General features: G+C 41.6%; 1 protein-coding gene across 1 annotated transcript; it reads right to left on the bottom strand.

Moving 5' to 3' along the window:
* Positions 1–20809: 20809 nt before the first annotated feature.
* Positions 20810–102357, bottom strand: LOC148509564 (vomeronasal type-2 receptor 26-like). The gene is made up of 3 exons (XM_088442964.1): positions 102019–102357; positions 31041–31164; positions 20810–21717 (listed from the first exon to the last, which is right to left on the bottom strand). The coding sequence occupies exons 1-3, from the start codon at positions 102355–102357 to the stop codon at positions 20810–20812; spliced, it is 1371 nt and encodes a 456-aa protein (XP_088299090.1).
* Positions 102358–116382: the final 14025 nt, after the last annotated feature.

Raw genomic sequence — 116382 nt, 5'->3', positions numbered from 1 at the left:
GAAGGAGATTTATCTTGTTCCAAAATTGGGCTATGGCAACTTTAGTGGAAATAAAAATATGGGTTATAAGATATCTAAGATATTTTGTGATACTATCTGTAAATATATGTAGGATAGCAATAGCAGGTGTTAATGACATTTGAAGACCAGTAACTTGTAATAATAAATTATATACTCCAATCCATAAGGGATGAATAATTGGACAATCCCAGAAAATATGTATCAAATTCTCCAACTTGACCACATCCTTTTTAAAATAAATTAGAATTAGAAGAACAAATTTTGTGCATTTTAACTGGAGTTAAATTTATATGATGAAATAATTTAATGAACATTTCAATATGCGAAATAAATGTAGACATTTTAAAAATAGTCAAAAATATCTGAGACCAAACATGTGATTCCAAACTTATTTGAAGGTCATATTTCCATTTTAAATGAAATTTTGTTTTATCTGGAAGATCCATTGGGAGAAGAAAGGAATACCAGTAAGATATACCTCCTTTTTGAGAGGGTGAGGAGATATGAGATAAAATATATGTAGGAATTTTAGGCCTATTTAATTGCAGTAAGGGGAAGGATTGTATCCAGTGTCTAATTTGAAGAAACTTATAGAATTCAGCATGAGACAAATAAAATTGGGATAGTATTTGAGAAAATGATTGAAGGGAATCTCCAAGAAAATGATCATTAAGATTCTGATTACCATGAGAAATCCATATAAATCAATTTAAAATAAATCTGGGATAAGGGAAGATAGACCTTAAACAGAAAAATTACCTGCAGGCAAATGTATTTTTAAAAAGATAATAAATCTATCCCATGTTTTAAAGCTCTCAAGTGAAACCAGATGGAATCCACAATAAATAATATAAAGACATTTTACCTATCAAGACATCTTCCTTATATTTTGGGGCTGGGGCCGAGTCGATAATCTGGTTAACCATACAGGAAAGTTGATATAATTCAAGTTTAGGAAATGCAAGACCACCCGCTGATTTCGGCATCTTTAAATATTTTTTAGATAATTTTGGTGTTTTATTATGCCATACATACATATTAAGAACAGCATAAAAGCAGTTCAGCCAAATTGAAGGGAGAATCCTAGGAATAGATCTAAATAAATATAAAATTTTAGGTAACAAAGACATTTTAATTACCGCTATCCTACCCATACAGGAAATCTCATGATTCATCCAGTCATTTATGAAAGTTGAAATTTGTATCAGTAGGAGGTCATAATTATACTCCAAAAGAAAATCTTCAGAAGGAGGCAAGAATATATCTAAATATTGAAGTGAATCAGTTTTCCAATTATATTTATATTTAGATTTGAGAGATTTTAGGAGTAAATAAGAGATATTTAATGGTAGAAATTCAGTTTTAGAAGTATTTAAATGATAATATAAGACTTTAGAATATTTTTGCAACACCTCATGACAGCTGGGAGAGAAGACTTTGGATTAGTTACAAAAAGTAAGACATCATCTGCAAAAAGACAAATTTTATGTTGTGTGTCACTAATTAGGGGACATTCAATAAATTGAGACATACGGATACTCTCAGCTAGGGGTTCCATTGGTAGAGAAAATATCAAGGGGGAAAGAGGGCAACCCTGTCTTGTAACATTGTTAATAGAAAATAGAGAGCATAATACACCATTACATAACACCCTAGTACATGGAGCAGAATATAATGCAAGAATAGCATCTAGAAACCATCCAACAAAACCAAACTTAATAAGAACAGCTTTCATATAGCCCCAATGGAGCCTATCAAAGGCCTTTTTAGCATCTAAGGAGAGTGTTAAAAGCAGAATTATTTTATTTGTAAAATGCTCTATGATTGTAAATGCTCTACGAGTATTATCTAAAGCTTGTCATCCAGGAACAAAAGCCTACCTGGTCTGGGTTTATCAAATCTGTTAACAAGGTATTAAGGACCTCATTCAGAGTCGGTTGTTAGGTCCGCTCTATCGTAAGGGAAAAGGTCAGATATGCAAATGAAGCGATTGCAAGATGTGTCACTAAGATGGGCTAGCTAGCTGAGCGAGGAAAAGAAGCAGCCATAAGACAAAAAACACGCAACACACATCATCTCCGGGGATATAAGGATTAATCGAGACCATCGGGACCCATTGGAGCTGCTCGCAGAGCTTAAGGCTGACCATACCCTCACTCAAGCACTATGATCTAGCCAGTGTAAAAACCACCCATGTCACGTGTGCCATGACACTACTTTTTTAATTATGCACTCCTATTAAACTCCATTTGCATAGTCAGGCACACCTGCGTTTGGATCTCCACTCCCCCATTCACAAGCACCTTCCCCTGTTACCTCCTTCAAATGGCTCATTCTGTCACTCAAACTAACAACCTGTCTGTGTTCAAGGAGAGAGATATTTCCGATCGCAACAGCTAGTTTGCACATGTGCATTGCAAATCTTACACATGCACAGTTTAGTGAACATCGCTGGGTACGAACGAGCGGCCGCTTACAACCTACTCTGAGTGAGGTCCTAAGTCTATTTGCTAACATTCTAGCATATATTTTGATATCTGTATTCAATAAAGCAATTGGTCTATAATTCTGGACAAAAGTAGGATCCTTATTAGAATTTGCTATTGTAACAATACAAGATTCAAGCATTTCTGGAGGAAAATAGAAGTACTCCTAACAACACTGGAATAAGATCATCTTGAAATGTGTTTTAAAAAGCATTTGAAAAGCCATTTGGTCCAGGGGATTTGCCAACTTTTTAAAATTTAATAGCAGTCCATGGAATTTTCAAAGACTCTAGTATTTGAAAATTAAAAATAGGCAGGGATAGTTTAGAGAGAAAAGCAGAAATAGTTTCTGAATGAATCATGTTTATATCATCTTTTAGATTATATAAATTAGGATAGTATTCTGCAAAGAAATTAGATACTGTACATCCAATGGGTTTATCTATTTGGCTCCAGATGTATTATATAGGGCCCTCACTGAAGACCTAACTATTTTACCCCTGAATTTTCTAGCTAAGAGACATGATGCGCTATTACCTTCAGTATAAAACTTTTGATTTAGTTTATTAATTTATTATTCTTGATAATTTTCAAGGAATAATTAGCAATCTCTTCTTTTACTTTAACTATTTTTTAAATAATAAGGAATTAGAGGGACTTTTCTTATGTTTTTCTTCTAAAACGTGAAGTCTAAATTCTTTAAATCTTTTTGAATTTGAGCTTCTTGTCATTTAGTTCTAGATGCTATTTAGATCAAAACACCTCTGAGAACTGCTTAAAAAGAGCACCAAAAATTTGTGCTGGATGTTTCTTCAGGTTTATTATGTTGTAATAAATCTTGTAGATAGGTTCAAATTGTTTGATTTGCTTCAGTTGAGGATAAGAGAGAATTGTAAAAATTTTATGGTCTAGCAAAGAAAGGGCAACTTTTTAAAGACCACATGAGAGTCAATGGGGCATGATCTCACCGTGTTATTGAAATAATTTCAGATTTTTTAATTTGCTGTAAGACCATTAGTCAATAAAGCCATATCAATTCTAGAATACGTGAACATTGAAGTAAAAAGTGTAATCCCTTACAGTATGGTGAATTACTCTCCATACATCACATAGATCATACTCCAAGACCAAATGACAAAATATATTAGAGGTCCCAGCAGAATCCGACTGGGAGCCTCCACTAGGCAAATTAGACCTATCTATTTAAGGGTCAGAGACTAATAGATATCTGACCTGAGTTTGGTACATATACAGATGCAAGAGTAATACATTTTCCATTTAATTTTCCTGACAATAAAATATATTACCCATATTATCAATGATCTGATTGTAAAGTCACAACTGCAATGAAAAAGAATCGTTACTCCTCCCTTTTTTTGCAGGTCCATTGGCAAAGTAACCTATTGTGTAGTAGGGATCAAAGAACTTATGATGAAGCAAAAATAGTCTCTTGAATAGCTACAATATCTATCTTATGAGAATGAAAAGAGCGTAAAGCAATTTTTCATTTTTGGGGAATTCAATCCCTTAGCATTTATAGACATGACTCTTACCATCGGAATAGACTGGGCATTTTGCAAGACAACAACAAGGTTTGTTTAAGATTTGTAACAAAATGAAAGCAATGTTGTAATATAAAATTAATAATATGTTGGAGAACCATGATGTTACAAGTTGCAGGCACAACTTGAATCCTTCTAAAAGGTTGCCCAGACAGGATGGGGTTACTTCAGTTGTTCATGTTGCTAGGCAATTGGCAAGCCTCAGGAAGTGATGTATTCCACAAATGCAAACCTGATTGGGACTTCAGCCTATTTATACTCACTGGACTATTGCAACTGTGCCAACTATATCATGTCTGTGAGTTTCATTGGCTTTGCTGCATGGTCAGCTTGTTTGTTTCTCCTCGTGGTACAGCTCATCAACTTCTATATGGCTCTCCAGCTGCACCAAGCATCCCCCTTGCTGCCATCGGCTCATCTGCTTCCATACGGCTTCTTAGCTGCACCAAGCAGCTCCCATGCTGCCATCAGCTCATCAACTTCCATACTGCTTTCCAACCGCACCAAGCAGCCCTCGTGCTGCTATTGGCTCATCTACTTTCATACGGCTTCCTAGCCACACCGAGAAGCCCCTGTGCTGCCATCGGCTCATCAACTTTTATATTGCTTTCCAGCTGCACCAAGCAGACCCCATGCTGTTGTCAGCTCATCAGCCTTCATATGGCTTCCAAGCCACTGTCAAAACCTATATTGTTTTCTAACAGCTATTGCTGCACTATCTGCACTATTGCTGCACCATCGGCACTATAGCCACATCATTGGCTCCCAATTCCATTGCCAAAGCCTAAATTGTTTACTAAATAGCTATTGCCACACCGTTGGGACAATTGACACACAATCGGCACTATTGCCACACCACTGGTACAACTGCAGCACCATTGGCACATTCGCTGCATCATCGGCTCCCAAAGCCATTGCCAAAACCTAGACTGTTTAATAACAGCTATTGCCACCCCATTGGCACAATTGCTGCACTATCAACATTATTGCCACACCATCGGTACAATTGCTGCACTATCGGCACATTTGCCACATCATTTGCTACCAAAACCATTTCCAAAGTCTAGATTGTTTAAAAATGGGTATTGCTGCACCATCTGCACAATTGCCACACCATCAGCACTAGTGCCGCATGATCAACACTATTAAGTAATACCATTGGCCAAATATCCACTTTTCTTTTCCTCAAAGCCTTCCCATCACCTGCATCTGTTCCAACTGTACATTTCTTCTATTGAGTTCCCTTGTACCTTCATGTGAGCCGCTACTACTTGGAGCATAAGTCCAGGTGGCTGCCTATGTACCGGAGAATGTATCCACGTTCTTAGTGCACAATGGTCAGTTGTTATTGGTGAAGATTTCACTAGCTGGGTTCTTGTGGTTTCACATGGAGTAGGCACTGGGATTTGTTTATTATAGTTGGCCATTAACACACGTACACTTGGATATAGATACAAAAAGAGTCATGTCGGACTTATAGTTTCTGCTACCATGGAACATGAACAGAATCTTGCCCAGGTGCTTGCAGCCAAGATCCAAACTCTCACTCAGAAAGTCCATATGAGTTGAAGAGAACCATTCTCCTGTTCATTCAGCTCATCATCTTTAACCAAAGATGAAATTACCAGATCAGCTTTCTGGGGATCACTGACAATTTTTAACTTTCGTGAAAGTTGCAAGCTCTATTTCCAACTTTGTCTGGTCTCTTCAGGGACACAGTTACAACAATTGGGACTGGTAATCTCTCCTTCAGGGGGACCCACAGTCTTGGGCCTTTGGACTGCCTTCAACCCATGCAGCACTACAGACCATTGAGGCTTTCTTTATGGCTTTGGGTCTATTGTATGATGAACCAAACTGTGCTGCTTTGGCTGAGTCCAAATTGCATGCCCTCAAATAGGGTCAGAAGGAAGCAGATGATTACTCATCAGAGTTCCGCAGATGGGCAACTGACTGAGGCCGTCAAGGACATCCTTGTTGAACATTCATCTTCTGAATCCTTGGATGATCTTATGCAACAAGCCATTAGGATTGACCAGAGGCTACGGGAATGTATATGTGAACAAAATTTTCCCATCAAAACACCTCATACTCTTGCTTGGGTTCCAACTTTGGTCACAGAGGAACCAATGCAGATTGGCGTCTCTGACCTATCATCAGAAGAGAGATGCAGAAGACAGTCTCTTAGCCTCTGTATTTATTGTGGTGACAAGGGGCATACTGTGAATAACTGTCCACGCAGACTGGTAAAAGACAAGGCCTAAGTGTTGGGGAGGATTTTCTCTTGGCGTCCATTTCCTCCAATAATTCTCTTTTAGTACTAGCAGCCATCGAACTCACCAATTCCACTTTGACTACTTCAGCCATCATTGATAGTGGAGCATCAGGAAACTTCATAGGTTTTCTTTTCTTTTGCACTCCGGGTGTACCAGCTGTCCTCTTGGAACAAGAAATCCCTATCTGTGGTCTAGATGGAGGTTTGATTTCATCATGTCATGTGAAGTTTAAGATACCTCCTCTCTGGTTATTGGTGGGTTGTTTACACTCAGAAATTTTGTATTTGTATCTCCTCCAATGTCCATTGGCTCCAGTCGTTCTTGGTTTTCCATGGCTTAGGGATCATAGGGCCTGATTCAGAGCCGCTCGTAAGCAGCCGCTCGTTTGCTCTGAGCGATGTTCGCACATCTGCGCATGTGTATGGGTCATAATGCACATGCGCCAACCACTCAGTGTGGTCAGAAATCATTTGTTCGCAAAATTGTGAGTGCCTGCTAATTTGAGTGACAGGATGAGGCGTTTGTGGATGGTAACAGGGGAAGGTGCTTGAAAACTGGGAGTGGAGATCCGAACGCAGGCTTGCCAAACAGTCAAAATGGGCATTTTAAGGGTGTGCATAATTAACAAAGCAGCATCATCGGCCACGTCACTTGGTTGTCTCTTAGCCTGAACTGTTCGCATGATTGCGGTAGGAAAATCCAACCACAAGCACTGCAAGCAGTTCAGATGCCTTTCGATGTACTCGATTAATCTAATAAATAGCGGAGATGACGTATGATGCGAGCAGCCAGGGGGCGTCTTTACAAAATAGCGAGCGCATGTTTTGTTCACTCGCTCAGACATAGAGGCATCAACAGACCGCAAAGAGCGAGCGCTCAATTTAAATAGCCGGCCCCTTTTTCTGAACGAGCGAGCGCAAACAGGGCAGCCAAGAGGGGTGGAGCGGGTACAGTTTACCTGGGCCTGGGCTTCTAGAGGGGCCCAGCGGGGGCACGGGTGTGGCGCCACCCCCCCCACTTCCTTCCTTCCTCCCTCCCTCTGCAGCAGCCCAGCACACAGCGTGTTCTGGGTTGCAGTGGGAGATTGCTTGCGGCTGCTAAGTAGCAGCCACAGCAATCTCCTATGCCTGTAGGGGGGAGCGATCACACTGATCGCACCCCCCACTGGCTTTGCACCAGGCTGAGGGGCTCACAGCACCCACTCCCCGACACGCAGCAGCAACACTATTTTTTTCCAAGGGGGTGTGGCCACGCCTTCTGAAATTAGTTCATGCCCCCTCTTTACCAGGGCCCGGCGTGGCTCTCTACGCCCCTGAGCGCAAATAGCGTCTGGCTCTGAATCAGGCCCATAATCCCATGAGTGATTGGCAATCTGATGAGATAATCAGATGGAGTCAGAACTGTCAGATTCGTTGCTTGACCATGCCTATTCAGTCTGTATTAACTACAGTTGCTGAGACACCTCCAACTATTCCGCTTCAGGAATGGATCATGGAAAAGTCAAGGCTATACTTAAGTGGGACCAACCAACTTTCCTTAAAGCCATCCAGCAATTCCTCGGCTTTTCTAATTACTATTGCCTATTCATTAAATCCTTTTCCAGCATTGTGGCACCTATTGTAAATCTGACCAAAAAAGGAGTGGATACTTTAATTTGGCCAATCGAGGCGATCCAGTCTTTTAAAACTCTCAAAGTCGCTTTCTCTCTAGCACCTGTCCTTCAACATCATGATCCTGACCTTCCTTTTATCCTAGAGGCAGATGCCTCTGAAGTAGGATCTGGAGCCATTTTGTAACAGAAAGACCAAGCAGACAGTAAGTTGCACCTATGTGCATTCTTTTCTTGTAAATTCTCCTCCGCTGAATGCAATCTTGATGTGGGAAATTGAGAATTACTAGCTATTAAATGGGATTTCATGGAAAGGAGACACTGGCTGGAAGGGGTCAAACACTGAATATTGGTTCTAACTTAACACAAGAACCTGTCCTACATTAAGTCAGCAAAAAGTTTGAATTCCCGACAAGCACATTGGGCATTATTTTTTTACCTGGTTCAACTTCCTCATCTCCTTCCATCATGGTTCCAATAACATCAAGGCTGACGCCCTATCCAGCAGTTTTGGACCAATTCAACAGACATCCAGGAAAGAGGAAGCTATTGTTCCTCACTCTTTATTCCATTATGCCCTCACCCGAAATCTGGCAGATCTTATTTGGGCGTGTCAATCAGAATCACCTCCGGAGAAGCCTTCTGGTCGATTTTTTGTTCCAGAGAAGTTTAGAAGAGCAGTTTTTTTGGATTTTCATGCTTGTCGAGTTTCTGGTCATCCAGGCATCAGTAAGACTTTAGAATTACTATCCCGTTCTGTTTGGTAAACCATCTTTGACCAAAGATGTGCGTGAATTTTTCTTGGCATCTGAGGTATGTGCCCATAATAAGACACCTCGGACATATTCTTCTGGCCTATTACTTCCACTTTCTATATATACAAGACACTGGACCCACATTGCCATGGATTTCATTGCTGACCTCCCAATAGATGCTCAATGTTCTGTTATCTGGACAGTGGTGGACTGGTTTAGTAAAATGGTACACTTCATACCATTACAAAAACTTCCTTATGCTAAGGAACTTTCCAGTCTGTTTCTTCAACACATTTTTAGGGTAAATGGCTTAACGATGGATATCATTCAAATCGAGGATCACAATTTGTGGCACAGTTCTGGAGAGTGTTCTGTTCTTCTCTAGGCATTGACCTTAGTCTTTTTTCAGGCTATTATCCTTAGTCCAATGGAAAAACAGAGCATGTTAATCAGTGTCTGGAACAATATCTATGCTGTTATGTTTCCATGTGTCATAATGACTGGGTATCTCATCTGATGCTTGCTGAGTTCGCCTTTAATAATTCATGTCATTCTGCATCTTCAGTATCCCCATTTTTTGGTGTCACATGGTAACATCTGAGGTCTAATGCCTTCAACTCCAGATCATCAGCCTCTTCCTCTGTCTCTCGGCTCCGACATATTTGGAGTAAGGTTCATCAAATCTTCCATAAGGTATCTTGCCACTCAAAAAAGTTCTGTTGACAAACATCGGTGATCGTGTCATTTTTAGAAGGGTGATTTGTTTTAGTTCTCCACAAAAAACATCAAGCTCCTTCAACCCACACAGAAGTTGGGTCTCAGGTTTATTGGCCCATTCTGAATTATTTCACAGGTGAACCCAGTAGCCTTCAAACTTCAATTACCCAACTCTCTCCATATCAATAATACATTCAAATGTTCCTTGCTCAAACCAGTCTTCTTTTCAGTCAGGTTCAAAACCCAGGTTTTCATCCAGGCCTGCTTCAGTTATGGTCTGCAGTCAGTGCGAGTTCCTAGTGGAGAGAATCTTGGATTCTAGGATTTCCAGGGGTCATCTGCAATTCTTAGTCTACTGGAAGGGCTATGGTCCGGAGGAACGTTCCTGGGTTCATGAATTTGCATTACATGCTCACAGGTTGAGAAGATGTTTCTTTTGGGATTTTCCAGACAAACCAGGTTCTAGGGGTTCTTCAACCCTGCGTCAAGGGGGTACTGTTACAAGTCGTGGTCACAACTTGAATCCTTCTAAAAGGTTGTCTAGACAGGACGAGGTTACTTCAGTTGTTCCTGTTGCTAGGCATTTGGCACACCTATTTATACTCACTGGACTATTGCAGCTGTGCTGACTATAGCGTGTCTTTGAGTTTCATCGACTTTGCTGACTGGTCAGTTTGTTTGTTTCTCCTCGTGATACAGCTCATCAACTTCCATATGGTTTTCCAGTTGCACCAAGCAGCCCTCATGCTGCCATCAGCTCTCCAGCTTCCATACAGCTTCTTAGCCACACCAAGCAGACCCCGTGCTGGCATCAGCTCATCAACTTCAATACCACTTTCCAGCCACACCAAGCAGCCCCCATGCTCATATTGGCTCATCAGCTTCCATACAGCTTCCTAGCTGCACGAAGCATTCCCCATGCTGCCATTAGCTTATCAGCCTTCATATGGCTCCCAAGCCACAGTCAAAACCTACATTGTTTTCTAATGGTTATTGCTGCACCACTGGCACTATTGCAGCACCATCGGCACCTAATACACTTCATCAGCTCCAAAAGCGATAGCCAAAACCTAGACTGTTTACAAAATGGCTATTGCCACACCATCGGCACAATTGCTGCACCATTGGCACAATTACTGCACCATCGGTATAACTGCCACACCATTGGCACATTCAATGCATAATCGGCTCCTAAAGCAATTGCCAAAACCTAGACTTTTCAACAACGGCTATTGCAGCCCCACTGGCACAATTGCTGCACCATCTGCACTATTGCTGCACCATCGGTACAACTGCCACACCATCGGCAGATTTGCTGCATCATCAGCACCCAAAGCCATTGCCAAAACCTAGACTGTTAACTAATGGCTAGCTTCCAAAGGCATATCCTAAGACTAGACTGTTTAGTAATGGCTATTGCCGCACCATCGGCACAATTGCCACACCATCGGCACTATTAAATCATACCATTGGTCAAATATCCACTCAAAGCCTTATCATCATCTGCATCTGTTCCAACTGTAAATTCCATCTATTGAATCCCCTTGTACCTCCATGTGAGCTGCTACTACCCCGAGCATAAGTCCAGGTGGCCACCTAAGTACTGGTGAACATATCCAAGTTCTAAGGGAACAATGGGTGGTTGTTATTGGTGAAGATCTTGCTAGCCTGGTTCTTGTGGTCTCACATGGAGTAGGCATTGGTATTCATAACACATGAAAGAAAATATCAGATATTTTTGGTTTTGTATTTTTATAAAAATATAGTTGTAGTATAGAACTATTAAATAATTCCAGATGAAATGTCATTATTTCTGATGAAGAAATAAAAATAAATGAAGGTAAGGAAAAAGAGAAAGAAAAGAACAAAAACAAAACAATAATATTGATCAAAGTGATCATTTTGTGGATAAATGTGTGAATTATATATATATAATAGGAATAAAATCTACCGAGTGTAAAAACACCTTTTAGAAAATAGTTGTAGTATAGTACTATTGAATAATTCCAGATGAAATTTAATTATTTCAGATGAAGAAATAAAAATAAAGGGAGGTAAGGAAAAAGGGAAAGAAAAGAACAAAAACAAAACAATAATATTGATCAAAGTGATCATTTTGTGGATAAATGTGTGAATTATATTTATAATAGGAATACAATTTTCAGAGTGTAAAGACACCTTTTAGACTAAGTAAAAATCATAGAATAGAGGAACCAACAGAATAAAGTAATTATGTGAAGACCAAGTATATAATCCAGAAAATTATAGCATATTTCTTAAAAAATTATAACATTCAATATAATGTGTGAAAACTTTAAATAGCAGTTAAATAGAATTTTAATATTAATAAAATAAACATGCTTATTACATTTAAGTAATGGAAGTAATTAACTAAATGGAGGACCAAACTTTCTCCGATAAAAATAAGATTGGGAAAGATCAAGAACCACTTCCTCCTAGTGCTGTTGCTGCTGCTGGGAGTTGTTCTTCATCCCAGAGAGGAAGTAGGAACACCACTATTTTTACTAAACAATTGACCCTCCAACAGTCCCTAGTGAGGAGGATGAAGTACGACAGCAGTCATCCTGAAGCAAAACGTATAACTGAGGCCTTGACTGCTATGTTGGTGTTAGACGTGCGTCCGGTATCCGCCATTAGTGCAGTGGGATTTAGACAATTGATGGAGGTAGTGTGTCCCCGGTTCCAAATCCCATCTAGATTCCACCTGCATCCTCAAAGCAGCAGCGACAAGCATGCGTCTGTCTGTTAAAGGGTGGTGTAACCCTCAAATTACGCTCGACAAACAATAAAAAATTTCTTCTTTTTTTTCTGTCTTTGTGAATTCTGTGGGCTGTAGCCACACCTGCATCCTCAAAGCAGCAGCGACAAGCATGCGTCTGTCTGTTAAAGGGTGGTGTAACACTCAAAGTGCGCTCCACAAACAATAAAAAAAATTCTTCTTTTTTTTTCTGTCTTTGTGAATTGTGTGGGCTGTAGCCGCACCTGCATCCTCAAAGCAGCAGCGACAAGCGTGCGTCTGTCTGTTAAAGGGTGGTGTATCCCTCAAAGTCTCCAAAAAATAAAAAACTATTTTTTTATGTGTTTGTGACTTATGTGCGATGTAGCTGCACGTGCATCAACACAGTAGCAGTGCCAAGCATGCGCCTGTGTCATAAGTCAGGGGCCGGTTTGGACATCTGGTCCGGACTGAAGGACGTGCCAACAATTTCTGACAAGTCTACTGTCACTGCATATGATACTGTCCTCAAAGCAGCAGTGACAAGCATGCGTCTGTCTGTTAAAGGGTGGTGTAACCCTCAAAGTACGCTCCACAAACAATAAAAAAATTCTTTTTTTTTCTGTCATTGTGAAATGTGTGGGCTATAGCCGCACCTGCATCCTTAAAGCAGCAGCAACAAGTGTGCGTCTGTCTGTTAAAGGGTGGTGTAACCCTCAAAGTGCGCTCCACAAACAGAAAAATTCTTCTTCTTTTTTCTGTCTTTGTGAAATGTGTGGGCTGTAGCCACACCTGCATCCTCAAAACAGCAGCGACAAGCATGCATCTGTCTGTTAAAGGGTGGTGTAACCCGCAAAGTGCACTCCAACCAAAATAGAATAATCTTCTTTTTTTCTGTTTGTGTGTGAAATGTATGCGCAGTAGCCGCACCTGCATCCTCAAAGTAGCAGTGACAAGCGTGCATCTGTTAAAGGGAGGTGTAACCCTCAAAGTGCGCTCCACAAAAAATAAAAAAATATTTTTTTTCCTGTCTTTGTGAATTGTGTGGGCTGTAGCCACACCTGCATCCTTAAAGCAGCAGCGACAAGCGTGTGTCTGTCTGTTAAAGGATTACATCGATGACAGCATCCAAGTAGGCCTGTCAGACAGTCCGTACATGTACTGGCAGGAAAAAGAGGCAATTTGGAGGCCCCTGTACAAACTGTTTCTATTTTACCTATTTTACCTAGTTGCCCCCCCTCTAGTGTGCACTCCGAAAGAGTGTTTAGTGCAGCCGGGAACCTTGTCAGCAAAAGGCGTAGGTAGTTGCTTCCACAAAATGTGGAGAAGATGATGTTCATAAAAATGATTATCAACTCTTCCAGGGAGACCAGCCTCCAGAACATACAGAGGGACCTGTGGTGGTGGATTCCAGTGGGGACGAATGAATACTCTGTGAGGATGAAGAGGGTGAGGAATCAGTGAATGAGGAGGATGAGGACGACATCTTGCCTCCGTAGAGCCAGTTTGTGCAGGGCCAGATTAATTGCCAGCTTGTTTTGTGGGGGCCCAAACGAACCAATCATTTCAGCCACAGTCGTGTGGCATACCCTGGTGCTGAAATGATTGGTTTGTTAAAGTGTGCATGTCCTGTTTATACAACATAAGGGTGGGTGGAAGGGCCCAAGGACAATTCCATCTTGCACCTCTTTTTTTTCCTTTGCATTATGTACTGTTTGGGGCCTAGTTTTTCAAACTGCCATCCTATCTGCCACTGCAGTGTCACTCCTAGATGGGCCACGTGTTTGTGCCGCCGACTCGTGTCGCTTAGCATAGTCAACCATCTACCTCAGTGCAACCTTTTGGACATAAAAACACTATTGTGAGGTGTGAGGTGTTCAGAATAGACTGGAAATGATTGGAAATTAAGGTTTTTGAGGTCAATAATAGCATAGGAGCAGAAAAATCAACACATTCTGTGATTTTAGCTGTTTTTATGATGTTTTAAAAAAATACAGATCCAAAACACAAAATCCAGAACCCAAATAATGAAGGGTGGTTTTGGCAAAACCAATCCAGATCCAAAACACGAAGAAAGATCCAGATCCAAAACCAAAACACAAAACACGAAAAGTGGCCGGTGCACACCCCTAATATAGATTAATATATTTATTTACAGCAATTTCCTGAATAACTACAGACAGAGCCACAAATGTTAACACAAATATTATCTATCTTTCAAAAATAAAATCACTGAATTATTATACATCTGACATGAATATATTTCAAGCTTGAATCAATAGTAGCAATAACAAGGTACTATTAACTGGGAGATTTATTATTACCTTCCAGGGTAGAATATCTGTCATTATATTCCATTACTGAATATTTAAACTGGAGAATTCACGTGGATATTTATTTGGTCTACAACATATCAGGTAGAGGTACTGATACAAATTTATTAAAAGCTACTATAAATTTGGCAACATTTATGCATTAAAGTTGCAACAGAATTGAACAACACTGATTTACTTACAATATCTAGCAGTGTTAATAATAAGTGGCCACCTGGGATTAATTTAGATTCAGTGTTTAAATATAGGGGGCGATTCAGACTCGGAAGCCAGGCTGCGTTCTCTTGCAGCCTGCCAATTGTTGTGATCTGCGCATGCGTATAATCCGAGGTGCGCATGCGCAAACCAGTCACAGGAAGACGATCGCTTTCAACATACTTCCAGAGCAGTAGTTTGAGTGACAGAATGGGGTGTGTGTGGGTGGTGACTGGGACAGGTCTGTGTAAACGGGGAGTGCTTGCACTAGCACAGGTGTAGCTGGGCATCTTTACATCAACTTTAAGGTGTGCATTATTACAATGCAGCATCAGCATACATGTCAGTGAAATACATGCAGTGGTGCTTGAGGTAGCCTTAGGTCTACCTCAAGCACTGCATACTGGTTCAATGTCGCTCAATGATACCAATGTTTTCATACACTTCCTGGAGATGATGTCTGAAAGTGGGCATCTTTATTGCAGGCTGGTGCACATCTAAGTTTAGTCGGCGATGGCACATTAAGACATAAAGGGCATCATATGTCTTAGCATGCGCACTTGGCATTTGCATACTTTTCACCACTACGGCTGCAGGTGCACGCAGTCTAACGAGCAGGTGTGAATCAGGCCCATAGTATTCATGGTACAGTGATAGTTAGGTAGATATATTTGTAACAGAATAGATGAAATAGATCAGTAGTGTATGCAACTTTATTTTTAATTATTAATTTATTTATTATTTATTTACAGTTTGTTAGATAGTGCAGCATATTCTGTTGCGTTTTACAATTGTAAACATTAATAGAACAAAACTGGGTAATAACAGACAGATATATTGGTAGGAAGGCCCTGCTCGCAAGCTTAGAATCTATAGGGAAATAGGCATTGATACACAAGGATAGGTGCTTTATATTGCATTTTGGTCAAAGTTGTGTGTGGACTGTGAAAGGGGATGTAATTAGATATGGAAGCCATGAAGGTTGTGTGGGCGGTTATGGAATCTGATAAGCTTGCCTGAAAAGGGGAGTTTTCAGGGAACGCTTGAAGGATTGGAGACTAGAGGAAAGTCTTATTGTGCATGGTAAGGCATTCCATAAAGTGGGTGCAGCCCGAAGAAAGTCCTGTAATCGTCTATGGGAGCAAGTAAGGCGTGGGGATGAGAGATGCAGATCTCATGCTTAGCGGAGAGGTCGGGTAGGGAGATATTTTGAAATGAGTGAAGAGATGTATATTGGTGTGGTATGTTTAATAGCATTATGTGTAAGTAAAAGTATTGTGTATTGACTGACAGAGTAGGGCAGCAGACAATGAACATTTGGCAAGGAAGATTAGCCTTGCAGCTTTATTCATAATTGATTGTAATGGCAATAGCCTGTTTTTGGGAAGACCAGTAAGGAGGCTATTGCAATAGTCAATGCGGGAAATAATATGTGCATGGATTAGAGTTTTTGCAGTGTCTTGTGTGAGATATGGTCAAATTTTGGATATGTTTTTTAGATGTATGCAACATGATTTTGAGACAGATTGAACATGGGGAACAAAGGACAGTTCAGAGTAAAGGATGACACCAAGGCAGCGAGCTTGTTGGGCAGGGTGGATTGTCGAGTTATTAACAGTGATAGAGAGATCAGGTTGGTACTGTCAATGGCCAGTGGAAATATAATTAATTGTGTTTTAGAAATATTAAGTTTCAGGTGGCAAGATGACATCCAAGATGAAATTGCAGGAAGACATTCAGTGACACAGACCAGTACAGATGGTGATAAATCTGGGGAAGATAGACAGATTTGAGTATCATCCACATACAGATGGTAATGAAATCCAAAAGAGTGGATTAGTTTGCCAAGAGAGGAGGTATATATTGAGAATAACAGAGGACCTAATACAGAGCCTTGCGGTACTCCAACTGATAGAGGTAGCGAAGAGGAGGCAGAATCAGAAAAATGAACAGGAAAAGAGCGATCAGATAGGTAGGAAGAGAAACAAGAAAGAGCTGTGTCCTTAAGACCTAGGGATTGTAATATTTGTATGAGAAGAGAATGGTCAACAGTGTCAAAAGCAGCAGAGAGATCTAGAAGAATTAGGAGTGAGTAATGGCCTTTAGCCTTGGCGGTGACCAGATCATTTATTACCTTAGTCAGTGCTGTCTCTGTGGGGTGTTGGGAACAAAATCCAGACTGAAGTGGGTCCAATAAGTTGTGTGAGTTAAGAAAGTGTGTGAGGCGGGTGTAGACAAGTCTCTCAAGTAGCTTGGAGAGGCATGGGAGCTGAGAGAAAGGATGGTAATTTGAGAGAGTGTTGGGGTCAGGATTAGTTTTTTCAGAATAGGAGTAATCACTGCTTGCTTGAGCAGTGATGGAAAGTTATGTGAAATCCTACTTTAAATCTCTCTATGGCGGTTGACGCCACGTGGATGCACCTTGAGTTTGGCGATATGCAAATGTGAATGCACATTGTTCGCAATGTGTGAAGCATACACAATACCTTCCTATATTGTAACACCAACAGTATGCATAATAGTTGCTATCTACATATCAAATTACAATGTGAATTACAGTGTAATATATGTATCACAGTATAATAACTTTATGTAAATGCAAGTGAACACACAGACACACCCGTTTCTGTGGTCCAACGCACAAAAGTAAATATTGTATTGAAAGAATATATAACATAATTATACAGAGGTACAATATAAATCAGGAAACAAGTCAGAGTTACAAACCAGTATACATACGTTCGCATGTGCATCCCTGGATCCAGAGTACAGTCATCACCAGATGACTGGTAGATTACAACTACTGCTCTCTGGATCAGGGGAGCCTAATTTATACAGTTAAATTATGGGTGTGTATAATAATAAGCTGTGTCTTCTTTCCATTGGTCTAGGGGTGTGACATTTCCAGTTCACTGGAGGTCATTGGCTGGTTCAAATAGTGGGCAATGTTTAGGCTCATGATGTAGTTACAAGAGGTCACCTCTGGGTTCCCTCGGAAAAACTAGCTCAAAGTCAACCATTGTTATATGCGATTATATGCGATTGTTAATCATAAATCTGGCATTGCTAATATCTGCTTGCTGCAATGTGGGACAATCTATTTGCAGTCACCGGATTACTGCTAACACAATTCTATACATTATGACCCCAAACACGATGTTAATATGTGAGCACGTTCCTGGATTATGTATAGCTGGTTTTATTCTCTTCAATGTATATTTGTATTTTGGTTTAGACCACTGATTGTATACTATGTGTGAGCTACAAAAACCAGGATATATATATATATATATATATATATACATCTTGGACATGTCACTATAAACTCTGATATAAATGTAAGAGGTTTGAATACACTGTGTGTGTTAAATGTTTAGATAGTAGCATAGATGTATTTGTTTTACACTCAGCATTGTATAAGAAACAGTTTTTTAACTGCTTGGATCACTTAAAATACAGACAAATAGTGGTATGCCTACTTTTCTAATAAGGATCAAAGTGTTGTACCTTTGGTAATTATAAACTGACATGTCTATTATCCAGTATGGGTCAGAAGAGGGGCAATGATACCAGCAGACAATAAATCATATATTTTAGTGGACTCCAGGCAACGCTTATTTACACATCAAACACAACCAAGTAAATTAGGATTTATCCATGAATAGAAATACTACCTTTTATGACACCCTGTCTGCTGGGGGGAACTACAAGCTTTATTGTTTACAAAACCTTGGAACTTGTTATTTAATAAGGTGGTGTCAATAGAATGGAAGAAGGTTCTTTTGACGAGAGTGATGTATGTGCATAGATCAAAGGGTATATACACAGGCCATGGCTCCTTGAATTATGCCATGAGAATATGCCAGTCATTGTTAATGTCTGGGATATTATTGTATTTAATAGAGATTACAGATTTTAGTTAAAGGTTGGGATAAGCACAGGATACAGAGTTTTACTGATTTGTGAGGGTATAGGATCTAGAGGAAATGTAATAGAGTAGGAGGATGAGAAGATTGTAGATTCTTCATCTTCATTTGTGAGATCAAATGAAGAGAATGTTAGAGGATTCAGGTAGGAAATTGAGCAGGTCACTAGCTGAGGAAGAGCATACCATTTCATTTCGGATCTCATCTATCCTAAAATAGGAAGCAAGATCTTGAGCACAGATAGTAGCAGGTGGTTTTCATATCTTTTTCACACAACAATTCTATTGTTTTAATTAATATATTGTACTATTGTTCTAAACAATATATTTGTAGGAATACCAATAATGGTTTATTAATTTCTCATTCAAAGCAACATTTCCAAATAATAGATTAGATTAGGGATTCTCAATGTCAGGAGTGGCTTGGATCACCGGGAAACCGGTACAGTTCCCGCTTGGCCGCCACCTCTCAGTAGCTTACACACGGCTGGGCTATTTAATAATATAGCTGCTTTGATCAGAGCTCAGGCAGCTTTGGGAGTTTCTGTGCATGCACAGAAATTCATTCTACAGTCAGTGTAGGGGCAGGTGCTTACTATGTCAGTGGCTGGAGCACAGAGTGATAAAGGGTGAGAGAGAGAAATGCCGGTCTGGATGACTGGATGAGAAGAGGACAGGGTAAGCTGCATGGACAGAAGAAGATCGAACTGCAACTACAGTAGTGTTCAGAGGTAAGGAGCTCAGGGAACCGGCTGCAGTCAGTGTTACCAGGGCTCAGGGACAGCTCAGGAGGAGATCCCCGTCATCCATTCAGCCACTGGTAGAAAAGATTAAAGCTTGAGGGGGAGGGGGAGGGGAAGGGAGGGAAGGGGCAGCAGTGCTGCACAGGTGACAGCACACTGCCGCCCTCCTATGGTCCAGACCTGTATAGGGTGATAACACCCTCGGGCCGGCACTGCCAGGGCTGGAGTATTGAACTCACTGAGCAGTTCTGTATACAGCTCAGTGTGTGGCTAATAGCAGAGCTTCAGGGGAAGGGTAAAATTAGATCTCTGTTACTGTCCTGTCACTGTGCCTTGTTGATTGTATTGCTGCAAGAATTTGAAGGCTGTGGGACAGTGTTTGTGGTTATGGGGTGTGTGTATGTGGTTATGGGGGCCGTATGTGGGGCTGTTGGGGCTGTGTGAGTGTGGCTATAGGGGCTGTGTGTGTGTGGCTATGGAGGCCATGTGTGCATGTCTGTGTGACTATGGGGCTGTGTGTGTATGTGTGTGGCTATGGGGGGCATGTGTGTGTGTTTGTGTGCAGCTATGGGGCAGTGTGGGTATGGCTATGGGGGCCATCTGTGTGTGTGTGTATGTGCATCTATGGGGCAGTGTGTGTGTGGCTGTGGGGGCCATGTGTCCCTCCCTGCATAGCCCTGACCTGAATAGACAGAAGATAACTAGTTAGCTTCACAAGTGTGTGCCAGTCATGTTCCTCTCCCAGGACTCCTCTCCACTCCCAGAATGAAAATGACACCAATAACAGGGAACTTTATAGAATCCAAATCCCACAAGAATCTGACAGCAGGATGACGATGTTTTGCCTCATTTTCAGATCTGAGTTAGGTGGGAAAACCTGAGCTGGACTCTGATCCCAGTCCGCATCGTGAAGTTCAGGTGGGACCGGTTCTCGGAGAACCAGACCCGCTGATCTCTAAATGTTATATACTGTATGAAATGTTATAAAGTATAACAAATGTTATTTTATTGTCGTCTTATGAAACATTTCTATGTCTCTGAGTATTGGAGCTATTTTACCAGTGTAGTTTGTTAAACTTTGTGATAATTCATTTAATATCAGGGTAAGTCATCACAGTTTGTTTCCTGTGTAATACATCTTACTCAAACAAACATTATAATGAACTTATCTAAATCTTCTCTATTCTATCTGGTATTCAAAAATATTTGTATCATAGATCACTGTAAAATTTTTATATCTAAGGATCAGGTCTTTTAGCTCACAGAAAATTACAACAGACAAACTCCTCTTTAATGTTGCAGCTACACATAATTTCATTTACCTAATTTTATTTTAATAACATGGATATAGAAAAGCTGTATAAATATATTTTTCACTTTATACTGCAAATTGCCGCCGTTTTTAATTTTAACAAAGCTATAAAAGTGGAACATTTAAAAATGATTAAGTTTATGAAGAACTTTTCACTAACAAGTGTCTTTTACTGTTCATTTCTTGTCTCAGTAGAATATTGTAGCATTTAGGGAAAAATATACAGCTCAGTATTCCAATACCTGAAGCCAATATAGCAAAAATCTCCACAGTGACCATGTGTTTACCCTTACTGCTCAGATAGGCTGGGATGGCACCGACCCAAACACTGAAGAACACCAGCATGCTGAAGGTGATGTATTTGGCTTCATTAAAGATGTCAGGTAATTTCCTCATCATGAATGCTAGACCAAAACTCAGAGTTGCCAGAAACCCCATATAACCCAGCATGAAATAAAAGGCAAAGACAGAACCCTCATTACACTGAACTATGATAATCCCAGGATTTGTTTTCTTGTCATACTCTTTAAAGGGAGGAGAAACTGACAACCAAATAGCACTGGTGAGAACTTGAACAGATGAGCAGATCAACACAACTGAATTCACGAATTTAACACCGAGCCATTTTTTCCAGGAGCTTCCAGGTCTGGTGGCTTTGAAAGCAATGCAAACCATGATAGCCTTGGCCAGGATAGAAGACATGGCCACAGTGAATAGTATTCCAAAGTATATTTGGCATAGCATGCAGGTGATGTCCACAGGATGACCGATGAACAGAAATACACAGAGTTGGCTAAGTTTGAGGGAGATTAGTAGAATGAAGCTAAGGTTTCTATTATTGGCTTTTACTATGGGAGTGTCCCGGAATGAAACAAATATTCCAATTATAAAGATGGATAAGATAAAAAATAGGACAGATATTGAAGAAAAAACTATAGCTATCATGTCTGACTTGTATGATAGATATTCTAGTATCATTTTAATACACATATCTTTATCCTCATTAGGCCATTCATCTTCAGGACATTGATGGCAGTTTTCACTGTCTAAGAAAATAAGGAAATAAATGTTATGATAAAATGTAATATTACATATATGGCCAATATATATATATATCTCTTACTTAATAATGTCATTGAGAATTCTTGAGAAAATGTTCACTTTGTATCAACAGATTTCTGATTGTCCTAAAATTATTTGCAAATGTTCTTTTTTAAGAAACACTTATAAAAACTTAGAAACCTTATTTCCCATAATTCATAAGATCCTATAGTTGGATGTTCCAGCTTTAAGATAATTTGTCAATGGCTTAAGAATTGATATATGGACAGTAATAAACTAACCTATAGGCCCACCTAGTCTGCCTTACTGTGTGCTTGCTTTTTGCTATTTGTAACAGCCCAAATGATGCACTTTTATTATATTATAGTAAATGTCAGTTTGCTGCACAGTTTATCTGCCATAGTCTTGTAATAAAGAACAAGTTACAATCCAGAAAACTATCCCTAACTGTGACACACACAATATGTGAGATGCAGATTGCCACACACGCAATTCTTACAAAGGAAATGAGAGACCAAGGGCCTGATTCAGACCCACTCGCGAGCGGCTATCCGCTCGCAAGTGGGTCGATGTTCTACACTGAGCATGCGCACGATGGAGGGAGCTCCGTCGTGCGCATGTGCCAGATGCGACGAGCGAAGGATTTTCCTTCGCTCGTAGTGTCTCTTCAAAGGGGGCGTGCTGTCGATGTTGTCTGACAGCACGCCCCCTTTGGTGGGCGTGCCAGGGGTATGCCTCCCTGACGGGGGCATTCCCACGGGAACGCCTCCCGTCAGAAGCCGGCCCACTGACATCACTAGTGATGTCAGTGGGAGTGATTTTGGCTCTGATAGAGCCAAAATCACTCCGAGCCTTGTGGTTGAAAAACTCAACCACAGGCTTTTGTACGCAGTTTCGATGGCCGCAATGGTCACGACCATCGCGGCCATCAAACTGCACGCTCATATAGGCTGTGGGTGGTGACCCACAGCTATACGAGCGTCCAGGAGGACGCTCCATTTTTATGGAGGGCGGCCCTCATTCAGAGCATGCGCTCTGCTCAGAGCATACGGCTCTGAATGAGGGCCCAGGTTACAAAGGAATCAACATTATTATTCACTGAAACAGGATTTTATTGCTGCTGTGTCACTATTATATTTTGTATAGAACAAAGAGATTTATACACATCCCAAATTTTGTTTCACTGCAAATGAAATAACTTTAGCTCATAATTTTAAAATGTTTTCTATTTATTACAAAGAAATAAGAGATTTACAGACAGAAAACATTCCCATATGAGACTACTTAGTAGAGTATTAAAAACCATTCCTAGTAAAACAAGCTACGGGCTGGAAGTGTTAAAAGATAAGAAAAGTAATTTCATATTTGCAGAATAATATGTTACAGATGTGACCTTGTTACTGTTACTTCACTCACATCAAATAGCCCCTCTCAGCTCATCAGGTCCTGGCCAACTCAGTCACTGATCAATTTATCTTTTTTTACTCAAAATCTTCATCTTATTCACATAATTATAACCAGAAGTATCAAAACTACAATGCTAGCTAATGCTGATCAATTTCATGTGCATCATTTGTATATCTGTGTGTTACTGAATATGATTGTGTGTAAGAAGGGCCAGCGATGCCAGCGGTCACAGCTTTTCTTCATGCTGAGATCTCTGCTTCATCTGTGACTTTGTCATTGTCACAGCCTAGTATCTTTAGTACATTGTGAGCAGATTTTTGCTGCATCTGTAATGTAACTAAGAGGTAACATTTGAATAAATGTGCTCACTATTACTTGAACCAGACACCCCGCACTGTGTGACGTACACATGCTCAGTATGAGGAAAAATGTGTATAGAATCTTGTTACCACTCCTTCAAATGCATCTGACTACATATTTTGTATTTCTTATTATGTGTTTTCCTCACTGTAATTATTATCAGTAATTATAATATTGCGTGCAGATGTTTCTTTTTGTTGCTTTTTACATGGACAATTGTACATTTTCCAATTATTTTATTGTTCTTCTTACAAAATGTATACAGATTTACCATATTAAGCCTCTTGTGGACATAGGCATTACTTAATTTATCAGGGGTAAACATTAGTTTGCAGGAATCTATGGAGGGGTAACTGATATATTTATATGACTGAGCAGGGGACAATGAACAATGCTTACTAGCAACATTATGAGAGTGCTGTTGCTCATAATACCTGTCAGAAGCAGGGAAGGTGTGCCAGCCATGGGCAGAAGAAGGTGGTCTGCTCTAGACATTAGAGGTATTACAACTATGGGCAATACCTGGGAAAGAGATGTTTTTTCCTGAACAGGGAACTCTTGAAGTAACACCACTTATGTGCTTCTTTTCAGAAGTGCCTTTTCTCACCACTCTGTGAGAAATTGGGGGAGGGGAAGGAGACCCCACAACCCGACTGACTCCATCCTCATCAGAGGTATCCCACTGTCCTCTGACCTGGCAGGGTTAATTAACTTCCTTCTTTTAAACAGTATTTCCTCCTCAGAAGAGGATTCTGCTGCCTGAGAGGGCTGTCTCATGCTTTTGCTGTTGGATGGAGACAACACCAAAGTATCTGTGGCAGACACAGACACTGGACCTCATTCAGAGTCTCTAGCTAGATGCAGTCGCTCGCTGGAAAAAGGGGCTACATATGCAAATCATGTGCTCACTCTTTGTGGTGTGAGGCCATCTCTATGTCTTAGCGAGCTATGGCATTTTGCGCTAGCAAGTGTTTAAAGACGCCCCCTTGCCACTCGCAGCACATGTCATCTCCGGGCAAAGAAGGGTTAATCGGGAACATCGTGAGCCATCGGAGCTGCTTGCAGCGTTTGGGGTAGACTTACCCTCCCGCAAGCACTGCGAGCAGTAAGGTTAAAAAACAACACAAGTCACATGTGCTATGACGCTACTTTGCTAACTATGCACTCCCATTAAACTCCGTTCTGATGGTCAGGCACGCCTGCGTTCACACATCCACTCCCCTGTTCACAAGCACCTTCCCCTGTTACCTCCCACAAATGACACAATCTGTCACTCAAAGTAGTACTATGAGCGCTTGATTCTACATCGCAGCAGCTAGTTTGTGCATGCGCACTATGAATAATACGCACGCGCAGTTGTGCGACCATCACTTGGAGCGAGCGAACGACCGCTTGCGAGAGACTCTGAATGAGGTCCACTGTATCCTCCATCTTCCATGCTGAGGAAAAATCTGTACCAGGGGTGAGCTTAGTGCCTGTGTGCCCTGCTTGAGCACACGTGACTAGTGTGTGCGCAATTTGCCCAGGTAGTGCATATGATGTGCACATTATGCACGCATGTGTGGTGGTGACATGCATGTGCATTGCATGGTACCTGTGCTGCCCTCTCCCCTGGCCTGTGTGAAAAGGTAAGTGAAAGTTTCTTTCACTTTACCTTTTCAGTATAGCCGGTAGGCTTGCACTTATCCCACCAGCTGTTGCCAGTTGGCAAACCTCTCGTTGGGCAAAATGTTTTGTCTGCAATGCATTGAATATTATTCAACATATGGTGATGTTTAACTATTATATGCTCTTAAGAATATTGAATTTACTGAAAACTTTAGGGTGCCTAATACTGTGTATGCAGCAAAATACAGTATGTAAATGTTGCAGATGTTGAGGAATGTACTGAGACGCCCACCTGCAGCTTTACAAATCCAAGCATCTGCATACACAGACGCAGCATCAGTGGCAGATCCTTCAATAATCAGACTTCTGAGCAGCCTTATTGTCATGCAGAACGGCTGCAGGTACTGAGACACTGGAGCCACATTTACTGCACATTAGAGGCTGTGACACAACCTGAAAACAGATGCAATGTGCCTTGATTTTGTTTCCACCAATTTCAAGTTGCGACCGGGTATGAATCAGGCCCAAAATGTAAAGGTACATGGTGCAGGTCACTCATATTAGACCTGTATTGTTGCTTTTTCCTCAATTTAGCTTCTTACTTCACATATAGTGAACTAGTGTTTCAGTATTAGCATTTTTGTGTGTTTAAGAAGAAAAGTTCATGCTGCTCTAAATGGGTCTATTTGGGGCAGTTTGGGGATAGTTGTATGAGTACATATCTTTATACTGGCAAAAAATATCTAAATCAATTATCTTCAGTTTGACACTGACAGGCACTGAGTTACAGGTTTTTCTTGCTGTATAATTCTCAGGGAAATATAATATCACATGGGAACGCTACAAGTAAAAATGCTTATTCATGTGATCACTTGGTTGTTAATGTTGTCAATGACCTGTCTAGAGTCCATGGGACGTGTATTGGGATAGCAAAATGGCCACTGACAGCCATTTTCATTCATGGTTCTTATGTGTGTATCAGACATGAGGTGGTTTATCAGGCATGAGATGGTACAGGAATGTGGAAAGTAGACAAGCCATAAATCCTCTAGGCACTGTCTTTTGCAATGTATGCCTGCATTATGTTTTAGAAAGTTCTTATCAGTATTTAACCAATAGAGTAGTTTGAAGTAGGTTTACTTTATACCCATATTAGTAAGAATTAGCTGGGTATGACAAGTAGGATGCTATATAAACAAAGACAAATGAGACTCCAGCAGCCTGCCCTATGCCTGGATCAGTCTGCAGCTGGTGGCCAGGAAAGTGTTTGTCCAGCTATTCTGAATAGACTGAGGCTCCTGGATTGTGTATCCAGTTTATATTCCGAAGCTAAGTGACTATTATTATTTTATATCTTGTTATTTGTTGTAATAAATTGCATATTTTTTCAAGATACTGGTTTGTGTGGCTTAAGTAACCTTTTGTATCCAAGAACCTTATTTCGTTCCACCGGGAACAGTGTGGAATATGCAGCCAGATGTATGCTAGAGCTGCTTAGATCAGGAAAGAAATAGCAGCTTATAATTAGGGGTGTAAATATTTAACAATACTAATTATTTTTACAATATGTTTGAATATACTTGCTTACAAAGCCCTCACCCATTTCTCTCTCATTTACATTTCTGACCTCATCTCCCTCCACTCTCCTGTCCGCCCCCTTCGCTCAACTAAAGCACATCGCCTCTCATGCCAACTGATTACTTCCTTCCACTCCCGCCTCTAAGATTTTGCCCATGCTGCTCCCGACCTTTGGAAGTCTCTCCCCCTCCCTATCAGACTCTCCTCCTCTTTACATTCCATCGAACGGGCTCTCAAGACCTACTACTTCAACAAAGCCTTCCAGCTCTCATCCTACCTTGCTGCAACATGCTCCTTCCTCCCTGTTTACCCCTTCTGTGTCACACCTGTTTGTCTGCCCCTCCCCTTTAGAATGTAAGCTCTTATGAGCAGGGCCTTTAACCTCTTGTCCTTCTCCGCTAATGTATCAATGTATATTTTCCATGTCCTTGTCCTATTTTGTACTGTAAGTCAGTTGTCAAATTATTTGTTTATGTACTATGCAAGGCACTGCGGAACACTTGTGGCGCCATATAAATAAAGGATAATTGTGACCGGACGCCTTTCGCCTAGGCCGTCCCTGGTCACGGGTTAGCGCTTTTGGACTCCCATTCACCGTCAGTGACCGCCTGTCACTGACTCCGCCCACTACGCCGTGGGTGTGTAACGATGCTGCCACCACCAAACTCTACCATCGGTGTATGGAACCGCTTATTAGGTACCCTCTGGCTCCTGCCTCGGAACCTGGAACCGCTTCTGCTGTGTATGCATATGATTAACTGCGGATACACCTCCTGTTTGGCGTCGGCTGTTCCCACCTGATCACTCGCAATGGACCAGGTCTGCACAGTAGATTGGCAGAGGGCTTGAACTTGGAGACACGGAGCTCTTACCCAGAACAGCAGGAGAACGGAATAGCGTTTTGCGCAATTCTGTTGGTCGCAGGATACAGATGTAGTAGAATTTAAAGGCAAAGGTGTTTATTGCTCTCAGTCTTAAAAAAGACCCTCCCTTCCGTCTGAAGGGGAATATCACACAGAAATCAAACAGCAATTCTCCACAAAGGATTTTCAAAGATGTACCACATACAGGAATCTTATCAGCAGTTCTTCTCCTCAAAGAAGTTACAGGGTTGTACACATACAGGGCTCACAGTCCCTCTTTTTATGTCATTCTAACACACATTACCACAGGGAGTAAGTCTGCCCTGTGGTTTCCAACCAATCATCATAAGTGCATGACCCGTGCATGTGCTGGCCACATGCACATTTAACATTGTCCCCTATGGACAGTGGGGAGTGGTCACTCCCCTGAGCCTGAGACTACCTGGTGTTTTGGTCACCACCCAAACTTTAAACACAAACTGATTTATCATACATTATACTGTCTCCTAAAAATTTGATATAACACTTCACAGGAAATGGTAAATGGCATTCATCCTTATCAATTACTTTGGCATTTCCAACCTTAACACATTCAGCTTTTAGAAGTGGCATCCAAAAGGATCTTCATAAAAACAAATTGTCTTTTCAAAAGGAAGTTCTGTATGTGAAGTGTTTGGCTATATGACACCATTCACACCTTCACACAGTAACCTTCCAGCCAAAGTTTACTGACCACAATAGGTCTTCCTATTCATCAGACCTCCTGCTAGTTTCTGCAGACACAGAGGCTGGTCATGTCATATACAAAAAGTGCATTTAAAACCAATTTACATTTAAACCATATAGTGCATAGCCTATTAAATATATGTTGCTTCATGCACTAATGCATTGCAGAGCAGCTGCAGTGCATTACAGCAATACATATATACTTTAATACAGTTTACTATGAACCATGTGCAGTGTGCTTTTAAACTGTCCACTTTAACTGTTCCAGCATTGGTCACAGTGGGAGCTTGCTCTCCCTGTCCCGCAGTGGCCATGACACACTCTACCTACACTCCCCCAGTGCAGCAAGTCCAGGCCTAAAACAATAAAAACACACTTAACACTCAGCTCGTAGCACAGAGTATACATTTACAATGGGTTACTGGCGCCTTTTTGTCCTTTTAAAAATGGCGGCACAGCACCGCGGGGTTAACCCCTTCAGTGCTGTGGCAGCCATTAACCCAGTGTGCCTGGCCTATGGCCATAATAATAATAATAATAATAATAATAATAATAATATGTTTAAAATGTTCCCTACTCAAGAATGTTTTCTGAAAAGAGTTGTGAAACCTAATTTGCATTTACACTGAGCACCACAGAATGAGTTCAATTCTTTGGAACCCAATCTGACATCTGATTCTCCCCTCAAACAATTATGATAAAATTGAGATACAGTATTTCTGTTAATTTATTTTTTTTGTTTTCTAATACATGCTCACGTGCCTGAGACTATATGTCATTTTTCTGAATAATTGATATTTATATTTAAGCATTGTATTTTTCCATATTAAGCTGCATGTATATCCCCTGGTTTTTGAACCTTATATACGATTCATTTGTCTATGAATTCAGCTAACCAGCTATGATGCTATCTCTAGTACATTTTATTTTTTGAGTTATTATAAACGGGACTGACTTAATGTCTATTAATAGTTGTGTAGGAAGAACTGAAGGTTAGTCTGTTGTGAAAAAACAGTGGTGGCAGAACTTGAGATTTGATAGTAAGGACGTGATTCTGAGTCACACACAATGTCTAAGATCCATGCGCTACAGTCTCAGAAATATATTAAAAATGTGTTGGGCATTCTTGTGCCAGGACTGGCTGGTGACAAAGAGGTGGCTAATGTCTTTGCCGTATTATCATGGTCCCATAGCCGTAACTAGACTTTTTGGTGCCCTGTGCCAGAGAGAGCATTGGTGCCCCCCCAATTTTTAAATAAGGACAAATATAGTACACCTGAAAAAGGGCCATGGCCTCATGGGGAAGGGCCGGGGAAGAGATAGGGGAGGCCAGGAGATGCTGGGGATAAAGAAGAGGAGGATACAAGTGAGAATTATAATAAAAGGAAACTTGACAGGGCCAAACAGCACCCCCTGCCCTGTGGTGTCCTGTGTATGGCACTGGCCACACTACAATAGTTATGGCCCTGGATGGTCTGTCTTGTGGGCATGTTATGGGAGTGTCGTGGTCATGTTGGGTAAGTAGTTGTTATCTCAGATGCATAATCATTCATAATGGAGGCCATAGCCTAATGGATAATCTGCACCTAGTATGGACGGTCTCAGACCTTGCACATACAGATGTTAATGGAAGATTTGTAGCAGTATTTGCATAAAGTTAAATATCAGCAAAAGACCCAGGGTCAGGCTGTAAGTGTGTGACAGACTGGGGAGAGTGATCATTATTACACAGACCAGGTGGTCATTGGTCCTAATTATAAACCCTGTCTCACACCCACATCACACAGTCTCAGACCAGTACTGAAGTATCCAGATATTCTCAGCAGTTAGAGGTTGGAAACTCTTAGAACTGGGTCTGTGACTCTGCATCAGACCACAAATGTTTATGGCACTGGCAACAGTTCTGTCTATTATACTTTATCACAGTAATGTATCCATGTAACAGATCTTATAGTCCTGTTTACAAATGGCATCAAATGATTAGCCCTGCATCAGGCTCAGCTGGCCTGACAGGCGCCACAAAGCTGTTCTCGCTCACCTCTCCACCACAAGGGGGTACAGGGACCTGCCCCTCCTAGTACCTTCCTATCTCTAGATGCTGTTTGAAACCCCCCTAGTCAGTTTTCCTGCTGCCTGTGTGGAGTGCTGTAGTGACCTTCCTGACCTCTCAGGCTCATTACGCCTGGACTCGTCTGACTTTTGAAGGTACGTATTTCTATTTATCTTCTCACAGTTTTGTGTATTTTGATCATTTTATGAATGAAAATTACAAGGTTGTGGGTATTTTGCGGAAATATGTAGGTTTGTCCAGGGTGGCCTCTTAGGCACACTGCACCCAAACTTGTACTCATGTTCGTGTTTTCTCTTTTTTAGGGTTAATAAATGTAGTTTTGTGAATCAAATTTCCATATATATGCTCTCTTTGCACATCCTAATGAAGGTCACTGATCACTTTAAGAAGGTTAGAATTGAGTTCATTTGGTGCTAATGATGATTTTATAACAGGCGTCTGTCAAGCGCACTGTGCCCAAACCTGGGAGCCCCAGAGGTGCACCTGGACATTTATAGACATTAACTATAAACATGTGCCAATCAATTCTTCCAAAATAATTCTTTCATTCTAAGCCAATGTTTAACTTTTGCTAAATTTGAAAGTTACACAATTATAAACAACCAAATCAATCCATTATATAATCTCTCCTTCCCTCCGCACAGAGCACACAGAGCTGCGGGAATGGAAAAATTAAGAATTTATAAGAAATTACCGGACACATTGGATATCTCTCCCTCTGAGCATGGGATACAGTCATAGCAGCAGGTGTGAGATCCTTTCCTCAGTGCTCGTCTGGTCCCTGGAAGACAGACATCAGAACACAAACCTTGCGGAACCTAGGAAATAAAATTATTAAAACTATTTCCAAAATAAGTGCTGATTTCATTTGTATTTTTATCATGGGGACATTGTTATCTTCTGGGCATTGTCTGATCTCAACTATTTCATTGTTTTGGAAATCATAAAATCTTCTTATTACAGCAACAAACACAATGTATCTTCTCCACATTGACATATAAACATTCAGGACAATCAGCTGGGTTAGTGAGGGTGATGTTAAAGAGCAGGTGACAGATAATAGAAGAAAACATTTTGATTTTCTGTGTAGAGAATATACCTGGTGGAGAGTGACTGTGGCATTATACATGGAACACTATAGTATAATTAGCTCTAGATAATATGTATTGCAAAAATCCCTATGACTATACTACGCTATATTACAGAACTACTGCACAAGTGCCAACATGCCCTCAAGTCTGGGGATCACTGGGACCTGTTACGTTATATAGACAATATTGCAAAACACAAACACCATTGAAATAGCTATTTCTTTGAAATTACAACTCCCCCAATTTATTGTACTAGTAATTCCAAAATGTTTCATACTGATTGTTTAAATCTTGAGAAATCTGCTGATTGGTTAGTTGTGACCTCCCATGTGGTCTTCAGTTGACGTCATTGTACAATATTTTGTCACTGAAACCCCATGTGGTGAAAAATTACACCAGGGGCCAAATGTAATAGGATGAGAGTTTAGATAGTGTACGAGAAAACTGTCACATTTCTAAACTCAGCCAATGTAATAAGGTCACAGAACAGGCAAACTTGCATATTTTTAAGACTCAAAAAACTCTCAAGATTTAAACTCTCTTCCAGGTGTTTCCTGATTTGAAAATACAACTTGATTAATGTATTAGTGTGAGCGTTTTACTGGTAGTCTCTCACATATTCTAAACTGTCACCCTATTACTTTTGGCCCCGGCTTTCTCTCACACATTTTTTAAAATTAATTAGTTTTATTTACACAGTAAGGGCGGGATGTAATAGAGACCGAGTCTGCCGGAGGTTCGGGATGCAGACTGATCTTGATCGTTTTTTTACAGGTGCAGTCATTTACATGGCAAAGCTGAACTGTCTTTGTCTTCTAAATGACTGCAACTTTAAAAAAATTATCAGTCTGCATCCCGCACCTCCGGCAGACTTGGTCTCTTTATATCCCACCCTAAAGGTCAGTACTGATGATCACCTAGAAGAGACACAATGGCTGTAAGGCACGTTTATGGGTGTACTGTGTACAGAAGCATTTTTGATGAACATACACAGTATGAAAAAATTATATTTGGAGGAAAAACAGACTTGTGTCTAAATCTAAATTAACCTCTTTGTGTCTCAGAAAGACTCTCAAAAATGTGCTTTAAAAATATGGTAGAGGGCATATCTAATAAATGTAAATAAATAGACATTTACCTTGTGCTCACAAGGACAGGAAACTGTTTACAGAATCTTAAGCTCTACTGTATTTAAATATCAAGGGACCATTATATAGCATATAGCATTATATCTGCATTTTTTATACGTATATTTTCAACACAAAAATGATTATTTTTACACAAATTTACTATTCTGCTCATTTCAGGAGATGGAGGAGCCCATCCTGGCATAGATCTGGAAGCAACGTGACAGTGTAAAGCCATCACACTGCTGCCTGGATCATGGCCTTTTCCACATTGTAATGGGTGTTCAGAATATGGTTGCTGAAAGCCATATTGTGCGTTGTGATTTTATAAATGTAGAAGGCAATAGATGATGGTTAAACATTGCATAAAGTGCTCTTGACTGAAACAACCTAAGTATAGGACAAAGTTCTCTATGGCCAGACATTGCTAATCCTAAGTCAACATGGTCTAACCTTCCATTAATCTAAGCAAACACCAAAAACATAGTCAAATGTCTTTGACATGTCCAACTTTCATAATTGAGGCAACAGTGCCCCATACTGTCTATTGTTTCTTTTACTTTGTAAGTATATTTCCAAATATGACCTTTATACTTGTTAAATTCTTATGCATGAGTTTTCTTCCTATATAAGATGTTATTTGTCAGTATACAATGAGCTTATATGATCAGCCTACAGCTATAGCCTATGGCCTAAGCCTATGCCTATTGCTCAATGTACGAGATCCCAGCTTCAATATGTTGGAGAGGCTCCTTGGAATTTATCCATTTATGTTCTGAGTAGATGAACTGACCAGCAAGTTAAGTGTTTATTATACTTTACTCTAATTCTTTTACTTTGTAATAAAAATATTTTAACTCATATTTGTTTGTTTGGCTTGATTAACGTCTTTGATTCCAAAGAATCATGTATCATTCCACCAAGAACATAGTGTCAGAAGAGGGATACAAATGGTTAATGACCATAAATCTGCTTAGAATGTCTAGTGGATGGTTTAGGTTGTGTAAACCCATAGTTGAGTTATGGAAACTCATTGTAAATTGCCTTCATGGTTCAGTGTTGTCCTGAAGGAATGTTCCTCTGTCTCATTTTAATGAGGGAGGTGTGACCTGATCAGTCACAGAGTGTATACTGTATGTCACAGCATTTGAGTATGTTGTCTGCTTACTTTCTTTGTGTTACTGAACAACCAAGGAAAATTGCATTTTAAGAATTGTAAGAAATGTGCAAATATGCTACAAGATAAATTGAAAATTCAGCTGGCTGATTTCCAGAGAAAGCATAATGTTGGTTTTTCACTGCCTGAGAGTAAATGGAGTGAAATTTTATGTAGTCCCATGTATGTTGTGAAGGGAGGAGGGAGTGTAAAATCTGTGCAGAATCCAGCAGTGATAAGAGCATGTCTCACTGATAGAGAGAGAAACCCTGAATCCACATTGTCCCATGATTTCACAAGGGAGGGGCAGTGAGGGATACATTACTCAGCAGCTGCTAGTGGGAGAGACCACTTTACAAGCACAGATGTAATTGAGAGAAGTAAAGATATTGCAGAAGATCTTGATAGTCACACAGTGTTTCAACAAGAGTTTCATTGTGAATTGAATGAAAACAAATTTGTGCAAGATGTATTAGAAACTGAGGTTTCTGATAACTTGACATTGGTTTGTGGCCCTCGTGAGTTGAATGATGGTACACCTGAATTACCAAGATCTGCCCAGTTTGCTCTCTGTGCTGAATTGAACAAGAATCAGGAAGTGCCTGAGTACCCATTAGAAAAGGTTGGGCTAAGTGATGATTGGGGAGTGGTTATGATGCCCAGCGATTAAATGGGATCTACCAAGAGCCAGGGGGTGGGATATAGGCAGTCAAAGACCACACTCATGAGACAGAAGACTGCCCAAATGAGATTTCATTTATTTGGCATAATTCCCAGAGAGTTACTGTGAAGTTTCAGAATAAAGAAAATGCATGCCTTGAGAATGACAATTATGGTTTATCAGTTATGTATGAGACAGCAGTGGTGGGAAACACACTGATACTGATAACCAGTGAGCCATCACATATGGCAATGCACAACAGCTTTGCACCCACAACATACCAACTGATTGGACAAATGCTGTTTGATAACAGAGAGCAACAGATAACATTTTGGGATGTAACACTGTGTTTTGTATTGTAGAAGAGCTGATTGTGAGTAGTAAGAAAGATCAGACCCCAGTGTATTTCCTGATAAGACCTTATCAGTCAAATTTTTTAAATCAGCTGAAAGATGCAAAGTCACCCACAGGAATGACCAGAGCTGGCATGTCGATTGCTGAGGAGGTCAAAGAAAAGAGGAATGCATTGTACATAACAGAGGTATGCAAGATCAGACTTTGGTACATGGACAATGGTCCCAGCTTCAAGATGTTGGAGAGGCTCCTGGGAATGAAGCCATTTATGTTCTGAGTAGATGAACTGACCAGCAAGTTAAATGTTTATTATACTTTACTCTTTTTCTTTTACTTTATAATAAATGTCTTTTTAACTCATATTTGTTTGTGTGGCTTGATTAACATCTTTGAATCCAAAGAATCTTATCTCGTTCCACCAGAACACACATGTGCATCTGTCAGTCACCACAATCATCACCTGAAGCCAATGGAGAGGGATCTGAAGGATCCCTCTCCTTAAAATGTTATGAAACAGTAGCCCATAGGCCACTATAGAACAAAGCCATCTGGGGTTACCTATTGGGGCCAAGCCTCGGAATGCTTCTCATTCCATAGCTTGGTAAATTCATCAACACAGCAGCCTCTATGGAAACCTATGGATAAGGCATTTGTGTAAAAAAATATTTATTGGAGATATCTGCTCAGATCCCTCAATAGTGCATCTGGGGGATCCTTAACATGAGCAGATACAGCCATTTTCAGGGAATATCCCACAACTATTTAATGATAAATAGGCTACAAAGACTGATACAAAAAAAGGTTATTGTTAAATTAATTTGGATAAATTAAATTTATTATATCACTTATTGCTTTAGTATGAATGCTATATTTATACAATTATTGTCTTCATTAACAAGTACTTGAACTGTCTCATTACTAAAATTGCTTCACGTTTTTCAATATTTTTTACATTTTAAACTTTGATATTATTTCAACATTATATAAACATTTTTCCAGGTTCTGATTTATTATTCAGCTCCACAAGGCACAAGGCAGCCGGGATGAAGATATATCTTTATACGTCAGCACCAATACAAATCTGAGAGCAATACTACAGTAACCTAGATTTCTTACAGTTGTCATATTTTCATTTGTTTACTTAGTTTTCATAATAATGGATAATAATACCGGTGTCAGTATCACATATCTTTATGAGGATGCTGTATGATGATTTTAATTGTATGCAATAAGCAGGTTATCATTTTAATCATTGGTTTTTTTATTAATTAATATTGCCATAACAATGAAGGGAGTTCTATGGGAATATGATAAGGTTATTGATTTTGATAAATATTAGTCATGACTTCATGCCTATTTCCACATCAGGTTTTAGCCTTTACTATATCTTTGATATCTGGTCAAACATCTAATTACAAAATATATTGGGGCTTACCATGGGCTTTTAGCTCCCAGGTTATGTTCTCAGAGATTTTCAATGATATCATAGTCTAAGCCAGTGGCTAATGCACTGTAAGGCATAAATTCCAGGTTAAGCACCCAGAGCTCTGCAGTTACCACATGGATTTCTGTTCACTCCCTGCTGAGGTGCAAACAGAAATACACGTTAATTTTAATTCATTAATACATTTGTAGAAATGTAAAAACTTTTAGGCTTTTAACCCGAGAGTTAAGGCCTGCTGTAAGACCTGCAGGTATTTGACATCACCCTTTAAAATTATTTAAAATTAGGTCACAACAAAAGATCCATCAAAAGCAGGTGTCTCATCTGCACTTGCACTCTCCAAGAGAGCATGAAAGTCGCCCTACACACCTATGATATTATGGGATAGATTTCTGGACTGCAAACCCTGAATATATATATATATATATACATATATATATATATATATATATATATATATATATATAAAATGGGAGGTGCTACCTGATTAGACTAATTGCAGGCACAGAAACAGACAAATCTCAGGTGCACAACTCCAAATTAATAATAATGTGTAAATGCAATAAAATTTTGCAATCAATAGAAGTTTTTAGCATAATCTTGGCCAAGGTTATGGGCCTACCCACCATATCCAGGTAACCTCTGTAGGGTAGGTCCCTAACATACTACAATTCAAATCCGGAGCACAGGACATGCCCAAACTAGCCCAGCTAAGCCACCACAGGGCACCACCATAGTAAGAAAAGTGCAGTGTGAAAGAGATAGTTAGGAGTAGCTACTGCTGCATATTAAGAATGAAAATAAAAAGTGAGGCACACATATAGTAAACAAACATTGAAGGGTTAAAATGTGTTATAAAATAAAAATGTGTTATAATGCAGAGCCCTGAAACAGATCAACAAAGGCAATCCAGGGGGACCCACGCCCCAAAAATGAACCAAAGTTGCACTACAGTATACAAAACTTGTAGAACTTACCTAGAATTGTGCCTAATACTAGTGTGCATATTCATTACAAGACTCCATGCTTTTAAACCAATAAGGTAGAGGTGCTAAGTCAGACTGAGGGCATCTCCTTTCCCTTAGGTGGGCCATAAAGCACCTTAAATGGAGTTTATGGGAAAGATTTCTGGACTGCACACCAAAGACATTCCCATGGAACACCTGAGAGATGGATCAGTTCTGTTTGATTGCTTGGGTGCCCAGGTGAGTGCCACAGAGGGAGGGAGGATAAGGTAGTTCATGATCTGGTAGAGGTGGACATCCTTTTTGCGGCACCCCATGTGCTGGCATCTGCACACTCCTATGCATGTGTATACAGTGGCAGGTGGGGAGTTTGAGTGGGGCAGTAGACCTGTCAAACCATAACGCAGGTATCCTAAGGTGAGCTCAGGGATGACAGAAACCTCCCGTGGAGCAGAAGGGCAATTGCTCTCTATGGTGCATGTTTGCAGATATTCATGGGATGTGTACACATTTGGACATTCAGAATCAGCCTCTATTTGCACTTTTATGTAATTGCACAGCAAACTGAATGAATAAAGTGTTTTACACTAGGAGAAATTGACATCACTTTACTTAATTGACATATGGCTTCTGTTTGTGCTTTAGCACTATAAACACAGCTTTTATACATAGCAGGCAGCATAAGCTCCCCCAAATTCTCTCCACTATGACCACCACCAAATCCACCACCTCATCATTCCTCAGATCACTGCAACCTGTACATTCATTTACTTATCTTGGTCTCCTGTGTTAGCTTCTCTTCTTTCAGCTTCTACTTTGGCTGGTTCCTTTATAGCAGCACCATCACAGCATCACTTGGTCATTGCCATGATTTGAAATCTTCCAGGCATGGTAAGTGACCCTCCATACTAGTATGGGGCTGGAATCTTCAGGCAGTGAAGGCCCATCAGGGATGAGCCAGTTCTACACTGACACCCAGAGAAGAAGAGATAATTTCCCTCTTTGTGGGATCTTTCTAGCTCTCCTCTCCAATTAACTATTAAGCATGTCTGAGCCCGGTCTCAGAGAAAGCAGCTCTGTTTACTTGGACTGTTTCTCCACTGGTTGTAGCAGGAGGAAGAAGGACATGAAGTTTACATTTCTCTTCTCCTCTACACAGAGGAAATTATTTGGTTGCACATTTCAAGAACCAAATGTCCATGTATAAGTATGTTATTCATTGTAATATTAGGATATGGCTATTGATGTGTATGTGTTGTAGTTGTTGCAGCTGAATGACTTATCTTGCAGATGCATTATGGGATCTTCATGAACCACATATAACGTGATCACTTCCCACTCTGATATCTGCCACCTACTCTCATCTCAGTAAGGAGACTGGGTAGATCCATAAACACCACTAATAGGACACTAGTGTACCTGGTGGGCATCTATCATTTCATAGTTCCTCCAATCTAGCCAGACATAACTTTCCTAGAGCATCACTATCATCATGTACTATCACATAGAGATATCTATCATATACCACAGAAACCCATGTATACGTCTGGCTAGAAGGATAGATAAATGAGCACACATCTGTATTCTTAACACTAAATATTATTATTTATTAGGTACAAGTGGGACACAACCTGATTTTACAAGAATATTAACCACTTTCCTGGCATGGGCGCAATTTTTCGACCACACCAGGCTGTTCTTTATCTGCTCTGGTCAGAAAAACATGAGGGCGGCTGCAGGAAGATAATATTGCCTGTACACTCTCCCCCTGTGACTGCTGGGCTGCTAATCATTGTTGATCAGTCAGCAAAGCAGGACCTCCACCCAACGAAAAAGTTAATTAACCTACCCCCTTACCTCCTTAGTGTACCTGGTGACTGAAACCGGTCTCAAATTAAATGTCACAATGGTCACGATGTTTCTGAATTTTCTGATGTTCCGTTGGTGGTTCCGATGTTTGAAAAATATATATATATTTTTTTTACAAATCTTAAAAAAATATATTTTTTAGATTTTTTCTATTAAATCATTTTGGATAAGTTAAAATGGATGCTCCTCACCTATTTTACTCATAAAATAAACCTGATAATTTTGGAGCTGTTTTTAGAAGAAAAAAAAGTAATTTAAGTGTTTAATGACAATAGCTGATTTGACTTAGTAAAGGAAAAATCCCCTTCTGCCTGTTCTGTTCTTGGATCTGTGTAGCACAAAAAGTGACTAAAGTTGCTGGAAGCTACAAAAGTCTGATTAACTTCCTTATGCTACTGCGAGTAACCTTTCAGCTAATGAGGGGTCGGTGCATGTGCACCAGCCACTGTAACTGCCATCTACATCTACACCAGCCTTATATTAGTGTAGGTGCAGAAGATATGACAGAAGCCGGCTTCCCTTCTCCGTACATGTGACTCAGAAGTCAGGGCAGAGCATCACATTGTTACCAGCTAGTTACTCTGTGTTGGAGATGGTTTTGTATTGTACTAGTGACTGTGATTACTCAGGCAATCGGTGGATTGTTGCATTCTGCGCATGGATATGTATCACAGTGTATGGGCGTGAACACTGCACTGCGAATGGGGCTGTGATCACAGTGACTACGTGGACCCATCGCAGAGTGATTGACAGGAAGCCCCATTTGGGGGTGGTGATGAGGGGTGCTCCGTGAAACACAGGCGTGCCAGTGCGTTTGAACTCCGTTGCAGGGGCGTGCATAAATTATCCACTGCGATGACGTACGCAGCTTGGCCTTTCACTACGTGCAATGATGTTAGCAATTCCTGAGTAAGGTCAGAGTTTGTACAAGTGTGCATGAGGCTGCGATGGTACTCGATGTTACTGATGGTTTTGCAGTCTTGCTAAGTATTACAGATGTGTGTAAGGTAAAGTGGCATCCTTATGTAATGCTGCGACGGCATAACAATCACATAAGATTAGCATACTATCGCAGTGAGACTGCTTGCGTTATTGCTATTGCGATCGCAGTTGCGATCCATACTGAATAAGGTCTACACTTTCACTTTTCGCACACAGGTCCTGATTCAGACTTGTTCACTAGAAGCGAATGCACGCAGCCATCAAAGGGGCCAAGTATGCAAATCCCGCAATGGCAACACAAGACATAAGGACACCCACTATGTATTAGCGTGCGCTGGCAATGTGATCGCAAGCTGGTCTAATGCCACCCCCTCTCCCTTCACAGCACAAGTCATCTCCAGGAAGTTTATAAAACCATCGGTAACATCGAGGACCATCGGAGGCATATGCAGTGCTTGTGGTAGACCCTACCCTACTTCAAGCACTGCGAGTGCTTCAGTACAAAAAACAGCCAGGTGACATGTACAGTGATGCTCCTCTCTAATTATCCATTGCCCAAAGAATGCCATTTACACACTCAGACATGCCTGCTTTCAAACCACCAATCCCCCATTTTCAAGGACCTTCCCCTGTCACCACCCACAAATGGCACATTCTGTCACTCAATGTAGTGGGCAGTCTTTGTGTTCTGGGTGATTGCATCCAATGGCTATGACTGGCTCGCGCACGTGCACTGCGATGCATGCACAGAAAATGAAAATCGACCAGCAGAGTGCGAACGCCCCCAGCTGCACAGTGTAGGTAATCTCGGCATTGTGTAGCAGGGGCATGCAGGGCCGGCGCTTCCACTAGGCAAGCTTAGGCAGTTTCCTAGGGGTACCGGCCTCTAGAGGGTGCCCAGCCCTCCAATCACCCCCCCATTTGCCGGGTGCCCGCTGAGACGTCATGACGTCACTCCCATAGTTCCGAGGAGTCGGCGACATGGACGGAGCTCACTCCTGAGCTCTTCTTCCAGGTCTCGCAGTGCACTATGGGAGTGACATCATGATGTCTCTCCCTTCGTTCCATGGAGCGGGCACTGGAGCTGGGTTTAAGATATATATATTTTTATGTGTGTGTGCGAGGGGGGTGGTGGCTTACTACTGGGCACATTACAGGGGCTGCACTACTGGGGGCATTACAGGGGACACACTACTGGGGCATTACAGGGGCCACACTACTGGGGGCACCACAGGGGGCACTGCAGGGGCCTTACTGCTGAGGGCACTACAGGGGCCTTACTACTGGGGGCACTACAGGGGCCTTACTACTCGGGGAACTACAGGGGCCTTACTACTGGGGGTAATACAGGGGACTTACTACAGGGGCACTGTTGGGAGCACTACAACTGGGTTCACTACAGGAGCCCTTACTACTGGGGGCACTTCAAGGGGCATTACTACTGGGGCACTGCAGGGAGCATTACTACTGGATGCACTATAAGGGCACTATAACTGGGGGCACTACAGGGGCATAACTACTTGGGGCACTACTACAGGGGGCATTTTTTTAGGGGCATTACAACAGGGGGCATTATTATTACTGCTGGGGGCACTGAAGAGGGGGAACCATTACAAGTGGTTTAGTGTTTTAGGGGAACTACTACTGTGGGCTTTGTGTAAGACCTAAGTTAGGGGGGCATAAAAATGTTGCTATAGGGCCCAAAAAGTTCTAGTTATGTCCCTGATACTGTATATATATATATATATATATATATATATATGCACAGGAGTCCTAACTTAAAGGATCAGATTATGTTTTCCGACATTAGTGTGAGTACTTCCACTACTTCAACAAGTTGGTTAGAGTCAACTAAGGGAGCCTTTAAATGTACAGGATGCACAAATTGCCAGTACATGAAAACGGGTTCGATGTTTAAGCACCCCACGATAGGAATTGTATATCATTTGCATCATAAGATGAACTGTGAAACTAAATTCATAATCTACATTATCTTGTGTCCTTGCAACAAATTATATGTTGGCAAGACTATCAGAATGACAAAAGAGAGAATATCTATGCACAGATCATCTATTAAAAAAGCAAGTGTGAAACTTGATTCTAGTACGCCATCTGTGGCTAAGGATTTTGTCACAAGTGGCCAAACGATTAAAGATTTTGCTTTTATGCCCATCGACCATGTGCCACCATTGAGGAGGGGAGGTGATAGACATAAACTTTTATTGCAGAAGGAGTGTAAATGGATTCATCTTCATGGTACCATGAGTCCTCATGGCATGAATGATGAATTATCTTTTTCACCTTTTTTTGTTAATAATCGAGTTGCTCTATCCAACATATTTGCTTGTGAAAATTACTCTTGTGTTTGACTAATATATATTTTATTTTTATGATTTATTTTTATTTTGGTGACCTGCATTGTTATTTCTATTGTGATGTGGAGCATTGAGTTTTCATTTATATTTATATTGTCTAACTAGGCTAACATATTGCCCATAGCACAGGTACATTGGTAACAACTGGGTTCACAGTCATATGCAATATAATAGCTATGTATAATTATTGTTGTTATTATGTGTTGATCGGGACTCCGATTTCCTAACAATATATTATTGTCCATTACTTATAATTGTATAACATAGAGTATCTCTTTGCTGGACATATCTAATATATATATATATATATATATATGTATTTGTGTTGTTTGTCCCATAATGTTATAATATTATGCTTATTGTTGTGTGTTATCTGGTTGCTAGGCAGCACTTATACACTTCCGTGTGGATGTGTTGCCTTGGCAACCTAGGTGGCTTTGACACGTGGTTTCTATCACGGCATTACCATGGCCGTCTTTCCGGTGCAACAGAACTTTTTGTTCCTCCACGTGGTATAGCTCAGCACTTCTGTTCCACCCACTGCAGATACTGTCAGTGGGGCGTGACGTTGATGGCATGTGACCCACATGGAGTGACTTCCGGATGTGCTGGAGGGACGAGCGGTGGTACGCTTCAGGTGTTGCACAGGTGAGTGTAGTTAATGGTGGTTATGGGGGTATTTAGCCAAACTGGTTTGTTACTGTGGTCATGGTCTCTTGAGGAAGTACTCACAAAACGGCTGTCAGGACTGTTCCAGCATGTTATTCACATGGTGACATCATGGAGCCTTTATTATGTTGGCTACAATAAGTATTGATGTCTCTATATACTTAAACTTATGGATGGCTTGTTTCCCCTGCTACTTCATGGATATTAAATGATATTTTTTGCATTTGAGTGTGCTGGTCTATATTCCATATTGGATAGTTTTTATATTATTATACTGGACCTGGCACCTCAACTTTGATTACAATACCTGAAATTGTATGCAGATATTTTTTTTCCTATTATATATATATATATATACACAGAGTATATATATATATATATATATATATATACATACACATACTGCCTGCGACCCCCTCTTCATACTCAATTTGCCCCTTAAGTGAATATTACTTTGCACAGGTGGAGTGGCAGATTTGTTTTTATATATATATATAATATATATAAAACACAAAACTTAACGACGTATATAGGCGGCACTCACAGGTCTGTAGAAATGCAAGAATCACACTGACAACTTTGTCTGCCTTGTTCAACGTTTCAGACGGACATGACTTTTACCAAGAGGTGTTCTTGATAAATGTCATGTCCGACTGAAACTTTGAACAAGGCAGTCAAAGTTGTCAGTGTGATTCTTGCATTTCTACAGACCTGTGAGTGCCGCCTATTTACCTTTGGTTTTTGTTTGTGGGTGTTCTATATGGACTTCCAGGAAGGCACCAAGGCAAATAAATTTCAATTGCATTAAAGTGGATTGCCGGCCCATCTTTTATATATATATATATATATATATATATATATATATATATATAAATATATATAAGAACATATTGACTGCACTCACCAGACTTGTAAACATAGTAGAGGTTTATTGGTAGAAAGCCATCATCAGTAGTCCATCAACGTTTCAGTCCTTGTTTTATCTTGATAAAAGTCCTAAGGACTGAAACGTCGATGGACTACTGATGTTGGCTTTCTACCAATAAACCTCTACTATGTTTACAAGTCTGGTGAGTGCGCTCAATATGTTCTTATACTTTTGGAGCTACTGAGCTCGTTTGAGCTTGCGACCCCAGCAACACTGACATCAAAACGTGAGTGTGGACCTTTTTGTATTTATATACATATATATATATATATATATTTAACACAAAACGTATCTGCCACTCCACCTGTGCAAAGTCATTTTCACCTGAGGGGCTAAATGAGTATGGGGGGGCTGGGGCACATGCAGAAGTTTTGACTAGGGTGCCTAGAAGTCAAGCACTGGCCCTGGGGGCATGGATGTGATGTCTCGATCATGAAGTCATGCTCCTGCCCTGCCCCCAAATTTCCATCATTCCCCCCTGCTGTTGCTGATCCTGCTGCCTCCTCCCGAAAGAGGCAGCCAGACTGTCAGGAACTCTGAGTTATGGCCTTTGATTAGTGCAGAACACGGTTTATTTACACCATAATTAGGACTAGAAATTTGATGCTTTCTTCACCACTGAAAGCCTATATTTAACATTTTTCAAACAACAATCAAAATGCAAATCAGACAACAATCAAGATGCGCACCAGACAATATCACCGCCTTACAAAGCATGTAAACAAACAGTATGAAAAAAGAAGTGACACAGAACAGAACACTGCAGGATGGTTAAACAATTTGGGTATGGTTATTACAAAGGCACTTACATCAAATAATGACCAAAAAAAAATTACATAAATACTAATGACCACCAATCGCTATTCCTCAATAAAAGTTCAAACAGAAAATCTTTTTTTTCCATAATTTTTATTCAAGGAAAAGGAGAATACAATGACATTCACAACAAATTGTGAAATATATAAGAACATCATTACAATTGATCATATAGATTTTATAAGAATTTTCTTTTATCAGAGTAGAAATGGAAGATTTTGCTACATTACTTCTGATGATTTCCCATGATTCCTCACTAGGAGGAGGACCCAGATCAGCCTCCCACGCTACTTCATGGGAAAGTATATTTGCAGAAACTGAGGAGCAGAGTAAGCGATATAAAATGGAAATAATACCCTGTCTCGTAGGTGTATAATAACAAAGCCTCTCAAAAGGCGTAAGTGGTCTACAAATAGAATCATTAGGGAGAGAGTAAAGAAATGACCTAATTTGAAAGTACTCATGGCGAATTGGGTGAGAAATTTGATATTTTGTGCCAAATCCTCCAATGAATACCAAGTAGTGCCCTGTATAAAATCATACAGAAATCTAGGACGTGATGGTAATTTAAACCATGAATGAGACTGATTGGTATATAATCCAGGAAGAAAATCCGGGTTGTCCCAAATGGGAGTCAAGGGGGAAGGATAGGATGAAAGATTAAATCACCTAATGCATAAAAGCCAAATAGAACTGGTTAATTTAGTAGTCGGACTAAGCCCCGGAGCACTCCCCCTAGGGACAGATGGAGTGAGGATGGATGACAGAGAATACAATGAGGATTCAGCAGTTTCAATTTGTACCCACGGTAGATTAATTGTAGGTGTAAACCAGGTGAGTGTTTGGCCTAAATGGGTAGCGTAGTAATACTTTCGCACATCAGGAAGTCCACGTCCACCATCTATGGGACTTCTAATAAGAGTAGAAAGTTTCACTCTAGGTGGCTTACCTAGCCAAATAAATTTAATTATTGCTACTTGCACCCGACTCAAAACCTCACTAGGAATTCTTACTGGTATAGTCTGCATAAAATAAAGAATTCTGGGCAACACATTCATTTTAACTGCAGACATCCTGCCAAACCAAGAGATTATCTGGCCCCTCCAAATTTTAAAATCTGATTCCACATTAGCAAAAAGAGATGAGAAATTTTCCTTATATAAAGAACTATAGGAACTAGTGATATGGATCCCAAGGTATTTTATCTTTATGGAACGCCAAGTGAATTGAAAAATATGTTCTAATAAATTACGGGTATCTGGGGAGATATGTAACTAGAGGGCCTCCAATTTAGAATAGTTAATCCGATATCCAGCAATAGTAGAATAAGAGGATAGAGTTTGAAAAAGGATAGGGACAGAGGTGTGAGGGGAAGAAAGTGTAAGTAATACATTGTCCGCAAGGAGTGACAATTTATATTCCCTCTCACCAACTTGAATCCCTTTAATATCAGGGGAAGACCGTATTAAAGAAGCAAGAGGTTCTATAGTTAAAGCAAAGATTAAAGGGGAAAGGGGACAGCCCTGCCTTGTGCCATTACTAATTCCAAAGAGATCAGAGTCTCTTCCATTCACTCGAACTTTTGCCGTCGGGTTGGAATACAAAATCCCTATACCTCTAAGAAGATTCCCTCCCAGACCAAAACTCCGAAGAGTAGCAAACATAAAAGGCCATAAGATTTTATCAAATGCCTTCTCAGCATCTAACGAAAGAAGCAGAGAAGGCATCCTTCTTTTATTTATAATATGGATAAGATCAAATGTTCTCCTTGTGTTATCCCGGGCCTGTTGACCCGGGACAAAACCCACCTGATCAGGGTGTACAAGCTGTGGTAGTACCTCACTAAGCCTAGTTGCCAAGATTTTGGAGAACAGCTTAATATCATTATTAAGAAGGGATATAGGCCTATAACTAGAGCATACATTAGGATCCTTCCCCAGTTTGTGTATAACAACTATTCTAGCCTCCAAAGTATGAGGAGACAGAGTCTCACCCATAAGAAACCCATTAAAAATTCTGCACAAATGGGGTAATAGGATATCTTTAAATTTCTTATAGTACAGTAGGGAGAAGCTGTCTGGACCAGGGGCTTTACCAGATTTTTGAGATTTTAACGTCTCTTCCAACTCTTCTAATGAAATTTCTGAGCTTAATTGAGCGGCCTTAGAATTACTTAATCTAGGGAGATGACACTTTGCCAGAAAAGAATCGATATCTCTGTCTAAAGAGGGAGAAGGAACAGAATTGTGGTTAGAGTTATACAAATTTTGATAAAAGGATTCAAATTCCTTCACTATCCTCCCAGGGTCATGCGTTAGATCACCCATTCTAGTTTTGTTCGACAAAATATTTTTAGATGAAACTTTAGCTCGTAATTTTTGAGCCAGTAGCTTATCGGCTTTATCCCCCTTCTCATAATACCTCTGATTTAAACAACGGAGACAGAGTTCTGTCTTATGGGATAGTAACACATTAAGTTCTCCTCTAACTTTAATAAGCTGATCTAAGTCAGATTGAATAAGAGAAGATTTATGTTTTAATTCTAGTTGGTGTAGCTGTGTAGTTAAGTCCAAAATGGCTTGGGTACGATTTTGTTTTATTCCAGAAGCCATTTGAATAAAATGGCCACGTAAAACTGCTTTGTGGGCTTCCCACAAAGTCATATCTTTGATATCAGGGGTCTGATTTATGGAAAAGTAATCCTTAAGTAAGTGGGAAATCTGTGTTATAACATCATTATTTTGTAAAAGAGAGTCATTTAGGTACCAGGAAGGAGGCAGAGAAATAGGAGAAAGACAGGACAAAGTGGAGGAAACCGGGGCATGGTCCAACCATGTAATGGAGTGTATATTAACCTCATCAATATGAGGAGTCATGGCCTGACCAATAAATATCATATCGATTCTGGTATATATCTTATGCACTTGGGAAAAAAATGTATAGTCCTTGGCAAAAGGGTCTTGCACCTGCCAAGTATCAAACAATAAGTGGTTTAAGTAGGGATAATAAGGCTTTAGAATTACGCTCTCCAACCTAGGTCAATGAAGGTGGCAGAGGATGGGATCTGTCATATTTTTGATGGAGAACTGTATTAAAATATCCTGCTAATATTACCTCCCCCTAATGGTGATGAGAGATTTTTTAATCTAGAGCAGCAAAAAAGGAAGATTGATTTATATTCGGGGCATAAACATTCACCAATGTAACCAATGTGTTATTTAACATACCCACTATAATAATGACCCTACCCCTCCTATCTCTGAACACCATCTCCGGTTCTAATTGTAAATGACTCGCAACTAGAATCGCCACTCCCCTTTTTTTCTGTGAGTGATCACAGGCATGAAATACAATAGGATACCTTGAGGAATGAAGTTCTGGGTGGGAAGAACCTCAGAAATGTGTTTCCTGGAGAAAAATCAAATCACCGGACTTTTGTTTTAAATCAAAAAATATCTTTGTCCTCTTTTGTGGGCTATTTAAACCCTTAACATTATAAGTTATGATACAAATTGACATCTAAAATAAAATTAATAATCTCTCAAGTATAACAATAATCGCCCCCCCCCCCAAAAAAAAAAATAGAAAAATAAAAAAAACAAATTAAATTAAAGTAGTACATAAGAAAGGAATTTAAGACTCATAAACCCTGAAAGGGAAGAGTCCAACATACTGAGCACCTAAGAAAGGAAAGGTAGGAGAAAAAAACCCACCAAAGCTCAGAAAAGGTCATATTGACCAGTAGGGGTAAGGCACTGGCCTCACACCGACTAAAACCACTGAAAAAGGAACCCCACTCATTATAAATCGCATATACAGAAATTATCAGAAAAACAGGAACGTATCATAGATATCAAAAATTAAGATCACACCGCTAACATGACCAAAAAAAAAAAAATAACAATACACAAAATATATCTTAACAGTATTTATCTCTTTTTCTTTTTTTTGCTATATATTTTTTTTATCGTAAATTTTTTGAAAATATCTAGAGAAGTAAAAAAAAAAAACCTGCAAAATTGCAAATGCTTCACATAGAGGAGATTAACTAATGAAAACATTGAAAAATAAACCAGCCCAATTTGGTAATAACTACTCAAAAAGGGTTAGCAAACATAGGCATAGCTCCAACAGAGAATGGTGGAGAGTCAAATTTAAGGTGGATTGCAAGAAGATAAAGTTGTAGAAGGCACCGTTGACCAAACGTGCTTTGGGGCCTTTGGAGATGTGGGAGAACCAGAGGTCTGCTTGTTAGCCTGATTCATTTGAGAAGTCATAGCAGACCCAGCGAGGGAGATAGATTGAGCTTCGTCAGTAAACGGAGAGCATCTTCTTTGGATTTAGCTGACAGTTGTCTCCCGTTCAATGAAACTATCAGAGAGAAAGGAAAACCCCATCTATACTTAATATGATTGCCCCGAAGAACCTGGGTATAGTCCCGGAAGTCAAAGCGTCTTTTAAGGGTCATAGGAGAGAGATCCTGGAAGACCATTAGATGATGTGAGTCAAAGACACAATTGTCCTGTTCCCGGGCTGCGGCCAACAACCTTTCCTTCGTCTTGAAGTAATGGCAGTGTAGCACCACATCCCGTGGAGGAGCAGACGGAGCCAGATTTGCCCGCAATGTGCGTTGCGCCCTATCTAGCAGAAACTGCTCCACAGGGGTGGCAGGCAACAGGTGCTGAAAGAAGCGAATAAGAAAATCTTCCAACTGGGATGGCTCAATGGATTCGGGAATGTTCTTAATCCACAAATTGTTCCGTCGGGCTCTGTTCTCAATATCTTCCTGCTGGTCTTGAAGCAAATGAATATCATCTTGCATAGCGGACAAATAATGCACCACTCCTTGTTGGAATTGGATCACTTCATCTATTTTATGTTCCATCTCGTCAGTGCGGGTTCCAAGCTCTGAAAGTAGTAAGATCAGCAGGAGGAGCCGATTTGCGAGGTTTAGGCATAGCGAAAAGTCTGCAGGTTTAAGATTAAGTCATGAAGCAGTGTGAAATAACCAGATTCAATAATATGGCATCTTTATATAGAGTAACTGTACATTCAGATCCAGAGCAGGATTCCTATAATCAGAGAGACTGCATTAACATAGAGATGGATGTGAGGAGTAGGAGAAGCCTAGATAAAATTGTAGCCCAGATAAAGGGAGACCTCTATATCATATGTAGACACTGTGTATCATTCACTGGGTAGTGACAGTCACATTCAGCTACAATATATAATATAAATGAGGTTTATATTAGGCAAGGTGTCTTCAATCAGTTTAACAGTCCCAATCAATATGTCACCTCCATAGCAAGTGCTCAGCAACAGGAGGGTAGAGTCCCAAGGATTATCCCAGCCAAGGACACCCAGTACCTGAGTCAGGAAGGAGGTATTATGGGCTCAGGATATCTTCCTATTCATCCCCAGGTCTCCTGACTAAGGCAAGATGGCGGATGGGTGGGTGAACGTCTCCCCATCCCAGCTGTAGGACCGGAGGGTGTCAGAAGCAGCAGGCTCAGGCCTCTGGAGCTCCGTCCGGCGGGTCCACGTCATGTGATCATGGCGCCAATCACTGCCTCAGGCAAGTCCGGGGCTGTGCCAAACCAGTCAGGCCCTGCTGTGTGTGGGTCAGTGCAGACACCGGCGAGCACCCACGACGTCTGCTGTGAAATCACGGAGAACATTGTGCCTGAGACCTCCGGGGAGCAGTGAAAATCGAGGCCGCGGCTTCAGTGCTCACGATAGGTCTCACCACTGGGGGGTATCCAAACAGAAAATCTTTATTCTAATTCTATACAAGAAAAAACATATCATGCCAGTGGCTTTATGGATGTAAACATGTGAAAAAATGTACAACTGATAAACATTACCTAGGCAAAGGTGGTGTTAAAAGTGCCTGTAAAGGATATGGCTACTCCAGCCATTCCTGGGAAGAGGCAATCAGCATACCCCAGGAAGTGATGTCATGTTTTCCTTACTGTGATTGGTGCTCTCTGGTATTTGTAGCCACGGGACTCTTGCCGCCCTGCCGACTATATTGGATTGGTATCCCCTCGGTGGCTGCATGGTCAGCGCTCCTTACCTGTTACAAGGATTCCAGGTTTCCTCCGACTGCTTGGCTGCTCCATGACACACTTCCTTCCTGCCATCCTGGTGCTGCCACTAGCTCTCCTAGCAGCAGCTCCAGCCATAGTCTGCAGCCTCTTGATGCTGGAAGAATCGTCTGTGCCAGACCAGCTGCACCAGCAACTCCTGCATCACTGCTGTTCTGTCCTCCACATCTTCTCCGTGCTGCCATCGGCTAACTGAGCCACAGCACCATCAGCATCATCTCTGGGACATCGGCTTCCTCCACTGCTTCTGCTCAGTTCTGGGTTCCAGGCTCGCTGAGGAACTCCAAGCTCCTGCATCTGCTGTGCTGTCATCGGCTCCTCTAGCCACAACACCCATAACATTCCTGCATCAGCAGTCTATTTGCTGTTTCATTGGATTTCTGGATGCTCCATTGGCTAATAGCTGCACCGCCGGCCCATTGGCTGCTAACATCGGCTTAATAGCCACATCACCGGCCCATTGGCCAACATCACTGGCTTCATAGCTGCATCTTCGGCTAATTAGCCAATACATCGGCCCATTGGCCCCACCATTGGCATATTAGCCACATTCCAGGCCCATAGGTCACTACCATTGGCTATCCAGCCGCAACTTAGGCCAATTGGCCACACCAATGGCCCATTGGCCACTAACACTGGCTTAGTAGCAGCACCATCAGCCCTTTGGCCATACTACCAGCTCAGAAGCTGTATCTTCGGCCCATTGGCCGCACCATCAGCCCATTTGCCGCACCATCAGCCCATTGGCCATGCTCTTGGCCCATTGGCCGCACCGTCGGCCCAGTGGCTGCACCGTTGCCTCATTGGCCGCATCATCGGCTTATTTGACCATCATTGATTCTTCTGCTTGTCATCTGCATTAGCCGCATCATCAGTTCCAAAAAACTGTAGCCATCAGACTGTTATCTCTCCTAGTTCCAGATGGATCACTGACTCAGGCTGGAATGATCCAGCTCTACGCAGCCAATACCGGTATGGTTTTTTGGACACCATCAAGGACATCCTTGTCCAACATTCACCCTCTGTGTCTTTGGACGATCTAATGCAGCAGGCCATTAGGATTGATTGGCATCAATGGGAATGTTGGCATGAACAAAACCTTACTACCAAGTCACCTTGTGCTCTTTCATGGATTCCACTTTGGACACAGAGGAACCCGTGCAAATCAGGGCCTCTCACCTATCACCAGAAGAGAGACGCAGAAGAAGGTCTTTAGGCCTTTGTATGTACTGCGGAGACAAGGGTAATTCTGTCAACTGTTGTCCACTCAAACAAGCAAAAATCAAGGCCTAGGTGTTCGGGAGGATCTTCACTTTGGCCTAGCATCCATTTCCTCCAAAAATTTCATTTTAGTTCCAGCTACCATCCAACTTGCTGATTCCATCCTCACTACTTCGGTATTTTTGGATAGCGTGGCAGCTGGAAATGTAATTGATACTCTCTTCTTCTGCACTCTGGGTGTTTCAGCTATTCCTCTGGAACAGAAGGTCTCTATCTGTGATCTAGACGGAGGATTAATCTATTCCAGCCATGTAAAAAAAAAACACTCCCTCTCCGTTTTTCTGTTGGTATTTTGCACTCCGAGACTTTGTCATTTTACCTTCTCCATTGTCCTTTCGCTCCAGTCGTGCTTGGTTTCCCATGGCTAAGGGACCATAATCCTATTATTGATTGGCAATCTGGGAAATTGTTAAATGGAGTCAGACATGTCAGGATCGTTGCTTGGCTATTCCATTTCGATCTGTTCTTTCTACAGTTGCAGAGGTTTATCTGGGTATTCTGTCTCAGTACCAAGATTATTTTCAAAAAACTTGCGGATGTCCTTCCTCCACATAGATAGTATGGCTGTGCGATCAACTTCTAGATGCTAAATTGCCCAAAGGATGGTTGTATTCCCTTTCAGTATCAGAAGAGAGAGGTATGAGAGTGTACATCGAGGACACTTTGGCCAAAGGTTTTATATGTCCTTCCGGATCACCTGTAGGAGCTGTATTTTTCTTTGTAGGGAATAAGGATGGATCTATTTGTCCCTGCATTGATTATCGAGGACTCAATAGCATCACAGTTAAAAATTCATATCCTCTACCCCTCATTCCACTACTATTTGATCAGCTACGTCAAGCTAGTATCTTTTCCAAGATTGATCTCCGTGGGGCGTACAACTTAATTCTTATCAAAGAAGGGGATGAATGGAAAACAGCTTTCAGTACTCATTCTGGGCATTACGAGTATCTGGTTATGCCTTTTTGGGTTATCCAATGCTCTTGCTGTATTTCAGGACCTGATCAATGACATCCTCTGGGGTTTTCGTTGTCGTATTTCTGGACAACACTTTAATTTTTTCACAATCTCCAGATTAGCATCATCAGCACATCCATCAGGTTCTTCAAAAGCTGTGTGGAATCATCTTTATGCCAAGTTAAAAAAATTTGACTTTTACATCTCGCAGGTTTCTTTTTTGGGATATACTATTTAGTCTCAGGGATTTTCTATGGATCTTCAGAAGGTCGAGGCTATACTTAAGTTCAACCAACCTCTATTAAAGCCATGCAGCGTTTCCTTGGCTTTTCGAACTATTACCGTCAATTCATTAGATCATTTTCTAGCATTGTAGCACCTATTGTAGATCTGACTAAAAAAGGAGCAGACACCCTAAATTGGTTAGATGAGGTCATCCAATCTTTCAAAACCCTCAAGATTGCATTTACCCAGGCACCAATTCTTTGACATCCTGATCCAGATCTTCCGTTTGTCATAGAGGTTGATGCTTCTGAAGTGGGAGCTAGAGCTGTGTTATTACAAAGAAACCCTTCTGATGATAAACTACACCCATGTGCAATTTTTTTTCACAAATTTTCTTCTGCTGAACACAACTACGATGTGGGTATTTGGGAGTTACTAACAATTAAATGGGCTATTGAGGACTGGAGACATCGGCTGGAGGGGGCCAAGCATTGGATTTCTGTTCTAACAGACCACAAAAACCTGTCCTTTACCAAATCTGCCAAGAGGTTGAAGTCATGAAAGGCACATTTACCAGGTTCAATTTTCTCACTTCCTTCTGGCCGGGTTCAAAGAACATTAAGGCTAACGCTCTGTCCAAAAGTTTTGAACCTATTCAACATACTTTTGGGACAAATTAAGCTATCATTCCATATTCTTCCATTCATTGTGCCTTTAATCAAAATCTGGTGGACCTTATTCAAGCCTGCCAATCTGAATCACCTCCAAAGAGGCCTTCTGGTTGATTGTTTCTACCAGAAAAGTTCAGGAAAGTTGTTTACTGAATTTCCATGCTTGTAGAGCTTCTGGACACCCAGGCATTAATAAAACATGAGAAATGCTCTCTCACTTTGTTTGGCAGCCATCATTGACCCAGGATGTGTGGGAGTTTGTTCTGGTATGTGATATCTGTGCTCAGAATAAGACACCTCGAACAGCTCCATCAGGCCAATTACTTCCACTTTCTATACATAGGAGACCATGGACTCACATCGCCATGGATTTTATCGTCGATCTTCCCATGTCTGCCTGATGTTCTGTGGTGTGGACGGTGGTTGATCAATTCAGTAAGATGGCACATTTTAAACCTTTACAAAAGCTCCCCTCTGCCAAGGAACTTTCCAGCCTATTTCTTCAGCACATCTTTCGGGTACATGGCTTGCTACTGGATATTGTATCAGATTGAGGAACACAAATCATTGCACAGTTCTGGAGGGTGTTTTTACTGCATTGGGCATTGACCTCAGTCTCTCCTCAGATTACCATCCCCAATCTAATGGATAAACTGAATGCGTCAACCAGTGTCTTGAACAATCTCTATGTTGTTATATTTCCAAGTGTCACAATGACTGGGTATTGCATTTACCACTTGCTGAATTTGCTTTTAATAACTCATGCCATTCTCCATCTGCGGTATCTCCATTTTTTGTGTTACAGGGCAACATCTGAGGCTAACGCGTTTGACTCCTGTTCACCGGTTGCCTCTTTAGTTTCATGGCTCCATTATATCTGGAAGAAAGTGCATCTAATTCTTCAGAAGGTTTCTCTTTGCTCCAAGAGATTTGCGGACAAACATTGGAGACCATGTGAATTTAAGAGTGGCGATTTGGTGTGGCTTTCCATCAAAAATATCAGGCTCCATCAACCTACTCAGAGGATGGGCCCTAGTTTTATAGGTCCATTCCTTATTATTTCACATTTGAATCCAGTAGCCTTCAAATTTCAATTGACCAAATCTCTCCATATCAATAATACCTTCCACTGTTCTTTTTTCAAACCTGTATTTTCTTCAGCAAAATTCAAATCCAGGCTCTCCTCCAAACCTGTGCCAGTTGTGGTTCACCGTCAGCACAAGTTCATTGTGGAGAGGATCTTGGACTCCATAATTTCCAGAGGTCATCTTCAGTTTTTGGTCCACTAGAAGGGCTATGGTCCAGAGGAACATTCCTGGGTTCCTGAGACTGTGCTACATGCTCCCAGGTAGAGATGTTTCTTTCAAGACTTTAGAGACAAACCAGGTTCTAGGGATTCTTCAACCCCGCATCAAGGGGGGGTACTGTTACCAACCACATTTTGTCTCCTAACAAAGTGCCTGGAAAGGATGGGGTTACTCCAGCCATTCCTGGGATGAGGCAATCAGAATTCCCCAGGAAGTTATGTCATGGTTTCCTTGCTGCGTTTGGTACTCTCTGGTATTTGTAGCCACAGGACTCTTGCCACCCTGCTGACTATATTCAATTGTTATCCCTTGGGTGGCTGCATGGTCAGCGCTCCATACCTGTTACATGGATTCTGGGATTCCTCCGACTGCTTGGAAGCCCCACTACATGCTTCATTTCTGCCATCCTCGTGCTGCCACCAGCTCTCCTAGCCTCAGCACCAGCCTTAGTCTGCTGCCTCCTGATGCTGGAAGAATCATCTGTGCCAGACTGGCTCCCCGGCAACTCCTGCATCACTGCTGTTCTGTCCTCCATGTCATCTCTGTGTTGCCATCAGTTCGCTGAGCCACAGCACCATCAGCATCGTCTCTGGGACATCAGCTTCCTCCACTGCTTCTGATCAGTTCTGGGTTCCAGGCTCGCTGGGGAACTCCAAGCTCCTGCATCAGCTGTGCTGTCATCACATCACAAGCCCAATGGCCACTGGCATCGGCAAATGTTACGATCCTCTAGCAATTGCTAGGACCAAGATGGATGTATTGGAGATACGTGGTACAGCAAAGAACAGTCACAAGCAGAAAATTTGAATCATGGCAGTTTACTTTATAAATGATATGGTGGACCAGGAGGGCCAGTACAAGCACAACATGTCAATGGTGCAAAAAAAAGCTGAAACAATAGGATAGTCAAATAGAATATACTGTAAACTTACAGTCCAAACTCAAGTTGTTAAATGGCCGGGAGGCAGAGTTGACAGCGATGCTTGAAATATGATGTAGAAGTAGGATTGCTGGATGGCCTGGAGGGCCTAGTAGACAGTGATGCTTGAAACGTGCTGTTGAAGCTGGATTGCTGTATGGCCAGGAGGGCCTAGTAGACAGAGATGCTTGAAATGTGGTTTAGAAGCAGGATTGCTGGATGGCCTGGAGGGCCTAGTAGACAGCGTGCTTGAAATGTGGTGTAGAAGCAGGACTGCTGGATGGCCTGGAGGGCCTATTAGACAGCAATGCTTGAAACGTGGTGTAGAAGCAGGATTGCTGGATGGCCTGGAGGGCCTAGTAGCCTGTGATGCCTGAAACGTGGTGTTGAAGCAGGATTGCTAGATGGCCTGGAGGGCCTAGTAGACAGCGATGCTTGAAATGTGGTGTAGATGCAGGACTGCTGGATGGCCTGGAGGGCCTAGTTGACAGTGATGCTTGAAACGTGGTGTTGAAGCAGGATTGCTGTATGGCCTGGAGGGCCTAGTAGACAGCAATGCTTGAAACATAGTGTAGAAGCAGGATAGCTGTATGGCCTGTAGGGCCTAGTAGTGAGTTATGCTTAAAACATATTGTAAAAGCAGGATTGCTGTATGGCCTGGATTGCCCTGGAGACAGCGTTGCTTGGACCTAGGGTACTTGAGTCACTTGAAGCCGGTGAGCAGAATACACGCAGCATGTACAAATTATAGCTGGAAATCTGGATGCACAGAGAGCAGGTTGCATAACCAAAAGTTCCACATGAAAACTCTATAGCCAACATGGTGGCGACAGTCCAGGAAGTTCAAATAGGATCAGCTGCCGATCAAGCAACACTAGGAGAAAACATGTGAAATCCTCTGATGTCTGGGTCTCCTAGCAACCAGCAACCTAGAAATACTGGAAGGAGACAAGTCCTGGACTGTACTTGTAACAGTACCCCCCCTTGACGTGGGGTTGAAGAACCCCCAGATCCTGGTTTATCAGGGAACTTCTGAAAGAATAGTCTTTTCAATCTGGGAGCATGGAGTGCATCTTCCGAAACCCAGGAACGTTCCTCTGGGCCGTAACCCCTCCAATGAACCAAAAACTGTAATTTACCTCTGGAGAACTTGGAGTCCAGAATTCTTTCAACAACAAATTCCTGTTGACCATTTACAGCCACTGGACCAGGTTTGGCACTAGGCTTACTTCCAAATCTCTTGGAAGAAAAAAAGTTTGAGGAGAAAGCAATGAAAAGTGTTGTTAATACGTAAAGAATTGGGTAGTTGCAACTTGAAAGCGACGGGATTCACTTGAGCAATGATGTGAAAAGGCCTGATGAACCTAGGTCCCAATTTATGAGTAGGTTGCTGCAGCTTGATATTCTTAGTAGAAAGCCAGACCAAATCTCCCTTTTTCAATAAACACGGTCTTTGATGCCTGTCACCAATTCTCTTGGAACCAAGAGCAACTTTGCAGAGACTTTGATGAACTTTGCTCCAAATACGGCGAAGCCGAGACACAGATGACGGAGTAGACACACTGCAAACATTAGGTTCAAAGGAGTTAGCTCTGGGATGCTGACCGGTAACACAGAAAACTGGAGATACAGATGAAGCTGAATGACAAGCATTGTTGAACGCAAATTCTGCCAGAGGCAAATGCAGGTTCCAATCTGAATGACATTTGGAAATGAAACAACATAAATATGACTGGTTGGCGTGTTCCGTCTGATCATTGGACTGTGGATGATATCCTGAAGAGAGACTGATAGAAATACCCATCAAGGAACAAAATGCTCTCCAAAATTGTGCAATGAATTGAGTGCCACGATCGGACACAATATATAAAGGCAATCCATGAAGTCTAAAGATGTGTTGTATAAATAATGAAGAAAGTTATCTGGCCGATGGCAGCTTGGACAAAGGAACAAAGTGTGCCATTTTACACAATCGGTCCACAACCGTCCAAACAACCGATCATCCAGAGAAAACTGGAAGATCCACAATGAAGTCCATGGCAATGTGCGTCCAAGGTCTCTAAGGTGTAGACAACGGAAGAAGAAGACCAGGAGGAGCTTTCTGAGGAGTCTTATTATGGGCACAGACTTCACATGCTAACACAAACTCACGGACATCTTTGGCTAAGGATGGCCACCAGACAGAACGAGAGAGAATGTCCATAGTCTTAGAAATGCCTGGATGACCAAAGGCTTTTTTAGAATGAAAATCCAAAAGGACAGTTTTAGTAAGTCTCTTAGGAACAAAAAGAAGATGAGCAGGCACATTTGATGGAGCTTCAGATTGGCATCTCTGGAGTGTCTCAGCTAGAGTCAGGGTTAAGGCAAAATGAATGAAATTTTTAGGAATGATGGGTTCTTCAGAAATGGAGACCTGTTGGTCAGAGAATAAACTTCTGGAGAGAGCATCAGCTTTAACATTTTTAGTACTAGGATGGAAGGAAATAAAATTAAAACAAGTAAAAAATAAAGCCCAACGTGCTTGTCTGGAATTGAGACGCTTAGCTGTTTCAATATAGGCCAGATTTTTATGATCAGTGAGAACCATGACTTGATATTTGGCCCCCTCAAGCCAGTGTCTCCAATCTTCAAAAGCCCATTTAATGGCAAGCAATTCTCTGTTCCCCACATCGTAATTACGTTCAGCAGTGGCAAATTTGTGTGAAAAAAAAGCACATGGATGCAATTTTTATCTGGAGGACTCCTTTGAGAAAGAATTGCTCCAGTCCCAACCTCTAATGCCTCAACTTCCAAAATAAATGGCAACTCAGGATCAGGATGAAGTAGAACAGGTGCATGAGTGAAGGCAGTCTTCAGATCTTCAAAAGCCTGTATAGCCTTCAAAGGCCAATTAGCTGTATCAACTCCTTTCTTGGTAAGGTCCACAATAGGAGCCACAATGGTAAAGAAAGAATTGATAAATATCCGGTAATAATGAGCAAATCCAAGGAAACGCTGGATGCTCATCAAAGTATTGGGCTGAACCCATTCAAGAACTGCTTTGACTTTACTGTGATCCATTGAAATTCCCTCAGTAGAGATGACATAACCCAGAAAGGATACTTGAGCAACATGGAATTCACATTTCTCCAATTTAGCAAAAAGGTGATGCTCACGAAGCTGTTGCAAAACCAAACGAACATGTTGAACATGGAGCTCTTCTGACTTGGAGTAAATAAGGATATCATCCAAATAAACAACCATGAAAACACCCAGGAACTCTTGAAGGACGTCATTAATTAAATCCTGAAAAACAGCAGGAGCATTAGCGAGTCCAAATGGCATGACGAGGTACTCATAGTGACCTGAATGGGTGTTGAAAGCTGTCTTCCACTAATCACCTTTCTTAATGTGAATAAGGTTATAAGCTCCTCTTAGAAGAATATTGGAGAAAATGGTGGTTTCTCTGAGTTGATCAAAAAGCACAGAAATAAGAGGTAGTGGGTATGAGTTCTTGATGGTTATACTGTTAAGTCCTCTAAAATCAATACATGGACGTAGAGACCCATCCTTCTTTTGGACAAAAAAGAAGCCTGCACCAACTGGGGACTTGGATGGACGAATAAATCCTCTGGCTAAATCCTCTTTAATATAATCCTCCATAGCTTTACTCTCAGGAATGGATAGAGAATACAAACGACCTTTAGGCAACTTGGCTCCAGGAACCAGATTGATGGCACCATCATATGGTCGATGTGGAGGCAATGCATTAGCTTTTTGTTTAGAAAACACATCAGCAAATTCCAAATATTGAGGAGGAATGCTACAAGCGGATGAAACTTCAGGACATTGTAGCATCCGCACAGGGAGTGAAAGGCATGATGACTGACATACAGGACTCCACTTAATAATCTCCCCAGAGAACCAGTCAATAGATGGATTGTGTAATTTAAGCCACGGAAGGCCCAATACAATTGGAACCAAAGGACAATGCAGAAGAAAAAATGAAATGAGTTCTATATGTAAAACACCCATGGTAAGCTGAATAAGAGGTGTCTTAGCCTTAAGAGTTCCTAAAGAGATTAAGCCTCCATCCAGGCCACAAATGGAAACTTCTTGCTTTAATGGAACTGTAGGAATTGTTAACTTATGAAAGAACGCATAGTCAATAAAATTAGCTGCTGCTCCACTATCCAAAAAAGCCTGTGTCTTGAACTCCTTATCAGCTGAATGAATGGATATAGTAACAAGTACTGAATTCTTGGAGGAAATTAAGGCTAGACCTAAGTGTAATCCCTTATGTACACTAAGACCCTGCCTTTTAGCGAATATCAAAGGACAGTCTTTTATGGAATGAGCCTTGTCTCCATAGTACAAACAGAGACCTTGTGAACATCTTCTATGCCTTTCTCCTGGAGACAGATGATAAGCTCCAATTTGCAAAGGCTTCTCGCGATCTAGTGAAGGAGGCAACAAAGAAGATCGGGAGACCTAGTAGGCAACTGCTGCTCTCTCCGTCTTTCATGTAAACAACGGTCAATACGGATAACTGCATGAAGTCATCCAGAATCTTTGCCGGGGAATGTTGTACAAGAATGTCCTTTATTACCTCAGACAGACCAATCCAAAACTGACTACGCAAAGCCGAATCATTCCTGCCTGATTCCATTGCCCATCTATGAAATTCAGAACAATTATCTTCTGCAGTTTTTTGTCCTTGTTTAAGAGAGTGAAGCTTGGATTCTGCAAGTGATACCTTATCTGGGTCATCAAACAACAAGCCCAGCTGGAGGAAAGAGGCATCCACAGTCTGAAGGGCAACATGCGAGGAAGGCAGTCCAATTGCCCATGTTTGCGGATCACCCTGAAGAAGGGAAATAATAAGTCCAACTCTTTGTGTCTCAGAACCAGAAGAGACTGGATGCATGCAGAAATAAAGTTTACAACTTTTACAGAAATTTACAAACAAGTTTCTGTCCCCAGCGAAACGATCAAGCAAGTTAATTTTGGGATCCTTAAGAGCAGCTTGTAAGGAGGTACAGACATCTTTACTTGAAGTGAGAGTTCATTAACTTTTTGAGTAAGAGTCTGAATTTGAGCTGCCAGAATTTATGCTGGATTCTACGTATGCTCCATCGTAGTCCAAAGATTTGGTCTGCTATAATGTTACGATCCTCTAGCAATTGCTAGGACCGAGATGGAGGTATTGGAGATAAGTGGAACAGCGAAGAACAGTCACAAGCAGAAAATTAGAATCATGGCAGTTTACTTTATAAATGATATGGTGGACCAGGATGGCCTGTACAAACACAACATGTCAATGGTGCAATAAAAAGCTGAAACAATAGGATAGTCAAATAGAATATACTGTAAACTTACAGTCCAAACTCAAGTTTTTAAATGGCCGGGAGGCTGAGTTGACAGCGATGCTTGAAACGTGATGTAGAAGCAGGATTGCTGTATGGCCTGGAGGGCCTAGTAGACAGCAGTGCTTGAAATGTGGTGAAGAAGCAGGATTGGTGTATGGCCTGGAGGGCCTAGTAGACAGCGATGCTTGAAACTTGGTGTAGAAGCAGGATTGCTGTATGGCCTGGAGGGCCTAGTAGACAGTGATGCTTGAAACGTGGTGTAGAACCAGGATTGCTGGATGGCTTGGAGGGCCTAGTAGACAGTGATGCTTAAAAACATAGTGTTGAAGCAGGATTTCTGTATGGGCTGGAGGGCCTAGTAGACAGTGATGCTTGAAACGTGGTGTAGAAGCAGGATAGCTGTTTTGCCAGGAGGGCCTAGTAGAGAGTTATGCTTGAAACGTAGTGTAAAAGCATGATTGCTGTATGGCCTGGAGGGCCCTGGAGACAGCGTTGCTTGGACCCAGGGTACTTGGGTCACTTAGAAGCTGGTGAGCAGAATACACACAGCATGTACAAATTATAGCTGGAAGTCTGTATGCACAGAGAGCAGTTTGCATAACAAAAAGTTCCACATGAAAACTCTATAGCCGACAGGGCAGCGACAGTCCAGGAAGTTCAAATAGGATCAGCTGCCAATCAAGCAATACTAGGAGGAAACATGTGAAATCCTCTGATGTCTGGGTCTCCTAGCAAGCAGCAACCAAGAAGCATGGTCTGGAGCAGGAGGAATACTGGCAGGAGACAAGTCCTGGAGTGGACTTGTAACAGCTAATCAGCCGCAACTTAGGCCCATTGGCCATACCATCGGCCCATTGGCCACTAACACTGGCATATTAGCCACACCATCGGCCCATTGGCCACACTATTGGCCCATTGACCATACTACCGGCTCTCCAGCTGCATCTTTAGCCCATTGGCCGCACCATTGGTTTATTTGGCCATCATCAGTTCTTCTGCTCATCGACGTTAGCCACATTATCGGTTCCAAAAAACAGTAACCATCAAACTCTTATCTCTCCTAGCTCCAGCTGCTATACTATCGGTCTTCTTGAGACTTCAGTTCTGTCGTCTACTCCTTGCTTATTTGGACTTTGGACAACTACCTTAAAGGTATATCTGGAGACCGTAACAAGTGGTGGCCAATAGGAGGAAGACCAATACCAGGAAAGGACTTTTTTTGCTTTGGGACCATTTTTCCAATCCTCTTTGAATCAATTTCCGGAAATCCTCAGGCTCTGGTGGTCAAGGGGTCCCGATGCATACCACCTCAGTATGTGTGTTTCCTACTCTTTAATAAGTATGATTTTATTTCCCTAATTACTTGGGGTAATTGTCTTCTCACCATTTTCTGTACAGATTTATTCATTTTTTTATTCTATCCCTTATTTTAAAGAGTAATATTTATCAACTGTATATTTTTTTTTCATATGAAAACATCCATATAGCATTAACATGATGGGCCAAGTGTGATAGGGTGTCCGTTTTGGAAAATTGTGAGTTTGGTGGTAAATTCGCAATTTTTCACAACTCTCCAATGTATTTGGGTGTCAGTTCACTAAAACTCGCATTTTTCAGAGTTACTAAAACTCCCCATTCTCAAACTTGCATCCAGATGTTTTCAAATTGAAAACAATCAACTTGCCCAATGTAATAGGGTGTCTGTTTTAGACTCGCAAAAAAAGATTGCCAAAAGTCCCCAAATAATAGACCTGCTTATGGAGAGCGAGTATATCCTGAGCAGGTCTGATTAAAACAGAAACATGCACATATCCATGAGATACGTGCATGTTTCTGTGTTTACTTATGTAAAAGGTTTTAAATGCAAAAAAAAATTACGTGCACCCGCTCCCCAAAAGCATAACCAGCCCAGGGCTTTATAAAGCCATTTCTGGTTCTAAAAATATAGGGTCCAAAATGTGTAGGGGCACCTGTATATTAAGTACCAGCACAGGGCTTTGTTGAGCTGGTCCTGGTTCAGGAAAATCAGGGGACAAAATGAGTAGGGGTCCCCTGAAAGTTCAAATACCAGCATCAAACTCTTTCTAGTGGGGGATACTGCCATAACCAGCCCCGGACTATCAGTCTAGGCCTGGGGCTCCCTCGAGAGGGGTACCCCTTTATTGGTGGGGTACCCAATTCCCCAGGGATCCCCAGCCTAGACTGACTAGCTGTCAGGGATAATGCTTTGGCCAAGGGAACCGGTGAAAGGTTTCCCTGTATTTTTAGAACCAGAACAGGCTTTATAAAGCCCGGGGCTGGTTATGCTTTTGGGGAGGGGTGCACATATTTTTTTTAAACACTCACATAAGCAGGATCACTGTGATGGCTTCTGTAAAACTTGCACCTTTTAATGCTAGTCACATTAAAAGGTGTCAGATTACATAGGGAAAAACTCACCTAGATTCGCAAAAGCAGTAGCCATGAACTGAAAAGTCTGCAGGCTATTGAATTTTTGATTTTCAGTACAAACTCGTACTTTTTAAAGTGTGAGAAAGTGCGAGTTTGTACTGTTACTAATACTGACTGCTTATTACTTTTGGCCCCATGTGTTTTTTCTTGTATAGAATTAGAATAAAGATTTCAGTTTGACCTTTTCCACTCTGCATGGAACATTTATTGAGGAATAGTGTTGATTGGTGGTCAACAGTATATATATATATATATATATATATATATATAGTGATAGGATTACTGGTAAAGTGGTCTGTGGCAGGTACATTTGTCCCAGATTCCTTTCCTATGTGTTCTAAAAAAAACCCAGATGAAGTCTATGTTGTGAGCAGACTAGAGTGTCGGATTTTTTGAAAAAGCCGGTTTGGGATCTTGGGGTTGTGGGTGAGAGGATAGGAAGGGCTCCACCCACAGCCACTCCAGGTTTTGGGCCTTTCAGCCTGGTAACAGGCTTGTTATGGTTTGCAGCTGGAGATGGCTGTGATATGCCTGGTTTGTTTGGGGCTGAGTGTCTCACCTGGGAGATCAGGCAGGGAGCTTGCTCAGAGACACTTGGTGCTTTCTGTGAGTGCTGTGCTGTACTTCTGTTGCTGGTAATGTTGTTAGGCCCTACTAGGCCTTGTAGTAAGGGTAACTTGTTTGTATAGTAAGAGCCCAGACTGGGCTAGGATTTCTGTTTATGGTTTCTTTATTTTACTTTTGTTTTGCACAATAAAGACTGGTGCCGACCAGCTTGTATTCGAACCCAGACTGGTGTGCTGTTTCCCGGCTGCTGTGTCTGTAAGGAAGGAGTCCATCTACACCAGGAGAGGGACCCCTAAACCGACTGTGTCACAATATGGTGGAGAATGCGGGCACCCACACACACTGAAGTTGCAGCAAGAGGAAAACTTTGAGTTTAAAAATGAAAGGGACAGACACCCAATTTGTCATTGTGGAAATAACACTGTGTCCTTTGAGTTCCAAACAGGTGGCATCGGCAGGACAAAATGGAGGACATTGTTAAGGCCTTGCTCCAAGCTACAGCAGCTCAGCGTGAAACAAAAAAAGTGCAGCAGGAAGCTACCCGAGCTCAGCAGGAATCCACCCAGGTGCAACTATTGGCCTTGGAGATGGCCCAGAGGCAACAACAGCTCACCATTGAGGAAACCCACAAGGCCTTAGTGGAGAATAGAAGGGCCATAAAAAAGGTGGTACAACACCTAGTAGCCCTAACAGGAGATGCTTCTGCTGACCTTCCAACAAACAGTCGCTCTGTCCGCACCAGTCACTTCCTACAAAAGATCACCCTGGCCGATGATGTGGAGGTGTATCTCACAGCACTTGAGAGAACCAAAGATAGGGACAGTTGGCCCAAGGAACAGTGGGCAAGTCTGGTGGCACACTTCCTGTCTGGGGAATCGCAAAAGGCCTATTTTGATCTGTGCCTGGCAGATGCAAAGGAAAGTTAAACCGCTTGGGAGTCACCTCATTTGTTCGGGCCCAATGAGTCCACTGCTGGGAGTTCCATATGGACAAGCCTCCACATCCACAGATGCATAACCTTGTCCATCTGTCCTCAAAATGGCTACAGCCCGAGATGCTGACAGGACCACAGATCATGGAAAGGGTCATGATGGACCAGTACCTACGGTCATTACCTGCAACTCTGTGCAAGTGGGTGAGCCATGCAGACCCTAAGTCCGTGGACCAGTTGGTCGAGCTGGTGGAGAGGTACGTGGTGGCTGAGGAGCTGATGATTGTTCCCAACCAAGCCCCGATGGCACACCTGCGAACTCCCATGGACACTGGTAAGACGGTTCCAGGGGAGAAAGGTGCTGGGTGGTGGAATGTACCTAAGACTGAGGGTGTAGAACCTGGAGAAAGGCCTGCCAGGCCAGGAAGGTTCTTACCCTATAAACGACTATACATTAATTTGACTCAGTGTTTCCGATGTGGTGGCTTTGGCCATATTGCCGCTCATTGTTCACTTACCTCTCAACCTATGCAATGTGGTACTGCTCATGTCTACCACTGGGGGTCTTTCTTTGCCCAGACAGCCTGTACTGCTGACCAGCAGGCTGAGACTGATAAGCACATGTGTGTACTCACTAACCGAGTAGAGGCACTGTTAGACTCTGGTAGCTTGGTGACACTTATGAAAGCTGAGCTGGTGGACCCCTTAAAGCGCAAAGGGAAAACTGTTGGTGTAACCTGCATACATGGTCTGATGTACAATGCAATATTGGGAAGAGACTTTGCTCACATCTGGAAGTTGTGGTAAAGCTGATTTGTTCCAGAAGTGAACAACCCCGACCCATTTGGGAAGGTTGTCGATGCTGGAGAAGGGAGAGTTTCTTCTGTCAGAGATATTCCCTTTTTTTTACTATGATTGGCGAATTAGAGAATGCGAAGCGTGAGGGTGGCCAACTGATATGCCTCCCACTGAGGTGGGAAGTGTTGTTGAGCCAGTTGATTGTCTGCCTGACTTAGAGGTCAGAAGAGAGGTCTTTGCCGTGGGCAGTTCAATGACCATACTTTGGTAAAAGCCAGGGAGAATGTAAAAGTAGTTGATGGTAAACTAGTAGACCCCGATAGTCCTTTGTTCTATCCCCACATGGCAGTACAGTGTTGGATCTGGCCCATGGTCACATAAAGGCAGGATATTTAGGGGTAGAAAAAACCACTGAGCAAATTATGCAGAGGTTTTTCTGGTTCGGGCTCCATAAAGAGGTATCTGACTTTTGTGCATCCTGCCCTGAGTGTCAGTATCATGCTCCCAGACCACATTTTAAAAGTCTGCAAGTCCCATTGCCTATTATAGAGGTTCCGTTTGAAAGAATAGTGATGGATTTGGTTTGACCCTTAATGAAGTCTGCCAGGGGCCACCAGTATATTCTGGTAATAATGGATTATGCAACCAGGTACCCGGAAGCGATCCCGTTGCCCAATATGTCAACCAAGTCCATAGCCAGAGAGCTAGTACATGTCTTTAGCAGGCTGGGTATATCTAAAGAGATACTGACTGACCAGGTACACCATTTATGTCAAAAGTCAATAAAGAATTGTGCCACCTGTTCAAAATTGAACAGTTAAGAACTTTGGTCTATCACCCCCAAACCAATGGGCTGGTCAAGAGGTTTAACAAGACACTTAAAACACATGCTTAGAAAGGTGGTCGACAAGGATGGTAGGGATTGGGATTACTTATTGCCTTATTTACTGTTGGCCATAAGAATGGTTTCCCAGTCCTCCACCAGGTTTTCACCCTTCAAATTGTTGTATGGGAGACACCCAAGGGGTTTACTAGACATTGCAAAAGAGACAAGGGAGGGGCAGTCTAGTCCTTACAAAACAGTGATTGAACATGTTTCTCAAATGCAGGAAAGGATTGCTGCTGTAGTGCCGATAGTGAGAGAGCACTTGCAACAGGACCAACAGGCACAGCAGAGGGTATACAACCGCAATTATTATTATTATTATTATTATTATTATTATCCTTTTATATGGCGCCACAAAGTTTCCACAGCGCCTTACACAGTACATAAATGAGCACACAAGAAAAACAGTTAAAAGTAATACAAAACTATACAGGACAAGGACCTGGTTTATAAACATAGCTGCATAACACAAGCAGCAGGACATGAGCAACCAGGTGTTAGGTGCCGTTGTGGGGAGTTAGGAGTAAATTATACTATAAGTAGGGGGAGAGAAGCACATGAGGGATGAGGGCCCTGCTCGTGAGAGCTTACATTCTAAAGGGGAGGGGCAGACAGACAGGGAGGAAGGAGCATGGAGCAGTGGGTTAGGATATGTGCTGCAGAATGTATGTGTATAAGATGACCTGATGTTATGTCAAATTTAAGTCTGTCATTCATCTATCTCTATGACAGAAAATAGATTTTAATTATGTGTTATTTACATGAGAGATGTACAAAATAAAGTAGTATCACTTTACTTATTGTGTGTTACATTTTAGCATCTAAATACATCCTGATAAAAATGCAGCTATTATGGGACTGTCCTGCCATCCTAATACAGTAGTGAATACTTTAGTCCCAGCTGCTGGGTGCTATGCCATGCTCCTGTGAGTGGGTGCATCTCACATACTAGACCCACCCACAAATGGGTGCAGCCATGCCCAACATGCTGTGGTCCCACAGTATGTTGCAGTACCCAGGCCCAGAATTTCTCTAGGCAGCCCTGGAGGTGACAGGCAGAACCACGAGGGCATAGTGGTGGGGTAACAAGGCCATGGAGGGAGGGAGGTGACTGAGAGTGGAGGAACAGGAAAGGTGGGGGAAAGAAGCAAAGGGTTGGAAGGGAGACTGATGAGAGAAAAAAGGGGAACAGCAAGTGGAGGAGACAAGAGGGGGAGGATGGGGGTGGATAAAGTAGAGGATTACGTGGGCGCTGTATATGGGGGGTGTTTGAAGTAAGGGTGTTCATGCTGTGGGCGAGATAATAAGTGAGATGAAAACTGGAGTGGAGGCTGTGTGATGTAGGGACATTGTGCATAAAAGTTGTTAAATGTTAAAAAATAGAGATACAAGAACAGTGCTGCTAATGTATGAGCGCAGCTCCAAAAGTGATACATAAAGAGAGGTATGTGAGTAGTGAGTGCAGGAAATAAATATTAAACAAATGATTAAAGTGGACAGATGTGACTCAATGGGAAAAGGCAATACAAACAAGAATTTATGTAGTACGAGGGCAAAATTACAATGTACCGAGCCAAACCAGTCCAAAGTGTTATGATCAACAAAGATCAATCAACAATAGCAGCACACAGATAGGGAAGTAGGCAGTGGGCCTGATTCAGAGCCACTCGTAAGCAGCCGCTCGTATGCTCCGAGCGATGTTCGCTCATCTGTGCATGTGTATGGGTCGTAATGCGCATGCGCCAATCAGTCATTGCGTTCGGAAATCGTGTGCTCGTAAAACAGCAAGGGCATGCTAATCTGAGTGACAGAATGAGGTATTTGTGGGTGGTAAGAGGGGAAAGTGCTTGAAAACGGGGAGTGGAGATCCGAACGCTGGCGTGCCAAATGGTCAAAACGGGCGTTTAATGGGTGTACATAATTAACAAAGCAGCATCATCGACCACGTCACTTGGTTGTCTTTTAGCCTGAACTGCTCGCAGTGATTGTGGGAAGTAAAACCTACCACAAGCACTGTGAGCAGCTCAGACACCTTTCGATGTACTCAATTAATCTAATAAATAGTGGAGGTGACGTATGATGCGAACGGCCAAGGGGCATCTTTAGAAAATAGCGAGTGCATTTTTTGGATGCTCACTCAGACATAGAGGCATCAACAGACAGCAAAGAGCAAGAGCTCAATTTAAATATCCGGACCCTTTTTCTGAACGAGCGTCCGCAAATAGTGTCCGGCTCTGAATGAGGTCCAGTGAGTGCAGTAAGGAGTTTCCAGGATATTCTTAAAGCAGAAGATGGTGATTTTGGTAATTCACATAAATAAGTTGCTTGTTGTCATTCAGAAAGTGTTCTTGTTTTGAGGTTGTTTGCCCTCAGTTTTCTTCCAGTTTAACTCTGGCGTAACTCCGACTTAGATTATAAGTGTAATTACAATTTGATAACTAACACTTTGAATCTAATACAGCCTACGTCTTTGCAGCCTAAGTGAGCTCTAATAACAATGCAATGCTCGGTTACGCAGCATTGCTCCTGGGGACAGAGTGTTAGTGTTGGTTCCCACTGTGGAAAGTAAACTTTTGGCTAAATGGCAAGGGCCCTTTGAAATCTTAGAAAAAGTGGGACAGGTCAATTACAAAGTTTACCAGCCGGGGAAAAGAAAGCCGGAACAGATATACCATATAAATCTTTTAAAGCCCTGGAGAGATAGAACGGTACTTTCGGCCGTCCGAGCCCCTCCAGTAAACCCAGGGCCCTTAGTTTCCAAAGTGACAGTGGCAAAAACCCTGTCAGCAATTTAACAACAAGAGGTCAAGGAGTTTCTGATCAGAAATAGGGTGCTGTTTTCTGACGTACCAGGGAAAACCTTGGTCATTAAACATGACATAATCACTGACCCAGGGGTTAAGGTTAACCCAAAGCTCTATAGGTTACCAGAAGCACAAAGCGAATCGGTATCGAAAGAAATTAAAAATATGCTAGAGTTGGGGGTTATTGAAGAATCAAATAGTGAATTGTTAAGTCCCATTGTGCTGATTCAAAAGCCCGACGGGAGTGTGTTCGTTTCTGCAATGACTTCCAAAAGTTGAACAGTGGGCCTGATTCAGAGCCGGATGCTCTGACAGAGCACTCGCTCTGAATCAGGGCATCCCTTTTTTTTAATGGCCTCCTGCCAGCTCGCATAGCTGTGGGTGACCACCCACAGCTTATGCGAGCGGCCAGGATGATGGTCGCAATAGTCAAGACCATCGCGACCATCGGGTTTGCGACGAGACCTTTGTGGTAGGGTCTCATGTATCGCAAGCCCCAGTGAGTTTCCAGCTCTTGCAGTTCCTTAAGGAACGCCTCCATTTGGGATGCCACCCCCAACCCGCCCACCAAATGGGCCGAGCTGTCACTCAACATCGACAGCTCAGCCCCTTTGGTGCGAGATCTGGAGAATTGGACTGGCCATCGCTCCCCGGGTCTCGCGCATTCGCATGAGGGAGCCGGCTCTGTCGTGTGCATGCCCACTGGCCTAACATTGACCCGGTTGCGAGCGCTCAGCACTCGCGACCGGGTCTGAATCAGGCCCAGTGTTTCGAGATTCAGTGCCTACCCGATGCCAAGGGTGGATGAACTGATTGAGAGACTAGGGACAGGGAGATATTTAACCACTCTTGACCTAACCAAAGGATATTGGCAAGTGCTGTTAACCGACAGCGCCAAAGAAAAGACAGCTTTTTCAGCACCAGAGGGATTGTTTCAGTACAAGATGTTGCCCTTTGGGCTACATGAGGCACCTGCTACCTTCCAAAAAATGATGGATAGGATTCTAAGGCCCCATAGACGGTATGCATCTGCTTATCTGGATGATATGGTCATTCATAGTTCTAATTGGCAGTCTCACTTAACCAGAGTACAAGCAGTGTTGGACTCCATATATAAGGCAGGTTTGACAGCCAACCCAAAAAAGTGTTGTCTAGGGATGGAGGAAGTAAAATATCTGGAATACACCATTTGCAGAGGTCTGATAAAGCCTCAGCTCAATAAGATAGAGGCCATATAAAACTGGCCACGGCCCCTGAATAAGAAGAAGGTGAGAACCTTCTTGGGAATTACGGGGTACTACAGACGGTTTATACCCAACTTTGCCACCATGGCAGTCCCACTGACTGACCAGACCAAAGGCAAACAAAAAGTCATAGTGGAATGGAGTCCAGAGGCAGAAAAAGCTTTTCAGGAGTTTAAAGTAGTGTTGTGTTCCCAACCAGTCCCTATGACTCCTAATTTTGACAGGGAATTCATAGTACAAACCGATGCATTAGAAGTAGGTATAGGAGTGGTCCTGTCCCAGAACAAGGAGTGTGAGGAACACCCTATTTTCTATCTGAGCAGGAAGTTGAATGTACATGAGAGAAACTATGCCACAGTGGAGAAGGAGGCGTTGGCCTTAAAGTGGGCATTAGATGCTCTCAGGTACTACTGAAGAAAGTTTAGATTGTACACTGACCATGTTCCTCTGAAGTGGATGTCTTAAAACAAGGACAGTAATGTGAGAATAAGGAGGTGGTTCTTGGCGTTACAAATCTTTAAATTTTCAGTTGAACACAGGCCATGAAGCCGCCTTGCTAATGCAGATGCGTTGTCACACGTTCATTGTTTGGGGGCTTCAGTCATTCCGCCCCACAGGTTGAAACAAAGGTGGAGGATATGTGATAGAATAACTGGTAAAGTGGTCTGTGGCAGGTGGCAGGTACATTTGTCCCAGAATCCAGTCCTATGTGTTCTAAAAAAAAAACCAGGTCTGTGTTGTGAGCAGACTAGAGTGTCGGCTTTTTTGAAAAAGCCAGTTTGGGACCTGGGGGTTGTGGGTGATAGGAAAGGGAGGGCTCAACCCATGGCAACTCCAGGTTTTGGGCCTTTCAGCCTGGTAAGAGGCTTGTTGGGTTTGCAGCTGGAGATGGCTGTGATATGCCTGGTTTGTTTGGGGCTGAGTGTCTCATCTGGGAAAGCAGGCAGGGAGCTTGCTCAGAGACACTTGGTACTTTCTGTGAGTGCTTTGCTGTACTTCTGTTGCTGGTCAGGGTGTTAGACCCTACCAACCTTGTAGTGAGAGTAACTTGTTTGTATAGTTAGAGCCCAGACAGGGCTAGGATTTCTGTTTATGGTTTCTTTATTTTACTTTTGTTTTGCACAATAAAGACTGGTGCCGACCAGCTTGTATTCGAACCCAGACTGGTTTGCTGTTTCCAAGCTGCTTTGTGTGTAAGGAAGGAGTCCATCTACCCCAGGAGAGGGTACCCTAATCTGACTGTGTCACTATATATAATATGATTTATTTTTTCTTCTGGTCATTATTTGATATAAGGGCCTGATTCAGACCCGTTCGCTAGGCTGCATTTGCACGCTGCTGGACGATTTTTGTGATCTGCGCATGCATAAAAGATGCAGTGCTCATGCGCAAATCAGTCCTTGCAATTTGGAACAGAACGCAGCGCATACACAGACGGCCAGCAAGATTGAGTGACAGATTGTGCCGTTTGTGGGTGGTGACAGGGGAAGGTCGATGGAAATGGGGGTGTGGTGGTGCAAATGCAGGCGTGTCTGAGCATCAAAAAGCCATTTCTAAGGCGTGTATAATTAAGACAAAGCATCATAGTACACGTCACATGGCTGTTTAAAACACTGGTGCACTCGCAATGCTTGTGGTAGGGTAGGGTCATCCACATACGCTGCATATGGTTCCGATGGTACTCGATGTTACCGATTGTTGCATGCAATTCCTAGAGATTATGTGTGCTATGAAGGGAAAGTGGCATCTTAGACAGGCTGGTGGGAATTTATATATATACCGCAATTGCACACAATGATATAGTGGGCGTACTAAGGTTTTGCTGTGCGATCGCGGGATTTGCATACATGGGAAGCTGATGGCTGCGTGCTAACGCTTCTAGCAAATGGTCGGAATTGGGCCCTAAGTGACTTTGTAATATCCATACTCATCTACTTATATAGAAACTCACTGGTTCTGTACGAGTGATAGAACATAGGGCCTGATTCAGAGCCGTTCGCTATTTGCGGTCGTTCGTTTAAAAACAAGGGGTGGCTATTCAAATGATCCGTATGCACATTGCAGTCTGTTCACACCTCTAAGTCTGAACGAGCGAGCAAAACATACGCTCGTTTATTTGTTAAAAACGCCCCCTGGCCGCTCGCACCATACGTCATGTCCGCTATTTATTAGATTAATCGAGTACATCGACCAGCGTATGAACTGCTCGCTATTCTTGTGGTTGGTGTTTGCTACCACAAATTTGCGAGCAGTTCTGGCTCTAAAATAACCCAGTGACGTGGTCACTGACGCTGCTGTTTTAAATATACACACCCATAAAACGCCCGTTTTGACCTTTAAGCACGCCTGCGTTCGGATCTCCACTCCCCGTTTTCAAGCACCTTCCCCTGTTACCACCCACATACGCCTCATTCTGTCACTCAAAATAGCAGGCACTCGCTATATAGCGTACAAACGATTTTCGGCCGCACTGACTGGTTCGCGCATGCGTACTAAAAACCGTACGCATGCGCAGATGTGCAAACATCGCTCGGAACGAGCGTACTGCCGCCAACGAGCGGCTCTGAATGAGGGCCATAGATCATATTGTTGGCTACTTTCACATCTTTTTAGGGAGCGCTCCATTTAGGTGCAAATTTTCTCTGTTCTTTATGGTAAAGCCATCATCGCATCAGCAGTTATAGTTGCCAAATACCCAGCAGGGTGGCAGAAAGTAAAGGCTGGGTGCGGGCAGTGAGTTGGAGACGGTGGTACTGTATCTGCTTTCTCTGGAGCATTCTGTAGCAGTCATACAAGACCTTTACCTTTCCATGTTTCCATGCGATTCTCCATGGTAAAATAATCAGCTGTTGATCTTCTGGAACGTATGGATCAAACTTACCAACAGCCGTCCGATACATTGTATTTACGTCGCCTGTTTGTTTACTTTTCCAATTCTCAATGTACAGAAATTCCGGATATTCTCCTTTTTCATCATAAAATAATGTTTCATCATATGGACCCTTGTAGTTCATTTTACCTACAAAGTGTCTCAGCTTTTTTTTTTAAAATACAGAAAATACAATTAGTAAATATTTTTAAAGATATGATCTAAATGTCAAAACCTTTATCTACATGCTCTAATCTGCAATACAGCGTAAATTGTTATATTATGTTTAAAACACATCTGGAATTATAATACTACAGCACTAATACCACCACAGTCATATTTATATGCTGGTCTTTCATAGGTCATTATAATATATATGTATTCTGCACAGCGATGGCCAGGAGACACCAACATCTTATCATACTATATTAAATTATTGAAGAGTTTGGTCACAATGAGAGTCACAGTTAGAGATAAAAGCTGATGTTGTAGAGAGTAAAATATACACTGAGTACAGATATTTTATATGAATTGATCCATACGTTTGGTGATTAAGTTTGTAGAATGTAAATGAGATTACTACAGGTGCAGTAGCTGTAGGGAGTGATAACCCTGGTGACCGGCCATTAATGACTCCAAATATATATCTCTATTTTTTATATTGGGGTATGACATAGAAGTTTTAAATCTCATTTTAGTGTGTTAAACATTGTACTGAAATGTGATTAACATATTTTACTTGTCAGATATAGGGGCCACATTACGAACATCACCACTGTTACTGACACGCTCAACATACTCCCATAACATGCCTATAACATGACTATAACACGCCTGTAACATGTCAATGAGACTTTTGTTTTGCTTTAAATTCAGGTCACCTTCCAGTCACCACCAGGAACATCTGTCACTTTTCTGTCCCATTTCTGGTACTGTTTGCCCTGATCACAACAGATGCTTTGTGCATACAATCTGTAACACGTGCCGTGTAGGGGTTTACCAGATTTTTTGAGCAGTGGCAAATGACCTCTCAACTATGTGATACTTAGAATTGTGTTCTAATTCCATGTACCTCTGACTCAGGTCCAGTCACACGAAGAAGATCTGAGCTATATTCTTAATATGGAAGGATTGCAAATAGAAGGCTTTTGTGACTGTACACACATCCCGATGCCAGCACATCAAACCATTTATTCTATATGTGACATTATCATTAGCACTTCTACCTTCCCCATTTTAGGTGCAAGCGATACAACTGAAATAGGCATCCCCTTGGCATACACACTACACAGAATGTGCTGTGCCTCTAACTACATGCCCATAGCAGACTCACAACTCTTCCCCCAATATAATTCTCATCTATGTGTACATCCAGTTATTGCCAAGTAGTCATCCAAAAATTCTACTGTGTACTGTGCACCCAGTTCCTGCCTAGTAACTACCCAGAAATTATCCTCTATGTGTACACTGTTATGAGTGTACCAGCACTACTTGCATGAGCCCCCCTAGAGCTCGCTGATGGGGCTCATGTAATAGGCAGGTATCCACAGAGAATTAACATGGAGTTAGCAGCAGGCAAGGTAAGAGTTAATTGCAGGGAAAAAACAGGTGCAGGTGTGTACTGGAGTCTGCTGCTGGAAACTAGCTGGAAGATCAGAAGTCTAATAATTAACCTGCACAGGTGGATAGGCACATACACAGACAGGATGCAGATCTGGATAGCAGCAGGCCAGCTACTCAGGATGCAGGTAGGAATTGTGTAATAGAATCAATACTTGAAATGGTTGAACTGACAGGCAGATATACGCTAGGACTAGGCACAAACTGGAGGAGACACAGAAGGCTAGCTGGAGGGTCTTGGCGAGGCACAGAAAAGTATCTTGGATGGACACTGGAACAGAGCAGAATACAGCAGGACACAGGAGCAGGACTGGCAGGGACAGGATATTGAGGTTTGAATCTGGGAGCAAAATAATACAATGGCAGAATACTGGACATCGGAACAAAGGTACAAGAGCAAGGAACTGCACAGCGTGCAGTGACCAGGTAACCATCCACTAGGTGCAGGAACGTAATAATATCACCGGCAGGCAGGTACAGACTTGAATCCTTAATGAAGGGAGAGGCCTCCTGTGATTGGTCACTCAGGCTGAAGTCAGGTAATGAGACTACCAACAGGTGAGTAACTGCACATAGCATTCAGAGTCCAGGTAGTTAGGATAACCAATGAGAGCCAATCAGGCAGAGAGCTGCAGTGGTACATGTAACATACACCCAGTTTGTGCCTAATAGCCACCCAGAAATTATCCACTATGTATACACTTAGTTCCTGCCTAGCTGCAACCCAGAAAGTCTGCTCTATGTATACACCCAGTACCTTCCTAGTAGCCAGCCAGAAATCTCCTCTATATGTACACCCAGTTCCTGCCTGGTAACCATCCAGATATTATCTTCTATGTGTACACCCAGTTCCTGCCTAGTAGCCACCCAGATATTATCCTCTATGTGTACACCTACTACCTGCCTAGTAACCATCCATATATTATATTCTATGTGTACACCCAATTCCTGTCTAAAAGCTACCCAGAAAATCTCCTCTATATGTACACTCAGTTACTGCCTAATATCCACCCAGAAATTCTTCTCTATGTGTACACCTCTTTCCTGTCTAGTAACCATCCACATACACTCTTCTATGTGCACACCCAGATCCTGCCTAGTAGCCTTCCATAAATTCTTCTTTAGGAGTATACCTAGCTTCTACCTATTAGTCACCCAGATATTTTTCTCTATGTGTACACTCAATTTCTGCCTAGTAGCCAATGACAAATTATCCTTTATGCGTATACACAGTTCCTGGCTAGTAGCCATCCAGAATATCTCCTCTATGTGTACACCTATTTTCTGCCTAAAAGCCATGCAGAACTTCTTTCCTTTGTGTCCAGCCACTTCCGCTCAAGTAACCACTCAGAAATGATCTTCTATTTGCCAAGTAGCCACCCAGAAATTATCTTCTATGTGTACACCCAGTTCCTGCCTAGTAGCAATCCTGAAATTATCCTCCTTGTGTATACCCAGTTTCTGCCTAGTAGCCACCAAGAAATTATCCTCTCTTTGTATACCAGGTTCCTTCCTAGTATCCACCCAGAGATTATCTTCTATGTGTACACTCATTTCCTGCCTAGTAGCAACCCAGAAATTATCCTCTATGCGTACACCCAGTTCCTGCCTAATAGCCACCCAGAAAATGTTATCTATGTGTACACCCAGTTTCTACCTAGTAACCACACAAATATTATCCTCTATGTGTACTTCCAGGTCCTGCCTAGTAACCATCCATAAACTCTCCTCTATGTGTTTACTCATTGGCACCAGTCAGTTCTCTTGCCCAGTAATCATCCCAGGTTCTTGGAAACATTTAAAAAGCAAAATTCCCTGTCTTTGTAGGAATCACCCCTTATTTAAGGATTTAATTTCCCAACTTTCTCCTTTTAGTCACTACCCTTCCCTCTCTTATACCCCATGACATTGCTTGGGAACAAGATCTCCTCCAGATGCTAAGGCCTGAGATGACATGTGACGGGGCATAGCTAAAAGCACTATGTCAACTAAAATAAATGACATTGCATACAAAATGTTTTATTATTGGTATTATACCCCTAAGAGAATAAAAATGTTCCCATCTTCTTCACCAGATTGTTGGTGAGGTTGTGGTTGCATGAGTACTTTTATCCATATTTGGTGGACCTGCACTATTATTTTTCCCTTCTGGAATTTGGTTCATGGCCTCCTGAATTCCTTTCTGAAGGGTTAGATTTCAAAAGATCCCCGGACACTTTTATTGTGCTACCCACTCCCCGAGTTTGGCAAACTTTCTAAAAAATGGCTGCACACATCATGGCAGTGGCAAAATTCCTTATAGCTCTAAACTAGAAAAATACCTCCCCGCCACTTCTCTCTGCACTTAATAATCAGATCTGGCATTTTGTGGTCATTGAGGAAATAATTTTTACCTCCATGACCGAGGGCATGATTGCACCCAAGTTTGGGGTCTTTTGTTGATTGAAGAGTACAGTCCCCCTCCTCTTTCCACTAATGTCATGCTTGTACCAATGGGTGGTGCCTGATGTCTTCCCCCTAACTTTTTCATTTTACCACCTTGGTTGCTATAATTTCTTATTTTAAGATGCTTATTGTGTATCACTTTCACTATACCCCCTGTTTACCCCTTTCCATCTAATCAAGCAGTTGATTTATTTTCCTCTCTGTTTATTACGTTCTTAAAATTTGGTCTGTATTGGGATCTTGTTGCCCCCTTTTTCTGTATTACTTTGTATTTTGGCTGACCATTTAAAATAAAGAATTATATATAAATTCAATTTCAGAGCCCACAGACATAGTACTGTTCACTAGGTACAGTACAGTACTTCACAAATGAAAGCAGAATTGCAGTAAATTCCATAGAAATCTTTGGGCGGAGCAATGTTTTGACCTTAGACTTCATAACTCCCGGTCATTCCCATTGAAGTTTTTTATTTTTTTAACTGTTTAGAATCATGCACAGATTAAAATTGAATGTAAATCATCTACAAATACTAATCTCAAAACATCAAATATCAACCAAAGTCAACCTTTTGTAAATATACACCTAAAATTCTATGAACTCTATTCAATTAGCCGCAAAAAGCTGAGATCCACTAAAAATTTTGCCAATTGCGACTTTTCGCCAGTTGGAAACTTATCTCCGTATTCATTTCCAAATACTTTTCGTGTACACGGAAAATCAATGCATTGTGATAGGTGAAAAAGATATGCCTCTGAATAGCAGGAGAAAAGAAGTGCATTTTTTATTTTGGGGTGCAAAGGTGGAAAAACCACTCGGAACCCTTGGGACAGTCCCCCAAAGGATAACTGCATCAAAAAATCTCTAAAAAAGTGAGAAAAACCCCGAAATGTACTTTTAATTTGGTGGTGAAATAGTACAAAGTGGGGGTACAAACATAAAAACTAGCAAAATAGACTTTTTGGGGGTCTGCAAGTATGGGTGTCGTGTTCTTTTGATTGCAGGTGCTTGATTCTGGTGCATTTTTTTTATTTTTTTACAACTTCACATTAGCAACTTTAAAATATGGTTGCACCCATTTTCAAGTACCCCAAATTTGACAGTACTACTTATTTTCACTAAAAACACTGCTTAATGCTATTCTTCACCACTTGTGCAAATACGCTAATTACAAGCTATTGGGGAATATATATAAAAAAATGCAAAAATATCCTATTTCTTTTTGCCAGACATCGTGTGTTTATCTCCATCTTTTTCACTTTTTGGAATGGAAATGTGATAAACCCCCTGAATTGTGAAAATTTTGCATTTCCGTTTTTGAATTAGATAATGGGAAAACAACTGCAGAAATAATTTTTTCATGTTCCGATAAAAAAAATAACAACTGCACATGCTCTGTTTCAGTTTTGGACATGCGCAGTGGGTGGCGATCTGCGTGAGTGACGAGCAGAACTCTAGTGGTTCATCAAAAAGGAATCCCTTGATATTAGATTTCCCTTCTCCTTTAGTTTATTCTGATTTCCCCTACAAAACTTCTAAATTTTTTCCATGGGTCATCGCATATATATGTTCCAAGTATGAACCGGCACTCGAACTATAATGACGTTATGTGCCAGGGTGCCCTCTGTGTACATCCAATATCCATGCGAAAAATCAGCGGCACTCCGGGACTATCATAGGCAAAAGAAATTTAATGCATGCCACATAGCCGACGTTTCAGAGCAAGACACGACCCTTTTCTCAAGGCAGGCATTTGTGATATTCAATTACATTATGGACAGCAGACATAATCGCTAGTGAATCTTACCTTTAAGTAGCAGTATGCTTCCTGTGTGCTGGCGCCGACCTGGACGGGCAGTGGGAGGAGTTGGTATGCACGCGGTGGCCTCTGTCCTCTGCTGATGATGTCACTCCAGTGCTGGTGGGTTGTCATAGAAACAAGCCACTAGACGGGTGTACTGTCTACCCGGTCCGCGCCAGCTACAATGAGAGGCACAATAAAGATTATTGTCACAAACCTGCAACAAAGTTACTTTATACGCAAAAATCACCTATGTTATTTACTATAAAACATACACATAGACTAACATCATATAACATGTAACAGGGTAGCTCTGATGATGAACTATGGATAAGGAATCCTAACGTCTCATTGAGTAATCACTCTCTACAAAGGGATATCTCTAAGGCATAGTTATTATCGTTACAGAAATACATTAAGGGACAATTTCTCATTAAGTCCTGCAGGATGAATAGTATTTAATTTATGTATCCAGGACGCTTCAAGTCGCAAGAGTTTTTCACCTCTGTTTCCTCCCCTTAATGTAGTAGGAACATGATCAATTAATATATGTTTTAGAGCAGACAAAGAATGGCCAGCTTGTAAGAAATGTCTCGCCACAGGCTGTTCAGCCACTTTTCTCGTGATGGCTGATTTGATAGCCGACTGATGCAAAGCCATCTGCTCTATCACTGTCCTGATGGTTTTTCCAACATAATAGTACCCGCAAGGGCACATTATCAAATAGACAACATAGGATGAAGTACAAGTGAGGATGTGTTTTATATGGTACATGTGGTCCCGATGAGGATGTTTGAATGTTGATCCTGTCAACATGTGTTGACACGTGGTACATTTAGTGCATTTATAGCACCCTGGTGCTTTTACCCGAGTGGTTTGGCCTTCCTGACTGGATGGAATAAATCCAGTGATGTCCGTGTGGACCACCATGTCCCTAATATTCCTGCCTCTTTTAAAACAAGCCATTGGTCATTTGCCTGTGAAACATGGTAAATCCTTATCTGATGTAACTATGGGCCATAATGCCCGTATAGCCCATTGGATCACTGGACTGCTAGTTTGATATTCAAGTTTCCAAGGAATGGTGTTACATTATTACAACCTTCAAACAAGGATTAAAGTATCTCTTTGAAGTAACAAAACCTCATCTCTTTGCTTCCTTTGAAGAGGAAGCGAATATCCCCTTGTCACAAACTTATCTATTATTTTTTCCATCTCTTGTTGAGTGTGGTAAGGATCGCTTGAAATACGTGCAATTCTTAACATTTGTATTCTATGTGAATTAAGTGGTGATGCCATGAGAAAGGCCCAGTCAGAACCCCCCCGCGGGCCCCACTCCCAAACGCTCACCCCAAAATAATTATTGCTACATAATGGTAGCACCCACTCTGGGTCATATATTTTCAATTGATGTACTGCATGATAACAGTACATATATAAGCTGAGAGCTAACTTACCATGGAGGTACCCCAAAAATCCTCCACATGGCAATATAAGGATCAGCACCTCCTCCTAATGCTGACTCCCTTCATGCCTCTCCAAACTTGCAAAAAAAATTGGTAGTTGCTCAAATCAGCACTCCCATGTCTCTTTGGCAATGTCTTTGTTATATGAGAGGCACCTTTGGGTGTCTCTCATATAACAAATCGAAAAGGAGAAAATCCGGTGGATGATTGGGGAACCTCTCTTATAGCCAATAACAAATAAGGCAACAAGTAATCCCAATCTCTACCATCTTTATTGACTACTTTTCTTAGCATATGTTTTAATGTCTTGTTAAACCTCTCCACTAACCCATCGGTTTGGGGGTGATAGACCGAAGTTCTTAACTGTGCGATTTTAAACAGGCGGCATAAATCTTTCATGACTTTTGACATAAATGGGGTACCTTGGTCAGTCTGTATTTCAATAGGTATTCCCAACCTGCTAAAGACATGGACTAGCTCTCTAACAATAGTCTTTGTAGACGTTTTGGGCATGGTATTGTTTCCGGGTTCCTGGTAATGTAATCCATTATCACCAGAATATATTGATGGCCCCAGGCAGACTTCATTAAGGGTCCAACCAAATCCATAGCTATTCTTTCAAATGGCACCTCAATAATGGGTAATGGGACTAGTGGACTTTTAAATGTGGTCTTGGAGCATGATACTGACATCCATGGCAGGATGCACAATAATCAGATACCTCTTTATGGCCCCGGGCCAGAAAAACCACTGCAAAATATGCTCAGTGGTTTTCTCTACCCCTAGGTTACCAGCCGTTATATGACCATGAGCCAGATCTAACACTGTTTTTCTGTATGCTTTGGGAACTATTAATTGTTCCACAATTTCTTCCCCTTTCTTAGTAACCTGATACAACAAATCCTGACATACTGCCAGGTGAGGACTATTGGGGTTGATGGGTTTACCATCGATCACTTTAACATTCTCCCTGGCTTTTACATGAGTAGGGTCATTTAACTGCTCCATGGCAAAGGCCTCTCTTCTGACCTCTAAATCAGGCAGATGATCAACTGGCTCAATAACACTTTCCATCTCAGTGGGAGGCACATCACTTGGTGTGCCACCATCATGCTCCGCATTCCCTAGTTCGCCAATCATACTAGAAAAAGGGAACATCTCTGAGCCTGAAGAAACTTCCTCTGCTATCACATCAGTAACCTTATCAAATGGGTCAGGGTAATTTACTTCTGTAAAAAATTGGCTTTCCCACAACTTTCAGAAGTGAGCAAAATCTCTCCCCAATATTGCATTATACATTAAGCCATGTACGAAGCCCTCAGTGACTATTTTGGAACCACATGGTGTTTCTCTGGTCACTTCTGCAGTAACATAATCCTGGGTATCCCCATATATGCAGGTCACAACAACAGTTTTCCCCTTATGCTTGAAGAGGTTCACCAGTTCAGCTTTCATAAGTGTACCCAGGCTACCATAATCTAACAGAGCCTCTACTCGGTTGCCTTCTACAGTGAGTACACACATGTGCTTATCTGTCTTAGCCTGCAGGACAGCAGTACAGGCTGCCTGTGCAAAGAAAGACACCCTTCGGTTGACATGAGCAGTACCACATTGCATAGGTTCAGAGATAAGTGAACAATTAGCCATAACATGGCTGAAACCACCACATCAGAAACACTGAATCACATTATTATCTAGTATTTTATGGTGTAGGAACCTTCCTGGCCTGGCTGGCCTATCTCCAGGTTCCACACCCTCAGTCTTATGTACATTCCATCACCAAGCACCCCTCTCCCCTGGAACAGTCTTACCAGTGTCGATGGAAGTTTGCCGATGCGCCATTGGAGCTCGGTGGTGCAGACTCAACAGCTCCTCAGCTGCCATGTACCTCTCCATCATTTCAACTAACTGGTCTGCGGACTTAGGGTCTGCATGGCTCACCCACTTGCGCAGAGTTGCAGGTAGCAATCGAAGATACCAGCCCATCACGACTATTTCTATGATCTGTGGTCCTGTCAGCATCTCAGGCTTTAGCTATTTTGTGGTTAGATGGACGAGGTCATGCATCTATGAGCGTGGAGGCTTTTCCATTTGAAACTCCCAGCGGTGGACTCATTGGGCATGAACAAATGAGGTGACTCCCAAGTGAGTTAGGATCTCCTGTTTTAGCTTTACATAGTCCTTTGCATCAGCCAGGCACAAAAAAACAGAAGGGAACAATACAACTGCACACTTTTCATATTTTTAGTTGTGGAAAAACCCCATAATTAATATATTAATTTTATATTCAAATTAGGGGTGCTGCCATCTGACAAATGTTAACAGTTACTAGAGGAAAAGGAGAAAAAAGATTTGTCCTAATATGTGGCGAACATGAAATTAATTATTAACTTAAAATATAAAACTTTATTGGATATACATTAAAAAGTTTGGTGCAAATAGCCCCATATTCAGCAAAATAATGATTACAAATTTAAATGTGATATGAAGTGAAAAAATGTGATAATTGTTTATAAAGGTTTTTTAGTTTTTTAATAAAATCAAATTAAATTAAACCTCGCCATGTGTCTCAATTTGTTGAATTATTATACTTGTTGTTTGTAATATGCAATGGTGTCAAGTGTTAATAATGTTAGTGAGTAGCAGGGCCAGATTAAGGTTTGTGGGGGCCCCTATTACATGCCCTTTATGCAGTGCACCCAGTAGTAGTGCCCCCTATGCAATGCCCCCTGTAGTTATACCCCCAGTAGTAGTGTTCCCAATAGTAATGCCCCCTGTATAAATACCCCCAGTAGTAATACCCCTGTAGTTGTGCACACAGTAGTGATGCCCCCTGTGTGTGCCCAATAGTAATGCCCTCAGTAGTAATACCCCTGTAGTTGTGCCCCCTGTGGCAGTGGCACCAGTAGTAATGCCCCCTGTGGCAGTGGCACCAGTAGTAATGCCCCCTGTGGCAGTGGCACCAGTAGTAATGTCCCCTGTAGTAATGTCCCCCTCGAGTAATGCCCCCAGTAATAATGCCCCCCCGAGTAATGCCCCCAATAGTAATGCCCCACTCAAGTAATGCCCCCTGTATTAATGCCCCCAGTAGTCATGTCCCCCCGAGTAATGTACCCCCCAGCAGTGGAAAAGCTGCTTGTGCTTAAGAGAAAAAAAAATCATACTTACCTTAAGCCCCGCTCCCGCTGCCTTCTGATCCACTCTGCTGGCGCTGCTCCTTTGCAATGTGGGAGAGATGCATGATGTCTCTCCCATACTTCACTGCCTGAGCCAGAAGCCAGAGCTCATAAGTGAGCTCTAGTCTCCAGCTGCCTCTTCGGAGAGGGGGCCGGGCACCCGCTGGTTACAATCTCAGTGGGCACCTGGTGTCTCCGTGCGGCACCGGGGTTAGGTGTTCGGAGGAGGCGGAACTTTTTCTGTCTCCTCCGGTTCACTTTAACCCCGATGGCTGGGTGTGGGGGCCCTTCAGGTGTGGGGGCCCAGTGACGATCACCCCTGTTACCCCCACTTTAATCCGGCCCTGGTGTAGAGCTCTACATGGAAAAGGGAGAACCTCAGAAAATGTTCTTTAAACATACAATATACATAATTGGTAGAAAAAATTATACATACCAATGTGAAACTCTAACTGAATGAGGGGCACCCCTCTACCCAGCGATATCACTCGTATTTCTATTGTATCTTATATATGGTTTCTTAGATATTGTTGTAATTCACCATATCTGGTCTCAAGTTCACCCTTTATGTATCAGAAAAATATGTATCTAATCTATCTCACATTTCATTATTATATTGATAATTCATTGAATCCGTGATACAAACCACAGAATATCAATAGCCCACCATTAAATTAATACATCATCACCTTGAAATAGTGGATATTAATTATAATTGGTGGTGCTTTTTAAAAGTGGGATGTCAATTATATAGTCTCTTATCCACAGTATTATTAAGGGGACAATATTTAATATACATAACTCACTGATGAGTTAATACACATTATAAGATATCGATTGTTTGATATCTTATTCAGTAGATGGTTGAGGAAGCAATGTTTATTATTATTCACGTTTATATTAGCTATTGAAACGTTGCTAATATATATAGCTCACTGATGAATTAATACACACTGTAAGTCAATTGTTTGAGGTCTTGAGGAAGCAGTGTTTAATATTATTTGCTTTGGTATTAACTATTCAAGCATTGCTTCTTCTCCCCATACATTTTAAGGTATTTTCAAATAATTAGTTCAAACACATATTCACAGTGTTCAAGTCCCCTAAACTCAGATGTATAAAACTGTTTACAAACAATAATACAGAAAGTTTTTGTGTTGTAGCCAGTATACCCTTGGCTACATTAGTGACACAATATGTTAAGAAACTGCAACAATGTTGCTATTCATGGATTGTGAGATAGATGAGCTCTCTCCACAGTTGCGTCCCATCGCAAGGCAGGTCAGCGTTTATAGTTTACAAATATAGCATATTACAACAATTTACAACATATTGATTCGGTTTAAACATAGAGTGCACATGGCGAGTGTGCCAACACGTTGCCGGTATAGAGGAGCTATGATGTTGGCCTGGCGCTTAATCATATATTTGCAAATGTATGCAACTAATAATTCTGGATTTCTATTATCATGTAGGATTCAAGTATTTTTGCCAATATTGCTCCAGTGTACTGGAGGGAATATCCTTTTTTTTCTCTGGTACAAATCATAGTATGTCTTTTGTGGTTCTCCAGACAGGAAGGGTGCTACAATACTTTCCCACTGTTCCTTGGGCCAACTCTCCACTTCTGCGGTTCTATCAAATGCTGTGAGATACACCTCCACCTCATCACTTGAAGTCATCATCTGTAAAAATATGAATAGCACATATGGAGCAAGAGTGGGTTGGAGGGTCAGTGGATGCATCTCCAGACCAGGCTACTAGGTGTTGTACCAGTTCTTTTATGGCCTGGCTGTTTTCCGCTATGGCCTGGTGGTTTTCCGCTAAGGCCTGGTGGGTTTCCTCGATTGTGAATTGTTGTTGCCTCTGGGCTGTCTCCAAGGCTAATAATTGCACCCTGGTGGATTCCTGCTGGATTTTTGGGGTTTCCTGCTCAGCTCTTGTAGCTTTTGCTGAGCTGCCATAGCTTGGAACAAGCTTTATCAATGTCCTCCATGTTGTCATTAGGGTTAGGCTGAGAACATAACCTGGCCTCTCTGAGAATCAAGTCTGGGGTTGTCGTACAAACTGGTCGGCACCAGCCTTTATTGTACCAAATGCTTAAACAAAATAAAACATAAACAAAATCCTAGCCCATCTGGGCTCTAACTAGACTGTAGGTTGCCTCACTACCAGAACACTAAAAACAAGTTCACGTCCACAGTACTTACAGTTTTTTATCAAGTGTCTCAGAGCAAGCTATCCTGCAGGCCTGCTCTCCCATGTGTGAGGCACTCAGCCACAAACCAACCCAGTTTATATTAGCCATTTCCAGGTGTAAGCACTAATGAGCCTGCCACCAGGCTGAAGTACCCAACACCCAGAGTGGCATGTGTATGGAGCCCTCCCTCTCCTCACATCCACACCCCCTGGACCCATTCCGGCTTTTCTCTAAAGCCAACATTTCTAGTCTGTTTTTCCTTAACAGACTTCTACTGGGGGTTTCAGAACACATAGGAATCTATGACATACATAGAAGCCATTCCACACTTCTCCAGGGCTTCTATAACTATATATATATATATATATATATATATATATATATATATAATTATATATAAATATAATTATATATATATATATATATAACAAATCCTGCACACTCAAACTTATTGGAATATTACGGGTGCTTAGAAATAAATATTAATAGCAGCAAATGTCCAGAACACCAGACAACCAGCACACCAATTTAAATGCAGAAAAGTAATTATTTTAATCCGGTTATAAAAGCCATCAAAAAATTCAGCAACTAGCAATGTCTGTTCATATAAGTCAAAGTGCAATAGCGCAATAATGCTAAAAAAGTTCCATCTTGGTAGTCATCGTGTATGTTAAACCCTCGTTGCAGCATCAGTATGTGCGACCTGGCCCGACAGCTGTTTTGGTACCTTCTGGTACCTTCTTCCAAGGGCATAACCACAAGACTAAGGCCTCCAGTCTTATTGCCCTTTGATGACCAGCACCTGAGACAATCAGCATCATCTAACGGCACTCAGCTGTGAAGAAACTTCTCACCTGGAACCTCTGTAGAATGGAGCAACACGTCCAACGAGGGACCTGGAAGTGGTGCATGCATTCCAGCGGAGCTTGAGTTCCACAGACCGGAAAATACATTCTGGCTGTTAAATGGTGCAATATAACAAGTTGTTATATTATATATACAGTACCTGTCAAAAATTTTGACACACCTTCTCATTCAATGTTTTTTGTTTATTTAAATTATTTTCAACATATTAAATTAATAATAGATTAATCATGAAGACATCAAAACTATGAAAGAACACATATGGAATTATGTTGTAAACAAAAAAGGGTTGCAGAGTGAAGAAAAAGCAGCCAACAAGTGCTCAGCACATCTGATAACTCCTTTAATACTGTTGGAAAACCATTCCAGGAGACTACCTCATGAAGCTGATTAAGAGAATGCCAAGAGTATGCAAAGCTGTCATCTAAGAAAAAAGGGGTCTTCTTTGAAGAATCCAAAATATAAACATATTTTGAGCTGTTTAACCCTTTTTTGTTTACAACATAATTCCATATGTGTTCTTTCATAGTTTTGATATATTTAGAATTAATCTGCTATGTTGAAAATAATTTAAATAAACAAAAGCCATTGAATGAGAAGTTGTGTCCAAGCTTTTGACTCGTACTGTACATATATATGACTGTGTGTGTGTGTGTGTGTGTGTATATATCTCACATAGCTCACCATAATAAACTAAACTCCATTCTTCTATAGGATAGGTATGTGCAGTACTTGTTAGATTGTTTGACCCTTATTTGTGGACCCATTTATCTGACAATAATAACAAATGGTATTTTTAATGCAAAAAAAAAAAATATATATATATATATATATATACATATATATATATATATATTACAAATAAAACTGATTCTGAAATGTAATTAGTTTCTTCTAAATGGCAATAATTAACATAGCTTATTTCAACATCAGTGGTGCTGGAATACAATTAACGCCAGCCAAAGTATGTCGAAAAAAACACAAACATTTTTGTTTAAAAAAAACGATAATATGATGATACATAAAGCTCTCATTGATTTCAATGACAACAAAAATAATGATATAATAAAAAATGAAAACCATGCTTTGAAGAAAAAAAATACAAAAAAATGCGAAAAACATTGATACATTTCCTCGAAACTTATCTCTAGCGAAAAATACTCGAAAACCATTTTTATCACATTTTAATGCAAAAAACTGTTGATAAATATCCCCCATAGACACAATTAAGTACCCCAATTAGCTTTATTAGGGCTATTCAGGCAAATTAGATTGATCCATAATGTTAGTGCATCTTTTTGGGGGTGTCAGACTGATTTCCCCAATTCTGACAGCACTTTTTGCCTGTTTCACATTCACTGAGTCACATTTTCACTTCTTTTGGAATTGAATACGGTGAATAGTGGGGGCACACACGAAAAGTTTTTGTGCCCAAAACACCTGATGTCGGCAAAAAGTAGGGCAGGCAAAACTATTCCGTGGGTGCAAAACTAATTGAATACCATCCTATATAGGAAATAAATTAACTTTTTCTGACTGGTTTCCATATCCTTTGGGTACAGTAAATTAATTCAATGAGGACTGTAGTAATATAACATTTATTCCATATAACTTGCATTCACTCACCTTGTGCTTATATACAAATGTTTTTGTATCATGGTTTCCTAAATACATTTTTAAGTCTACATTCACATCATGTAAAGCTTGCGCCATGCTGAGGACAGCGATATACACTTTGTAGGTGGCCGGATCTCCAGTAAAATTATAAAGGTCTCTAAACCTCTCCGTCCCAGTGCAGTTCTCAAATATTGTGTTAGCAAAGTCTGAAAACAGAGCATTCTTATATGTATTTACTGACAAGCACTCAAAGTACTGGATCCAGATATCTTCCAGTATTGGGTCACTTGGATGACTGGATGGATGTAAAGTATATAAACGTTCCTGTAATGCAGGGATATAACATGGCGGAGGGGAAAACACCAAACTGTTCTCAAATGCTTCTTGTGTTTCAATAACCATAAGTTCTATTGCAGATGACCACGATGCTGGGAGGATAAGGGTCTTGTTAATGAGCATATATGTTACACTTTGCAAAAAAAAAGCATACATTACATTACTTGTTCCACAAATAACAATAATCTCAGTAGATGAGGTTTTTAACTCCAGAAGAATGTCAGACATATATTCAGCTTGAGAAACTTTAATTTTGAATTCAATACAAATTCCGTAATTGTATAATTGCTCGCTCAGATATTGTAGCTCCCGTTCTCCAGTATCATCATCTGATGTGATGATTCCGACCCAGTTCCACCCAAAGCTTCTCAATAACTTTGCAATGGCCACATGTTGTGTCTGGTAGTTTTGAGCTGTGCGGAAGAAGTTTGGATACAGAATCCGGTCACTGAGCAGCGGCTCCCTCGCTCCATAGCTGATCTGTAAATGTTAATAGTGTAAGTTTCCAAAAGTAACAGTTACTAAAGTCTATTCATGGATAAGAAGGTGACACAATTATTTGTCTTCTAGGCCTGTGTTACACTAATGTTTTTTAACACCAAGAAAATAGCAGCAATAATAATAATAATAATAATAATAATAATAATAAGAGTAATAATAATAATGATGATAATAATAATGATGATAATAATAATAATAATAATAATAATAATAATAAAGACTCAGAGCCTCACAAATGGATGTCATTGGTTGTGTTATCGGATGCAAGTGACCAATGTTTTCAGTCTGCTCATTAGTCTGAGCCACCCTGCACATGTGTCCTGGGAGTCATGGAATGAATTCAGATGCAAAGAGAGGTCATCTCAGTGGGCATTCCTGGAAGGTAATGGGGGTGTCTAGCTGGATGTGGGCATGTTACAGGTGTGTTGCAGTATAGAAATGTGGCTTTTACCGTAGATGCACTGGCACTGGTTACCATGTACAGATGGATATTCTGCGCCTCCATAGTGGTAGTTGCAATGTCCGATGGTGTAACCAATGTGCAATAGATGGGGCATCTTCGTACACAAAGTGGCAGATTGCTGCCACATTCGGTGGGCACCTCCATAGGGTGCCCATTGGCTGTTAGTAATTCAGTCATGCTGTGTAAAAAGATGCAGTGTTGGCTGCAATACAGACCACCTCTATATCAGGCCCTCTGCTGGCTCATTATCCCTTTATACTTAGACTTGATATAACTTTAGTTTTAAGCTTCCACCTGGTGAGCAGACTGCTGGTTCCCCTTATTACATTTATACAAGTCTATTTTCTTGGTAAACTTTAATTTCAAATAAAATGCAAAATTTTACAGCAATGACTAAACGTGATGATACACCTGATATATCACAGTATATAGTAATAAGGAATGGTTGCATATGAATAAATGGGTGCAGGGTGTGGGGTCCACCTTCTCCAGGGGGATCCTGCACTGCACACCCTTGCACCCATATTATCTACATCTTACCTCTTCGAGATCCCACATTGGGTGTCTCAGCACTGCTCAATATAGTGCTACATTGGTGTGTAGCGCTTGCGCAGGGAGAAATCGCTGGGCAGCTACATCATTTCCCCAGTGATCTGCGCATGATCTATAGACTCTGGGAACACTCTAGTGCCCAGAGTCTGCTGATGCTGCAGTGGCCAGCCAGCCACATTAGTTGGCTACCAGCAGCTGGGTAGAGAGAAGGGGGCCCTGGAAGGGGAATGCACATGGGCCCCATCAGCTCATAACATGCCACTGATAAGGGACATACCTTAGTGCTGGCTTCCTTGTTTAAACCTTGCTCAGTTGCTTGGTAGTTTTGCTTCTTTCTCTAGTGCACAAGGTACTGGCTGTGCAGTGATCAAACTTGAAAGTTGCCCTTATTTTCAGCAGCCTTACATAAGGTTAGAGGCTATTGAGCTGAATTCTTCCTCATATTGTTGAAACACTAGGATCCACTAGAACAATTATCCCCTGCCAATCTTTGTAACTAGGTAAAGTTATTGTGATCTGTCACCATGGTAAACTGACATCCATAGAGGTAGGGATGTACATTAGCTTCTGTAGGGACTATATAATGTCTCAAATTTATTTTTTTCATAGTGGCATAGGCTTCTTCCCTAAACAAAAGCTCCCTGCTCAGTTATTGACCTTGGAGCTATTTTTCTTTTTTATTTGAATGGCTGGGGAAGGAACCCAGGCCATATGTACTGGCATCCATCTGCACCACAAAGTGATGTTTAAATCTGGTTCCTGCAGCATGGGAAATGTAGTCAGATCAGCTTTAAGACCTGTTAGGTGTTAGTAGAACTCTGTATATTTGCATTGTCTCCCAGAAGTATGGTTCTGAGCCACTAAGGGTCATCAGGCCTCCTAATTTGTGAGTTGCAGATCTGGATCCTGCCAGAGGGGCTGCTCTTCTGACTTTGTTCTACATACAGTAGAGATAATCATTTTCAGTTTCCTGAAAAACAAACCCACACAAACTTAGGGATTCTAAGTTGGTGCATGTCCCTACTCGGGTATTTCTGCCAGGCTCGGATCCTAGAATGAGGCAAAATGATGTCTTCCTGGCACAGGATCTCATGTGTTTTGAATTGCATATAAATGTCCCTCCCTCGCCTTTAGGTGCCATTTTACAAAGGAGATCTGAGGGAGAGGATGTGGGCACTGTGTTGGAGAAAGAAATTTAACTTGTGTTGTATTAACTTAGGCATTCTGTAATTTTGAGACAGTGGGCTGCAGCACCCAGAGAAACTAAATGCCAGAGGATTGGACTCCTCAGACTGGTGCAGAAGTGCTGTGTTTTTCTTGTTATGTGTATGTGCAACTTATAGCCAGGGGTGCTATGTCATTTAAAAAATACCATTAGGGGCATTGTGTTCTTAAAGAGGCACAGTGTGGGCATTCTTATTAAAATTTGCCATTTTGGAGCAGTGTTTTGTTGTAAAAAAATAAATTAATACAATGTGTGTGTTCAGGTTCAGGCACTGTGTTAAAGAATAACATTCAGTTAGTGCTGTGCCACCATTACTAGAAGCACTGTGAGTCAGTGTATTGTTGTAGGTGCCATACCAGCCTTACTAGAAGTGCTGTGAGTCAGTGTATTGTTGTAGGTGCCATACCACCCTTACTAGAAGTGCTGTGAGTGGATATGGATCACTCAACAGAAGAGCAGGAGCTACCCAGTACTAGTGCTGTGGCTGCTGCTAGTCATGATATTACTTCAACAACTACTAAAGCTGGTGGTCAAGGGCAAAGAAGGCTTAAGACAGGGCACATGAAATATTTTACAATGTTAAAGAAAAAAGCATCACCTCTAATAATAAAGAGAAAGTTTACTAAAGAAAAGCAAGAATTGCAAACATGCCATATACCACAAGCAGTGGCAAGGAAAAGCTCAGGCCATGACCTTTATTTGCAAGTGGTGGTACTGCTTTTTCATGCACTAGAATACCTATTGCTGAAGCCAAAGCCAAATACAGTCAAGCATTTTCTTCTATATCCTCACATAATGATGCAACACCTACTTGCTCTGAGTCTAGAAGATATGTCAAATAAAAAAAGGCAAATCAGTACAGAAAAAACACAGTAAATGTAACAAGATGTGAGTTTTATTTGCTAGACAAACTCAGACCTACTTGCATATTTAAAAGTCTGAGTATGTCCCACAACTCAATGTAATAGCCTGCAAACTTGTAGGTTTGCGGCTATACCACTGTGCGAGCACATGCAAGTTTTTACAATGTAAACTTGTGCCTTATAATGGGAATTTCAATACAAGGTACAAGTTATACAGAAGCCTTCACATATCACTGAGACCCATGAAGGCTTCTGTGTTTTAAAAAAAAAGTAAAATGTAAAAATTGACATGGGGTTTCCCCTAAATGCACAACTAGCACCCGGCTTTTCTGAGCTGGTGCTAGTTTCTAGCACCAGTCTCTTTCTAGCAGGGGGGTTCAATTCTACAGCTGGGGGACCCTTTCACTTGATCCCCAGCCAAAACATTGACACCTGACCACAAATCAGTCCAGGTTGGGGATCCCTAGGGAGGTGGGAGACCTCCCAATAAAAGGGAGGTCTCCCACCTAGGCCTGGGCTGATAGCTTAGAGCTATCCCCAGCACCTCTGATTGGTGGGTGCTTTGTTGATTGTGTAAAAAAATAGAATGATAAATAATGTATTTAATGGGGAACTAGAGGTCTCAGCAAGCCTCCCTCACATGATGGTATTTAAAGAACCACAAGTACCAGCATGCAGGGCATTAAGAGCCCATTTTTACCTCTAGTTCACCTGCAAAATAAATGTTAAAAACACAACAGGACACACACACCGTGAAAGTATAATTTTAATAAAAGCTACATGCACACTCACATTCACACTCATGCATCCTGACCTATAATTCCACCTAATACCAAATAATAATAATGCCAGATAAATCCATAATTCTGTTTTTTTTTACATTGCCTGTTTTTTCTTAAATTTTCTTTAGTAATCAAACAATTCATTTACATTACTGAACTAATCAATCCTTTTTGTACCTGCCTGCCACTACAAACATACCCCACTCCATTTCTCTGTACTGCCCTCTGGCCTCTGATCTAGTTGTCAATTAATTAAAACATGAATTAATTTTTATAAGGTTGTATAATTTATTAAACTGCCGTCCTGTCTGCCACTGCTGTGTGGCAGTGTTTCATACAGTAGATGTGTTATATTCTTTTAAACTGCCATGCATTTGTGCTGCTGCTCTGTCACTGAAATTTCTCAGCCTTTAAACAATATTGGTGAAAAATATTACAGATTTTGGGGTGGTCAAAATTGACTAGAAAGTACTGGAAAATAATGTTATTGAAGTTAGTCATTCTGTCAGGAACCAAAACAGGATCAAATTATATGATTTTAGCTGTTTTGTATTTAAAAAAAATACAGATCCCAATCCAAAACACAACAATAAATTAGAACTAGAGATGTGCGGGCGCAGATTTTTCGAACACCAAGCCAGCATAAACTTCAGGAATCTGACGCTATCTCAATCCCATTCTCAGGTTTTGCCGCCAGGCTTGAATTCCAAATCGAGGCAAAACATTAGCATCCAGGTATAGGATCTTGCTGGCTTTGGATTGGATATAATTCCCTCCTGCAGAGATACAGCACCATTTCACAGATGACCGCTGGAAGGAGAGCACTGCCAGGTAGCCAGAAGTAAATGACCAATAATCAGTAATAAAACAGCTATAAAACTGTGCCCAAAGGTTAGGTGTATTGCTTTTAGCAGCAGTGTAGGTAACACAAAACACCAGTTAATTCCCAGGCAGGCTACTCTATATATCAACTAATACCCCTTTTACACCGGAGCTATAACTTGGGTTATTACAGGGTTAACCCGGGCAGCTCCTAGGTGTAAAAGGGATGAGGGTTGGATCACCGGGTCAAGTGACCCAGCAATCCAACCCAGGTAAATAGCAGGGTTTAACATGGGTGCAACCCATGAAACCCTGCTGTGTATACGGCGCACTCCTGGTCACGATGACCTGCAATAAGCCGCAAGCAGGCCGATTGGTCCAGCTTCAGTGGTCCTTGGAGATGACGTAATCTCCAAGTGTCCACTTTCACACTGGAAAAGCCGGGTCTATGCAGACCCAACTCCGGTGTGAGCAACGCCGACTCGGAATATCCCGATTCAGTGCCGGATATATTCCGGGTCTAATCCGGATAGGAACCCAGTTCCAACTCCATGTCAGACCCGGAATTTTGGTGGAAAAGGGGTATAAGAAGCATACAAGTGTCAACCTGTTGGAAAACTTAAGGTATGTCATAGCAAACTGGCTTACCCCACTTGGATTCTCCTCAGGATTTGTCATTTTTGATAATTGCCACAAATATTGAGAGAGCATTACAACTGGGTGAATTCAAATATGTCCTATGTTTTGATCACTCAGACATCTTGGTGGTGCAGATTTTTTTTAAATGCCAGGGGCATGCAGGTGATGCTGCCTTTGGCCTGAATAATTTCTGGACATTTTTGATATGCCACCAACTGACGCAAGAGTTAGTAACAAGTGGAATTCCACCCTTTATATATTACAGCAAATGGAAGAGCAGCAACAAGCAATGCAAATCTATACAACAAGTAAAGGTATAGGTAGAGGAAGGGGAACATACTTTAGTCCAGCCCAGTGGAGAATACTTTCCATGTTGTGCAAGGTGCAAAACCATTTAAAGTAGTCCCCTGTGATGCAAGTTCAGACTCTGCTAGCTTGAGTTAGGTGATTCCCATTTTTAGACTACTGTAAAAGCAACACGAGAATCTGAAGGAGGAGATGAAATGAAGCAATTCTGCTAAGTATATCAGACTTGAAGATCAAGACCTTTATTCGCTTTGCCAATATCTAAGGATTGTTAACATCTTGAAATTGAATCACTACATTTTGTCTACTGTGCTTGATTCTAAGTTCAAGTCAGGTCTTTCCTTCTAACTGACACAGATCTCAAGAGCTGCAAAGAGGTCATGGTAAACAACTTGTCATCTCTAGTGACACATGACATGATGACATCTTCTCCTTCCTTTCCTCCCGAAACTGCAGCTGCCAGGAAAAAATTGAGCTTTCCCAAGAGAAGCATTGGTGATGCAGATGAGTTAACACAACAAGTACATCATAGTACACAAACTTCTATAATAGTGAATTCCAGTGGGAATTACTTAATATTGTGTGAATATGATGTTAACACTGATTACAGAGAGGATCATGATGACAACATCTTACCACTGCAGAGAACAGACCATTGGTAGCTCGTTTTGTGGGGGACCAAACAAATCAACCACTTAAGCTTCAACAGTGGCAGTTCCTGTCTCTTTAGTGATTGGTTTGTTAAATTTTGTATGTCCTTTTTAATATCACTTCTCGTTGTGGCCTTTGCCAAGATTGTGTGTGTTTGACATGCAGTGTACTGTATCATTTTACTGTACTTTACTTGTGTGTTCATGTTCTTTGGTATCTTGCAATGCCATCCATCACCAGCTTGTCATTCAGGCATATATGATTCTTTTTCTGCTGCTTCCTAGCAGTTACAGACTAGTATAATTAAAAATATAATGATTCAATTTGACTAAACTTTAAATCCTGAGGATTCAATCTCATTGGGATTTTGGAAGCTTGTTTTTTAGCAATGCTTTCCACTTCTCTGATTTGCTTTATCAACACTAATTAATCAATCAATCAATCAACTACATTTGGATTTTGGTTGCTTGATTTTCAACAATGCTTTCCACTCCACTAATTTCCCTTTTGTTTAGTTAAATTATCAACACTAATCAATTAAGAAAGTAATTATCAATCAATTACATTGGGATTTGGATGCTTGTTTTTTAACATGCTTTCCACTTCTGATTTGCTTACTTAAATTATCAACATTAATCAATTTTCCAATCAATTAAAGACTCAATCAGGCAATCAAATGATCAATCTAGTAATCTCCTTAACTGTGGAGGGGTGCCAAGAAGAAGATGCAAAAACCATGCTGCTGTTCAGTTCTGCCACGTGATCACACCATCAAGCCGATTCTACTCCCATGGTTAATGGTCCTGGAACCTCAGACTGGTGCGGACTAAAACAGGATGACCTCCCTGTGGTCAATGGATGATTATCATTGGCACTCTTGGCCTTAAACTAGTTACACTTATGTGACAAGCACAAGGTGTAAACAGGAAAGAAATGCCAGAGGGGAAAGGGGTAGGTTTGACAATGCCCACAACAGCCCCCTTGCGGGACAGATATTTTAAATAATTAAGTAAAATCAATAATTCTGGTATTCTTCATTCAGATAAGGATGGCCTGTGTGATTTTGGGGGGATTGGTGATATTTTGAATATTTGCAGCTTTGTAGTGCAGCTATTGATTTTCTTGGCTTCGAAAACCATGTCAGGAAACTTAGGCTTTTATAGTTGGATCTTTTTTTGGTTAAAATATTTTGCAAATTAGTAATAAATTAGGAAAATAATAACCAATAAAAATGTTGGTCTATGCAAAACAGATCGTCCCCAATTCCCCCATTGATCAATTAAAAATGTAAGAATCAAACATTTAAATAAAATGTACTTATGAATCAATTCTTCCTTCTTTTCCGTTCCATCCACTACATACATACTCCACCTCCCTCAGGCCTCTGATCTAGTACTTGATTAATTAAAACATTATTGGTTTCTACTCTATATGGGGTCATATAATTTATTAATCTGCCACCCTGTCTGCCACTGCAGTGCAACTCTGTTTCCTAGATGTGCCATGTTTGAAGTTGAACTGTCATGTGTTTGTGCTGCCCACTGCTATTGCTTAGCCTAGTCTTCCAGCTACTGTAGCTCAGTGCATCCTTTGGCATAAACTGGTTGGCTAAGAGACAGGCAACTCACAGCCAATCAGTGGCCTTTTCTCATGGTAGCAGCCTCTGATTAGCTCACACCCATAGAAGTGCAAGAACACACGATTCAGTCAAACACAATTCTTAGTAGTTTGTTTGAAACAAGCTCACTCATGTTCATACAATGTCAAGTGAATTTAATACTCAGACATATATGATTCTTAGTAAATTTACTCATAAGAGAGCAAATAATCTAATTTTTGTTATTGCTGCAAATTAGAAAAATGTTGAATTTAACATGTGCTACCAACATTATGACATTATCATAGGGGTATTGAAAATTATTTAAAACATAATGGGTTATTTACATAAATTTCAAATTATAGTGGACATTATTAATATTCTAAAAGGATAGAGTCACATTATTTAAATTATACAAAGAGAGGTACTGTAGAAAAGGTATTACTTTGATATTGGGGCACAGGTTTATTTGAATTACCTATGTGACACTGCCAAAGGGTCATGTAAAGTGGTCTGTGTACAATTCACCATAGAACTCCGGAGAGCTGCAGAAATGTGTCTGTTACTCACTGCAATGATGCTGAAAAATGGCTGTAGAGGCACTTTCTCTATAACAAAGACTTCATATATGACAAATTGGATGGCAATGATTGTACTTCCACTGTACACATACAGCATACATCTACAGTTTGGACACTTTTCCTAAACCACATATATTTTTAGAGAATTAAACTGCCACACATCACAGTTGATTTCAGGTCTAACTCTCCAAATGACTAATAAATCCAGCAGTTTGGATGACAAAATTGTGGGTGGTGTGTTGCAGTTTCAATCACACACAAACAACACAATGATAAATTTGCTCTCAGGAGTTTTATGGGCTTCCTGCCAATTGCTCAGGGCACAATTTTTGAAGTTAACACTTGTTACATTTACTACAGACTGCACCATAACTGGTATCTCATAAAAAAGGTTATCACAGATTTTTGGCTACTTTGACTAAGAATAATCAGATCATGGAAGACAACCTGAGGACTTCCACTATGAAAAAAAGAAGACCATATAATGTAGGTATCTCTGCAATCAGTATAATCAACCCTGGCAGGCAGGCTATGGGGCTATTATGAAATGGGAAGTTGGATTTATAGAACTTTTTCCCATTAGATGCACTGACACATATGTGCTTGTCAATTCCCACCTTTTCAGGCTCCAAGTTTACCTCAAAGCCTGAGCCAAGGAATCTAATAATATAATTTTCACTTTCAGTGCTGTGGCTGATGGTAAAGGAGACCACCACGTTTTCTGTGGTCCATCTACTGATAACAATCAGAAAATCACTGTCACATTTGGAATTTTGAGATCCAAATCAGGACACATGCATTGGGCTGACGAGTTGTAGCAGAATAGTGTTGATTGAAACAGAGGTCTACTAATGGTGTTAGATCCATGTGGTAAATGTCTGGTGCCTTCAGAGAGGACAGTGACACAGGGAAGGCTTCCAGTATGTCCCTGGAACCAACTGAGTGGAACTTAACCCTTTACCCTAAATATAGTAAAAAGGGGTTTGCCCTCCAGTACACTGCAGCAAAATCAACAAAAAATACTTAAATCCTACATAACAATAGAGATTCAGAGGTATTAGTTACATACATTTGCAAATATATAAATAAGCGCCAGGCCAATCATCAAGGCTCCTCTATACTGGTGTACCTAACATTAAGGGCTTCACATCCGATGTGTAGATGTGTAAGGATAAATCAATAAGTGTTAATGAAATATGAAAGAATTAAAATGACATAAATAATAAACAAACAAATAAAGAAGTGATAAAAATATTCTATGTGAATTAAGTTGTGATGCCCTGAAAAAGGTCCAGCCAGAACAACTCTGGGGGCCCTACTCCCAAACACTCACCCCAAAATAATTATTGCTACATAATAGTAGCACCCACTCCAGGTCATATAATTTCAAATTGGTGTACAGCATGATAACAGCACATGCATGAGCTGAGAGCTAACACACCTTGGAGGTGAATAAGTAATGAGGAGCAGTAACCAGTCTTTGAGAACTCAGTGAACAGAGCAGTGAGTAATACAGTTAATTGGTAGCCCACCTGGAATCTGCTAACATATGCTGCAAACTGATAATCAGAGTTGGGTCACTGGAGCCTAGACCCTCAAGGAGGAATCTAGATCCAGTACCCAGTCCCCAGAAACCAGAGTGAATGATAGAACAGAAACTCAACACTGACCCCAAAACTCTAAAAGAGGGTCCTTAGGGCAACAACCACCATCAATAGTGGTACCAATTGTATAGTGAGTAGAGGGACTCAGAGTAGATCAGGAGCTGCGATGCTGAGAGTAACAATGAAATTGCAGAGCAGAAAGGTAATCTAAAGTACATAGAAAGTATAGTCCACTTGAACCGGCAATGAGAAGGAATGTTGTACTCATGACTTGCTTGTAGTCAGGATCACTGTAGGCAGTATACTTGGTACTTGGAAACATTAGGAAGGTCTATATGACACCCAGAAGACTTCACTCTACTATGCAGGCTGGAAACTGGAATATGTCACATACTTGGACATTACTTGAACCTGATTGGGACCAGAGGTAGCAGACTTAGGGTACGATTCAGACCCATTCGCTAGGCTGCGTTTGCACGCTGCTGGTCAATTTTTGTTATCTGCACATACATCAAGCCTGTATTTGTGATTGGAAGTGATTGCAAAAGATACAAAGACTGCCAGCTACTTTGAGTGACAGAATGTGCCGTTTGTGGGTGGTGACAGGGGAAGGTCCATGAAAACGGGGGAGTGGTGCTGTGAACTCAGGCGTGTTTGAGCATCAAAATGGTGTATCTATGGTGTGCATAATTAAGAAGCTGAGTCATTGTACTCGTCACCTGGCTGTTTAATACCCTGTAGCACTCGCAGTGCTTGCAGTAGGGTAGGGTCAACCACAAGCGCTGAGTATGCACCCGATGGTTATCGATGTTACCGATAGTTATATACACTTCCAGGTGATAACATGTGTAATGAAGGGCAAGTGGATGTCTTGAGACTGGCCTGCAGTCGCCTGCAAAGACATAGTGGGCATACTGATGTCTTGCTGTGCTATCGCAGGATTTTCATACTTGGGCAGCTGATGGCTAAGTTTGAACGCAGACTAGTGAATGGGTCTGACTTGGGCCCTTAGTACCAAATTGGAATCAGAGACTTTAACCTGACTGCACAATGCTGCAGAGTGGATGGAGCAGACTCAGAGGCAGCAAATTGCATGTATCCAGTAGTGCAGGTTCAGGCAGCAGATCAGAGGTAGCACTTACTCACTAGTGAGTGAGATCTTTGGGAAGTGAAGAACCACACATTGCACTGTCATGCTGCTAGTGTCAGGTGCAGGTTTAAAGAAGATGCTCTTGTCAGGGGTAGGAGGAGGCGGTCATGTGAGCACAGGAGACATGTAGTGACTGGATACTAGCTCTTAACTTGATCAGAGATAACATGGCTGCATTCATGACACTAAGGATTAATGTGACAGTGCTCTGGAACAGAGTTAACCACCTTTTATAAATCACCATCAGACAGGGTAGGCATGACTGTGTCCCAGTGTTGTGAAGGGGAAAGTGCCAAAGTGGTACCCCTTGTGCTGGCACCTGTGTACACCTATGGTTACGATGGTGGCCAGGTATACTGTATGTGGAGGAATGCATACACATGAAGATGGATGGATACTAACATGGATGGTTGGATACTTGGGTTAGCCTACATCCTCATGTGCTGTCACTTTGTGCATTACTTAGAAACAATTGCTATCTCTATAAACTCCCTCACCTGAAGCATTGGGTGAAAGCTGCTAGTGTTAGTAGGTTATTGTCATCTAGTATTATTTTAGGTGTTCAAAGGAAATAACAAGTATGCTAAAATAATGGTGTATCTTCTATTTCCTATATGATACAGAATAAAATGTAGATAGCAATAAATGTACCTGTGTATATCCAAACAAATTCAGTAATTGTGCCATAGGAAGTGTAGTGACAGAATGGAGATCTCCAATAAAACCGGCCACCTTACCATGCACCAAGCATGCATAATTAGGAGCTGTCAGCTTCGGCCCAGACAGTATCTGTAGAACATCCTTTATAACTTTCATTATATATCCACAAGAATCATACACGTGATATCCCAGAGTAACATTGGGCAGAATATCCGGGTTACTGTTTATCTCATCAATGGCCAATATAAAAGCTTGGAGCTGCTGATATTCTCTCAGGTGAACACTGTGAAAAAAAACTTCCCTCCTAATTATTATATTAAAACAACCCATAGTGTTAATATACATACATGTAATATACAAGCAATTCTAATACTGTACAGTATATGTATAGAAGTATAAACTTTAAATAATATCTATATAGTCATTTAAGTCTTATGTCATCATTTTAGTCTTCTTCAAGAAAACGTGTTAATTATAAAGAACAGCACACTACATATTGTGAATAATTACTTTGTTACTTTGTATTCTGCAACCTATAAACAACCCAATGCCTGTAGCCTCATATCTTTAAAAGCATGTATGTACAACACAAAGCATGTATGTACAACACAAAGCATGTATGTACAACACAAAGCATGTATGTACAACACAAAGCATGTATGTACAACACAAAGCATATATGTACAACACAACATATTTGTATGGTCACACAGCAGCTGCCAATAAGAATTGGCAAAAAAATATATGAAATAAATGGTGCAAATAGAATGTTCAGTAACACAATAGTAAAGAAATACGGCTTTTCTTGTATTTACCGTACTCGTATATGTGAATACGCCTAGCCAGCATACAGTAGGGCCTCACTTTTTAACGCACTCTGGGCCTTATTCTCTATGGATAGCTATTGCGATCGCCACTGAGCCGTCTAAACAAAAAACAACCCTTGTTATACATGGTGCAGGAGGCGGCTGCGCCCTGCGGGACTTTATTATCTATTGTAAACTTATTTTATCCATTCACCATCATGTTGTCATGTTCTTATTGATGCATATACATACAATATATTTTGTACTGGTAATGTATTTTTGGTGATAACTCAAGTATATATAGTGTGTGTGTTACTGTCATATATACATAAGTGTATAACTCTTGTGTATCATGGGTGTGTCTGTCATGTCAACATGTCACTGTGTTATGTATGTGTGTACCACTTGCACATGTTACATATACATACAAGTATCTATACCATATATAACAGTATAACAGTGTCATGTGTACACACAAGTGTCACTGTGCAGTAGTAGAGGAAGCTGCATATAGTCACAATAATATTAAGACCACACAACTATGAGCATACTAGCTGACAATCAGCTCCTTCTGGGAGGGAGCTGAATGTCCGCTAACAGCAGGGGCCGTGGCTGGACATTTATGTCACTTTGGGGACCGAGCCGGGGGTGGATCTGCATGATCGTGTCATCGTGGCCCTGCCTCCTCTTCACAATGTCGTTATTTGGGATGCAGGGGGCGGGGCCACAATGATGCAATTCAGCGCAAATTGCTTCATAGACCCCTCGCTGCTGGGGTTTCTAGTTTATTCTGGGGGGAGGTCGGGAGGTTTGGTGTCTTCAAGGAGACTTGCCTGCCTTTCCGGGGGGCCAGGAGCAGCACCTGAAAATTGGGAGGCTCCCAGCCAAATTGGGAGGGTAGGCAAGCCTGACTATGAGTAACATGGGCAGGGCCATTATAGAGCGTATGGTTGTAGAAGTGGGGGGGGGCAGTATGATGACATTTTGCCTAGGGTGCCAGGAAACCTTGCATCAGCCCTGACCTGACCTGTATCAGAAATTGCAACTCTCGATGCATGTAGTGAGTACACAAGCTGTTTATGCTGTACCAGTGGCTAATTTATGCACACCCAAGTAATAGCGTTCAAAGAGACTGGCATGCCTGAGTTTCTTTGACCACTCGCACATCACCACACCAAATGCTAATGTCCCATCACTCACTCCATGAGGCTTTCTTTATGTGTGCTTGATTGCAGAGCAATCACAATGCTAACTCACGCCCATGCACTGCGATGCATTTGCATGCACAGTTTGTACCATTGGCCGATCTGCCTAAGCTGTTGCCATAGCGATAAGTAATGAATCAGGACTCCTCTGTACATTGGTCATTGGTTTTATAGATGACTATAAAACTTAGTGTACATGTTGCAATTTGTTCCGTCAGACTTCTCACAGGCACATTGGCTCCTCATGCACATTTACAATTACCTTTCTGTGATGGTTTTCTTTCTGTGTGCTTGATCGCATAACGATCGCAATGCTAACTCATGCACTCGCACTGCGATGTATTCGCATGTGCAGTGCATACCATTGGCCGATCTGCATAAGCCATTGCAGTTGCGATCCAGAATGAATCAAGCCCTCTGTACATTGTATAAGGGGGGGGGCTCTAGACTGCACACCCTAATAGTAATGTAAAGTGCTATCATGCTGAGATTTGAAATTAATATACACAGGAAAATAATTGTCGATGCACTATGCGATCATTATTTTTCAAAGTTAAATATATTTTGTAATTAAATCTAATTTCAGATTTAGTTAGCATATCAGAAGACAATGATAATGGCCTGCCCAGAGTGTTAGGTAGCTGCTCGATGAGGTGACCTGGATGCTGCTGGGCAAACCCATATCATTGGCCACTAATATGCTAACTACCTCTGAAATTATATTTAATTACAAAATACATTTACATTTGAACAGTAATGATTGCATAGTGCATATGAAATTCATTTCCTGTGTATACTACTTTAATATATCAGTATGATAGGCAAACAGTAGTGTGGAAGCAAGGTAAAGAAGTGGCTATAAATACAAAGAAAATAAAAACATAGACATTGGACTTGCAATCCAGAAGTCCTTCTACAATGCCCCAGTAAAGTACAGCATAAAGTACTGTACAATGTAAATAAAATTGGTGCATAATGAAATTGTTCTTGGACCTCCCACCCACCCTTTTGTTGGATGTTAAAAAAGAGGTGTACAGTTTAGTTTAACAAACCAAGCAGTTCAGCGACAGGGACTGCCACTTTGAAGGCTAAAGTGCTTGATTTCCTTGGACTCCCACAAAACAAGCTACCAACGAGCTTAAGGCAGCCAACAGTGTTGTTAATCCTCTCTGCAGTTGAAAGATGTAATTTTCATACAATTATTCAACCTTGTCAGGGTTTATATCATCATCACACAATATTAGCTCATTCCCACTGGAATCTACTATTAAATTCTCTGTAGGTTACTGTCACGACCCTGGCTAGTTTTTCACCTTTTTCCCAAGAGACTTACCCCTGCCAACTGTCCCATGAATGTGTATTTGCCTGGGAGATCTGCTCTGATCATGCTGGTTACAGCCCTTCTCTGTATGCGTTTGGACTATGCACTCCTTTCCACAGTGATTATTCACCTAGGTCCTTTCTTGTCTATGAACACTGCTAGCCTTGATTGGAATCACAGGTGTAATTCTGACTCTTAGTACTGCAGATAAGTTTTCTCACTCTGCATGTTGTGCCCTCCGCCACTCAGAGTGCTAGTGCCCGGCCACCTGACTGTATCCACCAATTCCTGTGAGACCCAGGGTATAAACATCCTCCTCTGATAGCATTCAGGGCCTGAGTATCTTGTTGCTTCCTGTGGTTTACAGATTATGCTATTTCTGTCTCTCTGTGTACAAGTGTATCCCAGGCTCTTGCTGGCAGCAACCCCAGATGCATCCGGAAATCCTGCTGGTTCCCAGACCAGTTCATCCAGTAACCCTGCTAACAGCTATACCTGGTGTATCCTAAAATCCTGCTGGTTCCCAGACCAGCTCATCTAGCAATCCTGCTAACAGCTATACCTGGTGTATCCAGAAATCCTGCTGGTTCCCAGACCAGTTCATTCAGCAATCCTGCTAATAGCAATACCTGGCATATCCAGAAATCCTGCTGGTTCCCAGACCAGTTCATCTAGTAATCCTGTTAACAGCTATACCTGGCATATCCATAAATCCTGCAATTTCCCAGACCAGTACTATCAGCCATCCTGCTAATCGCTATACCTGGTGTATCTGGAAATCCTACTGGTTCACAGTCCAATTCAGCAAGTCTATCTACTGGTTTGCAGTCCAATTCCACAAGCCCACCTACGGGTATCCTGTTCAGCTCAGCAAGCCTTCCTGCCAGTCCCAGTCTGGTTCCTCCAAGTTTTCTACTGGTTCCACTTGAACGTTACAAGTTCCCTGTTCCTGTCATTTATCATCAAAGGCAGTTCTCACTGCCATACAATTCATATGCAAATAGAGCTTTTTACTTCATCCATGGTTCCAGTCAAGCCGGTCTCTGCTGAATCCAGTTCAATGCCTGACTTAGGTAACTCTCTTGCACCAACTGAGACAATTACTATGTAATTAGTAGGAAATTACATAGTAATTGTGGAATTTAAACAGAAGTTTCTTTATTTATGAACAATAGCCCAATATACTGATTGCTCATAAGGTCCCCGGCTGTGCTAAAATGTATTTTAGAGTACACACTGGAGGGTGGGCAGCTTAAGTAAAGCAAAGCTACTTTGTACAGGAGGATCCAAATTAAATTTTTTCTTCCCAGTCATCAAAGGGACTTTATGACATGCTAACTTGTACATTGTAAATTAAAGTAATCCTCTGCCATTCTATTGACAGTCATGGTAGAGATGCCAATAATTGTGACAAATTTTTTTAGGCCTGGCCAAATGTCATAAAGTTCTTTCATTCTGGTGTGCTGAGTGGACTCATCCACTTCACCAGTGGGTCTCTGGGAAAAGGTTTGTTTTTTTCCTGGCAGCAGCACTTGCAAGAGAAACTGAAGCAGGAGATTTTGCTGTGTCATGTGTCACTTGAGCTGACATATTCCTGACATGGAGATTTTTGCAGATCTCTCTTATGGACTAATTCTCTACTGTTTTCAATGGCAATTAAGCATGCAATTGGCCAATCATTGCCATCTGCACATGTGTATGCATCACAGTGCACATGTGCGTTCACAAACCATCAACTGCAATCCAGACTGCAATCTCAGTGACCATGCAGACCCATCACAGTGATTGACAGGAAGCACTATAAATGGGAGGTGATGGAGTGTTCAGGGAAATGCATGCATGCCAGTGCATTTGAATGCCATTGCAAAGGGATGCATAAATTATCCACTGCAATGCCGTACACAGTTGAGGACTCATAGCGTGAGATGAAGTTAGACATTTCTGAGTAAGGCCTGACCTTGTACAAGTGTGTATGAGGTTCTGATGGTACTCAATGTTACCAATGGTTTTTCAGTCTTTCTAAACAATAGGGATGTGTGTAAGGTAAAGTGGGCATCCTTATGTAGTACTGCAACAACATAGTGATCACAGTGCATTAGTATACTATTGCAGTTGAACTGTGTGTGTATTCACTATTGCAATTGCAGTTGTGATCCATAGTGAATCAAGCCCTTTGTTGGAAAAAATGACATTATGTATGACTTAAACCTGAGATCGAGCATGGTTGCAAAAATGAAGTGATCTGATTGCAAGAGCTTGACAAATTTTTGGTCCTGGTGAAGCTAATTCAGAATTTGATCCAACATTCTTATAAAAATCACTTCTTCTCCTCTTTTCATTTATCTAGCTGCTTTGCCAATAGCTTAATTAAGGGAATCCCCTGACTTAGGCTGGAAGTGTCTGAACTCACTTAATTTGTTGCTACTTCAAATGGTTTTAGTAGATTTCTAAAAATAGAAAGTATTCTTCACTGTGCTGGACTAAGGTACATGTCCCCTCCTCTCCCTATAACATTGTCATGACCAGAGTTTCTCAGCATGGTGGTCGACGGGTATTACCTGTGAGGTCACTATGGCAGGGGCATCTGGTGGTGGCGTTGGTGTTTGGCGAAGGGCATTGGCTGTGCATGGTTCTGTGTGGTCATGTTGTCACTTTGGGCTGGTTAGGCCTGGTGGTGCTTCCATTCCGCTCCGGCATGGGTGCCGACATCTTGCCTCCGGTCATGTGACCTAATCGCCCAATCCTGGTCTGTCATTAACTGGACATTTCTCTATTACCCAGTCACTACCTGGACAGTTCCCATTGTCTGCCACCACCTGGACATTTTCTATTAATCAGTCACTATCTGGACATTTTCCATTTGCCGGTCACTAACTGAACTTTTTCCCATTACTTCACCACAGCTCCCAAGTCCACTTAGTGCTATACCTAGACTTTAGTTTTGTCATATTCATGTCTACCAAACCACTCATTAAAAGTTCTACATTTTTATGCAAACCTGCTTCAGTGTCTGCTTCTATCACCACCCCGGGCCCACAACAAAACCAGAACCTCACAGTTTGCACTGGCCCATGGACCTGGCCATGGGACAGAAGTCTGGAGTATACTTAATCTGGTGCATTGCTAGCTGTTTGGAAAACCTGAAAACCATGCAGCACCAATGGCTCAATTTTTAAGAAATGTCTAAAAGACAGGACAATTGGCAAACCTCCTTATCCTCCTCTGGGGTAACTGTCCCTTCGCTCTTTCCTGCACCTGGGAATACTGGTAACAGGACATCACCTCGCTTACACCTTCCTATACCGAGCAAATTTGATGGCGACCCTAAACTCTGCCGGGGGTTTCTGAATCAGTGCGATATACATTTCACCTTACAGCCTGATAACTTTCCCACTGCAAGAACTAAAGTGGCCTACATAGTGTCTCTGTTGTCTGGCTCAGCCTTGCATTGGGCTTCCCCACTCTGGGAGCGTTCACATTCTCTGCTGGATAATTATACAGCCTTTGTGTCATCATTCAGGAGGATCTTTAATGAGCCCGGATTTACAGTATCAGCTTCATCTGGTGTTATGACTCTCAGACAAGGAATTCGTCCTGTCAGCCAGTATGCCATACAATTTCAGATTTTAGCATCTGAACTCAAGTGGAATGAGGAAGCCCTTGATGCAGCCTTCTGGCATGGACTGTCTGACCAAATAAAGGATGATTTAGTCACCCGTGAGCTTCCTACCAATCTAAAGAATATGATTTATCTCTGTAACAAGATCGACCTATGCTTCAAAGAATGTCTGGCTGAAAAGCACAGAACCGGGCGACAAAGGTTATCTACCCCTTCCTTACCATCCCGTCCATCCCCTAATCCTATGGAAGAAGAGCCTATGCATGTGAACCATACCCATCTCTCCAAAGAGGAACGTCGGAGAAGGATATCTAAAATCCTCTGCCTGTACTGTGGAGATTCGGGTCACCTGGTGGCCTCCTGTTCCCATAAATCGGGAAACGCCCTATCCTAACTGCCACTGAGGACTGCAAGTTAGGAGTAATGAGCCCATCCTCAAATTCTAAAGATTTTGAATTAATCTTAGCTCTAGATCTCAAGCCTAAACCTGTTCTGACTTCTACTCTATTGAATTCGGGAGCAGCCAGAAATTTCATGACATCCAGTTTAATTAATAAATTACAGATCCTTTGCAAATCCCTCAATCAAGCAATTTCCCTGACAGCTATAGATGGTCGTCCTCTGACTAACGGAATCATCACCCACGAAATTCTACCAATACTTGTCCGTATTGAAGCACTCCATTCCGAGTCTCTGAAATTCCTGGTGATAGCCGAGGCCTCCCAAGAAATTATTTTAGGACTACCCTGGTTACGCCAGCACAACCCCAAAATATACAGGTGTTCTATGCAAATCCTCTCATGGGGGGTCGATTGCCAAAAATCCTGTCTTCCCAAGATTCGACCTATAAGGAAAACAGTTTCATTAGTTCCTCCAGATATCCCTAGAGAGTACCAGGAGTACACTGATGTCTTTTCTGAGCAAACGGCTAATATCTTACCTCCTCACTGAGCATGGGATTGTCCAATTGATCTATTGCCCGACAAGATGCCACCTCAGGGCCGCACCTACCCTCTTTCCATGCATGATACCAAAGCAATGTCTGAATACATCCAGGAGAATTTATAGAAAGGATTTATTCGCCCCTCCACCTCTCCTGCCGGAGCAGGGTTCTTTTTTGTGGCCAAAAAGGATGGTGGTCTAAGACCTTGTATTGATTATCGGGGCCTCAATGACATAACAGTCAAAAATCGATATCCACTTCCGCTAATCACTGAGCTATTTGATAGAGTCAAGGGACCCATCATAGTCTCTAAATTAAATCTGAGAGGGGCCTATAACCTCATTCGTATTCACACAGGTGATGAGTGGAAGACCGCCTTTAATACCAGAGATGGACATTTTGAATATCTTGTGATGCCATTCGGATTGTGCAATGCCCCTGCTGTCATTCAGGGTTTTGTTAATGAAATTTTCCGGGACTTACTTTACATGTCAGTTGTTGTCTATCTGGACGATATATACATTTTTTCATCTTTGGTAGAAGAACATCACAATCATGTAAACGAAGTACTGTCCCGTCTGAGGAGGAATCACCTCTTCTGTATATTGGAGAAATGCATTTTTGATGTACCCAGTGTGCCCTTCCTTGGCTACGCAATTTCTGGCTCTCATCTACAAATGGACCCTAAAAAGGTACAGGCAATCTTGGACTGGTCTCGACCTCAATCCCTGAAAGCCATCCAGACACTACATGGATTTGCCAAATACTACATGCATTTTATCAAGTGATTTTCTTCTTTGATGGCTCCAATTAAAGCCCTGACCCATAAAGGTGCTAATCCAGCCCTATGGTCACCAGAAGCAGAGACTGCCTTCCAACTTCTGAAACAAGCATTTATTTCAGCCCCGGTACTAAGTCAACCAGATCTGGATAGACCCTTCCTGTTGGAGGTAGATGCTTCATCTGAAGCTGTGGGAGCAGTTCTTTCCCAGTGGTATGAAGACAACTGAATCCACCCTTGTGGCTTTTCTCCAAGAAGTTTACTCCCGCCGAAAGAAACTATGCTATAGGTGAACAAGAACTCCAGGCAGTAAAGCTGGTGTTAAAGGAGTGGAGATACCTGCTGGAAGGGGCCAAATTTCCCTTTGCCATTTTCACAGACCATAGGAACCTCCTCTTCCTTAAAAATATCCAATGTGTGAGCCCCCATCTAGCCCGATGGGCAATCTTCTTAGCTCGATTCCAGTTTACACTGGCTTTCCGAGCTGGAGCTCTAAACCAGAAAGAAGATGCTCTGTCCTGGTCCCTCCTCTGTAATGACAATTCAGAGACCATACGTAGTGTCTGGTACTGGAATCAAGAGTATTTGCCAGCATACATTTACAACCTCCTACTGGGAAAACCTTTGTGGCTGCAGAGTTAAGGAAGCAGCTCCTCACTTGGGCTCATTCCTCTCGTTTTGCAGGTCACTCAGGTACTCGGAAGTGTCTGGAACTTCTAAGAAGGGGTTACTGGTGGCCAGACTATGAAGTCTGATGTGATGGAGTTCATTTATTCATGTACCTCTTGTGCTCAGCATAAATCTTTGTGTCAGGTCCCAGCTGGCGAGTTGTTACACCTGACTATTCCATCACGTCCATGGACACACCTCTCCATGGATTTCGTTACAGATTTACCAAATTCTCAGGGTTACACCACCATCTGGGTTGTGGTGGACTGATTTTCGAAAATGGTCCATTATGTACCTTTAAAGAAGCTGCTCACTTGTTCATTCAACATATATTTCATCTCCATGGACTTCCTGTCAAAATAGTCTCTGATTGTGTTGATCAATTTGTGGCAAAATTCTGGAGGGCGCGATGTTCTGTTCCACAAATTTAACTAAAGTTCTCCACAGCCTATCATCCACAAAGCAATGGATCTACATAGAGGGTTAATCAGGACCTTGAGACCTTCCAAAGGATCTTCATGACAGCTTCTCAAGGCAACTGGTCTGATTTACTGCCCTGGGCTGAATTTGCACACACCATCTCTTACCATTCGCCTACAAAGCAAACTCCATTCCACGTATTCTATGGTCTTCCTCCTCGGGTTCCCCAGTTTCAAAGCCTGCCTGTTTTTGACATGCCCGCCATGGAAGACACTATACAGAGATTTGTATCTATATGGACTCAAGTACATACTGACTTGGAGAAGGCGTCTTCTCATTACAAATTTCAGGCAGACAGGAAATGTAGGTAGGTACCACGCATGCAAATTGGAGACCAAGTCTGGCTTTACACTCAGAACCTACATCTCAGAGATCCTTCGATGAAATTCCCCCAATGTTTCATTGGGCCCTTTTCCATTATCAAAGTGATCAATCCTGTGACTTATCGCCTTCAGTTACCTCCTTTCGTCCCCAATTCTTTTCAGATTTCCCTGCTCAAACCCTTGATCCTGAACAAATTTTGTAAAGTTATTCCTGTTCCTCCTCAGATTCAGACTGAAAGAGGTGGAATTTGAAGTCTCTCAGGTTCTGCATTCTCGTATCCACAGAGGGTGACTTCAATATCTTCTGGATTGGAAGGGTTACAGCCCAGAAGAATGCTGCTGGACCGATGCCCGAGACATCCATGCTCCCGCCCTGGTCAGGAGATTCCATACTGCTCATCCAGAAAAGCCTGGTGAGTGTCCTGAGGCCACCCATAAGGGGGGCTACTGTCATGACCAGAGTTTCTCGGCATGGTGGTCAACTGGTAGTACCTGTGAGGTCAATATGACGGGGGGCGTTTGGCGGTGGTGCTGGGTTTGGTGAAGGGTGTTGGCTGTGCATGGTTCTGTGCGGGCATGTTATCACTTTGGGCTGGTTAGGCCTGGTGGTGCTTCCGTTCCGCTCCGGCATGGGTGCCACCGTCTTGCCTCTGGTCATGTGACCTAATCGCCTAATCCTGGTTTCTCACATGCTCTCCCTGGCCAGTCATGGCACAGCACTGGGTATTTAGGGAGGTTCAGAGCCTCACTTCATTGCCAGTGCAACGTGTTTCTCAGCATAGCTGAGAGAGAGTTCCATGTGCTCACCATCTGTTCCTGTGAAACACTACCTGCCTGCCTGCTTGTCTTCTCCAACCCTGCTGGACTACCCTGCATCCTCCATTACCTTCCCCTTGCCTGAGTACCTGAGTCTGCTCACCCTGCACCTTGCCTCCACTGACACTCTGCTGGATGATTTTTCCCTCAGCCTGCATTCTTCATTTCATCCACTACACCTGATTTCCTGTGCCTGTCATTAACTGGACATTTCTCTTTTAACCAGTCACTACCTTGACATTTTCCATTTGCCGGTCACTAACTGGACTTTCTCCCATTACTTCATCACAGCTCCAAAGTGCACCTAGTGCTATACCTGGACTTTAGTTTTGTCATATTCATGTCTACCAAACCACTCATTAAACCTACTTCAGTGTTTGCTCCTATCACCACCCCGGGCCCACAACAATCCCAGAACCTCACAATTATGGCTTGTTATGTAGGTTTGGATGCCATTCGCTGAATCTTATAAAGAGTGGAGTTCCACCTGGTCACTACCTCTTGCTTCAGTTAGTTGCATGGAAAATAGAAATGTTCTTGCAGCTGCTGCAATCTTCTACATGTGGTTGCAGACAGCATATTCTGCACATCCCAATCACTGTTAAAATAAATTAAACTGGCAAGATTATTGTGTGGGCCAAATATCATACATGTTAAAATACACCCAGTTGTCACTCTCACAATGTTACATGCGTTTTTGGAAATTACAAATCCTCAGAAAAGTTCTAGAGGGGTAAGCCATTTTACTATGACATCTCTAAATTTTTATAACAGGTTGACACCGGTATGCCTTAGTAAAGCCAATGATGCAGAGAGTAGCCTGCCTGTGAATGAGCTGACATTATGTGTTGGATGCTGCTGCTGAAGGTGAAACCCAATCAGTGGGCTATCACAGTTATGTAATCTTTTTTTTATACCAATACCACTTGTTCACATATTTATAGTTAAGTAGATTGCATGTACAATGGCATTTTTATAAGAACCATTTTTATAAAATGTGCCAGTATGGGCGAGGAATTGATGTTCTTGAAATATACAACAGAACTAAGATGGAATTTAGTAGTGGAGACACGGGAACTCAATTAACTGTATAAAACTGCATGCAATGACAGTGGATGTTGGATGCAGATCTAATGCTAGCATTACCTTAATGGCTTCCGTGATGCGTTAGGTAACTGGATGGCTGTTTTCATACTTGCTTACTCTTGAAAATTATTTTTTCACAGTTAATTGTTGTTTAAAACTAGTCTTCTTGCTAGATTAAACCCCAGCAGCAGCATCCATAGCACTCAAGGATTCCTCTTGTGAATCCTGTATAATTAAGCCTTTGCAAATCAGATGCAAAAGAACTACCTCTGATCATTAATATGAAGATTGATGATCAATATATTGGCATTGGAGATTGCAAGAGCTGATATTTGAGAGCTGAGAGCTAGCTAAGGTTGGACTGCTTGTTATTGTTTTACTGGATTTTTTAGCTTTTTCCAAAAACTTTGTATGCTGCAAATGATGTAACAGGAGGGAAGGAGGAGATAACTTGATGGTTATCATTCCGACTCTACTTACTCTAGCTTCACAAATGGAACAGATGGCTTGACAAATGTCAGGATTTGGGTTAAAATATTTCCCTGCATACAGGAAAACATTATTTTTTTTTGTTCTTATGCCCAAGCATGACAATGGCCTTCTTCTTAACATGGGAAAAATCTTCTGCCAATGGTGCCTGACTTACACAAATAACATTTTCATCAGCTTTATCAGCTACATCCAGCTGCATTTCCACAATAACATCCTTATTTTCTTTGTCACCATCTTTACTTGTGCTTCTCATCCTCACATTTGCAGAGGGTTTCAGAAATGGTGGAAGGTGACCTCTTAATGAGTGCAGTATCAGAAATGTCAGACTCACACATAGCATTTGTGGACACCCTTAGATTTTCCTCAAGGATTTGTGATGTTTCTAAACACGCAATTTGTTCTTAAGTCTTAGATTCTTTTTGTACTGATTTGTCTGTTTTACATTTTACAACTCTTCTGGAATATAAGTGAGAAGGTGAGGTTATAGAAGTAGGTTATATGATGTGAGGTTATAGAAGTAGTAGCCTGACTGACTGCATTTCTAAAACCACCACTCACAAATAAACATCAAGGCCTGAGCCTTTCATTGCCACTGCATGTGGTACATGGCATGTTGGCAATTTTATGTTTATGGCAGTAAACTTTTCCTTTTGTTATTATAGATTTTTTTTTCTTTACCATTGTGAAAATTGTTTTGATTTTAGGTGCCCTGTCTTAAACCATATATGCCCTTGATCACTGGCTTTAGTAGATGTTGAAGTACTAGTATCATCATGACTGGCAGCATCTGCAGCACTAGTAATTGGTTGCTGCTCCTGCTCTTCTATCAAAGGGTTGTGATCCATATAATCTTACAGTGCTGATATTAACAGTGGCATGTCACCTACTGTACATTATTTTTAACACAGTGTCACTACCTTGCTATAAACACATATACATTTTGAATTTTATTATTTTTTAACAAATAACATAAGCAACTCCCAGCACTTATTATTATTATTATTATTATAATTATTATTATTATTATTATTATTATTATTATTATTATTATTATTATTATTATTATTATTATTAATAGTGGCACATCACCTATGAACAGTCTTTTACTCACTATGCAGATCAGTGCACTGTAGTACACACTAGAGTATCCTCTGGTAAACACACTGCATACTGTGCAGATTACCATGCTCTAGTACACACCAATCTGTCTTCCACAATCCCTAATGTTGTGTGTTCTCCCATTTGTGCTAGTCTGTATTCCCTCATCTGCACCAATCTGTATTTACCCATCTGTGCTGCTCTGTTGTCCTGTGTCCATGCCACTGTGTACCCCCATCCATGTCAGCCTATCCTACCAATCTGTGCCACTCTCTCTCCACATCAGTGCTGCTGTCTCCCCCCCATCTGCACCATGGTTTTCCACCCATCTGCACCACGGTTTTCCACCCTACTGCATCACTTTGGCTCCCATCCTTCTGTACTGCTTAATCTTCCCTCCTCTCCATGCCTTTCTGTCTCACCCATCCACACCATTCTGTTTGCTTTCCCCTCTACACCACTCTTATTCCATCTGTGCAGCTCTATCTTCTGCTCAGACCTCAGTTGCATAGACTGCATGTGTGTATTCCAATGAGCACACAATTCTGTGAATTAGCAGCTCCACCATTTTGTGAGTGACAGCAATCTCAATCTGTGAGAGCACTTAATCTGCAATTAACCACAGGGTGTGATGGCATACCATACCTGTATTGCACAAGGAACACATCCATTAAGGTGTCAGCCTAATGAGCAGAATTTCCTTGCTTTTTAAATTT

The sequence above is a fragment of the Taudactylus pleione genome, unplaced genomic scaffold (assembly GCF_031769625.1).
Source record: "Taudactylus pleione unplaced genomic scaffold, aTauple2 ptg000319l, whole genome shotgun sequence".
Classification (NCBI taxonomy): domain Eukaryota; kingdom Metazoa; phylum Chordata; class Amphibia; order Anura; family Myobatrachidae; genus Taudactylus; species Taudactylus pleione.
This window is presented reverse-complemented; position numbering and strand designations above follow the sequence as displayed.

What these genes read in the sequence shown, in the direction of transcription:
- LOC148509564 (XM_088442964.1), bottom strand. Translation starts at nt 102,357, where the DNA reads ATGGGTTGTTTTAATATAATAATTAGGAGGGAAGTTTTTTTTCACAGT. An exon ending in ATTTGTTTGGATATACACAG is followed by an intron (nt 31,165 to 102,018) that starts GTACATTTATTG and finishes TTTATTTCCTAG; the next exon opens with GTTCCGCAAGGTTTGTGTTC. An exon ending in AGAGATATCCAATGTGTCCG is followed by an intron (nt 21,718 to 31,040) that starts GTAATTTCTTAT and finishes TTATTTTCTTAG; the next exon opens with ACAGTGAAAACTGCCATCAA.